We start from the raw sequence: 144,179 nt of genomic DNA on the forward strand, positions 1-144,179 counted from the left end.
TTTTCATTCGGACGTTCCGCGCGTGTTACTATCACTCTTCCATTTTCACTGCTCCGCGTGCTTCATACAATTTCACAGGCGAACATTACCTATTGCCTCTCTTAACATGTTTTAACATATGAACGGTTCAACAAAAAAAGACATTCTTCTTTTTTTATACGAACACTTAAAAAGGACTTCTGAACTCATTATAAAGAGAATTATATTTTATTTGTTAATGGGTGGTTTCTGTGAATAAACCTCCGTTTGTTTTGCATGTAAGTCTTCTTCTTTTTATTTTTATTTATTTGTGGAGGAAGTTAGTTCCTAAAAAGGCCTGACGACCCCCACACATCCTCTTTTATTTCCATGTTAGTGAATACAACTCAATAAGGCTAGTTTGAAGAATAGAAATGAACTTCATTGTCTTCCTATTTCCAAGTTCCAAGCTTATAGTGTACAGGGAAATGGATGACATTGGCTACTTCTCAGTAAGGAGTCACTGCTCCAATATTGTCAACTGCTGCCGAATTAGTATAGGAGGTCTGTGACAAAAAGTGCATAATTTGTCAATGAAGATTGCGTCATACTTTTCTGCTTTTATAATGAACTAGTGGGGGTACCCGGCGTTGCTCGGGTGTTTGGAGGTGTGTGTTGGTGGCGGGAGGGGGGGTAGATTAAAACAACCCTGTTGAAAAAAAAAAACATTGAAAAAATAGTTTTAGTATAAAGGTAGGCTTGAACCCTGAGCGTTTGACGCGGAGGTGGAAAGGAAATGGAAAAAAAAACCCTGTGACCTTACCATCTCGACCACGGGAACAGATGAATTGATAAGTGTGTTTAGTTGACGTTTATAAACCGAAATTAGCAGGTGCGACAATGTCAAGTTGCGGAAGCCACTTTCTGTTTTCCCCGCTACGCGGCGATCAAACAATAAAAAAAACACACAAAAAAAACATAAGGCAAACGAACAATGAAAACAGAAAAACGAACACGTGAAAAATGGCTTAAATAAACCTGTTTCGATATTAAAATTTAGAAAATCGGTGGGTACCCTGGGTTTTTGGGTGCTGCTAAGAATAAGCGAAGTAAAACGTTACGTGAAAAATGGCTTAAATAACACTGGTTCAATATTTAAATTTAAAAAATCGAAAAAAAAAAAACATCTCACCCCAAGATTCGAACCCAAAACGTTTAGATAATGACCAACTTAATCAACTTAACCAACTGAGCTAACGCGACTTACATGAAATTTTTTCGGTTTTTCAACTATTTAAAGTAAATCAGGTCACAACGTTATCTGACGCATGCGTAGAATCGGTCATTGTCACGAGAGGACCGTTTTTGTTGAACCCCCAGTCGAAAATTGTCGATTTCGGGGTGAAAAATTAAAGTTTTTGGCCAATTTTTCGATATTTTTCGAGCAAAGGATGGAGCTTCGATGTGATACCAAGTTTGTGAATTTTCGTCGTGTCTGTCGAAAGTTTTTAGCACACATCCAAACATACACACATACATACATACATACATACATACATACATACATACATGCATTTTCGCTTTTATATATATAGATATAAGGCATTTGCAACTGTTATAAAAGTCCTGGCTTGTTTGAGTGGCAGTGACGTGGAGATCAGTCTGGAATCAGCGTTTATGTGATTGTGAACTGCTCAGTTTTCTCACCTCTGAGTGAGCCGTTCTATAGTATCAAGAATAACCAAATCTGGCATCCATTAGAATAGATAGTAGAGCTTCAACCTGTAAGATAGTAGTTACAAGAGAGCTAACTGGATAGATAACTTAATTTTATGCACATAGAAAATATTTAAATAATATATATATATATATACAAATAAATATATATATATATAAAAAGAAAAAGAAAATCCGCACTTTTAATTTTTTCAAAAACTGTAAATTTAAACTAAATTTAATGTAACTGTTTGAATAAAGTATACCTCATTTGATTGGCCTTTTATTCTTCTATAATTTTACCTGTTCATATTTGACTTTTAATTGAAATATTCTAATGTTCACGTCAATTTAAAAAAAATAGCTTCAAATTGAAGAAGCAAAAAGAAAGTCCGCACAATGGAAAATTGTTATTTTAATGTAACTTTAGAATATTAATGCAACACCAGGAATACAATGAACTAGTTAATATTTAATAGCATAATCCTTCTGTAATTTGAAAGCCTACAATCTTTTGGGAATTCTTTGAATTAGACTGCAGCAATACTCCGGGGAAAGGGCATCTCACTTTTCTTTCATTTTTGTCCAAAGTTCTTCCAAATTTGAAATTTTATCATTGCGTAGCTGTTGCTTGATGTAATGCCATACGTTTTTGATAGGATTGAGGTCTGGTGATTGTGCAGGCCAATCTAAACACAGAATATCATGCTCTTCCAGGAACCTCTTGAGATTGCCAGCTGCATGAATGGGAGCATTATCCTGCATGAAGATGGGATTATCATCCAAATTCCGACCAAAGTAGGGTAGAAAATGCTCAGTCAACATATTAATGTACTTGGTTGAATTAATTCGACCTTGCAAGCAAACTATAGGCCCTGGACCATTGGTAATAATAATGCCCCACACTAAAACTGAACCTCCACCACCTTGCAGCATTGAAACTGACCACCTAGGATTAAATTCTTTGTCTTTCCTCCGACAGACATACTTCTACCATCACTGCCTAGCCTATTGAACTTGCTTTCGTCACTAAAAAGCACTTTTGACCAATATGAAGAGTCATGATCTTCATTGCTTCTTATGAAGTCCAGACGGCACTTTCTGTTCTTTACAGAAATAATTGGCTTGCATCTTGCAACATATCCTTACAAATTAAATTCCTTTAATCTGTTCTTGACAGTAGAAAGAGAGCACTTTTTAACAAGATTGCACTGTTGTTGGATTTGGGGAGCCATTTCAAATCTGTTTCTTAGGCTGCGGATAATGATAACATTGTCTTCCCTGGAAGAAGTAACCCTAGTACAACCAGATTTAGGAGCATCACAAACACTGCTGGTGTTTTGGTGCTTTTGCACAGTCTTTCGTACCGTTTTCTCATCACATTTCAATCTGCGGCCGATTTCTTGATTGGGTAAACCAGAAAGGTGGAAATTAATGAGCTCCTGAAGATTACTAATAGAAAGTCATGGCATATGGACTAAATATTACGTTGTATAACCTGGAATAACAACAATTACAATTAGAGATGCTTTGTTGCCTGTTGGTGGATATTTTAAATTCGGATTAATTCATTATACCAATTATTTTCCCCTACTATTACTAGTACTTTATTTATATATTTACATTCTAATTTACTTATTAAAAATGTATAAAAGTAAAAAATAATTATACATATATATAAACAATTTTTTTTATACATTACTAATGTAGTTTTGGATTTCCTTTATTAATATATTTTGATCAGTTTTATATGATTTAAAAGCATCAGGATTACATACAAATGCTTTATTGAACTGTTTAAAAATTTCAGATTTATCACCACCTTGTTTAAGTATCCTTATTACTAAGGTAGAAACTGGGGGTATAAAATCTATTAATTTTAAGTTAACGTGAGCTATTCTCAGAAACTCTGATATAATGCTTCCGTAAAACATATATAGGGCAGGTACTATTTTTTGTGCAGTATACAAACTATTGGAAAGGGGAAGGAGTTTCTTTTATCAAATATTTTATAAACAAAAATTAGATCCTCAGTTTTTATATCTAAATCCAGAAATGTAGCTTGTGTTTCTCTATGCTCACAATTTAATTCCTTGTTATCATTTATGCATATAAGGTCGTCAATAAATCTCCTACAACCATGATAATATGTTCTGGATATATCATATTTTATTATTTATAGTTTGAAGTAATATTTTGTTTCCTATTTGAAAATAACTTTCTTTAATAAGATGACATAAGTATTTAAACACTAGTTTTATTATTTTTTATTTTACAGCAGATTTTGAAAAGTCTATGCATTTACCTTTACCACCTGCAAAAGCTAGATCTACAGTATTATTTAATTCTTTTATAAATTCTTTATGTAGAATTTTAGTATATAACAAACTAAAATCATAAGTTGCGATAGATTTTGCTTTTATTCTAGAATTTACGCTATCTAATTTTTCTTTAACTCCATGTGAATTATTTACGCGAGAGCACACTATCATGAAAAGGTACAACACCAAGGCCAAGGTGGGTAACAATGCTCTTTTTGGGGAGAAATTAGGTTCAGGTGACCTTTTCAGTCTCCCTCCTACCTTCAGTATGTTATCCTGAACGATAGCACTTAGTTGGTACAGATGGTGATTGCAAGGCTTCCAGATTTCTGGCTGAGCAGACGTAGCTCATTCGCAAAAGCGTCCTATCATGCATGTCTGATCAGAGTGAGTGTAGCCTTCCTTCTTTCTTCCCTACTTACGAGATCAATGGATTTTGATTTCCCAGCCAATCGTTGAATCCGGGTGATTGCCTTTACCACTGTAGTCTATTTAGAAAAGGCTTTGAATCATTCCAGGATTTCGATCTGAACAGTGGAGTTGGTTTTGAACACCCGGACAGACTTGACCTCAGGATCTCCTACTAGCAGTTCTGCAGTTTCTTGTCTGGTGACTATTTCTCTCTCCCACAAAAACTTGGATCCCATAAACCAGTTTGACTTCATGAGTTCCATCACACTGAGGTCTCTGTATGTGCGGTCCACAGGATTCACTAAGGTATTGATGTAGTGCCACTGATTGGGATCAGTGGTTTCATGGATTCTCTGGATACAAAGATGGGGAATCTTCAAGTATCATTGTTGATATAACCGAAACAATGTGACAATCCATACAGAAGTATTCTCTGAGTTCTAGTTCCTCCCTCAGAATGTCACTGATTGTAGCAGAAGTCGTGGCTGTGGTTAGCTCCAGTCTTGGCATAGTGACTATTTTTGTGGGTGTGACTCTAGCTTTACTTATTATCAAGGCACAGTGTACCTGATCCCCACCTATAAGTCTGATGTAAGAGCACTGACCATATCCTTGACTGCTGCCATCTGAGAAGTGATGTAGTTCAGTCCTCTGTATCTTTCCAAAGTCAGATTTTCTCAAGATTTGTCAAGTCATTCACCCAGCTGTCTCATCTTGGCTTCAACTCATTTGGGAGAGGTTCATCCCAACCTCTCTGGCACATCTCTTGCAGCACCCTTTTACCTTGTAGAACAAATGGGGCCAGGAAGCTCAGTGGAACATATATGGAGGCCACAGTGGACAAGACACCATGCCTAGTAGCTGACTTATTAAGTGATACTTTGAAACAGAAAGTGTCTCTTTTCATGTTCCACTTTATTCCTAAGGCCCCCTGTACTGGAAGATCATTGTGGTTGAAGTCTACATTTTTTACTCCCGCAGCATGATCCTTTGTGTCAATAGGTTCCAGCACTCATCTATCATTGGAGATAAATTTATGCAGACGCAACCTTCCCTTGGAATATAAGGCTTGGGCTTCTTTTACCAATTGGACTGCTTCAGGGACAGATTCCAAGCCAATGAGACTGTCGTCCATGTAGAAGTTCCTTCTAATAAAGCCAGCCACAGCTGGGTAGTGTCTCTCATTTTGGTCAGCAAGGTACTTTATATCATAATTAGCACAGCCTGGTGATAACAATGCTCCAAAGAGGTGAACCTTCATTCGGTATTCTGTTGGTTGCAAATCTGTGTCTCCATTCTTCCACCATAAGAATCACAAGTAATCTCTGTCATTCTCATCAACATGAAATCTGTGGAACATTCTTTCGACATCGCACATAACAGCAATATGATGCTTGCGAAACCTGCAGAACACTCCAGTTATTATCCTTTTGGCATCGCTATCTCTAAGGACATTCTTCATGAATTCGTTGTAGTCCTTCTTAAATTTGGGGTTCTTGTCTAGCCTCTTCTTGAGGTATTTCAAATGAACCAGCACAAGCCTCCTATTGTCTGGCAGGTAAGGTCGTTCCCTGAAGGAAAGAGTCATCTCTAAATGGCCATGTTCATTCTGATACCCTCCTTGAGAATTTGCAAGAAACAAATGTCTTCCTGAGATATACTTTTCTCTCCCAACCTGTCATCTTTGAAGTCTGACTGACGGGCCTTAACAACAGCAGATGGCATTACAGATGGAAATTCCTTGAGGGAAATGCAGTGGCACAGACCGGTCATACTTCTTGAGTTTGCAGACTGGGGTGAGGTTCCTATGATGCTCCAGCCCAGCTCTGTTTCAACAGCATAGGGTTCATGATTGCCTCCTGTTATTACTCTCCATGGAGCTCTAAAGCAGTTGTAAATAATCAGAAGTCCAACACCACAGTCCATTAAGAGGCACATCTTTCAAGATATACATGCCAAATGTTTCCATCTGCTGGCAGTGGAAATCTGAACCTTGTGTAAGAGGGAGGCAGATCCACCCAGGTGTCTGAGGAGAATCCTCTAACCCTTAGTCCAGTAACCCTCTGACTCAACACAATGGAGTCTTTGCCCATCCTGGTGGAGAGTTTCAACTTGATAGGCTCCATTTTCACCTTCATTTTTTCACACACTTCTTGGTCTGCAAATGTGTGACTACTACAGAGCATACACCAAGAACTCAGTGTCGCTGGTATTGGGTGAGGAGATCCATACTGGCACTATTATTGAGGTGTTCTTACCCTCACCTTCGTTTACACAGCAAGATGATGGCACCTTAATCTTCCTCCTGAGACAAAAAACTGTTAGTCGGAGAACGATCTTCATGCAGAGGTATTTGGCTGCCAGCTCTGCAGCTGCCTCTGCTCTTTTAGATGAGATGCTTGATAAATCTGGGAGGGTGGTTGGAGGAGCTGCTAAGTGCAGTTGTTGTGGATGCATAGATAGATTTGGCATAATCTCTATGAAGCAATAGTCCTAATCTTGACTTCTCTAGATCAGCATCAAATTCATCTTCATCCTCAGCAAGGCATGCCCTCATCATTCCCAACAAATCTGCCATGAATGCAACACAAGCCTCTCCTCTCCTTCGAGTTACTTGGTCAAGTGTTGTCTTCTGTTGTATGTCATTGTACAACTTTTTTACATGAGATTCCAGTTTCTCAATGGCGCCCATCATGTCATGCAACTCCTCCTTGGAACATTCATTCTTCAACCTCATCCTAATGTTTCTAGTTTTCGTCTTTCATCTTTTATACATCACACTGAATTTTTCCTCTCTGAGACAATTCCTTTAACTCCATCATCTTGACCATTAATTGTCTGTCTTGGGAGAACTTGCACACTGGGAGAACTTGCGCATCTTCTCCATTCGCTCTGATGGCGCCTGCACTCAGAACTTCTTGGGTGCACGGCAAACCATCTATGTGCTCAGCTAACTCTCTGTCCTGGAATAAGAACTCCTCTCTGATGGACACTGTTAGAAATTAAAGATATAAGATAATAATAAAAAACACACAAATATTTGAGACCAAACCTCTTCAATTTAGTTATGACAAAGACCCCGTTGTTGTTTTCTTAGGTTTTTAGGAAAAATCTTCATGTAATAGTCGAAAGTATTTGAGAGCTAAACTCTTCAATATATATAAATACATATGAAATGCACCTTTTTTAGAGATCACCAAAGTACACACAGTGTGTTAAATGGTAAAAATAATCAGTTTTGTTGATGCTTTGACGAAGACATCGTCATCATAAATGCCACCAATGACAAAGGAGAATTTTATGTCCTGATTGTAGTTGCGATCGACTATAACAAAGTGAATAGCCTATTTTAAACTGTGTAAAAGAAAAATGGGTTATTTAACGGTAGTTTGATGATTTTTTTTTTCCAAAAAATATGTATCTTAGTGACGGCATATTGTAACCTTAGTAAGCGTTCATTTATAAAGTGAATAACTGGGTTCCGGAATATGAGAATTTTCAGAGCTCAACCAATCAGAATAGACGGAATTTGGAAGGAAGACTTTATTTTTTATCAATTCAAAATTGGAAAGATTATGTTATGTGTATGTATCTATGAGCCAGTTATGGCTGGTGTAATCACAGTATTTGTGGAACATGTAGAATTGATTCCAATGACAACTGGTAGCGGTTATAGGACTAAATGTTTACATTGGATTTGAAGGCTACCATTCTGTATTCAACCGGGAAACAGGCCAAGAGAACAGTGGAATCTACATTTAGATTTATTCATGGAATCTACATTTAGATTTAGGCACAGATAGAGAGTAGGTGAAATTGTATATAGTGGTTGCAGCTAGTCGAGTGTTTATTGTGAAAGTTTGGCAAAGGGGAGCTATAAATTGGAGTTCAGTTGAGTACTTGCTATAAAAATAATGATAAAGCAGAGATAGTCTCACAATGTCTCTTCTGTGAGCAAGAGATTGTAGGCATCACCTACTAGGTTTCGAAGCCGGTTTCAAACCCTAGCAAGGTTGAGTAGGGCACACTGAGCAGCTCCTGCCCAAATGTGGCAACAGTATTCCATTCTAGGACGTATCTGGCTCTTACACAGATAGAGGATTGCATTGACAGTGAGATATTTACTGGAGCGGTAGAGTGATCCAACCATTTTTCCAGCAATCTTGGCAACAGATTTGATGTATGTATTCCATTTCAGATCAGAAGTTAAGGTCAGTTCCAGAAGCTTGTCAAGACATGGAGCTTCCTAAGATGAAGAATTTCAATTGGGGCGTGATGTAGGTTGGAGCGATTATGATGAAAGGAAAGAAGCTTGGTTTTCAATTCATTAAAATTAACCAGCCACCCTTTTCGTCATTGCACAAAGTTCTCAAGATCAGAAGGGGAGAATCAGAAAGATCTTGGGCATTGCTGGCCTTTGAAGTGTTGCCATAGATTGTGTCATCAACATAAATATCTGTGAATGATCTAAGAATATGATTTGGGAGAGTATTGATGGAGATCAAGAAGAAAGTTGCACCCAAAATGGAACCTTGAAGAACGCCAGTATTGATACTATGAGTTTCTGATTTCTGCCCATCAACAATTAATAAGCCTATTGTTGTATTGTGTTTCGTATGGATACCCTGACAAAGCGCTAGCTCTGTATACTACTCCAGTATTGTCCGCCATGTTACTTTATAGTGTTGACGTCGGACCCGACGTATCGTTCTTTTGTGCTAATAAAAACCTTATTTAAAGGGTATACAGTATTTGTTTTACTTACAACAATTTTATTAGCACAAAAGGGTAAAAAAAAAAGTAAAAGATTTTAAAAATGGATCGTGCCCTGAGGCCTTCTCGATTGGACTAATTCATCTAATGCCGATTGAGAGTTTAAGCACTGGCTTGCTACGTTCAAATATTTTTTAGCGGCACTACCCCAGGAAAATCTCAACAAGTTGTCAGTCCTGATAAATTTTATTTCACCGGATATTTTCGAATATGTCAGTGATTGGGGAAATTATGAAGAAGCCTGTTCAAACTGGAGAAACTCTTTATCAAACTAAAAAACGAGATATACACACGGCACCTACACGCCACGAGGCGTCAGCAAAGTCTGGACGAGTATCTTTGTGACTTACGAGTCCTTAGCAAGGACTGCAATTTTAGGGACGTCAGCGCGGCGATATACGCTAATTAATTGATTCGGGATGCCTTTATTGCCGGAATTCAGTCCCAGCGTTTGTTGGAAAATAAAACACTCGACCTGGACACTATGTTTGATCAGGCCCAAGCGCTGAACAATGCAACGAGGAGTATGGAATCGTATTCACTAGCACGATACCAGGAACCAACCGCTTCAGCCCTCAGGAAGGAAGAGACATCAGACTTGGATTTTAATCAAATAAACCTAAATGCTGCTAAATCAGAAATTAAATGTTGGAACTGTGGAAATTATAAACATCCAAAATCACAATGTCCAGGGAAATCGAGTATTTGTCATCAATGTAAGCGGATCGGGCATTTTGCAAAATGCTGCAAATCAAAATAATACTACTCAATCAACTTCTGCCTCGGTCCATTATCCAACCTTAGCTTCTATAAGTTCGAGTTCGGCTATTCCATCGTCCCTACAGAGATCCACCGTAGAAATCCCCATTTTGGGCCGGGCATTAAGAGCACTAATGGACAGTGGTAGCTCTGACAGCTTAATTCATACCTAAGTAGCTGAGGATCTGGATTTAAAAATAACAGTTTCAGACTTGAGAGTTTCGATGGCATCATCTGACCTCTCATTCAAAGTGGTAGGTGCTTGTTTTCCTAACATACTTTTTAACAAACGTATGTATCCCAACCAGAAACTATCAGTTTTAAATAACCTTTGTTGTGATGTGATTCTCGGACTGGATTTCAAAGTAAACATAAAAGTGTTACCTTCAAGTACGGTAGGAGTTCAACTCCTATTGAGATTTGTGGACTTGCTGTGGCTTCGGTGGAACCGCCTGAACTTTTTGCTAATATAAATAAAAATTGCAAACTGGTTGCCACCAAGTCTAGATGTTATAGCTCAAGTGATAGCAAGTTCATTGACTCAGAAGTTAAGCGTCTTTTAAAGGAGGGGATCATCGAAATCTCAAACACCCCCTGGAGGGCACAAGTGGTCGTGGTTAAATCTGATAATCAAAGAAAGAGAATGGTTATTGATTATTCTGAGACTGTGAATAAGTGCACAAGCCTTGACGTCTACCCCCTGCCTCGGCTGGATGACGTAGTGAATAAGATTGCTCAGTATAATGTATTCAGCACAATTGACCTGAAAAATGCGAATCACCAGATCCCCATCAATGAGATTTTGAAGCTGATTCCGGTTTGTATCAGTTCACCCGAATACCCTTTGGGGTTACAAATGGAGTTGCTTGTTTTCAGCGAATTGGCGATGAGATTATTAGTTGAGGACTTACACGACACCTTCGGATACCTCGACAATATTTTCATCTGTGGAAAGGATCAGGAGCAACCCGATGAGAATCTGGCGAAATTTATCAAAGTAACAGAAAAACGGAAAATTATGTACAATAAAGAAGAGTGTGTGTTTTCTGTGAATGAACTGAGCTCCATGGGTTATATCATTGGCCCCAACGGTCAAATTAAACCCGACCCCGAGAGGTTGAAACCTTTAATAGAACTCCCTTATCCAACTGACAGCAAATCACTCAAGCGAGCCCTGGGTTTTTTCTTGTATTATTCAAAGTATATCCATAGGTATTCCGATCAGATTCAGCCTCTTATTAAGACCAATTTATTTCCCGTTAATCAAGAAGCTCAAAATGCATTTGACAGTCTAAAGCTAGATATTGAATCAGCTGTAATAAAAACTATCAGCAAGAATGCTCCCCTTGAGTTGGAGATTGATGCCTGATTGTGTTCTTTCTGGAGTCCTCAACCAAAATTGTAGACCAGTTGTTTTTTTCTTACAAACTCTACACGGCTCCAAACTAAACCATCCAGCTGTTGAAAAGGAAGCGGCTGCCATTATAGAAGCAGTTAGATATTAGCGCCATTACCTCTTGGGGAAGCACTTCAAACTTATTACTGATCAGAAATCAGTAAAATTTGTTTACGACCAAAATCACCATAGTCGAATAAAAAACGATGAATTGCTCCGTTGGAGCTTTCATGCTTCAATTTCGACATTATCTATTGCCCTGGTGAGAATAATCTTGTAGCTGACGCATTGATACGTGCTTCTTGTGCTACTGTGAATAGTAGCAACAACCTCCTCAATTTGCATCGATCTTTGTGCCATCCTGGGATTACAAGGATGATGGTCTTCATAAGGAGTAGAAACCTCCCTTACTCTCTTGAGGATATTCAACAGATGACAAAGACTGTATTGTTTGCAACAAGTGCAAACCAAGATTTTTCCGCCCCGTTGATGGGCATTTAATCAAATCAACTCAACTTTTTGGGAGGTTGAACCTCAATTTTAAAGGACCCCTACCTTCATCTACTCCAAATAAGGATATGTTGGTACTAGTTGATGAATACAGCCGCTTCCCATTTGTATACCCCTGTAAAGACACAAGTACCCAGAGAGTCTTGCTCCCACCTGTTTTCTATATTTGGCATGCCCAGTCAAGTTCAGGAGTTGTTTCAAGAATGCTGAGTACAAGAATTATATGCACGGCAAAGGGATCTCCACCAGCTACAGCACTCCATATCACATACAGGGGAATGGTCAGGTGGAGCGAATGAATGGAACAGTGTGGAAAACTATTTCATTAGCATTGGAAGACAAAGGTTTGCCGACTGAACACTGGGAAGAGGTTTTAGCAGACTCCCTCCATTCCATTCGGTCTTTAATACCCACAGCCACAAATGAGACACCTGATGGGCGCCTGTTTAAACACCCAAGAAGATCAGTGTTCGTCTTGGATGACCGAATCTGGTTTTGTTTTAATGCGGAGACACAACCGGTTAACTAAATATGAACCTCTAGTTGATAAGGTTGAACTTCTAGATGCTAACCCCCATTATGCCTTTGTTCGATCTAACGAGGGTAGGCAGATGACTGTATCTACACATAACTTGGCCCCATTGAAAGACTTCCAATTCACCGATCACCCACATGACTCAGAAAACTGTAATGATACACCAGCAGATCAGCAAGAGGAAAATTCACCCCCACCAGTAGAACCACCTGTTTTGCGACGGTCAGAATATAGTAGGATTCTAGAGTTTAATGAATCTTGATTAAATTTATTTTGCGCATTGGAACTATTAAATTGCACTCCTTGTGCTGAATTAGTGAGTTTTAACCTTGCGAACCTGAACTATTAAACTACATTCCTTGCATTGGTCGTGATCAACCCACCTTCATACACTAATACTTGAATGGACTTTTCCACCAACGGCAGGAACTTTCTAATTTAATGGAGGGGAGAATGTTGTATTGTGTTTCGTATGGATACAAAACTTCCCAATAGCACTCTCCCTGGCGAAGCACTAGCTCTGTATACTACTCCAGTAGTGTCCGCCATGTTACTTTAGAGTATTGATGTCGGACCCAATGTATCGTTCTTTTGTGCTAACAAAAACTTTATTTAAAGGGTATACAGTATTTGTTTTACTTGCAACACCTATCAGAGAGAAATTTTCTTAAAATTAAACATTGATTCTCTATCAATATATCTCTTTTTTAATTCTCGAATTTTTCTAAGAAATGAATTCAAGTATCTTTTAAAGTGTCTTCAATTTACAAATTGTTTAAAGTCCCAAATATAACTGAAATGTTATATTTATTTAACTAAGAGATCAATTGTCTCAACTTTCCATATCTTAAAAGTATGTAGATTTTTTTACATACTTTTAAAATATAGAGACATTGAGACAAACTGCATTTAAATTTCTTCTTGGCATTCTTATATCAAGTTATCTATAAGATGTGAGTGATCAGTGGGGTAACCAATCCATAATTGGGATTTATCAATGACCGAGGTTGCATGTTGCTATTTTTATTGAAGACAAGAGTCATCAATTGAGGGAGTGTATTCACAGGACTGTAGCAGTTAACAAACTATTTACTATAAGCGGATCAATGCCCGGTGCCAAAGTGATTTGGCCACACTGACCAATCGGTTGGCAGGGCGCATTGATTTGAGCTGTCCCCTTAAGGACTATTTTTAGCCCTTTGGGATCTCAGCTGCCACCGCTAGAGGGACGCCAGGTAGCGACCTATACAGACCTCTCTCACTCACCCCTCCCACTGCTACTTGTTGACGACTGCAGTCTGATTACAAAGACCTTTTGATTACAAGGGGCATTTCTTTTTTTTTTTTTTTTTTTGAGTAAAATATAAAAAAAATGACAAGGGACCAAATCACAAAGGCAGAATGACTGGAAGAGATATTTTTTTCACAAAAACAACAAGAAAGTTATTCATTTTCCTTTTGTTGCCATCGCCAATACAAACAGCGACAACACGTTCAAAATTGAAGAAGAAAACAATAACAAAAAAAAACTTTGAAACGGGTTACCCGTCTCTCTCTTCTAAAAAAAAAAAAAAAAAAACTAACAAAAATAATAAGAAAAATACTAAAGAATTTTGTTTTAAGAAACTCGGGAAAATAAACAAAAAAAAAAAAACAAACCAAAAAAAAAACAGAAAGCAAAAAACATTTTGCTTACAAATAGTTTGTTTTCTTTTCGCGCTAATCAACCATGGGCAGACGACATTTCGCCTTTCATTTTCCTTACCGAAGAGACCAGCTACTACATCCTTCAAAGCAAAAAACTCAAACTATATATATAAATATATATATTTATATATATATATATATATATATATATATATATATACAAAAAAACAAAAAAACTGGAGAACTTTGTTCCAAAAATATTTATTTTTTAAAGGCCAACTACACTACAACTGGCACATCACCTTGTTATTTGACTAAGCACAAGCAATTTTGGGTATACAGATGGCGACGAAACAGAGAATTTCTCCAGCAGCGGATGAACTACAATGACAAAACCCCTCATCAGACTCAGCAAAGAAAAATAAACACGAAGCTGTCGACTTCATACCAAAAAAAAAAATTCGAGCTCGACAAACATTTTTCACGGTTTCGTGACATTACCCTGCAACAAACATCAGGAGCAAAATCACATGGGCCTATACACATTCTCTCCCACACAGTAGATGCAACAACAAAGAAACAATTACAGGACATCCCTATCAACACATAGGAAGAAGTTGAATCAACAATACGAGTTGAGATGCACCACGCACACTGATAAACTTACAACTGGAAGTTTTGTTGACAGCTAGCAACTGCACACTCCCCATTCAACACGAACAAATGCACAACAAGCGTCCATACAGGCAATGTACACACACTATCGCAGACTCACTTGCGAAGACTCCTAGAACTACACACACCATGTCAACACTAACAAAAGATTTTCTTCCAAATGAACAATTCACTTCACTGTCCAAGCAAATCGTTGCACATGTCAGCACAAAAGAAACAAAAAACAAAACAAATATCAGCCTAAAAAAAGAGTAAACGCCTTTTCCACACGTAAGTAAATACTTTTTTTTATGAACACACTCCGTTTTTGAAACAACCACACCAACAACAAAAACAGGACGAAAAGTCAATTGCCCAAAATATTGCTTATTTAAAAATATATAGAAAAGGCTTGCACAATACTCCTCTTCCCAGAAAAAAAATATGCAGTGGCATATTTTTTTTCTGGGAAGGGGAGTATTGTGCAAGCCTTTTCTAGTTGCACACAAAAATATGCATTCACAGTTCAAGCCACTTTTCTTGTCATACACATACATGCACACAAACATATGTGCGTGTACACACACATACATATATTCACGTTCACGTACATACACTCACATTCATGTGCATACACACACACGCTAACGTACACACATGTACACACACATATATGCACACATACGCGCACACGTATGCACACATGGTCAACGTCACTTCCCTTTTAAAAGAAATCCACACATGCGCAAAGGACACCGGGAAACAACTACAAAGCGAGAAACCTAAGCTTTCTTCTTTCTTTTTGATTCAGCTTCCGACCTGAGTGGTTGAAGGACCTACAGCTTCCTTCGGGTCGCGCGTATTTCACGTCCTCTGCTACTATGTGTGAGGCAAGAGCCAACAGACAGTGCATATACCTTACATGCTTTCTCTCTCCATAGCCTAAATTAACTTTCTCACTTTCTCTCTCTCTCTACCACAATAAACTGTAATTTATTTCAATTAAAAAAAAAAAAAAAGAAATTTTAACTAGGATTTTCTATTCTCATTACCCCTTTATATATTCTTTCTTCAGCAACATAAACTTCCAGACATTACGTTGCCTTGTGTTCTGTATTTTTCTAAAGACTGCTACCTTTTTATTTTTCTTCATCGGCTTTTCGCCTAAGCAGGGGGTGATGTAGCAGTTAACAAACTATTTACTATAAGCAGATCAATGCCCGGTGTCAAAGTGATTCGGCCACACTGACCAATCGGTTGGCAGGGTGCATTGATTTGAGCTGTGCCCTTAAGGACTATTTTTAGCCCTTTGGGATCTCAGCTGCCATCACCAGAGAGACGCCAGCAAGCGACCTATACAGACCTCTCTCACTCACCCCTCCCACTGCTACTTGTTGACGACTGCAGTCTGATGGCAGACGACATCTTCAAACAGAGTTTTACACTTTCTTTCTTTCTCTTCAGTTTGAAATACAATCTCACCTTTTCTAAATGAACCTTTATTATTGTTTTGTTAAAAGCAATGTCGTTTGGCCTTGTGTTTATTTAAGTAATTATTAGGAGAGAAATACACAACATTTCCCTCCTATAGGACCATTAAAGGTAAATTTAACGCGATCGCTGATTAATAGAAAGGATTCACCAATCCACATCCTTACATTAAGAAATAAAAATAAAGTCTGGAAAATAACAACACTTGACAAAGAACACAAACAAAAAAGAATCCGGGTCAAACCCTTATCCTCGAGTGGCCCTTGGGCCTTGATAAGCGGTAAACTTCATGTAAAAAAAAAAAAAAAATTATGCAAGAGTACCAAAAAAGATCATCATTTTCAAATAATCTAAATTCAATAAAATTTTGAAAACATAAAAAAAAGTTTTACAAACACCATTTTATACTAAGCTTTTTATTTTATATGATATAAAACTATTTAAAAATAAATTCTGAAACTGGTTCAAATATGTTCGAATACATTTACAGGGCGAATGAAAAATATGTCTGTTGATAAATAAATAATTTCGAAAAAATGTATTTTTAATCTAAAAAGAAAGTTGAGATTTCAAAGGAAGGGCGAAGGCTGAGCACTAGGTGTATCAGAAAGTGGCCATTAAAAATGATGATCAGAACTTTAATAATTCAACTTACTATTTTTCGAAGCTTATAACTACTTGAAAAATGTAATTCAAACCCTAATTTTTTTCAATTAAAGGAGCAAAGACCAACATTTTTAAAAATAACAGGTTTAATAGCAAATTATGCAATATTTGTTTTTTTAAATCGTAATATTAACATGAAATAATATTTATTTATGTGTTAGAAATATTAGTTTAAATTGTTCCACATAAGTCTTTTCTTGTGTGAAATGTTCATTAGTGAAGTGAGGATTTTGTTAGAATGAGGCTTGAAATTACTGAATTTTTGTATGATAAGAATGCCGCATGCGGGCTTAAAGTTCATGTGGTTATTTTAGAGAAGAACAATCCATAAATCATATAAGCGGATACGTGTGTGTGTGTGTGTGTGTGTGTGTGTGTGTGTGTGTGTGTTCATATCATAAGAACAGTAATTCGAAATAAGATTGTTTAAAATTGTTGTAATTTTCTATGCTATTAAAGTTCATGCTGGTTACACGTAAAATCATGACAGGGGTTTTAACGTCTCCTGCGGACAGAATTTCCTCAACACATGTGGAACTGGATAAATTGAAGAGAAAACTGATTTGATTTTGGCAAATCTTTATATACAGGTTTTCTTAAACGTTCTAGCCTGTTTACTGAATTCATATGCGAGGGAGTGTAACACAGTTCCTTTACTTTTAGGTGTGAGCACATCACGACATCGCGTTCCTACATGTTCTTCGTACATATTTCAAAAGCGAATAATTAATTACGTAAACACAATTTTAATAAGAAAACTCTATTTACGAAGATGAAAAATAAGTTGTTAGTCTGGATAACTGTTCAATTCATAATTGTTCAACTCTAAAAACTCATCTAAAAAGACCGCTCAAATCTTCAAAAATGTTTATGATTTGAAACTATTACTTGACTGAAATCAGCCAATGAAACAATGACATGATGGCTATCATTCAAATAAAATATGAACAAAAAAAGAGGTACTTAAGAGAATCCGGGTCAAACCCTTATCCTCGAGTGGCCCTTGGGCCTTGATAAGCGGTAAACTTCATGTAAAAAAAAAAAAAAAATTATGCAAGAGTACCAAAAAAGATCATCATTTTCAAATAATCTAAATTCAATAAAATTTTGAAAACATAAAAAAAAGTTTTACAAAACCATTTTATACTGAGCTTTTTATTTTATATGATATAAAACTATTTAAAAATAAATTCTGAAACTGGTTCAAATATGTTCGAATACATTTACAGGGCGAATGAAAAATATGTCTGTTGATAAATAAATAATTTCGAAAAAATGTATTTTTAATCTAAAAAGAAAGTTGAGATTTCAAAGGAAGGGCGAAGGCTGAGCACTAGGTGTATCAGAAAGTGGCCATTAAAAATGATGATCAGAACTTTAATAATTCAACTTACTATTTTTCGAAGCTTATAACTACTTGAAAAATGTAATTCAAACCCTAATTTTTTTCAATTAAAGGAGCAAAGACCAACATTTTTAAAAATAACAGGTTTAATAGCAAATTATGCAATATTTGTTTTTTTTAAAGTGGTTTTCTTAAAAAAAAATATAAAGAAAATCAACATATTTTGACTTGCTTATAAATATACGTATATATATAAATGCCAAAAAATCACTTACTTAAAAAAAATACTATTAAATGAGTAGTTCCATTCTTCATTGTTAAGAACTTATCCATATTTTATTTTAAATTCCATGTATTTTTTAAATAAAAGAATTTTTTAAAGTGAGGATCATAGAAAATCGCATTTTCGCAACGTGTTCTGCTGCTAAAATGAAATTTATGAAATATGGATTCGTCCAAGGGACATAAATAATGTCTCTTTATTATTGCGTGTGTTAACCAAAATTAGTATTTTTCATCCTCTGTAGTTAAAAAGGAAACGCACATTCACTTATAAGTTTTTCTCCTAGAACAAAAAATCCGCTTCATCGAATTTTTTAAAATTCTTTTAATGAAATACGTGAGTTTTTGATTGATATATTTTAATACTTCTTTATCGACTGAATTTTTTTTTTAAATATCTAAAAAAGAAAACATTCAATGAAATAGAAAAATTTGCCGTCAGCGTCTGATATTTACTTGACGATATAAGCATAACATGAACTTTCATTAAAAAAAAATCAACGTGTTTTTTTTTAAAATAAAAAGGTTTTACACTTTGGACTTTACAGGTAAATTAAAAAAAAACTATTCTTTTTTTGTTTTAAATTAGAATATTTTCTTTATTGATCTTTTATCTTCAATTTGTGATATATAAAACTTTGGCACATAAATTAATTATTAAAATTTTAATAGACATTTCAAAATTAAATGGGGGGGGGGTAAATTTGTAAAAAAAACATTTCTCTAAAATATTATATTCTGTTTATTGGAAAGAGCATCAAATTTCACATTGACCCTGAAAATATCCTAAAAATTGAACCAATAGAAAAATTTTCATAGATTTGTAAAATCTAAAAATTGAAAAATATTTAACTCGTAAAATTCAGTTGATTTTATTACGAAAAAGAAAAAAATGGTTGCGTGAAGGCACGCCGACATTTTGTAAACACTGTTTTTTTTTGTGTGTTTTTTTAAATTAAAAAAATAATATTTGTATTATTTTTTAAACAACTTTAATAGTTTATTTTGGAAGTATATTCCACACAGAAAATAAACAACCCACTTTAAAAAGAGAAATTACGAGTTTTTATATTTTATTCGCAGTTTTCTGTTAGGGGTGCCAAAAATTCCTCCAAATTTCTGATACACCTAGCTCAGCTCCTATATTGTTATTAAATGAAGTAGTATTATAAATTCAGTCACAATGTTGCATAGTATTTGATTTGAATTTTAGGATTAATTTTATTTTTACAAGATCGGTCACGTGCCGCGATTTTGTTTACGTTCGTATCCAAGGAGAGTGGAACTCTTCTCTCTTTAAAAACTATAAAATACGTCGAAAACCCTGTATGTTGTAATTCATGCAAGTTACAAACATGGCTGAACTGCATTCAACTATTTCGCGACATGTTAACTGTCTTGGTGATTGTAATAAAATGACTCGCAGAAAAGCACTGGAGGATATCCACGCGGAGATTTTAAACAGCTCTACTCCTCTGAACGACTCTGACTTGCAGAATATTTTTAATGATATAATGAAGTCACTTTTGAAGATATTCTCCGATGCGAGCGAAAACTGTCGCGAGTTGGTCGTACAAATGGTGAGCGAATTAATTAATCGCGTACCCGAATCTAGCGGCTGTTTACCTTATTTGATGCCCGTCTTGGTCCAGAGACTCGGCCAATGTGATTGTATCGAATCCTCCGAGGAAATTCGACTTCTTTTGATTAAACTAGTTCGGAAACTTGTCGAAGTTTCTGGAAAGGATATCGCTATTTACCTCGACGATTTAGTGAAAATTTTGCAAAGAACCCTTCTTGATTCGTACCCGGAGGCCAAAAAAGAGAGTTGTTCCTTGGTATCTTGTGTATCCAACATGATCCCCGAAAAATTCCATATGCAATCCGAATCTCTAATCAACCCTCTCCTTCTTAACCTGACGCATCAACATTACAAAGTACGGATTTGTGTCGTGGAAGCCATTGGTAAATATTCGATTTTTACTCGGTTTCTTTTTTTTAATATTTTTCTTTAAAATGACTTTTGAAGATCTTCGGGTATGCTAAAAACGAATATTGTATTTACTTTTTTTCTGCAAAGTTTTTCTGGTATGTAATTATTTGTTATAGATGGTGACTATTGTACGTGCAAGCATATCTTTAATATTTAAATATTGATTAAAATTTTGGTAAATATCCAGAGTAAAGTAATTTTTCGAAATTATAGAAAATTTTAAAATTAGTTTTTTTTTTTTTTTTTGTTTTTTTTAAATAAAGGTAAATTTTCAGATTAGGTCCACTCCACAATTTTCTTTTAAATGACACCTTTTAAAAGTTTTCGGGCAAGACTGTAGTTTAGGTGGAAAAATGATCTCGAACCCTTTATCACATAAAAGGAACTAATTTCCCTAATCACCGGTACGTTACTATGTCAATAATATAGGTATTTCAGAAGTTGTTTTTGAAAACAACTTAAAGAAGCCCAACTTTTTACTTATTTTAAAACGTTTCACGATCTCTTTCACGATATCTTTCTTCTTTCATTTTTTACTTTATTTTTAAACAACATTTTTTAATTTTAAACAGAACGTTCCACGATATCTTAAGCACCTTTTTTTTTTTTTTTTTTTTTTTTTAGCACGGTAACAAAAATACATAAGTACCGAACGTTTTATAATTAATAAATTTACATTTGGGTACTTGTGCATTTAACGAACCAGACGTAACTCAGTATTTGCTCGGCTTTGTCCGGCGCATGACGTCAACAGCCGGATATAACCGAGCGTTGCCGATTAAGCAGACGAGAATTTCGCTATCAATTGGAAGAGTCACAACTCAAGAAACGCTTACTTGAAGAGAGTTAAAAAATTGGGTAAAACTATACAAACACCGTGACAGCGAATTACCCCTAACCCTAACCCTAAACCTAAACCTAACCCTAAACCCTAACCCTAACGCTGTCACGGTGTTTGTATAATAATACCGAAAAAAATTGTTTTAAAAAGATAACTAACGAAATAATAATGAATATTACAAACCTTGCGGACCAGCTCCAGACCCCAGAGGCTGCACTAAACTTTTGCCAGCAACGGAAAAGGTGTTTACATTTTGGCCAGGACTGTGTACTTGCAAAGAGAACAAGCCTTTCCGACGGTTACGGTTGGAGTTGTAGAAGCGTAACATGTCGTCGATGGACCTCCATTAGGATTGGTGACCTTCTCAAAATCCCGACTAACCATCGCAAAAATCGCATGTATAATAAAAACAATATACTTATGGGCGTTCGAGATGGCATCTACAAAAAATCTCCATCGCGAATGTGGGTTACGTTCTCGCCACACAATTGTGGATTGAAAATTTTCCTGCGTGATATATGCAGGGACTATTTTCTTAGGAATCCCCGGCAGATTGGAGGCCCAGGCCCCAGGCCATACAGTAGAAATCGACGAGTTCGTTTTTAACCGCAGAAAACACAACGTCCGCAGACTTCTGGCACCGGTGGTGGTGGTCTGGGTCTTCGGTGGATACGACCCCCGCCGAAAAGGAGGGTTTCTTGGTCACTGTACCAAATAGGAACGCCGAAACCCTCCTTCCACTAATAAATAAAAAAAGTCCTTGTTTCTGGCGAAAAAAAATGTACAAATAATCCTTGTTCCTGCCCCCCCCCCCAATGCTTTTTATTGCCTCTTTTTTGGCAAGACTGGAGTTTAGGTGGAAAAATATTCTCGAACCCTTTATCACACTAATTTCCCTAATCACCGGTACGTTACTATGCCAATATATAAACAATAATATAGGTATTTCAGAAGTTGTTTTCGAAAACAACTTAAAAAAAAAAACAAAAAAAACTTTATATTGCTTTTAATTAAAAGGTTTTCGTAGGTTACAATTATGAAAAGGGTACTCCTGCAGTATTTTACCCACCGATTTCACGATCTTAGCCGAGCGTTGATCGACATCCGTCGGAAAACGCCGGAACATGGCGAGCGGTACGATACTCTATCAGCCAATCAGGGCGCCTCAAACGAACGCGCAGCAGACGAATAATTTTCATTGAAATTACACACATAGCGTTTCATTTCAGTTATTTTGTTGTTCAAAGTAAAAATACACAGCCTTTCATTTCAGCTATTTAATTTAGCGATATAAAAAAAAAAAACCGGGAGCTGTTGGAAACATATTTATGCGAATTTATGTGGAGACAAAAATTTGGACACAACCCTTCTTTTGTCTCCATAATAAATCAAATCGCGGAAGGCTACCCGGTTTGGGAAGGAGCTTCTTTCCACATCCTCTGAAAACCCTTTGCTCCCTACTTTGCCTCTCTACAGTCAGTAGAAAATCTTCCAGTCGGAACTAAAGATAAACAGTAATTGTTGTCCCCCCCCCCTACAAACATTACAGAAAAAAAAACAACAAAAAAAAAAAACATTGTTGTTACTGTTTAATAACGTTTTGTTAAAAACAAACAAACAAACAAAAAACATTGAAGTGTTTATTACTGTTGCTTACCCCCCCCCCCAAAAAAAAAGCTATCGGAAAACAAAATGAACCAAAAAAAAAAAAAAAAATATTCAACAAAATAAATTTATTTTACTTTAAAAAAACTTACGGTAAGTGTTTGTGATTTATTTTATCCAAATTTTTTGTATTAATTTTATCCATTTTGTTGTGTGTGTGTGTAATATCTTTTCCTTGTAATGTTGTTATTCACATACTTTTAGCGTTCTTGCACCGTAGCTGAGCCGAGAATTCGGAGCTACGGCGTAGCTCCGAATTCTCGGCTTTCGTCGGCGTTAACGCCGAAAACGTTCGTCAACGCTCGGCTAAGATCGTGAAATCGGTGGGTAAAATACTGCAGGAGTACCATGAAAAGTTCTATTCATATTTAAATGTCTTATATATTTCGTGCTTTTTTTTTTTTTACACAATGAATACCTTTTTTAATGAAGGTGCTAGTGCAGAGAGTGATCCGATCCGCGCTATTTTTTAAATCGTATTTCCAAGTTTTATTAAAGTTCTATATTTATTTTAGTCAATTGTAAGGTTGAAGTATAGAATATGTACAAAACACTCTCCCCTCCCCATATTAAGAATGGCTTTTTAAATATAACGTTATTTACGTCCGGATCGCTCTCTGCACTAGTACCTTAATGATAAACAATACATAAATAGAAATAATAAATTATCAGACTTTTTAAAGTTTAAGTTTAAACACAATTTTTTTAACTAAAAATTGAATCGTGTGATTATTATTAAATTACGTGAGTAGTTATAAACGATACAAATTAATATTAAACACGCGTAATATCTTGCAATTTATTATTTCTCTATTTCAAATTTAAATTTATTAATTATAAAACCTTCGGTACTTTTTGTTACCGTGCTAAAAAAAATCCAGTCTTGCCCTTTTTTAGACTTTTTCCATTTGACATAAAGAGTTGCAAAAAAAAAAAAAAATTAACTTTTACGTGTTTAAGACATAGACAATGTCTTACGTTAAAAATTGAAAAAAAAAAAAAAAAACAGTTCAGACAAAAGTTTCCTATTATTTAACAAAAAAAACTTGTTTTATATGTATTTATTTTGAAAACAAAAATATTTCAAACAATATTAATAAAAAAACAAAACAAATGAACGGTAGGTTTTTGCTTTTTACTTAATTTTTTTGTTTCTACATTTTACAATTTCATTGTACAGTTATTTTTTTAGCGTTTTTTTTGTTTTTATTTTTTTATTTTATCGCCAACGCTCGGTTTTATCCGGCTGTTGGCGTCATGCACCGGACAAAGCCGAGCAAATGCTGAGTTACGTCTGGTTCGTTAAATGCACAAGTACCTAAATTTGAAATAGAGAAATAATAAATTGCAAGATATTACGCGTGTTTAATATTAATTTGTATCGTTTATAACTACTCACGTAATTTAATAATCACGCGATTCAATTTTTAATTAAAAAATATTGTTTAAACTTAAACTTTAAAAAGTCTGATAATTTATTTGTATTTATGTATTGTTTATCATTAAGGTACTAGTGCATACAGCGATCCGGACGTAAATAATGTTATATTTAAAAAGCCATTAATATGGGGAGGGGAAAGTGTTTTGTACATATTCTATACTTCAACCTTACAATTGAATAAAAAACAACTTTAATTAAACTTGGAAATAAAAGCTATTCATTGTGTAAAAAAAAACAAAAACACGGAACATATAAGACATTTAAATATGAATAGAACTTTTCATAATTGTAACCTACGAAAACCTTTATTTTAATTAAAAGCAATATAAAAAGTTTTTTTAAGTTGTTTTCAAAAACAACTTTAAAAATACCAATATTGTTTATATATTATTGACATAGTAACGTACCGGTGATTATGGAAATTAGTTCCTTTTATGTGATAAAGGGTTCGAGATTACTTTTCCACCTAAACTTCAATCTTGCCCAAATCTATTCATCTTTGACGTAACCCTGTAAAATTCTGCGAATTGTTTCACAATATTTGTAAAAGCATCGCTCTCCGTGCGACCATATTGTCACAAACTCGTCCAAATGTGACGGTTGTTTTCAATCTTCGTTTACACAACATCCACATATTTTCTATTCTATTAGTGTGCACTTGACGGTTACGGTAATTTTCTGCCTCGACACCGCCAGACGGCTTTTCCCCGAACTCGGGGTCCCGACGTCCCGCCTCGTTCGATCCGTAAAAGTTAATCCATTAAAAATGAAAATATCGAAAAAAGTTCGGGGTTTACTGTACACAGATTCGAAAAAGTTGTCAAAAAACAAATATATAACAAATAAAGGTAAATATCCAGATACGCTACTACAGAACACCGACCACTCTAATTTGCTTTTTTATAGGTAATTGAGGTCGCTGACAACGAATTTGATAGTCAAACTTGGCAAATTTACCGTTTGCATGGTATTAACCCCCGAACCCACGAATAACTTTCCACCATTTTGCAGCTTCCGTTTACGCTACGCGCGTGCGCTGCACTCTGCAGCATGAACGACGGCTTGCTTCACCTAGCAAACTGCCTTCTCACATGGCGTACCAAAAACTTACGGACTGACATTTTTTTTAATGACTTACAGTTAAAGAAAAGTACAACAAATTGGACTTTTTTTTTTTTTTTTGTCTCGCGTAGTTTTTAATGTGGTTTACAAAAACATAAGCACCAAACATCTTTGTTTTTCATTCTTTTTTGCGGGAGGGGGATTCAATTATAGAACTTATGTGGCTTAATAGGTGCTTTTGCAGTTTAGTTAAACATTTTTCAACGCACCGACATACCAATTAGAACACCATTTAACATTTTCCGAAGATTTTACTGTGTACATTGGGGGCATGAGCGGGGGGGGGGATGTGATGTTGGGGCGCGCGCGCCCCAACATCACATCCCCCCCCCCCCCGCTCATGCCCCCAATGTACACAGTAAAATCTTCGGAAAATGTTCTAATTGGTATGTCGGTGCGTTACTTTTTGAAAATTTGAAAATTCTATGTTCCAGGTAAAAAAAAAACCAAAAAAAAAACAGATAAATTAACCCCCCCCCCTCCTACTCCAACTTGGTGTGCTTTCCTTTTCTTGTTTTATTTCTTTTTCAGCTAATTTTAAATTTTCCACCCAAAAAGTGCTATAATGTATTTTTGAAAATTAGAAAATTCTATGTCCTGGAAAAAAAAAAATCCCCTCACCCCCAACGTAGTTTGCTTGGTGAAGCCGTCGTTTATGCTACAGCGTGCATGCGCGTAGCATAAACGGAAGCTGCAAAATGGTGGACAGTAGTTCGTGGGTTCAGGGGTTAATACTATGCAAACGGTAAATTTGCCCCAAGTTTGACTATCAGATTCGTTGTCAGCGACCTCAATTACCTATAAAAAAACAAATTAGAGTGGTCGGCGTTTTGTAGTAGCGTATCTGGATATTTACCCAAATAAATGTTATCAAAGGCAAGATAGTTACTTTTCTACCAAACTGGATATATTTTTCGTGTTTTTATTCAATGTAACATGTTTATTCAGCTCGAAAAGCATAGTGTTTACCGATGTATTGGAACATTAAAGATGGCGTCTGATTCTTTCTTTAACACGGTAAGTTTGAGAAAAGGTGTTATAAATAAAAAAAAAAAAAAAACGAATAAAATACTGTTAAAAACTCGCTCAATGTTACCGTGACATGGGTTGACATATATTCGGCGGGTTTTTAATAGTATTTTGTATAGTTTATTATTTATAACACCTTTTTCCAAACTTACGGTGTTAAAGAGGGTGTGAGACGCCATCTTGAATTTGCGAATACATCAGTAAACACTGTATGTTTTTCAAGCTGAATAAATGTTATATTGAATAAAAACACAAATATATCCAGTTTGGCAGAAAAGTAACTTATCTTGCCTTTGATAACATTTATTTGTTATATATTTGTTTTTTTAACAACTTTTTCGAATCTGTACAGTAATACAAACCCAAAGTTCGGTACTCCTTGGGCATTGAGTTCCCTGGCGACCAGCAGAAAAAAAAACGAGCGTCGCTCCCTTCCTGACGCATGCGCACGTAACTATATTTAGTGACGTTGCCGTAGTACCTATTTACAATGCCTCCCACGGGACAGTTAAACACCAGGGTCGTTTTTTAACAGAGAAAAGGTACAATAATAAAAATTGTACCAGTCGTGAAGGATTTCTCCATTGAAAGAGAACGAGAAGTAAAAAGTGCTGCATCTGAACAGATCCTACACTTTTTACTTGGCCAAAAGGCCAAGTACGTTGCCGTAACAACAATTATTAATGTCTCACTATTAGACATTTAAATTTCTTTTTAACATTACATTAAAGAAAAAAAAGAAAAGTAACTTGACTTTGATAACATTTAAAATTTGTAATAAATTATGCAAATTCGCCTAAAAAAGTAGAATCTCATTTTACGGAATTAGCTAAGTGTTAATTTACGATAACACTTATGGCACCATTGGCACTTCTGCATGTCAGTAACATGAAGCGAATGCGTGTAATTTAGTTTCAAGAACCGCCAACAGATGTCGTTTGTCAGCCAAAGAACCGGGGTCGATAACTATTATTGTAATAAGTTTCATTCAACACACAAAACTAAAAACACATAGAAATGAAAAGTTGGGAAATTATTTTAATATTCATTTTAAGAAAATGCTATTAAAAAGAAAAAAGTCGATAAAAGTGACACATAAACAGTAAAAAAAAAAGTCGAAAAGTGATTAAAAGTGAGATATTGTGTAGTAATGTCTTTTATTTCAATATTCATAAACAGTAAAACAAAGTCGATAATTCATGATCGTTTAGTTACTATGGCAACTAAGGGCGAAGTCAGTTTTTTTTTTTTTTTTTTTTTTTTCAACTCTGTCAAATGGAAAGCCTAAAAAGGGCAATAGAAAGCATGGGGGGGGCAGGAACAAGGATTATTTGTACATTTTTTTTTTACCAGAAACAAGGATTTTTTATTCATTAGTGGAAGCCGGGGTTCGGCGTTCCTATTTGGTACAGTGACCAAGAAACCTCCTTTTCGGCGGGGGTCGTATCCACCGAAGACCCAGACCACTGGTGTCAGAAGTCTGCCGACGTTCTGTTTTCTGCGGTATGGCCTGGGCCTCCAATCTGCCGGGGATTCCTAAGAAAATAGTCCCTGCAATGCAGGGACCCTGCATATATCACGCAGGAAAATTTCCAATCCACAATTGTGACGAGAACGTAACCCACATTCGCGATGGAGATTTTTTGTAGATGCCATCTCGAACGCCCATAAGTATATTTTATTATACATGCGATGGTTAGTCGGGATTTTGAGAAGGTCCCAATCCTAATGGAGGTCCATCGACGACATGTTACACTTCTACACCTCCAACCGTGTAACCGTCAGAAAGGCTTGTTCTCTTTGCAAGTACACAATCCTGGCCAAAATGTAAACACCTTTTCTCTTCTGCCAACAATTTCCGTTGCTGGCAAAAGTTTAGTGGTCTGGAGCTGGTCCGCAAGGTTTGTAATATTCATTATTTCGTCAGTTTATCTTTTTAAAATTTTTTTTAACTCTCTTCAAGTAAGCGTTTCTTGAGTTGTGACACTCTTCCAATTGATAGCGAAATTCTCGTCTGCTTAATCGGCAACGCTCGGTTATATCAAGACCGTCTTAAAAGACAAGGCCACGGTTATATCCGGTTGTTGACATCATGCGTCGGACAAAGCCGAGCAAATGCCGAGTTACCTCTGGTTCGTTAAATGCACAAGTACCAATGTAACATGTTTAATCAGCTCGAAAAACAGTGTTTACCGATGTATTGGAAAATTCAAGATGGCGCCTCACTCCCTCTTTAACACGGTAAGTTTGGGAAAGGTGTTATAAATAAAAAAAACTAGACAAAATACTATTAAAAACTCGCCGAATATGTCAACCTATGTCACGGTAACATATATTGAGCGAGTTTTTAACAGTATTTTATCCAGTTTTTTATTTATAACACTTTTCCCCAAACTTATCGAGTTAAAGAGTGAGGCGCCATCTTGAATTTTCCAATACATCGGTTAACAGTTTTTCGAGCTGAAAATCAAAAACACTAAAAACATATCCAGTTAAGTAAATTCTTTCCTTTGATAACATTTATTTGACAACTTTTTCGAATCTGTGTACAACAAACCCATTTTAACCGTATAATTGCTAAGTTTAAAGTTTTTTTGCTAATGCAGAGTGATCCGCTATTTTTTTTTTTTTAAATCGTATTTCCAACTTTAAAGTTATCTTTTTCTATTCAATTGTAAGGTTAAAGTACAGAATAGGTACAAAACACTCTCCCCATGTTAAAAATGGCTCTTTAAATAACGCTATTTCAGCACGGATCACTCTCTGCATGAGTACCGTTTTTTTATGGTTGAATCCAAGTTTAGTATTAGGTTGCCCGGAAAATAATGGCCAATTTTAGAGAAAAAGGATTTATTAATCAAATAGGTGACACTAGACATTGAAATTAGTCAAATTATGATCCTTGAACAGCCATGCATTTTTGCCATCTATCAACTAGATCATTTATGCCTCGTTGATAAAAATTCTTTGGCTTAGATGCTAAGAAATCTTTGAAAAAAAGATTCAACCTCTGCATTAGATCTGAAAGTTTTTTTGCTTAAAAAAGCAGTAGTCCATGGGTGAAAGATCTGGAGAATAAGGAGGATGTGGTAAAGTTTTGTATCCCAAGTCTGAGTTTCTGCAGTGTCGTTCTCGCAACATGAGGCCGCGCATTATCGTGGAGCAGGATTGGACCACGCCTATTCACTAATGCAGGTCTCAATTTCTGTAAATGATTGTGCATTTCTTCGAGTTGATTGCAGTAAACCTCTGCCGTGATGCTCTGATTAGCATCCAGAAATGAATAACACCAATTGCACACCACCAAACAGTCAGCATAATCTTCTGTTGGTGAAACTTTGGCTTTGGAAAATGTTTGGGTGGTTCATCACAATCAAGCCATTGACCTGATCGTTTCCGATTATCATAAAGGATACACTTTTTCGTCACAGGTGACTATTCGGTAAAGAAATGGATCATTGTTTCGCTAAAAGAGCATCGAACACACTTCAAAACGTCGAGCTTGTTGATTTTCATTGAGCTCATGTGGGACCCATTTGTGGAGCTTTTTCACTTTGCCAATTTGCTTCAGATGGTCCGACACTGTTGAACTGCTGACACCAAGTTCCCGATACATTTCCCTGACACTTTGCCATGGGGTTTGCTCAACAATGGCTCTAAAAAAAAAAAAAAAAAATTGTCAAGATTAGATGCCCGTCCTCTACCTTCATATTTAAACAATTTAGATGATGGCGATAAAATAAACAAAATCACCGGCTTCGATATTTTGTTCTATGCTTGCAATGTTTTTTTTTTTTTTTTAACAAAAAATACTTATTTAGCACAAAATAATTCGTTTAGCAATAGTGCCGATCCTCAAAAATTTCTCTGGAATTTGTAATGCTAAAATTGGATTCAACCTTTTTTTTATTTGCAAGACTTCAGTCAAGTTTTTTTTCCACAGAAATTGAAATTTTTTAAATTGAGATTTACTTTTTATATTCGGTTTTTAATTGCTGGCGGAAGAACTTTCTTGGGACGAGGATATTTCCTTAGGAATCTTTTACTTCAGTCGACTGTTGAACCGCCATCAACGGTAAAGGAGATGGGCTAGCAGTGTCAGAAACCGATATTAAAAATGTGTGAAAAAAAATTTGATATTTCGACCTGTTTCCAAGTTATAACTACTTAAAATGTAATTCAAACTTTTTTTTTTTTTTTTTTTTTTTTTTTTTTTTTTTTTTTTTTTTTTTTTTTTTTTTTTTTTTTTTTAAGGAGCAAACACTAAATTTTGAAATTTTAATTCAATTTAATTACAACTGTAATCTAATTAAAAACATTTTTTAATACCAATATGTGTGCCACTGTCTGTCGTCAGTTTTCAGCTTAAACTTCAAACTTCTCATGCATCCAGACATAAGCTAATTTCCACTATATGGACCGACCTGAGGAGCTTCATCCTTCCAATTAGAACAAAACCACTCCCCTAAGTTAATCTTGATTAACTTTCACGCAACTGAAATGGTACTAGCTGTCACAGGAATTGCAGCACACCATTGGTGATGTTCCATCATTAGGAACAGAACAGGTTGGACAGAAAAAGGGACCTCCTTCTTCTATAAACTCAGTTGATGCAATATCATTACCCTTAATTTCCAAGGGCACAAGGTTTAAGGAATGGACCTGTTTGCACCCATCCTTTAAGAACAACTGCGGAATTACCATTATTGTCGCTTCCAGTAATTAATTTAATTTTACCAAGACTCCAAAATTGTCTGGTTTTGTTGAGTTTTAAGTACTATCTCTCCAACAACTTGGAGGCACAATTGCTTCCGATGTTGGCATCGACTTCTCTTGACAAGAGGTAATTATGGCAGATATGATTGAATTTTTCAAATTTATTCCTCATTTCGAGGGAATGTAATAAGGCAGTCCTATTTGGAGGGTCAGAACATAATTTAGCATCATAATTATTAAGTAAACGAGGTTGATATCCTGTTTGAAGAAAATGATTCGGAGTTAAAATACTAAAGTCTTTGTCGGCAGAAACAATATAATATTGCCTTTTGTGCAGTCAAAAATTCAAAATAAATCCAACTTTCTTCTGCCCAGTAGTTTCCTAATACATTGCTTGACAGTTTTAATTCGTCTCTCCCAGGCTCTCCTCAGCCTGGCAGAGTAAAGGGAATTGTTTGATGGACGATATGTATGGATTTAAATTGTTCCTTTAACTCGTCCACTTCGAGCACGTGCGATAACAATATTCCGGATACAACAAAAAACTTTGTTATCGGAATATACTTGCATAGGGATACCAAATAAATTGGTAAACCTAACAAAGGCCAGCATAAGAGTGGGTACTCATATCGGCAATAATCCCAAGTAAATTGCACACAAACTCGTACATATAAAGAGTAATATGTACATTTTAACTTCTACGCCTCTGACTTTAATAGAAAATTGACCGGTGAAATCCACACCAACTTGTTTGAATGGGCGAACAACATTCACCCTATGAGCAGGTAATATTGACCCTGCAGGTGCCTTACAAGGCAAAGCATTTATTTTTTTTACATATGGTTCAAGTACGCATGAATGCTTTTACGGCTTGTCTCCCTGAGGGATCCAAACCTCAGACAGCTTCAACTTACTGAGGGTTGAATTAACTCCCATGTGGCAACAGTTAAGATGAGCTTCCTTAATTGCAGTTTTGTTAAATGATATTTTCCCAACAAAAGGGGAAACTTTACCGCGAAGGGCAGAATATCAGAATTCTGTATCCTACCTCTGGTTCTAATTAACCATTTTTATCAAGGAATAACACGAAGGCAGTTACACTAGGGGGAGGCACTTTCCCGGATGGTTTTTTTCAAGTAACCTAATTTCTGAGGGAAAGCCTCCATTTGCATATTAGCAAATAGCAATAATTTGACCCTATTAAAATTGTCAGCACTATGGTGACAACAAATCATAAAATTTCAACACTTTTTCTGTGATCAAAGCTTCTTTCTTAGAACTGCACACCTGTGGAATTGTCTTCTGTCTTCCTGCTTTCCGGCCGTCTATAATATGGTTGTCTTAAAGTCCAACGTGAACAAGTTTTTGATGAGTCATTGCACTTAAGTTAACAAATTTACCGAACTTCCATTACTATCAAGTACTATATTGTCCTTTTGACTACTGTACACTCTTTAACCCTTATCCTTGAGTGGCCTATCGGCCTTGATAAGTGTTGCCGCCTATGTAAAAAAAAAAAAAAAAAAAAAAAAGACGCTGATTGCCTTACATAAGCTGGAATACCTTGTAATATCCAACGGGAAGGTATTTTCAGAAGGACGTATCTCCTTAGAGTACAAACATGATACAAATTTTTTTTAATTAGTTTTATTATTTGGGGCCACTCTGACCTTTGTGAACAACAGAACAATTCGCTCCCTGTTTCACAATACAGGCTGAATCCGTACGCGTTTTTCGATGCTTCACAGAAACAAATAAATTTGACACAGATTTTCTGGCAATACATGCCTGGGAAATTCAAACTTCCCAAAGTCATTTAAATCCTTGCATGAGTTTGCCATAGCTTGAGCTCTTTGGGTATCCGCTCATCCCACGACAACTTGCTTTTCCAGATCGAACTGACAATGATCTTCCCCTGTATCATGACAGGAAGAAGCATAGATAAAGGGTCATACACTCCTGATATTTGCGAAAGAATCCTGTTTGGTATTAACCTTGGGGTCCACTAAAGTGGGAGAAAGTTTGAACGTGTCCTGGACAGAATCATATAGGTAACCCAATACCTTCTCAAAGGCTGGGAAGGGAGAAGAAATAGTTTCATCCAACATTTTTTCTTGTATCTTAGAATAGTTAAAATTGCAGGATCGTAAATCGAAGCCTGCCTCTGACAGTCTGCTACAAACATTGTTATAAACTGGTAGTGACACAATTATCCACATAATTGTTATAAATAGCATGCAATGCTGCATATTTTTCCGCATGGAATTTCAAAATGAAGTTCGGAATGAAAGGCTTAGCATTGAACCCAAATATAATTTTGTACCTGTAAGTACATAATTGTCACCTTTTTTATATAAGAAAAAACAATCTGTTTTTATCCACTTCCGACTTAAGGTGAATTTAAAAAAGGCCTTATATCAACTAGGACATATTCATTTTTCCTGAATCTCAAAAATAAATCCAATAATTTAGCAGATAAGTTCACACCCTTGTAGGCAGCTTCATTGACGTCCCCTCTCGACGTTTTAGGGAGCAGTTGAATACGGGACATTTGTCGTCACTCTAGTTCCCTCCTTAATAACGGGTCTATGAGGAACCCAAATATAATCTTCATAATTCCCAGGCGGGACAAAAAACTGCTCCACTATTCCACATTCCTCATAATCCTCAAACACTTAGAGGTACTCATTATGCATTCCCTTCCTTTCTAAGAACTCTGCCACTCTCTCCATTACCTTTAAGGAAGGAACAGTTACTTTTTACCTGTGGGATCCTATCATGATGCCACGGTAAGTTTGTATAATATTTCCCCTCCTCCCATACAATGGAGTTTTGAACTTTTTTTTCCTTGTCCATAGCCGATATCTTAACTTACTCAATTCGTAATGAGTTGAGACTGAGCAACGTCTTTACCCTTCATTCAACTGCAGACTCAAAGGTTCAAACCATCCTCATAAGGGTGTCGGATTCGGCACAGAATTGATCAAATAGCTGTTGCATTGAGGGATTTCACAGCACAATTAAAGGGAGGCGAATCTACCTTATTCAAATCTTTATTCAAAAAATGTTGGCTCTCGCTAAACGGAATTATAAAATTTCAATGTCGCCACGCGTTTCCACCAAGGCACTCAACCAGCATGAGATTATTTAACTTGCTCAGAAGATCCAAACGAATAATCCCCTTAATGGGAGTTCCGTTCAAATTCTTATCCGAGCTGGAAACCTCGAGACAAGTTATTGACAACTTTATCGAAATTATCCGCTTCGAATTTTAAATTTAAATCTTTGGAAAATAACGCCGCAAATTTGAAGGGATTTTGATCACCTAATTTAATCAATATATTTTACTCCTGCAATATCAAGGAGTCACTACCAATCAACGTGTTCACTGCCATATCAACCTTCTTGTGGTTTATAGTCTTATCAGAACACAATTTGAAGAGAATTTCCTGGGCGAAAAACGTTGACTCCCGGTCAATCAAAGAGAAGAAATAGATTGGTTGTCCATGTGCTTTCATCGATATTCTAAGGACGGGAAAAATACTTTGTGATTTAGAATATGTTGTTCGGCCCACAAAGGATTTATTTCCTTTAGGACACATAACATTAAAATGGCTTTTCAACCCACAAACTACACGGGTAAGGAAATCCCTTACTACCACAAGCTGCTTCTGAGTGTTCACCCAGACACGGAGTACATAATTTTAACTGTTTAGCCCTTCAGCATTTCGCCTCTAAGGAATTAAATTTATTACAGTTCTTAGTTGAATGATCTGTAGCTTCGCACAGCTTGCATAATAAAGTGGCCTTCCCTTCATGTGGGGAAGACACCATATTGGATTTCATCTTGGGTGAAGAAGGTGCCAATTTTGGTGCGCAAATATCCTGCTGAACATTGAGCGGGGCGGTTAATATTTCATAATTTCAAATACATGGGACATAATATTATTCAGAGAAGGGAATCTTTCTCCACTCCTACATTTAATTCTCTTATAACATTAGAACATTTAGTAAATATGTGGGCTACCAAGGCCCCACCCTCGGCAAAAAAATCAGTCCCATAGGACTTGTCAAGTTCGGTCAAATCTCTTCACTTTTTCGAGAAATGACTTCAAATTTTTAAAATCCGTTATAACAGACGGAAGAGGAATAATTTCCTCAAAAACCCGGTTTTTAATCCAATCGGTGTTCAAATATTTTTCCCTTAACAATTTTAGGGCTACATCATAATTACAATTTACTTGGCCTTTTGGTCAAGATCAAAGTGTAGTATCTGTTCTGGGGAGGCATAGTAAATAGGTACATCATAATTACCTGATGTTACATCTAGATTGGAGATTATAACAAATGCATCCTCATCTAGTTTTGATTTCAACACTAATAATCTGTCAGCTTTATTTAAACTATCAGTGCAAAAATTCGAATTTGTTCAGGAATGTTCTGAACAAAAATTTGTCATCTGTGGACATGCCGGAAAACCTCGGGCAGTCCAATTGCATTTTTACAGGCATAACCATCGAAGCTTGCATAACTTGAGGTGCATCTAATTTTAATTTTAATGAAAACAGTTTTTCTATTTCTGAAGAAAACCTTTCTGAAACCTCACAAAGCTGTAATTTACCCTCTTCTGGAGTCTTGACTAGAATTTGGTCTATCAGGTCATCCAAGTTTCTTAACCAAACTCTAATTACCGCTTCTCGGGATTTGAAAAAATCTGAAGGGTACCACACTATCAATGTGAAGTCTTTTGGTCTCCCATTTGGACATTAGTTCCTTTAGGGCCATATTTCATGCCTCAAGAACAATAAAATAACTGATGTAATTATCTGCAAAAATAAAGGTGGCGAAACTGCCAAAACAAAGCAGAATTATGTAATCGCAAATAAACTGGGGTGGGGGGGTGGGGTAAACCCTTTCACTCTCCCACTATTTTTAAATAAAATAGCAGCAGTATAATTATCCACAAATGTTAAGATGGCGAAAACTGCCAATATTATTCCAAATCGAATTATGAATCACAAATAAACACGCTAACGAAATGGCCGCCAGCGATTAAGAAGCCAACTTAGGGCTAAGTTCTAACGAATAATCAAGTTACATCTATCACCAAATTCGAAATACCCGAGCTACCTTAAAACTTCAATTCACCCTATCACTTAAAAACTAGCAACAGCCGCACAAGCAATTAATACATTAACATGGTATCACAATTACAATCAACATTAGCAATTTCAATTTAAACATGCTAACGAAATAGTCGCCAGCGATTAATCTCAATTTAAATTAATCAATGATTTAAATCCAATTAATATAACACATTCAAAGAGTGACTTTTACAATTAACGGTTAAATGGAGAAAAAATCAACGGTTTTAGTCCTGTGAGTTTTTTTTTTTTTTTCTACAGAATTTGAACCAAATTATTTTTCCCAATTTAGTCACGTACAAATGATCCACATGGGTTCTTAATTCGAAACAAAATGCAGTTATAATACGCTAGTAACTTACGACCCCAATATCAAGGTCTAATTAAATTATCTAACGTTATTTTAAACGCAAGTTCAATTTTTTATTATATAGTGCAACAAATCGTTAAACAAAACATGTCTTATTAGTTTATGTGACAATAAGTTACCCTAATGAAATAATCACATTTCTGATTCAACAAAACAAAAAAATATTTGCTCCTTCAATCTGCTCAAATTATGAAAAATTCTGCTCGTCTTAAATCAAGAATTTACTGATTAAAACTATTCATTACGTTAGCAAAATGAGATCTTATTACGCTTTGCAAAAAACTGAAAATATATTTAAACTAGCCATTTTACAAAATAAGAATCTAAACGCCTGCATAAGAGAATCATTTTTTAACTAGCGCTTGCATTAAAATGAGAATCTTCCTAAACTACTCATTTTCGCATTAAAAATGAGTAAGAAATTTCTTTTCTACCCACTCCATTTTCCTCCCTTCAGAAGCAAATGAATTCTACAAAGCCATACCTTTTTAAACTCAAATTTTATTCACAGCAATGAAAGTTCTTTGGTTCTGGTAAGCCCTTTGCAAAAACAGTGGTTGAATTTGCTTCCATATGCATGGAGCCTTTAGTTAGAATTCCTTTTGTTGGAATGTTAGTTCATTGTTCTTTTGAAAGGATCCATGTAGTACATGGTGAACATGGCAGGAATGATTGCGCTAATATTCAGGCATAAAGTGAGTCCCATAGGACTCGTGAAGAAATACGAGTTCCAATAATCAGAAATACTGAATGGTAGTAGAATGTCCTCATTGGTGTGAATAGGTTCAGCAAATAGGTTGTCTATAGAGTTGAGTTCTTAGTTCACCGACTGTTTGGTGTCCATGAAGGAATTATCTTTGCTCTCTCGACAGGTGCCGCTGGGTTGAGTCTATCCTGTTCTGTGTTTTTTTTTTAATTTTTTTTTTTTTTTTTCTTCGACTGAAAATAAGCATGAATATGAAAAGGGTGCCAAGTCAAAATCATCTGACACCTTCAAATTTAAACCAATCACTGACCGGCTAGTAAACATGTAGGCGGCGGCCTAAAGAATTGTGGTGGTTGAATCTGGAATTTCTCACAGGTTCAGTCCTGTACACGTATGGCATCTGAATGAATGACACTACCAGACAGTATCATTTCTTTTATGGGTAAGTTTCAACTGTTCTGTCCAGGACCTAATGCAAAAAGCCAATTTTGGATACTGTATCAGGTACTGCCAAACACTCATCTTTGTGGTATTGTTTGCGCTCAGTGATACTTTTTGCGATAACTCTTTCGTCTATTTGAATGATTGTGCCATTACACCCAAATTTGGTAGGTATGGCGGTGAAGCAAAGATAAGTAGGTCCAGCAGACGAGCCTCGTTCTGACATTTGGAAATAATTAAGGTTAACAACCGGTGAAGCTACCGAAAAGTAACCCTTTTGAATGAAAATGGATATAAACAATATTTTTAAAATTAACTTTACTTAAAAACAAAATATAAACAATATTTTTAAAATTAACTTTACTTAAAAACAAAATATAAACAATATTTTAGAAAATAATTTCTTAATTTTAAATAAAAATTAGTAGTAAAGAATTTTTTTAAATGATTATTGAAAAATATTGCAAAGTGTTTACATAGCTTTTTTTTTTTTTTTTTTTTTTTTTTTTTTTTTTTTTTTTTTTTTTTTTTTTTTTTTTTTTTAATAGGGGTGCCTGAAATCTCCCTTCCAAAACGAAAAAAAAGCTTTAGTGTTTTATTTTAAAGCACTTTTATTTTCTTTAGTTTGAAACGCATGTAGTGGCTAGTTTGTCTGTATGTATACGATATTTTCAGGGTCAATGTGTTTCTCCCCCCCCTTTTTTTAATGTCTATTACAAAGTAACTAATTTACTCACCAAAATTTTATATTCACATTTAAAACAAGTGTTTCTTAGAAATTTACCTGTAAAATCCAGAAAGAAAAAATTAGGGTTTGAATTACATTTTTGAGTAGTTATAAGCTTGGAATTACAGGGGGTCGAATTATTCAATATTTTTCACGAAGTTTAGGACACGCCTACTGTACAGATGCTACACGTCACCTTTTCTGTCCTTGGTCAGTGGAGAAATCCTTCATGCTTTCATTTTTGAGCTGGATTTTCCCCAATATTAAAAACCGACCTTGTGTCTAACTGTTCTCGTGGAGGCAAGTAAATAGGAACTCTATTGAAATTGACAGTTTAGGGTTTTCAAAAAGGGACAAAAGCAAAAAATGGCAACAATCACTTCCATTTTTACAAGAAAAATATCGATTTACAATAACCAAAACTGAGCACCCCTTTCAAATGTCGAAATATTAACTTTTATTTATTTTTTAATCTGGTATATTCAATTAATCCACTGAGAAAATTGCAAGAAACCGAACAAACAAATTTATAGTGAGGGGGTGGGTGTGACGCTCGTACAGGTCTGCCGTATCATTCTTGAAATAAATTACCATTAAAGAATAATGTGATTATATTGTTTTAAATTTAGTCTTTTTTTTATTAAAAAAAAAAGTTCTGTTTCAATTGTGTGTTATTTAAAACTTTACATAAGTGACATACCGGTGATTGGGAAATTTGGTTCCTTTTCTGATCTTATTTTGCAAGTTTTGTCTCGGAATATGCTGGATTACCCAATATTTTCACAATAGAATTGCAAAAAATTTTCCCTTTTATTTTTAATTACATTTATTTTATTTAGCGTAATTTCTGTCCATATTCTAATTTCCTTGCCTGAATGAATGTGTAATCTTCATGGCATAATTTTTATATAATTCTGAAAAATAGTTATATTGTATGTGCCTGTTATGGCATTCTAAAAAAAAAAAAAAAAAAAAAAAAAAAAAATCACTTAATTTTATCAAGTACTTTATTTTTTATTTATCACTAAAGATCTTCAAATGAATGGCAGATCCAGATAATGACTGAACTTTTTGATAATCCATGAGTTTAAACCTGTCTAAAGAAATTCTAAACTAATTAAAAGATAGTTTTTGACAGTTTCTCCAATTTAAATCCAACCAAAGCATTCACATAATCTGAATATCCTTTGTTTAAATGTATAAAATTTTGAACATATCCAGTTGTACAATTATTTACATCTCATAATGTACAATGCAGCTTATTGGAACCTGACTTTGATAAATATTCAAAGTTTTGAGGTTTACTCGTTATTAGTAGCTGATATAAAGGACTTTTTGAATTTTTCTCTCCCAAGAATGCCAACTGAATTCTATTTGTAGGTGATGTGATTCAAAATGGTAATAACAAGAGTGTTGATGATGTAAGAGGACATCTGGCCCAGCGCTTGTTTGACCCATCACAAGCAGTGAGGATGGCAGTTATCAAGGTGATTGGTGAATGGCTATTGAACTTGATGGACCGTTATTCATATCATCACAAACTGATTCCTTTGTTATTAACTGGTCTTATAGATGACCAGCCACAAATTGCCAATATTGCCACTGGATATTGGTATGATATTGGTAAGTGATTTTAATATCTTCATAAAACCTTGTTTCCTTTTTACTCCAGGGGAAAAAATTAGGTTTATCCTAATGCAAAGTCTGATTACATGACTAGGCGTTCAGCCATTGCCCATGTGGTTAGCTTTATAAAAGGTTTAACGTGGAAATTTACTTTTCTTTTTCACTTTAACTGTTGCTGTGGCATTTGTCAAACCCTCTGTTCTTTCAGATCATTGATCTGAAAACATGCAATCTGTTTTCAAATGATGTGCTCAATTTCTTTATCAACACTTTGTGACAGGTGTTAAAAGTAAACATTTGTATTTTTGTGAGCCTATTACATTCCCCCCCCCCTGAAATGCATAAGCTCTTTTGATCTTGCTTCAAATCAACCAGAAAACTATCCACCAAATTAGTTAAAAAAAAAAAAAAAAAAAATTACTCTTTATTAATCATTACATGCTGGATTCTGTTTGGTATTTTCAAATGGTGACTGGGTGCTTACTTTTTAGTTTCAATGGTAGAAAAGTCGTTAGAATTATGGAAGTTCTATTTCTTTTTACTATATAACTCAAATCATTTATTAGGCTTTTTAACATTCAAGAAAAGCATATAAAACACAATATGGTCTTTATTTTTTGTTTTTTAATTAGTTGTAACTGAAGTTATGGCCGTTCAAAGCATTGGAAAATACATGGATCACTGGCCTATTAAGTCTGTTCTATTCAGACATAAGTTTGGAATTGAAAATGGAAAGTTGTACAATTTACAAAACTACATCATGAAGGTTCAGATGGGTGTGGTGTATTTACATCTCGCTTTGTAACTTATGCTAATTAGCATACTAATTGTATCCCCCACTCCTAATATTCAGCAAGTGATATCACTGTTCATACATTCTGGGTCGTAGTTGATCCGTTGGTGGTCACTCTGACAAAGGCCGTGGATGTTAAAAGGTCTATCCAAACTACCTCTTCCCCACATTGTAAAAGGGGCAGACCACCTGGCATTTGTCACCATTTGAGAGCCAAGGGCATTTAAGCCAAAAGAAAGAATAATATTTTGACAATTGATCATTTTGGCTAATGTAATTATTTGTAGAAAAATCATGCATTCAGATTCTTCACAAGTCTCAATTTAGGCCCTCACTATTTGTAGGCTTCACATTATTGAATATTGCTCATTCTTCACATTATTGAATATTGCTCATTCTTCACATTATTGAATATTGCTCATTCTTCACATTATTGAATATTGCTCATTCTTCACATTATTGAATATTGCTCATTCTTCACATTATTGAATATTGCTCATTCTTCACATTATTGAATATTGCTCATTCTTCACATTATTGAATATTGCTCATTCTTCACATTATTGAATATTGCTCATTCTTCACATTATTGAATATTGCTCATTCTTCACATTATTGAATATTGCTCATTCTTCACATTATTGAATATTGCTCATTCTTCACATTATTGAATATTGCTCATTCTTCACATTATTGAATATTGCTCATTCTTCACATTATTGAATATTGCTCATTCTTCACATTATTGAATATTGCTCATTCTTCACATTATTGAATATTGCTCATTCTTCACATTATTGAATATTGCTCATTCTTCACATTATTGAATATTGCTCATTCTTCACATTATTGAATATTGCTCATTCTTCACATTATTGAATATTGCTCATTCTTCACATTATTGAATATTGCTCATTCTTCACATTATTGAATATTGCTCATTCTTCACATTATTGAATATTGCTCATTCTTCACATTATTGAATATTGCTCATTCTTCACATTATTGAATATTGCTCATTCTTCACATTATTGAATATTGCTCATTCTTCACATTATTGAATATTGCTCATTCTTCACATTATTGAATATTGCTCATTCTTCACATTATTGAATATTGCTCATTCTTCACATTATTGAATATTGCTCATTCTTCACATTATTGAATATTGCTCATTCTTCACATTATTGAATATTGCTCATTCTTCACATTATTGAATATTGCTCATTCTTCACATTATTGAATATTGCTCATTCTTCACATTATTGAATATTGCTCATTCTTCACATTATTGAATATTGCTCATTCTTCACATTATTGAATATTGCTCATTCTTCACATTATTGAATATTGCTCATTCTTCACATTATTGAATATTGCTCATTCCTCTTGGAGAGGTTGCTATCAGAACTAGGAAGAGTAGCTTTTTACAGGGAATGCAAAATGAATTTTCAACATCCGATTCGTTTATGAAGATAACATTTAAGAGTTGATAAAAAGAAAATGCATTTTTAATATGAATTCTGATTCTATCCTGCCAAAAATGTTTCTGAATTTTGGGAGATGAGAATTTTTCCAAATCATGGAAAATTTAAGTTTCCAATTACAGTAAATGAGGTGAATATGAGATATTGCACTTAAGAAATTCATTCTTTTTCTTTTTACGAAAGATATTAAAATTAGATATACAAAACTGAGCTTTTTAAGTTTAAGCTGTTAATTTGTACAAAAGTTGAAAATTAGATCTAAATATTAAATGATTACATTTGGAGGCAAAACTTTCCCTCTGCCAATAAATCCATTTCTAAGCATTTTGAAATATTCATATTTAGTAATGGCTCTCAATATATTTTTACTTGTATACTCATTTGATTTTTAAATCTTTTCTTGCAGGCCTGAAATTTGAGCAGGAAAATGAAAAGGATTTGAAGGACCAAATAGATTTTCCTACAAGTCAACCAGAAAACTATCCACCAAATTGTATGCATGTATTGCTACCCTTTCAATTATTGAATATTGATCCTTTCTCTGAGGTTGTAATCATTTAGTGTCTTAATAAAAAATATTCCAGAAAGCCATAATTAAGAATTGTGTAATTGGCTGAATTTACTGTTAATACATTTTCTCCTGAATGTGACAATGTAACTTCTGATACAAATATATTGCACAAACTTTGCAATCCAGATCAATATAACTAAGATTTTGTTTCATCTTTGATTCCAATGATTTAATCATTTCTTTGCAGCCACAAGACCAAATCTTGGTTGTCGTGTGTTGGTTAGTCGGCACTTGTCAAAAATCCTTCCTTGTCTGCTGAATGACCTCACTGACTGGGTTTTGGCAACACGAATCCAGTCAGCCAAACTGCTCTATCCTCTTTTGATAAATGCAGAAGAGAAAGTTGTTCAACATCTTCCCTTAATTTTACCTAGCATGTATAAATGTTGCCAGGAGAATGACAAACAAGTTGTACAAAATGTAAGATTCCCAGATATTTTTATACTTTTTTAATTGCTTAAGCTTTTTATCTATATATAAAGTTCCAAATGTTTACATATTTGCATGTACAAGATTCATAGACTAATTAACCACGCATGAATTTTGGAACAGGCTACTAGGTGTAAAGTGTCTTAATGTAGCTATATTGAATATTATTTAAAGAGATAGGAAGCATTTGAAAATGTTGACATTTTTAACACTAGACATCAAGATTTCCTCAATTTTCGTTACTTTGGACAATTCTTCAATGGTTGTTACTCATTATGGATACAATCTCTCCTTTGAATATACAAATCAGATTTGCATGGAAATTTTGCACACTTGAGAAAATTCACAGCATATTTTAATAAAATCCAGTTTGTCATATCACCCACCTACCTCTTCAGAAATGCAGATAAAACTTTCATAACATTCAGGTAAAAAAGCTACCTTAGAATGGTCAAGAGTAACAGTTAATACAAGCCAGAAAGTGATGTTAAAAAGTGTCCCCCTCCCCCCAAAATTTGCACATTAAAGTCCTTTTCATAATTCCTTTTAGAAATCTATGTAAACTGTTAAAGATAATAAAAAAATTTTTAAATTAAAAAAAAATCTTAGCTCAAAAGTTAAGTTTCTTCCATATTGGCGTTTTTTTTCTTTTAGATTCTTAAGTCTGCAGAACTCCTTGGCAATTTTGTGAATCCAGAAGTTTGGACTTCGCTTGTCTTGACAGAAATTAACAATTCTCCTCGGACATCAGTTCTCATGGTTCTGACTGCAATTATTAGAGGGTGCCAACGAAACGAACTGAACAAACATATTGTTCCTATTTGTGATCAGCTTGCTTCTCCTCAGTGTTGTTATACAACAGATGTAATGTATACTTCTCCTTTTTAGTGAATTTAACTTACAATATTTCTATTTAACTATTTGCTCTTCATAATAAAATACACTTCAATTTGACTATTGCAAAATTCTCATTGTAGACGCTGGCAGACGTGTTCCTTTCAAAGATGAGAATCTCCTTTGATATTGACTAGAACTTAAATATGCACTTAAAATGTATAATTTTTTTTCTTTGATAAAGATGAATTGATTTTTGTTAGCTTAACTTTGTTTTTATTGACTTCTTTTCACTAAAATTTTTCTTAAATTCTTTTCACTTAAATTTTTCTATATACTAACACTAGTAAAATTGTAGAAAAAAAAATGTAAGTTTGAAAATTTGCTTTTGTATTATGTTAATTCTTTTTTATAGCCTAAATTATTAGCAGAATTGGTGAAGTGTTGTAAGGTTCTCATGACTGTTTTAAGAGAGGACTCTGTTCCTGTTGGTTACCAGTTATTTTCTATTCTTGTTACGGCTTTGGCTTTTCTTAACAACTCTGAAACTGAGGTAAATATTTACCATTTTTTTAATTTTGAGTAAAAAAAAATGTTCAGAAAAATTAGCACTTTAGAAATGCATTTTGACTTTAAATTGATACCAACTGTAATTTAAAAGTTGTTGGATCTAATGCAATTATTGTAGCAATTTCATTATTGCTGTCGTATAAACTTCTTGAATTGCAATGCCATACTCAAGACTTCTATTTAGATGATCAATAACTAATTGTTTTGTTCACTTGCAAAAGTCTTCAAAGATTTATAATTTCACAGTAAAGGCTTAATGTCCTCATTAATTGGTACACAAACCAAATTTCACATTTCTTTAATTCTAAACTAAAATTTGTTCAACTTCTAATTCAAAGAAAATTAGAAAGTAAATCTGGAAGAATAACTGAAAATGTACAATTAATTTGAGAATTAATCAAAGGAAATGTACCATTTTTGAAAAGCATTTTTTTTTTTTTTTTTTTTTTTCCAGGCACGACAGTGTCTTTGTGATCTGGCTCTTTTGCATCACATGGTCAATGGAGCCTGTCAGCTTTATGCTCAATATAGTTATCGGTTAGTTACAAAGCTAAAGGAAAACTATACAGAATGGACAAGTACTTCGTTTGAAGTACGAATCTTTGAAATAATATATTTCAATGTTGGAGGTAAGCTACTTTTCCTTGTCTTAACTAAGAAAGTTAGATTGTTAATGGCATTTCTAAATATTAGAATAATGGTCCTTCAGGTCATGGTAAGAAACTCGAAACGTTTCCAGCAACCTTTAGGCTTAAATGTAAATATTAGACTGAAAATAATTTTTCAAGCTTTTTTTTTTTTTTTTTTTTTCTTCTAAATATCCACTTTCAGATAAACTTATTTATCCAACCTTGTGTGTGTCTAACATTGAACAGAATGTAAATGAATATGAAAACTTTGGAATTGTCATTTAATTTATTCATATTATATTAACTGTCGAACAAATCACGTTGCCACTAAGTGGGAGCTGTGCAGCAATATTTACTTAAATTTCTGCATGTTGGTACTATCGGAAGCAGGGAACGAATTCTAAGTTTGTGGAAAAAAAAAAAAACTATTGGTAGAAAACTCATCTGGGGAAACTATTGTGAAGGGGTTGGAATTTTGCCAATTGATGGGTTGCTCAGGAGGTATTTACGTTTGGGTGAGGCAAAAGTGTAGCAAGCTCACCAGCACATTTGATTGTAGTACTTGTAAAACAAGCGCAGGGAGGAAACTTTTTTAATTTTTTTTTTTTTTTTTTTTTTTTCCTTAAATCCCACTATAATTTGGCCCTGTCAGGGCATTAGAATATGCCGACTTCTCCCCCCCCCCCCCTGCAGAGGGTAAAAGTCCCTCAATGGGGGTCCTGGATATGACCTTAAACTATATCCGATGGTGAAGCGCCAGCTTGCGGGCTTTGGGAAGTGGAGCCACCCTTTAATTGCCATTGCCCCCGGGTCCACTCTGACCCGGAGTGGTAGTACCTGTTAGGGTCCCAACTATGGGTTAAATAGAAACTGACTTGAAAACAACAAATATATTCTATTAAAAAAAAAAATTTTCAAAATCACCGGATTCGCCATTAAATAACCTGAAAAGGGTTGATATGCCGTAAAACAACCAACCAACCCACTGTAATTTCTGTTAAAATTATGTTAATTCTTTTTTATAGCCTAAATTATTAGCAGAATTGAAGTGTTGTAAGGTTCTCATGACTGTTTTAAGAGAGGACTCTGTTCCTGTTGGTTACCAGTTATTTTCTATTCTTGTTACGGCTTTGGCTTTTAACAACTCTGAAACTGAGGTAAATATTTACCATTTTTTTATTAATTTTGAGTTTTCTTTCTCATTCCAGTTGATATTCTGCCAGAGTTGGTTGAAGATTTACTTGAAGTTATGTGTCATTGCTTAAATCCTGAGAAAGATGAATATCTTCGCATGAGATTAATGGCTATGCTGGTATCTCTACTTTCTAAACACATTTCAGAATTTAATGAGCATCCACTGAGACGGAAGAGTTTGCTGCTTCTCAAGAAAATTGTTATACCCAACTTGATTTGGCGGGCTGGACGGATTGCAAAATCTATCCGGTTCTCTGCCATATCCACTGCCTGGTCTTTATTTCAATGTAAATGCATCTCTGCAAATGAGGTAAGCATTTCTTTATTCTAAATCCTCTCCCAATCGTCACTGTTAAAAAAAAAAAAAATTCAGTTTCATTGAGTGTCTGTCCACCTAATTGCATAAGTAATGGGTGACAAAAGTATTAAAGCACAAGGCAATACGTTTTATATCTTCAATCATATCCCAAACTTTCACAAATGTCTTAAGTTTTTATCCAACAAATGTCAGTACTTGTCTTTCAAGCCAACTGAGGCTTTGCTGCCTTTTTTTTGAGCATAGTTCTGAGAATGCAGATTAGAAGTTGTTCAATGCTTTTACAATTACTGGGCAGAAAAGATATCCATTTTTCATGACTGTATTTAAAACTCTGCCATTCTGAGATGACACTCCCACCTAGTGAGCCAGTTATATAAGATCTTTGACAAGATCTGCTTTAAGGTCTATAGATAATTGTCACAAATCAACTTTGCACTTTCCCTTTTGTATAGAGGTCAAAATCGTATATATCCAGTCCTGGGCAACAGCGGCATTCCTCCATGCATCAGAAATAGATGAACTTTTGCATCAATCTTGTCACCCCATAGTAGAAAAAAAATCAGGATTGCTACTCAGACCTTTCCTTGATAATACTATGGTTATTCATTAGTTTCTCAGTCGCAGACTTTTGATAATACCTTCATTTATCACTGGAGTATTGTGGAAGAGAGCCATGAAGTGCTTGTCCTTTGTCTTTAGATCATAAATGATGATTAAGACCAAATGCAACATTGTTTTATCTTTCTGCATTCTTAGAACTATACTGCACTAGATGGATGATTTTGAAAGCTTGCTGTAATAATTCATGGTCTTTCAAGTGTGCAAAGATATTGTTGGTACAACTTTTTCTCTTCCAAGAGCTTATTCAATGGAGTCGCTCTCATCAAACTAATAACAATTCTGCTAAGACTAAGAACCTCAAGACTGGCTTTGAATTTGAATAGTCCAGCAATGAATTGGTTTCACATGCTATCAAATTGAGCACCCTCAAATGTGCTGTGAAAATCTCCGCATATTTTTGTCCACTGATTAGACATATCCATCCACTTGGATACTTTTTACTTGAGAACAAGACCTAATGCATGTAGAGCCTTAATTTACTGCCTAAGTTTGGTCAGTTGCATATCTTGAAAGTTTCGCAATCAGATGTGACATTCTGGTGCAAGATTATTGCAAATGTGACTTAGATAAAACTAGCGGAGGTACCCGGCATTGCCTGGGTGTTTGGAAAAAGTGTTAGTAGGCAGGTAGGCGGAAAAAGTGAAAAAAGCTGAGATCTTGCCGCTACGCTACAAGGCAAGAGGAAGTGAAAAGCATTTTAATTCAACAATTAAAAAGTTGACTTGCAGAAATGAGTTCATGCAGGCACAAATGAACACGTCCTTGTTTCTCACCGTCCTTGTTTCTCACCGTCCTTGTTTCTCACCGTCCTCGTTTCTCACCGTCCTCGTTTCTCACCGTCCTCGTTTCTCACCGTCCTCGTTTCTCACCGTCCTCGTTTCTCACCGTCCTCGTTTCTCACCGTCCTCGTTTCTCACCGTCCTAGTTTCTCACCGTCCTAGTTTCTCACCGTCCTAGTTTCTCACCGTCCTAGTTTCTCACCGTCCTAGTTTCTCACCGTCCTCGTTTCTCACCGTCCTCGTTTCTCACCGTCCTCGTTTCTCACCGTCCTCGTTTCTCACCGTCCTCGTTTCTCACCGTCCTCGTTTCTCACCGTCCTCGTTTCTCACCGTCCTCGTTTCTCACCGTCCTCGTTTCTCACCGTCCTCGTTTCTCACCGTCCTCGTTTCTCACCGTCCTCGTTTCTCACCGTCCTCGTTTCTCACCGTCCTCGTTTCTCACCGTCCTCGTTTCTCACCGTCCTCGTTTCTCACCGTCCTCGTTTCTCACCGTCCTCGTTTCTCACCGTCCTCGTTTCTCACCGTCCTCGTTTCTCACCGATGTTGGAAAAACCAGCTACCCCTCCCCCCCAAAGGGAGAGCTGTCCAAATGAATAGCAATTATTTGATATTGAAGTTTTCATAACTGTTTGCATTTCTGGAGGTCCTGGCCGGAAAGCCAGTGAACTGATTTGATTCGATTAGTTTCGCTTTATTTATACGAAAAAGACGAACAAACACGAATTTCATAAAAGTCAATCAAAATAAATGTAAACAACATCCGTTCACAAATCCTAGATATTATGATCTAGGGAGTATATAAAGTTCTAAAAAAGTACCCAGAAGCCGTTCTTGGACATACAAAAATACATGGGCCACTTTTGCCTTATATATATATATATATATATATATATATATGGTTCACATTTCATATCTTGTCTTACCCAAGCATTGAAGTTGCCTTAAAGATTTTATGTTTTTGTAGTTGAAATTTTTTAATGAATAGTTTCTTATAGTATTCATACACAAACATTGCTACCTCCTTTACTTTCAATTTTATTTAAATATATAAATTCAATAAGCATTTGATACTGGATACAATCAGGTACTTATCTAATTTAATATGCAGTGTCAATTTTTAAGTGGTAAGAATATTCAATTGAATTGTATTTTCATTTATTACCCAACTAACAATTCTACACTTTTCCAACACTGGTCATATGAAACCAATTTAATCTTAAAATATAAACCCTGAACACCATAGTTTCTGTATCCTTTTCACTTAAGCAGTATTGAATGTCAATCCTCTTATAGTAATTGACACACTGCACTTGAAACAGATGACAGTATCAACTGGTCACCTGACAAAATAATTATGCTAAATGTTGCAACATCTTTAGTGCTCATTATCATTAAGCTCATAATCTTTCACACAAACACAAGGTATTCATGGTTGGTGTTTTTTTTTTTTTTTTTTTTTTTTTTTTTTTTTTCTCTCTTATAAAATAAGTCAGCCATTATAATGAATTCTTGAATTAAATCTTATTTGGAAAAATGTTTACAAAATTTTTTTTTTTTTTTAAACAAATGTTTTCTTGGATTACTCAGTGATATTAACATCCTGTTGAATTGATTTACATCCAATAATTTACTGGTTATAACTTACTGGTTATAATTCTGCTTGAATGGATTTTAATACATTAAATTCACTTCAATGGAAAACTCATCAAATCTTTCAGCCATTTTGATGAATTACTTAAAATACTATTTTTAATTGCTTATAATAATTTACTGCTTATACTAAATCCTTTAGAATGCATTTCCAGTTAATTTATACTTGCTGGGATGTATTTTGGTTTCTTTAAGTCACAATTTCATGAAATATTTAATATCTGACTTTATTTTTCCTCGTCAACTCCCAACCAGTTAGTATATAATCAGTTATTTTGCTATGACTTTACAGTGTGACTATACCTAACAAGGGTATTCACACAAAGATTAATGTTCTTCCCATAATATATTACTATAAATGTATGTGAAGGACAAAAAAATCGAATTGTCTTGCATATTCTTGTAATTCATTTTATAACTATTTAATTCCTTCATTGTAACCTTTTATCCACTAATTCTATTGACAGATTTGGAACAAAATGGAATCTTGTCATTAAAATTCCAGTATAAGGAAAGATTAAAAAGAACAAAAACTGTTCAATACTAATTTTGTTGGATTTCATTAATTCCAACTTTCACAAATTGGAATTATGAGCATATGGTGGCATGAAGAGACAGGATGGAAATTTAACTGATTGTTATACAATTTATTTCATGAATAAGTTGGGAGAAGAGTAAGATTTATTAGTTCAATGGCAGGCAGTTCTGTCGTGGTAATAGTATTCTTATTGAAAAAGTAACATCAATGGTGGCTGTGCTTTGTTTTGATAAAATTAAAGAAAAAGGTTCGTCAGTTCAGTGACAGATTTAATTGAAGGGAGTTATTCCAACTGACATCATGGTGTGGCAGAAGCAACAATAGGTGTTGTTGATATAGAAGCATCGGTAGTGGCTGTGCTTGCTGCTCCGTTTAAAATATTGCTGTGTGGAAATTGTCGAAAACCCTTGGGCTAATGGCCAAATTGCTTGTTCCTTTGAGTTGTTCTGACTGACAAGGGTTTGTTTGGCAGAAATGCTGCTCTAGTTTCTGTGGACAAGCATGCACCTTGCCTTTTATATAAAGAAATCTGGCAGGTGCTTGGCTCCTACGGCAACTGTTTCTTGTTAGATTGCAAGAACCAATCAAACTCTAATCAGAATTTTTTTGCAGAAATCGTTCTTGCTGCCAATATTTGTTGATGCTGCTACTGTTATTTTGATAAATTTGAGAGGGTTTCATCAATTTTGTACTGTTGGGTAAGGATAAAACAAATCTGAATGAGATCATTATCACTACGACAGTTATATATACCCTTATTCAATGTATCTTTAGAAGTATTAAAGCGTTCCTTCTTTCTCTTCCCTCCCTTCCCATAAACCTGTTTATATATGGATTTTGTTTTGTAGTTAAACAAGGTAATTGATGAATTACTGCCCCAATTACTGGCCACTCTGCAAGATGATAATAAAAATACACGCATCCTTACATGTCGGCTCCTCATCCGTTTACTGGAAAAGTTTGCTGATGCTGAACTCCCAAATTATGACCTGTTGCACAATATCTATCCTCACCTTTTAACTCGCTTGGATGATAATGAAGATGATGTTCGCCTGATGGTAACGCATGTGTTTCTGGCATATTTTGACGTATTAAAACCTTACAGATATGATTCTCGCATATATAGAGCTCACTTGGAAACTTTATATCGAGGACTGCTCATCCACTTAGATGATCAGGAGGCCAAAATTCAGAATGCAGTATTTGGTAAGTAAATAGCATTTGTCAGTTGTAAACTTTGTATTTTGTCTTTACTGAAAAAATCCAGTTTCAAAATTAAATGAATAGGATTTGTAATTCTAGAAATTGTTCCTCACCCCAAAGTCTTGGATTTATGTATATGCATGTATATAACAAACGTAGAAATGAACAACTCAAGATGATTTACTGGAATTTAAATTGATTGGTAATGCTGAAACTTTATTCAAAACTATCAAACAATTTTTAATCACTTCATGTTAGGATTTCTTTCACTTTAAATTAGTTATCTGAATGAATGAAAATATTTCTGATTCGAGTCAGAAATATTTTTTGTGGAAGATAAAATGGTTTTTAGTATATATAAATTTACATAAATGTGAGAATTTTGCATTGTTTACATGTAAAAAAAAAAATAAAAATAAAAATAAAATAAATTGCTCTAATTTGAAAATGAGTATTTTTACTTTTGATTTTAATTTCCTCTTAATAATGGAAGCATTTAACAGATTGAAAATTTTTTATAGAATTTATTCATAAATGGTGTATACATAAAACTGCTATTCATAAGGTATAAAAATATTAGGACTACTGGAAGGATGATATTTTGGATTTGCACGTTTTTAGCTCACCTCACTCTCTCCTCTTGCTTTGTAGAGCTTTATTTTTAAGCTGGAGACCTGCACATGAATGATTCTAAAAAATTTTAATATAAGAATTACAAGTGGTCTACTTGGCATACTGATTCTTAGCATGAATGATGATGATTAAAGGGAGTTAAATATCAAACATGAACAAATGTATCTTTCTTGCTGTGTGTTAATCTTATTCTAGTAACATAACACACAGTTGAATGTCCCATGAATAAGTGTCCTTCATAAATTTGTACAGACGTGATCTCGCTGAAATAAACTCCCTTCAGAGTTTATCAATCCTTTTATTCACCAGAATTTCTGTTATTTGTTGTATTTTCAACATTTTCTCTTTGCAGATATACTTGTGAAGGCCGGTTGGCTTGATAAAGCTCTACTTATAACTGAAATTGAAAGGGTAATGCACAAACATCGACAGCCAAGTTATTGTCAACAACTAATTGGAGAATTCAAAAGGAAATCCAGAAAATAAATCTCGCTTGTGTATAACCATTCATTTTGATGTCACAAAATTTATTACATAATTTTAAGTATTAAAGTCTCACTTTGTAAATAAAAAACTTATTTTAATCCAGTTTTGTCTAAATAAAATTATTTCTATATTTTATTCTTTCTTGAGTTTGAATTTTAATTTTTGTGTTGTCATTATAGCAGCAACTGTGATACCTGGAAAAAAAACAGGAAAAATTTTTAATACACAAATAATTCAAGAAATTGATGCAGACTTCACCTAAAATTACTACTGTTTGAATTAACAGTAATTATATACATTCCTTTAGGTTTTGAAGCCAGCCTTGAGCTCTATCAAGGCAGAATAATGGTGCACCTATTTCATAGATGTTTGTTTATGCTGATGTAATATATAATCACAGAATAGTCAAAGCTAGTATTTTTTCTTGCCTGATGAGATCAATAATGATCTAAACAGCTGTTTAGATCAGTATTGATCTCATCAGGCAAGAAAAAAATAATTCAAAAGTTAAAATTATTAGATTGCAGAAATTCCCTTCTGGACCAAGTACTATAGGTTTGCAACAACAGATGCCACATACAAATTTGTCTAGACTTTTAGCCACTCTTATAACTTAGGAACGAGATTTTAGATACATTTAGTTATAAAATCCTACTTTTCATCCTAGGAGCAACACCATCACAATCGCACCATCTTTAGAGGAAGTACTTCCTACTTTTCCCTCTAAATATTATGTCCTACCACCCACAATCATCACTGAGAGGAAATGTACACATTCTACAGATTGTACTTGCACTCTTAGTACCTGGATCATAAACTCGTAGCCGTAACAATACATAAATAATAAAGTCTCCCAGACTAATTCAGCTCATTCTGATTGGCTGAGCTCTTACCATTCTTATTTTCAGATTTACAGTAGTCGCATGCTAAATGAACGCTAATTTACCATTCAAGTAAATTGCGGTGTTCATTTTCTTACATTTTACGCAATATCTACACCAGCTTTTATTTTCTTCTCTCTTTCACTCACTTTTTACATTTCTTTTTATGCTGAAGAAAAAACATTACACAGCAAAAAAAATATTTATGCCAGTTTTTATTTCTTTTTTGCTCTTTATATACTACCTAGTTTTTATTTCCTCCCTCTCTCATTTTTACATTCCTTTTCTGCCATAGAAAAAAAACATTACACAGCAAATATCTATTTTCCATTTACTCAAACTGAGACACAGCAACGCGTGGCCTGGTACAGCTAATTTTTATATTTCATTGGTTACTTTACCTAAAACTAAAAAAAAAATTAATACAAGAGTGCAGAGAAAGGTATACTTTTGTTTCTAAATTTTAAATCCATTCTCATATCTGTAGCACCCTTTGGTAGGTGCAGTCAATGAAGATGTATCTACTTGGGTGCAACATTATAGCAATACACTGCATTTTGAACAGAGCCCCTTTTGCTAGCTGTAATCTACTTAATACTGTGATGGCATCACTCTACAATGCAGGTTTCCTGCTGACATGTAGGTGTGCTGAAACTGCAGATGCACTCTCCAGCTGGCAGAAAACTCCTTGAATTCCCTATTAATGGAAGCAGTGCTATTGTCAGTAAGCAGTTTTTGTGGTGGGCTGTGCTCAAAGAATATTTGAGATACTCAATGTTTCCAGAATTCTGCAGTGACAATGGCTGCCAAATGCTAAAATGCGCAGAATCCCAATCGATGAGCATCAGAAAGTGGTTGCCATTTGCAAGTTACATCCATTCCCAGCTTTTACCAATTAGCTCCAATTGCTACCCATCCCCCTCTTGCCTAATGAACTGGGGCTGGATCAATCCTTTAATATTCTTTACATCTGCTTTTATTAACAAACCTACCGGGCGAAATACATGGTACATTTGATGTATGGATGTCCAGTCGTCTAATATACTACTCAGTACATCAAAGGTACAGCTTTCGCCACAGATTTAATCCTCTCAAGCCACCTTCGTGATATCCAGGTCATGGGGTCTAAGTTCTGACTCTGTGATCAAAGTAATGTCCATGGACAGTCAATACCAGCTCTTCTACCAGCAACTTTATCGTTTCCAATGGTCACCATAGCAACATTTTGCCGGTAACCTTTGTGTGTACTCTGGTGTTTCCAGTGAGCCTGTCCTTTAGCCAATGATTCATACTTAATCTGTTCTTGAATGTATGACTTTACATTTCCATTACAGCGCCAAATTGATTCCTTTCAGAGTTTGGCCAAGTAAATGTACTGGGCGTTGTTCATGCCAACACATTTCGAACACCTCGCATTCCAGGAGCATGCTGGTCACCAGATAACTTGCGTTTACCTATACATTAATATCTTGTCTGTTCACATACCATACGCCCTGTTAAGGATAGGTCTGTTTAACCCTAACTATTGTTTCTTAAACCATTTGTTAGTGGGGCATCTTCTGTGGTATCCTCCCATCCTCGGATAACTGTTGACCCCCCCTCCCCCTTTTTTTTTTTTTTTTTTTTTTTTTTTTTTTTAACTCCCATTGCTGCTCAGAGCCACTCACTGGCAGATGCCTGATCAGTTTCTCACACAGGGTGGAAATCGCACAGCCTTACAACATCAGACATCTGAAATTTCCATGCTTCTATCACAAATTGCAACACTCCCACCCAAACTTCCAATCTAAACACTTATACACTGTTTTCAAGTTGCTTTGAATCCTTTCTCTCTAGCCCTAACAGAATAAAATGCTGTTTCACTAGCTCCTCAGGTGCCACATTGTTCGGTGATGTATGCGAACATCACCTGTCAAACAGCCACATCCTTGAATAGAACAGCCTCCATGATTATCTGCATAATGGATGAGGGTACGTTAAGCCTAAATCCAATCCTAGTCTGTCAGTATCTCTACCCCCTCACCACCATGGTTTGGAATGGACATAAAGAATGGTGCACATACATGGTAGACTCTTAAGTCAGCATAGCCATGTTCCGATGTTAGTCTCAGATTTTGTGAACACCTCAGCATGTGCCATGTATACTTGCGAATAATCATTCAGTTCGATAATCCATAACAGGTTGCATTTTTCCATTGTTATGCTGAACATTAGTTGGATTAATCCCTTTGGGGTACTGAACTTCTCAAGGTACGGTCTTTGCTATCTGTTGTGAATTATAGTTCTTCCAGTGTTCAAGTACAGTGTCCAGGTGTCTGATCAACTGTTTTGGCACCTACTCACCCAACTACTTCTAGGTCGCAGCCCAATTTTTCCTAGTCTGATATGACCTCAGTCGAATCATTCTATTTTTCATTGCAATAGTGACACCGGAAACTTTGGGGAAATTGGCCTCACCATGTTATTTATATGAATACTGCCCAACAGGTGGATGATGTAAAGTCTAACTCTAATAAATGTCCATCCATTATGGGGGTACTTTCATCCACCTGCAGATTGACCTTTGTTGCTCTCCTTCTGGTCATGTTTTCTGTCGATGGTTAACACCCGTCTTGTATACTTTTGGTGAACCACAAACCAAACTCCTTACAGGAGACCATGTGCGGCTGATGCATCACTCCATTACCAGACACATGCATGGCAGGATGGTTCTCATTTTACTTGCATCTCTCCGGTTTGTTTTCTAAACATTTTGACACCATATGGCCCTCCTTCTGGCCTCTGCAACATTGGATGGTTGGCCTACTATGCTGCTTCAGTCATTCAAACTGGCAGTACTTAGCCAAATGATTGGGCTCGGAGCAAACAAAACAATCAGTTGAGCATACTTTCCATCTGCAAGTGGTTATTGTTGACAGATGCACACAACTAAATATAGGCAGGCACTCATCTACTGACTCATCTGAGCATAAAGTATGTCTCAAACTTTTACTTTATATAAAGGGGGTCACCACATCAAGTTGAGGATAAGAGTTAATGCGTTGCTTGTCTGCCTCTCATGAGTCAAATGCCTTGCGCATCTTTTACTCATGTCACATTGCTTTCATCTGAATCCGACTACTCACATGGAGATTACTTGTTCGACCCTGTCAACTCCTGAGAGTTTGCAAATCAGATCCACTCTTTCTAACCAAACTACAATACATTGCTCTGTTATAAGTTTTAGGTCGAACCTTCCTTCGGTCATAATGTTGATAGTTTGTGTTGGCTTTTTTGGTTTTGTCTTTTTTTTCCTCTTCTACTTTTACGACAGTTGACACTGAAACGAATGACATGCAAGGATCTGCCTAACTGACTCAGAAATTCACTTAAGACCTATGTTCATGCAAATGAGTACAGGTCTCACTTTTGGTCCAGTCACATGTGGAGTGTCATTTCTGCGTCTGCCGCATCATGCATTGTTTAATGATGACACCATATCTTTCTATACACACCTCAGTTGCGGTATTTAAATTTTTTTTTTTTTTTTTTAGTGCATGTTTTATATTAAAGGTTGAGTATTTCAGCTATGTAATAGAACTCCTAAATTGAAAGATTAACCCCCCCCCCTCAAGTCAGAAAGAGATTGGTTTGAGCAGATTTAATAAAATGCAGTATTAAACATAAGTAATTGAAGCAATTTAGAGTGACTCACATTTTTGAGAATCTGAAACAGGCTGCCAGTTTAAAAATCATTTCAGTTTCTGTTAATTCTGATTAACAAAGTTAGATTTTGTTCATCTAGCAAAGTCTTAATCTTATAATTCCATGCTAAAGAGTCCTCTTCAAAATATCTAGCTTCAGTGCTCCATTCTTTTAACCACACCCACTAGATGACTGAAAATATGCAACATTATAAATTCAATTTGTAAAAAAAAAAAAAACTTACCAATAATGATAAGTGTAACAACCATAAGAGTTAGTGGAATAGCAGCTGCATAATATCTTGGAAGAAAGAATGAATGGATCTTTTCATGAGGTTCAATAAATGGCTAAAAAAAAAAAGAAAAACAGTATATATTAAATTATTTAATTTATTTTTTATTATACAGATCACAGCATACATAAATCCAGTGTTAATTTACAATTTTTTATGAAGATTTTTAATTTTGAGTAAAAATTCCTAAGTTTTTAAGAGCTTTCAAATTCTCATTTTGTTCACTTATAAAATGTATCAGGTTAATGCTAATATCTGTTTGCTCAGTTTTTCTTTTTTGATAAAAGGCCAATTAAAAAAAAAAAAATTGAATAAATGTAATTTTTTCTATAGGGGGGGGGGAATTCTTCAGTGCTAAACATGCTGGAAATATTAATTTAAAATTTTTAAATTTTATGCCTCCCTCACAAGGTTTGGCATTGTCTGGCTGGCCGTAATTATACTAAGTCTCCAGTGGTCACAATTGTGGAAATTGAGTATTTATTTGCCACTGTTTGTTATTCAATGAGTTTCTTTATCTTCAGTCTCTTCAAGTACTTATAAACTGCTTGCTCCTTTTAAACAGACCTAAACCAGTCTGTTGTTCCTTATTAGGACATCAAATTTGGGAATGGCCAATGTCTCGGGTAGTTTTCCACTTAATTACCAGACAAGATTCATCTAATTTGGCTTGATGTTGAATATCCATCAAATTTTTGCCCTATAATTTCTCTGGAAACAAGCATATAAGACCGGGGTAAAGGCCAACATTTACTACCATGCAACACCCTTCGTAATAATTGGGATGGCTCAGGATACTTTGATTGCTTCTGTAAACTGCTACAATAGTTACAATTCAACTTATAAACGAGCAAATTCATAACATCTCTTAAGAGTTATATATAGATGAATATATCGATTATGGCTAACTGGGATAGCTTCTGTACATTTATACCTGATCTACCTCTGCATTCCATGTTTAAAAAGGATGTGTCCTTTATAGTATCAGACCTGACCGAATGGTTAATTGTAGGCATAGACTGATTCATACCATCCAAAAAATTCCAACAAAAACCTAACAGCCAGCCATGGTTCTCCCCCAGCATGTGCTGCTTGCCATCATGCACAGAAATCACTTTTTCCATAGTTACCAACGTTATAGATGTACTGAGACTAAAACAGCTTTCAAGACTGCCAGCAACCACTGTAAAAGAGTAATAATAAAAAAAAAAAAATGCAAGAGATTTAACGGACTGAGCATATATGCTCAGTCCGTTAAATCCTAAGTAGCTGAGCAGCAGCTAGGTTTCCACCAGTTTTGGCAAATAGCAAACAGAATCCTGAACAGAAGCGTGCATTCTATCCCAACCATCATCAATGGACCTGTGGTCATCTTGTCAGCATCAGACAAGGCCAAACTATTTGCCAAGAACTTTGCAACTAATTCTACCCTATGCGACGAAGGTCATCAACTCCCTGTATTTCCTCCTATAACAGACAACATGCTATGCAACATACAAATATCTGTGCATGAGGTCACCAAGCTAATCAAGAACCTCGATTCCAGTAAAGCAACTGGCCCTGACGGCATTCCAATTAGTGTTGAAAAAGCTTCAACCAGAACTTGCCCCCATACTTACAAAACTCTTTAAGTGTTGCCTTAAGTAGTGCTTCCCAACACCCATCAATATACCCTGTATTTAAGAATTATGGTGATAAGTTATCTCCCTCTCAGTACAGACCAATAAGTCTCCTAAGTAAGCTGCTGGAATCCATATTAAATATAGTCAACCACCTCAGCAGAAATAACCTTCTTAGTGACATGCAATATGGTTTCTGTTCTGCTAGATCTACAGCAGATATTCTAACGGTTATATCTCATAGGATTAGTGAATCTCTTGACAAAGGCTTCCTTTCTAGGGCAATTGCTCTGGACATAGCAAAGGCCTTCGATAAGGTATCGCATAAAGGCCCACTTCACAAGATTTCCAGCTACAGTATAACTAGAAATGTTTTCTCAGTTATTAAATCATTTCTATCTGATAGGCTCATAAGGGTAGTCATTGATGGGCAGAAATCAGAGGCCGTTAGTATTAATGCTGGAGTCCCCCAGGGGTCCATCCTGGGCCCAACTCTCTCCCTGATCTACATAAATGATCTCCCAAAACACATACTTAAATCATTTGTTGACATCTACGGCAACACATCAAAGGCCGCAAATGACAAAGTTCTCTCTGATTCTCTCTCCTTTGATCTTGAGCACGTGGTACAGTGGGGGAAGAGGTGGCTGGTGACCTTTAATGCATCTAAAACCAAGCTCCTATCTTCACATCAACGCTCTGATCCCCATCTGGCATCAATTGAAATGGATGGCTCTCATCTTGAGGAGGCTCCATGTTTTGACAAGCTTCTGGGTTTGACCTGAAATGGAACACGTACATCAAGTCTGTTGCCAAGGACGCTGGGAAAATGGTGGGATCCTTCTACCACTCCAGAAGATATCTCACTACTGATGCAATTCTCTATCTATATAAAAGCCAAGTACGTCCAAGGATGGAGTACTGCTGCCACATCTGGACAGAAGCTACTAAAAACAGCCTATCCTGACTTGACAGACTTTGTGGCTTAGTTGTCCTTTTTTCTTTCCTGCAATCTCTCTTCCACAGAAGAGACGTTGCGTGCCTGTCTTTGTTTTATCGTTATTTCCATGGCAAGTGCTCATCTGAGCTCCAATCTCTCGCCCCCATTCACCAATCTTTCACAATAAACACCCGTCTAGCTGGAACCACTGTCAATAATTTTTCCCACTCTTTATCTGTGCCAAAATCAAAATGTAAATTCCATGAACAAAGAAGTGCATGCTTGTGGAACTCTCTTCCATTTGCCTGCTTCCCACCTTACTACAACTTGGATATCTTCAAGTCCAACATAAACAAATTCCTGATGAACCACCCCCTTAAGTAAGACACTTTATCAAATCTCCAATACCAACGATTACTACGATACTATACCATTGATTACTGTACATGCAATAACCCTTATCCCCGAGTGGCTTCCGGGCCTTGATAAGTGGTGACCACCATATAAAACAAGGCCGATAGCCATTAGTCAGGTGCTCTCGTGTAATGAATGTATGCGTGAATATAGGATTGACATGAAATTCTTAAAGATAAACTAAAATGACCGAAAAATGGGCTGAAATGACTTAAATAAATAAAAAGTAAATGACTTAGAATGACTTTAATGAACTTAAGGATGAATTGAATGACCTTAAGAATGACTTGAATGCTTAAAAAATAACTGGAATCCTTCAAAAACAACTTGAATGATCTGGAGAATGACTTGAATATCTTTGAGACTGACTGGTTGTAAAGTGGGTGATCATTTTACATTAAATTAATACAGAAAAGTGATCCCACACTCTATATCACAAAGTTACAAACATAAGTACAGCATGTAGTAAGAACATATACTACACTTTGATCTTGGCCAAAAGGCCAAGAAAAGGGTATTTATTTGCTTCCCCACCGAGCTAATTAGGCACAAGGCCGATTTTTAATGTGAGGAGTGAAGGGAAATGGGGACCAACTCTCCGGGGAGTACGGGAGCTGGATAGTGACAATTGGTATGAAGGGTTGCCCCTACGTTGACCAAGGTCATATATGTGGGGCTGCCCCCATATATGGTCTTTGCTTGCAGTATCTGCCGGAACAGATACTACACTTTGAGATATTAAATCCTTTATTCATGTTAAAAATACATTGAAAATCAACAATGAACAAAAAACTTAGGCACATGGCCAACTCAAAAGGGGGGATTGTGGGGATCGTTTGTCATCCTTGTCACTCCAGAACTAAACAAAATCAAAAGTTCCTCCCAGCTAGTATCTTTCACCATAATACCGCATTGACCCTTTCATACTGGGGGACGTCCTACTTAACTCCCAATTTTTAAAACATTTTTTATTGACATGTAAAAACAAAAAAAGATAACAATAAAAATGGTACAATAATTCATTTGTGTCGAGGGCAGGGGAAAAAAAAGGGGGTGATTAGTAGGACCCTCCCAACCCCGTCTAGTTGATAGACTGCCCGTTCCACTAGGTTTATAAAAGGAACCTCGCTTCTGCAAGTCAGTCTCTAAGTGGAGATACCCTCTAAATGTGGGTGAATGGAGAAAAGAACATTTTGTGGGTAAGGGATGGGGGTTAGTTTGTATTTCTTTCTCTCCAAGATGGGTGAAATTTAGAGGAAGGGATGAAAACAAAAATCGCAAGTAGGAGGGGGTGGGTATCTTGGAGGCTTCCTAATCGGGGAGGGATGGAACATACATTCAGCTAGCTGAGAGGCTACTTGTTTAATTTTACTTTACAGAACTGCGCGTTCCACACCTAGGCGGGGAACACGTATTCAAATTTGGCTCCTTTTTGTACACACAGACTTGCTACATGCATCCATCTTCTGTCAAATGCCGTGCGATGCAGCCATCTTCCATCACATCTGATCTTCACCCATAGTTGGTGTTTAAAGAACGCGATCAGATCCTGATCAGAAAAAGACAACCCTCCCCCTGGCAACCTTGCAGACGTGATGTCCAAATCACCATTCTCGCCAAGGCCAGGATCGTAACGTAGACCATTTGTCTTTCCCAGTCACACGGCGGCCTCACGCTGTCCACAACATTGGATACGGTAATTGGGCAAGGATGCTCAGGATCGATGCGAGCCGTCACTTCGCTGACATACGACCAGAACCAGCGGAGTTCGCGGCAATCAAAGAAAGCGTAATCAGTCGTTTCTATGGCCGTTGTCCCACAACAGGGACAATCAGGCAACTCCAAAAACCCGGAACTGCATTGTATGTTGTTGAGTGGAAGTGCATTTCGGGCCAATCGCCAGGTCAGAGAGAACTCTGAATTGTTCAGATGACTCGAACCTGGCGCCCAGCTCCACGCGGAGTGGATCTCACTCTGCTGCCAACCCAAACGCGCGCACAGCGGGTCGTCAGCGGCCCCCTTCACTAGATCCCTGTGGAGTTCCCTACGAGTAGCAGTCACTAAGTCGCTGGACCTTGGTAGTCATTTTAGCATGGCTCGGCACTCTTTCATGTAGGCAGATTCTCCCTGCGGCCTGCAACAGCTCTCGATAAAAGGGTCAAGAACAAGGTTGGGGAAGGCGGCAGTAACCATGGGGTGCCACGGTTGGTCATCTTGTATCGACCGACAGACCGACGGACGGACCGACAGAGTGACTTATAGAGTCGCTTGCACATGACTAAATATATATATATATATATATATATATATAAGCCTGGAAAAGCAACAGGAAAACAACAAAGCAAAAAAAAAATATAGCTTAATTACCTCCCAAAAGCGAGAGTTTAGTAATAGATCCAGATTCACACAACCAAAACAAAGTGTCACAGAAAGCCAAATTGTCAGAAAATCGATTTTATAAAATTTATAGAAGAATTAAATTTTTGCAGATGTTCATTAATTTAGTTTTATTTCATTGTGATAAAAAGGAAGTGCTTACCTAATGAGAATATTTACTTTTTTACATGATTTGATTTATTTTCAAACATGTAATGATAAATTAATCCTTTTTGACTTTTTTCACACTTAAAATGCACTTTTAATTTAAAATAAACTGATTACGCTGACAAACAATTTTAAAATTTGGCAGAGACGAGTAGTTTTCAAGATATAAATATCTATACACTGTAATTCAGTGACTGCCAGATTTGTATGCACACACGATAAACAATTTAGCACAGGTAAAACAATTTAGCAGGACCCGTTAACTGGTGTTGCCCAGTGGAAGCATGCCCCTCCCCCCTCCCTCATAAAAAATTAAAGTTGCTGCAGGTCAACCCCCCAACCTCATGTTATGAAATGCTGTCGGAATAGACACCCCCAACTTTCCCATGTTAAGAATGGCTTTCGGAATCAACACCCCATTTTATGAGGGGGGGGCAAAATATTTGTCTCAAATTTAACCTTGATATTCGTTGTCAGCAAATCGCACACAAATGGGGGGGGGCGGAGCGAAGTAGATTTGTTTACCGTGTGTGCATACAAATCTGGTGGACACTGAATTACAGTGTAATAATACTTGAAAACTACTTGTCTCTGCCAAATTTAAATGCAGCATAGTTGAAAACCTGTAAAAGTTGTCATTTTAAAGAAAATTGTGAAGATGAAGCTAAAGTAACAATTTATCTCAAACAAAAACAGTTTGTGCAATGTTGATAATGAGTGCGGAAAAGAGAATTAAATAAAATCCTCCACAGAAAGTATATCTGGTAAGAAAACAAATATATAACAAATAAGGGCTTTGTGGGTGGGGGAAGGCACTTTGTGCATAGATAAGTGTAAGATTACCAGTGAGCAGTCGTGTTTTTTTTAGACAAGAAAAACTGAACACTCTTAAATGGAAATTACAGTAACCTTTATATATTCCATTTTCATTTCATTCGTAATTATGGGAGGGAAATTCATCTTCAAATATCTTAAATTTCGAATTAGAGCGACGGACTTATACTAAGTAAATATTAATTATCCTTACACCCCCCCCTTTTTTTAAATTTATTTTTATTTTTTTTAAATGGAGAGTATACAACGCATTATGGATGCGTTATCGGCAGTTCTCATTACTCTCGCTTCCTCTTATTTGTCTCTCAATCCTCATTTCCAATGAGTGATGTTTCTGACAAAGGGTGAAGAAAAAGCTGCTCTCCAGAACGGCAGTACTTTGTGAACAGTAGCTTGAGATGTAGGAAATTTTCTGTTCCTATGTCTATCCTTGTGGCCATGTCACTAGTAAGGGTGCTAGAGGTAAACGTTTCATCTGGGCTGACGTTATCCGCCTGATAGTCAGGGACCCGAACCTTAGATTAACCACTAAAGAGGCCGTCCTATCAGCAGGTGCAAAATACTGGGGCTGCTGTATTGTCATTTGATGAATGGACTCTGGACCATGCAGTAGTTTCGAGTGGGGCCCCTCGATGCCATACTAGTGGTACCTTCCCTCTCTTTCTTGCTCTAACCAAGTCTGTTGACCTGTTCCACAAATCCCAATCCTCAACATGAAATACCTCCAGAAAAATAACACGTGTAAACCTAGAACCCCATCCTCCAATGTAGACCCCTACTACCATGTCTCCTTCTCCAACATCAAGGGTCTCCATTCCAACCTTCCAGAGATTGAAACCCAATTACAGGAGACGAAACCAGACATATTCTTCCTAAGCGAAACTGGCATTAGGCTGACCACTTCCCTTGACGAATTCATAATTAAAGGATACTCTAACATCTAAATCTAACCCCCAAGATCGCCATGGACATGGAATATGTGCCCACATTAAAGATGGCTTTCCATGTGGTAGGGATATCTCCAGAGAAGACCCTAATTTACCTTATATGTGCTTCCGGGTTGCACTTGCTTACACCACTGCGTTTATATTTGCTCTCTATCGCCTCCACACTAGTGGAGTTACTATCCTTAAGAGCATATCTGAAAAAATTGACCACATCCTGTCTGCTCACCCTTCAGTTAACATCCACATTTGTGGTGACTTCAACGTCCACAATGCGGAATGGCTGACCCACTCTAACAAGACAAGAGGGGATGTTCTGTCATGATTTTGCCATTGCCTATGACCTCACCCAGATTGCCCACGAACCCACCCGAGTGCCTGATACTTCCGGTCAGTATGCTAGCCTTCTAGACCTTTTCTCCTACAACTTCCCCTGAGCTATGTTCAAGTTCCATTCTGTCTCCTCTGGGATTTTCCGACCACGCGGTTGTATCAGTTAAAAACGACTTGCAATAAGTCTGGAGATGTAGCTCTCCACCGTACTGTATATCGATACTCTACCGCTGACAGGGATAGCTTCCGTACACTTATAGCCAATCTACCACTGCATTCCAGGTTTAAAAAGGATGTGTCCTCCATAGTATCAGACCTGACCGAATGGTTAATTGTAGGCACAGACTGATTCATACCATTCAAAAACTTCCAACAAAAACCTAACAGCCAGCCATGGTTCTCCCCAGAATGTGCTGCTGCCATCGCGCACAGAAATCACTTTTTCCATAGCTACCAACATAATAGATGCACTGAGACTAAAGCTGCCTTCAAGACTGCCAGCAACCACTGTAAAAGAGTAATAAAAAATGCAAGAGAACTATATGCTCAGTCCGTTAAATCCAAAGTAGCAGAGCAGCGGCTTGGTTCCCACCAGTTTTGGCAAATAGCAAACAGGATTCTGAACAGAAGCGTGTGTTCTATCCCAACCATCATCAATGGACCTGAGATCATCTCGTCAGCATCATATAAGGCCAAACTATTTGCCAAGAACTTTGCAGCTAATTCTATCCTATGCAATGAAGGCCATCAACTCCCCATATTTCCTCCTATAACGGACAACACACTATGCAACATACAAATATCTGTGCATGATGTCGCCAAGCTAATCAAGAACCTTGATTCCATGTAAAGCAATCGGCCCTGACAGCATTCCAATCATTGTGCTGAAAAAGCTTCAACTAGAACTTGCCCCCATACTTACAAAACTATTTAAGCATTGCCTTAACGAGAATTGCTTCCCAACACCCTAGAAAACCTCATCAGTATGCCCTGTATTTAAGAATTATGGTGATAAGTTATCTCCCTCTCAGTACAGACCAATAAATCTCCTGTGTGTCATGAGTAAGCTGCTGGAATCCACAATAAATAGAGAAGTAGTCAGCCACCTCAGCAGAAATAACCTTCTTAGCGACACGCAATATGGCTTCCGTTCTGCCAGATCTACAGCATATGTGCTAACTGTTATATCTTATAGGATTAGTGAATTTCTTGACAAAGGCTTCCTTTCTAGGGCAATTGCTCTTGATATATCAAAGGCCTTTGATAAGGTATGGCATAAAGGCCTACTTCACAAGATTTCCAGCTACGGTATTACTGGAAATGTTTTCTCAATCATTAAATCATTTCTCTCCGATAGGCTCATAAGAGTAGTGGTTGATTGGCAGAAATCAGAGTCCCTGAATATTAATGCTGGAGTCCCTCAGGGGTCCATCCTAGGCCCAACTACTCTCTTCCTGATCTACATCAATGATCTCCCAAAACACATACTTAAATTATTCGTCAACATCTATGCTGATGACACAACCATCTATGGCAACACATCAAAGACTGAAAATTACAAAGTTCTCTCAGATTCTCTCTCCTCTGATCTTGAGCGCGTGGTACAGTGGGGGAGGAGGTGGCTGGTTACTTTCAATGCATCTAAAATCAAGCTCCTATCTTTACATCATCAACGCTCTGATCCCCATCTGGCATCAATTGAAATGGGTGGCTCTCGTCTAGGGGAAGCTCCATGTTTTGATAAACTTCTGGGCTTGACCTTTACTCCTGACCTGAAATGGAATACGTACATCAAGTCAGTTGCCAAGGTCGCTGGAAAAATGGTAGGATCCTTCTACCGCTCCAGAAGATATCTCACCCCTGATGCAATTCTCTATCTGTATAAAAACCAAGTACATCCAAGGATGGAGTACTGCTGCCACATCTGGGCAGGAGCTGCTAAAAACAGCCTATCCTGCCTTGACAGAGTACAAAATGGATTTCGTGGTTTAGTGGGGGATGCCCTTTTCTCTTCCTTGCAACCTCTCTCCCACAGGAGAGACGTTGCGAGCCTGTCTTTGTTTTATTATGTTTTATGTTTATGTTTATTATGTTATGTTTATTATGCTTTGTTTTACCATGGCAGGTGATCGTCTGAACTCCAATCTTTGGTCCCCCCTCACCAATCTTTCACGATAGCTGAAACCACTGTCAAAAATTTTCCCCACTCCTTATCTGTGCCAAAATCAAAACGTAGATTCCATGAACAAAGCTCTTTCTTAGAAGTGCATGCCTGTGGAACTCTGTTCCGGTTGCCTGTTTCCCACCTGACTACAACCTGGATGTCTTCAAGTCCAATGTAAACAAATTCCTCATGAACCATCTCCTTAAGTAAGACACTTTATCAAATCTCCAATACTAATGTACTGTACACACAGTAACCCTTATCCCCAAGTGGCTTCCAGGCCTTGATAAGTGGTCACTACCTTGTAAAAAAAAAAAAAAAAAAAAAAAAGAGATAAAAATAGGGACTCTATAGATGTTGCGGTTGTGATGGTGTTGCTCCTAGGATGCAATGTAACATTTTATAACGACTTAATATGTCTAAAACTGTGTTCGAAAATTACATAAGATAATGGCTAATAGCCTAGATGTAATGAATTAGTATGTGGCATCTGTTATCGCAAACCTATGATACTTTGGACCAGAGGGGAATTTCTGTAGTCAAAATATTATATAGGAGATTAAAGAAAACGGTGGATGGGATGCAAATTCGGTCTGTTTCCTCTTTGTTTAGTTTTTTACAATTTTGTCCATCATATCTAAATTGATCGTTAATAATACCACTTTTTAAATTTTATTTTCTTGGTGATCCTGGATCTCAATTAAAAAAATGTTTTTAATTTTATTTTCAGGATTATCAAAAAAAAAATTTTTATGCTGATGGGAGAAGAAAAATATTACATTTCAAATTTTAAGAATTATTATAAATTGAAATACTTTTCAATATTTTTTGGTGAAAATATTGATTAAACACTGATTAATTCGATGATAATATTGATAATTTGAGAAATTAATGTTTTTAGGTTATATTGATTTTATTAACAAGGACTTTTTAATATTCCTGAATTTTTTGTTTTTTTTAAATTAACATCTACAATGCTTACTTTTTAAAAACAAAGCAAACAAAAATTCATGCATCTTTTCTTTTATATTATTTAAAGTTTTAACTTTAACAAAGGTGTTTCTTTGTAAACAAAATATTTTTCCACTAAAATTAAAAAAAAAATTATGAGTTCATTATGTTCTGTGATTGTTAATAAATACTGAAAATTTCATAAAAATTGGTTGATTCCCTGAATTTTTAAATGAAAGAATCAGAATGTCCTATGTATTTTAGGGATCAATCATTCATCTTACACGTACCTAACTTCATTATATACAAGAATCTTGTGGGTGAGAACAGGTTTTATAGAGCAACAAAATGCCACCCAGAATATAAGTTGATTCCATATGAGAGAAATTGCTTCATTTGAAGTAAAAACTTTCTCTTATTTTGATTTCAATTATACTTGACAATTTTCCTCATATTTGTATGCTTTTCCACTTTAAAGTAACTGTCTAGCAATATAAATGGTATCCATTAATTGATCCTCAGCTAGATCACAACCTCTAGAATAAGATTACCCACTCTTAGAATAATATTCTATTTATCATTAGTTAATCCTGGGATTATTATTATTATTAAGGTGGAATATGTAGCATAACGATGGCTTTATATATAAATTTTTCCATGGCAAATCAAGTGTTCTTACTTCAGACATCCAGTTGTCTGGGTAAAAACTTGTTCATTTGACACAATGAAAGTGAGAAATATATATCTGGTTCTTCATACAATCGTTTACTCATGTAAGACAACCTAAAAGATCATATAATTCATCTGATTTCTCCAAATCTTCAATTATATTAGATGGATACATATTTATACCCACCAACCCACCTTAAAAAAATGTATGCATTTCTCACCTTTTTGAAACTATGAATAGATTAAAAATTTAAAGCGTGAATTGCATCTTCAAATGCTCAATTTAATTTCATGAAAACTACTTACTAAAACGATCACCCAGAGAGTGTAATAAGCAAAAATAGTGACTGCTAATGATACCATGCTCCATCCAATCACTTTGTCAAAATTAGTGGCCTGCAAAGAAAAAAGGATTTTAGTTATCTATTATAATTTTAATTTTTCAGTAATATGCATGGCTTTATTTATTGAATTCATAAAAATGACTTTTTTTAAGGTTAACCTTCTCACTTGCAATTAGTTACTATAACATATTTATATGAATATCACCATTAAATTTCATAAAATGTAGGCTGAAAATTGTATTGCTTGATAATCTGTCTAAATCTGTAACAAAGAAATCCGAGTAATTTAGTCACTATGGTAGGATCATTCATAAAACTTGCCATGAACAAAATTAGAATTTTGAAGGAAACCTTGCACAAATTTTTCTATTATGGAAATAACTCCAGACAAAGCATGAAGCTATGATCTAAGGGGCTAGCAAGAATGAAAGGTGATATCACAAAAACAGGAGATGTCTCTTAGTATTGAAAATACCAAAGCTATAGATAGGAGGAAAATTGTCAGCTGCAAGATGGTTCCACAAGCCTGCAGTTCTTGAAAGAAGCTACTGGAATAGGAAGTTATTAGGACAGTGAATTGATGGAAAATTGATTTTATAAATATAAGATTTCTTGGGAAGCTAAAAAAAGCTTCTCCACAATAGATCAAGTAAAACGAGCTGAAACAAAGGAAGCACAGAATAGATCAGACAATTCGAAGAACATGTACCATAATAGTATTTATAGGCTAAGACATGTTACGAGAAGGTTGTATAGAAGAAAGCATGGGTTCAATCTAATTACAAATGTCTCTGCATCTTATCAGTAACCCTCAAGAATAGATTCACCAGCCTAAATATGACAATAGAACTCCATACATAGTCTGATAGTAGAGACAGAGAATAGCTTTGGGTGTGAAAAAGTCTCTGGAGCGATAGAGAGAATTGACTTTACAAGAAACAGAGCAATTATCTAAAATATCAAAGAAAGACTTTAAAGAAAAAACAAGAAGTTTCAGAGTAATTTCTTAAGGGACGAGCTATACACAAGAATCTCAGGAAGAATAGATGCCTATGATTAAGACATAAGTCTTAACTTACTTCAATCTACAACCAAGCCCAGGTCAACTTCTGGATCAGCTGCATATTTCAACTGATCCAACAGATGAACAAGGAGCAACATCTGAATAGTGGTATCATCAGCATAGATGCTAATCTTCTAAATAATATTCTCTGGGAAGATCATTTATATAAAGAAGTTGGGTTTAGAATAGAGCTCTGAGGAACACCAGCATTGAAAGGAAAAGAGAATGAAATGACACCATCCAGAGTTACAAGCTTCAATTAGAAAGAAAAGACTGAATGTCAGGAAGCTTACCACTCCTTTCATAACTCTGAAGTTTATGTAGAAGATACTCTGTTGCCTTCAAAATGGCCCAATATTTTTTCCAAATTATCGATAAACTGACAGATTTTCCAAGTTAAAATATTTAAGAGATCAGTAGTTGAATACAAACCATGTAATGTAATGCCAGACATTGTAGAAAAGGAACAACCTTTCAAAACTTTGCTAATAATAGGAGGCTAACAGGAAAATACTTAGTTGGGTCAGACCGATCACCAGCATTTTTAAAGATGCTTTAACAGGACTTTTTCAAACAAAAAAAGAAACAGGGCTGTGATAAAGTGATTGAATAATTTCAAGAGGATAGAAGAAAGTTCAGGAACACAATGTTTGAGAATGGCAACAGAAATTGAATAAGGACTGGAAACCTTAGACTGATCAAGATCAGAAAAGACCCTAGTAATTAACTTTGGAGTGATAATGTTAAGATATTGATCAGTTTTCAAAGGAAAATCAGAAAGAATAGCACCAGAGAAGAATTGTCAGCAAAAAAAAAATAAGCAAAGACCAGCATTATCCTTAAAAAATTAAATAACTTTAATATCACAAGAAATAGCAGATGTGCCACTATTAACATTATTGTAGATTCTCAAAAAATCATGAGAGCCAACCTTTTGAGATGAGGTTCTCACAAATTCTTTGATAATAGCTAAACTTAGTTTCAGAGATTGCCCTCTTTCAGGTATTGCTAGCTCTTCTGGCTTGAAACTTACAATGAAGGTGTTATTGAATGATTTCACTTGTCAAAACAATTAAAACCCTTCTTCCATAAAATAGAATAGACAAACCAGTTATCACTTGAGGAGCAGAGAAATTGCATCTATACCTGTCAAAGATTTTCCTTATAGACGAAAATGACATAGTTGAAAACTGACATCACTTCTCAAGCTTTATCTGTTTGCTCTATGAAAATTGCTTCCCTAGCAATTTTCATTTTTAGAGTGTAGGTATCACATTCGTCAGATTTTATAAATATTTTTATTAGCTTCTTGGGAAGCTAATAAAAGCTTCCTCAATGTTTTTATTTTTTTATTTTATTGAATCTTTCCTTATTATAAAAAAAAAATACTTCCCCCCACAATCTTCCTGAATTTGGCAAAGCAAAGGTTACTGTCATGACTGGAAAGAAGAATGTGTAAGGATTACAACCAAGACAAGAATGTTTTAATGTGGTGCCATGATATCTGAGATTTAAAGGAAAGTGCAGTTCCATTTGATTCAGAATCACTTCCAAAGTATTGCCCTTCATAATTCATTTATTGGAATCAGATTCTTATCAGAGAATCCAAATGAGGAATTGATGCCATCCACTATCAACATCAGCCACCTTTCAGAAAAACACTGCCACTTTTTCATCTATCCAAATTTTTACCAAAATGTTTTTCAGTTTTCATCCTGCTGCCAGTGATGTTTTGAAACATAATCTTTCACATATCCACTCCAGTCATCAACCCAGATGTGCTAAATGTCATCTTAATCGAGAGTTAGTTTCAGACTTTGAAAAAGATGTCAGAGATTGCATTTCGGATTTTGTAAGACAAATCAGATAAAACATTGGATCTCACACTCTGGAACCTATTTCGTTTAGAAAATTCCATCTAGCACACATTTTTATATATATATATATATATATATATATATATATATATATAAAGTGACATTGTCTGTTTAAGGAATGGTCTCTATCAAACTCCTCTGTCAATGTTTGGTCTACAGACTTCTAAACTGACGTATAATAGGGGATTTAGACCTGTGGAACAAATTCAGTTTGGTTTTAAGCCGGTAAAAATAGCTGTTAGGTGGTGAAAATTTAAAAAAATTGGAATTTGGCAAGTGTAAGTCAACTTGCCAAGTTCTAAGTGCTCTTGTATGCATGTACAAATATATATGCAGTAAAGTTGGTTATTTTAATTATTTATTTCCATCTAATAATAGCTCAAATAGTAACAATGATGGCTGAATCACTATATGTTTTGGTTTCAATTGACAAGTCATATTTTGATTTTTTCAGTTTTTTTTTTTATAATCACTACGATATATTGGCTCCAATTATTAATAGAGAATTAACTGTCATAATCAATACGAAATCTGCATAAATTGCAATATCATATTTAAGTGTATGACTGGGCAATACAGGGTGGCCTGCTAGTGTGTGAGTGTGTGCGTGTGTGTATATATATGTGCATGTATGTGTGTACACATAGGTATATTTATATGTATAAAAAAAAAAAAAAAAAAGGAGAACGTCTACCTAAAGCCACTAACCTAGTTCTAAAACAGATCCTTTGTTTGATAAAATGCATGCCCATTGGCTGATAGGAAGTGGATACTAGAAAGCTGATTGGCCAACTAGAAATCCTCAACATATATAAAAACAAGAAGCAACCACAGAATTCGCGCATAAGCCTGACGAATCCTATAGTTGGATGAAACGCAGAATATTCAGTGTAGCTTAATCGCCATATATATTTTATAAATTACTATATATATATATATATATATAAAAACAAAAATATTGTTCTTTAAACTTCAAACTGTCAGTGATCATCAAAATCAAATAATGTAACATTTCATTTTCTCTCTGTTTGAAGAAATATTAATTTCCTATTTACGATGCACATTATATACATGTACCTTTTTGATTGTTTTTCATTCAATTTTATTTGCTAACATTTTGAATTTATTTCCTAAAACCTTATTCACTCCAATCCAGAATACTATTCCTTTTTTTATCATAATTTAACCTGTTCTTGCTGTGTCTGTTTTACTAATATTCCAATTAATAAATTATATATCATGTGCCGTTCTTGCTTCTTCAGCATGTTGTGTTTATTGGGATCTCTGGAACTTAAAATGGAGCTCACCCATTTTTTAACATTTTCATTTTAATCTGGAGAATTCTTTTATCTTGTGTGACACATCACAGCCAGTCCGCAACAAAAGTAATAGCTATTAATAATAAAAAGCAAATCATTTCGAAAATAGCAATATACAAGAAGTTCAAAAACAAAGAAAATATTTGTTTTACCATGCTTTTCAGTACTTGATTTTATCTTGGTCTGAAAAAAATATAAATGTAGATATATAAAAATGTTAATCAAAAACACATTTAAAGTCATTTAGAAAATTCACTTATTTAGAAAAGTCAGAATTATTGGATTAATTTAAGATCCAATATTTCTCTTTTATGGATTCTTAATGCAAAATAGCTTTGATCTTTTAAAAAACTGAAATGTTTTTAAAGATTATTCAGGTGGGTGAGGACCTTTTTGTTTTTTTAAGCAATATTATATATGCATAAAAATATAGACATTTAAGATGTTATTAAAATTGTTTTTGTGATCTGAACAACCTGTAATCAATTGCAAAGAAACAACAGCACTGAGAATGCAAAGCCACTATCCAAGAAGCCACACCCACACTTAAGAACAATTGCTGGGTGAAAGGGCAATCCAACAATTTGCAGGCCAACATGACGTTCGCAATTCCTTCAATGCCACAAATGCCATCGATGCATCTTTAATGCAGGATGAAGCTTCCCTCAAAAGCAAGGATGGATCACTACTGCTCACGAGTGCCTCCACTATCTACTCCAGATGGAAAGAACACGTTGAAGGGTTACTGAACCAAGGCAATCCATACAACAATGCCTTGAATGTCATTCCTAAAGCACCTGTTCACAAATCTCTTGGCAGAATCCTGAGCCTTCAGGAAGTCAAGGACGCAGTCAAATCTTTGAAGAATAACAGGGCCCCTGGACTTGATTGTATCTCAGCTGAAGTCTAAAAGACTGGTGCTGACCCAACTGCATCAACTCATCATAAAAATCTGGGAACACAAAAGAGTTCTAATAAACTTCAGAGATGCTGCCATTGTCAAGCTCTATAAGAGGAAGGGTGTCTGGTCAGAATATGGAAACTAGAGGGCATTTCTCTTTTGGCTGGAAAAGTCCTTGTGTGCTGAACAGCGGCCTATCTCTACTTACTGAAACAGTTCTCCCAGAGACCCAAGCTGATTTTTGCCCAGTGTGTAGAACTATAGATGATATTTTCAACACGTCAACTCCAGTAGAAGTGCAGAGAGAAACATCACTCTCTATATGCCATTTATCGATCTGACTAAGGTTGATAAATGCCATATAGAGAGGTTCCAAGCTTTCCTCTTTTAGATGCCTCAAGAAGTTTATTGAGATCCTCAGCTTTGTCTATGGAGACATGAATGCTACAGTCCTCTCTCCTGACAGCATAGGCGAGTCCTTTAAAATTAAAATAGGCATCAAACAGGGATGCTTTATTGCCCCAATGTTCTTCATCATATTTATGACAGCCATCACACACATGGCAAAAAATGACCTTCTCTCAGGATTCAACATCGTCTACAGGACAAATGGGTAAGCTTTCAATCTCTCTCGTATGAGGCTGAAAAACAAAACCTGGCGAACACCTGCAGCATATTCTGAATGCCTTCAACTGTGCCTATACCTCGCTCAATCTTGCCATTAACCCCAAAAAGATTCAGATCATGTACCAACCAAAGCCCGGAGACAGGGCTAATGCTCCTTCTCTCACCACCGGCAACAAACCTCTGCAGCATGGATCACTTCTCATATCTTGGAAGCCACCTGTCATCTAATGCTGACATCTAAGATGAAATACCACCTAAAAGTGTGCCAGAGCTGCCTACGTGTCTGTGTGTTTCAAGACAGACATCTGGACAGGCACCAAAATGGCTTCTCTACATCTCAGAGATCTGGATAACGTACCGCTAATACCTCAAGGTGCTAGAGAAGCATACTGGAATCTCTTGTGAAAACTATCATCCCCCAACCTCAGCATCCTGTAGGAGGCCAAGACCATGTAAATTCACCCTTGTCCGTTCATCCGTTTGTCTGTTTGCACTTTTCTCAATAACTACGCCTTGCAATTTTTGCACAAACAGTAAACATGATATTAGTAAAAAAAGTAACAGAACGGATTTTCCAGGAAAACTCCCCCCCCCCTCTCCTGGGGATGCCTTTTGAGTTAAAATGGCTAAAATTTTTGTGCTTACTAAAAAAATTGAAGCCTCGGATTTTTATAAAACTTTCTGAAAAGTTGTTACTAACTGATTTCTATATAATTTTGTTTGTCTATACTTCGCGATAACTCTTGGATGTGCCTTTTAGGGCTAATAAAACACTCTATTGTCCAAAATTTTCTGTGTATGTGTATTTAGCAGTTTTGCATGGTGCTGAACTCAAATTTAAAAATGTTGAGGCCTTGGAGACTTTTGGAGGCAAATGATGGACTTAGTCATTTCCTTTTTTGCATGATGCAGAATTCAAATTTACATATGTTAAGGCCTAAAACTGCACCGTTTGTTCATTTTCACCAGGAATTGACGTCCCCTGGGGACTTTGGTGGCTAAATGAGGCGGGGGGAGGGGGCGTGCTGAATTCAATCATTTTTTTATGCCTCATTCACTGTGCACTCAAGGGGGACCATGCATGCTTCACTTGTTTCTCTACTAAAGGAAAGGGAAATTATTTTTTAAATATTTATATAATAGTTAGGTTAGAACATAATTTAATTTTCAGAGTATCAAATAATATTCTATTATTTATTACTCGAGCAAAACAGAAGAAACAAGAAGAAAAGAGAAAAAATGCGTGTAATCAAAATTTGCCTAAGATTTGAAGCAACTCTTTCAATTAACTGTGTTCTTGAATTTATCCTCAATCGTGCAAGATTTCCATTAAAATAAGAATGAACCGTTTCATTGAAATTTGGGGCTGACGTACACGCATCTTATACACAGTGTGTTCAGGGAAGCGTTCATCTATAAATATAGAAGCGAAAATGTGTGTATGTACGTATGTTCGCTTTTTGTGTATGTCTGTAAAAGGCTTTTTTCGCTGGACTTCTTGGTCAGCTCATTCGTTCTTAAAACTTTTTATATCACGTCTAAATGATAATATCCAAGAGTTACAAATGGGGGTCACGTGTGTATTTAATTTGCCCGACTTTCACGCACTATTTTTCCCCAGATTTTTAGATCGTCGCGGGTATCTTTCACTTTTCAGTATAAAAAATTAAACTGGATTCGAATCGGTAGTTCCCGGTGGTCTCCGGAAAGCGATGTAAACGTTTGGTCAATGTCAGCTTTTTTTTTAGCGTCATATCAAACAATTGCTTTCGTCTGGACACTCCCCTAATAAACGGGGAGCTGGTTTTCACCAAAGTTGAGTAAAAACAAACTGTGTGTTTCAAGACCGAGTTATTGACCTCATTAAAAACTGTCCCAAAGAAAATATTAACTGCTGACTAGCTATTGTTTATGTCGTCATAACGCTCGCAGAAAATGTTAACTTCACGATTTCCACTTGACCTCATTAAGTCATTAGGTGCGGGCACCTGTCAATTCTTTTCCTACTTAAATAAATTCAAACGTCTTTCTTGCTGGCCGATTGGTTAACATGACATGTTTTTTCCACAATTTCCAACTTCACCTTAGGGCTTCGGGTTCGATCCTACCTACATACCAAAACTTTCTTTAACCCCCCCCCCCCCCGTGTTTCTAACCCGGACAATGCTGGGTACCCCCGCTAGTTATTTTGAAAAGGAAAGAATTTTGGCATATGTGACCTTGTTTTTTTTTTTTGTTTTTTTTTGCTTAAACTTTGCGCTTTTCAAATTATTTTGTTATTGTGTTTTGTTTTTTGTTTTTTTTGCTTAAACTTTGCGCTTTTCAAATTATTTTGTTATTGTGTTTTGTTTTTTTTTTTGCTTAAACTTTGTGCTTTTCAAATTATTTTGTTATTGTGTTTTGTTTTTTGTTTTTTTTTGCTTAAACTTTGCACTTTTCAAATTATTTTGTTATTGTGTTTTGTTTTTTGTCTTTTTTTTGCTTAAACTTTGCGCTTTTCAAATTATTTTGTTATTGTGTTTTGTTTTTTTTCTGAATGGATATTATTTTTTGTTGGATATGATAGTTATAGGTAATTATTAACAGGAAAATTGGTGCAAAGTCCAAATTAGCACTTATGGCGATAAACAAAAACCTTTATCATGTATGTATCAGTCGTCAGCGTTTTTTCTCATATCGAAAAACTGTGCAAAAACCTACTCGACGAGAACACAACAGTTTTTATTTTAATAATTTTTTATTCAAAAATGAAAAATAAACATTTCAATTTTTCAAAACATGATTTTTCTAAAACCTTATTGGGAATTTGGCTGACGTACACGAATGAGGACTCTCTAGCAAAGTACGCATTGGCTCCGAGGCTCCGATGTTGTATGTAGTTCAATCGAGGGAGCATTCATTATTCTGGAAAGGAAAGAAGTTTGGCATGTGTGGTCTTGTTTTTTATTTTGGCTTGAACTTTGCGCTTTTCAGATTATTTTGTTATATGTTTTTTGATGGATATTTTTTTGGAGGTCATGTTTTTTTTGGGGGGGAGAGGGTGGATACTTTTTCTTTTGGCTGTGTTTTGGATGAATATTTTTTTTTTGCCGTGTTTTTTTTTGGGGGGGATGGATATTTTTTTGTTTGGCAGGGTTTTTTTGGCAGGGGAGAGGGGATTTTTTTTTTTCCAGAGAGTAATTATTAACAGGAAAATTGGTGCAAGTCTAGATTAGCACTTGTTGCGATAAACAAAAATTAAAAAAACCTTTATAAGTACCTTTTATTTTCTTGAATAATAATAAAAAAAACCTACTCGATGAGAACACGACTGCTTTTGTTTCAATAATTATTTTTTATTCAAATGTAAAAAATAAAAATTTCAATTTGGCTTGAACTTTGTGATTTTCAGATTCTTTTTTTACTTTTTTAGCCGGATGCAACAAACAAACAAAATGAAAACAAAAACAATTTTGGTGCTTATGCACTTATGTTACCGTGATTTTTTTTTTATGGTTTAAGTGCCTTCCTCCAATGTTTGAAGGGTTAGAGGTAACCACTAAAAATCTGTTCTGTCTTTAATTGCTCATTGAAAAAACGAGGAGGCACCTCTATCAATGATGCTGCTTATTCAGGGACCAATTTGACAGCCCAGCTCCTGGGTTTATTGTTGAGTTTTCGAAAAAAATGATTACGTTCTACTGGGTGATATTTGCAAGGCCTTGTTACAGATCTTCCTGAGTCTGAGGAGGATAAGAATAGGTTTTGTTTTTTCTAAAGGTAAACGGCGAGTTGCGTGCCTTCAAATAAAACACAATAATCTTCGGGTTTAATGCTTCATATTAAGCTTCATTCTTAAATTCCACGCTGATCATTATGTAGGTGATTTGGCTTCTTACGTTATCTTCAATCACTTTTACGTAGACAATCTGGTCTATACCAATTCCGATCAAAATGCACTTCTTAACGTTTATAACACTGTGCGATCCAGGTTGGAGGGAGCAGGTTTCAAACTTCAGACCTGCAATTCTAATAGTTCACAGTTGCAAAGTAAGATTGTGGAAGACAACTCAATCTCTACTCCTTTTCCAATCCAGGAAAATGTGCTGGGTTACTTATATTCTCCACTTAAAGATTCCTTCAAACTTAATCCTGTCACATCGGATGAATACCAAACATGAGATTCTTTCATAAGTTTCAATACGATCCTTTATCGGTATTGCTTCCTGTAACAATACAGGGAAGAATTATTATCACCCCCGCTTGTTTATTAACAACAACGGATTGGAGGAACTGTGCCCTGATCCACTTCATAGAACTAGTCTAATATGTTTACTTCAAATGAGGGATGAATACATTGACAAATTTATGAATATTTGGAATAACGACTACCTTTTGCCGTTGCGAGAAGTTAATGCTAACATTAAGGACGTTAATTCTCCAAAACTTTCAGTGGGTGAGATTGTACTAATCAAAACCCCTAATACACTTAGACATCAATGGAGCCTGAGTAAAGTTATTAAAATTATCAACAGTAATGGTAATAAGGCTTGCTCCGCCTCGGTCTTGAAGGACGGATAGGAGCAGGTACATTCATTAAAACATCTCGTTCCTCTGGAAATTAAGGATGAACAGGAATTTGCTTCAGCAGAAATTATGAAGGAGGGTGGTCCATTCTTCTGTCCAGATTGTTCCATTGCTAATGATGGAAATTTCCCTATGGTGTGTTGCGATTCTTGTGATAAGTAGTATCACTTCAGTTGTGTGGGGGTCAAACTACGGGACACTGAGGGAGAATGGTTATGTCCTAATTGTAAAGATAAAGTATTACTTTAATCAGTCAGTCGGTTATCGGTTGACTCAATGATAAGTCACTTTCCCTTATTTGTAATTAATATCACTTGTATTATCGTTGTTAATAATTATAGCAGCAGACAAAAGCACGCACATATTAAATTGATAATATTATTTACCATCAAACACATATATTAAATTGATATTGTTTACCTTCAAGCAACAAGCAAGTCCTGTCAGAATATTCCTTACCTGTCTTCATTTGACATTTCATGGTTATGATAAAAAAATAAGTAATGATTAACTTGATTGCTTTTTCCTTTTGCTCTCGATAATGTATAAGGAATTATTCAGTCATCGTACAAGCCCTGACTGCCATGGTATCGATCGGTTTGATTGGTCGAATCTAACCAGACATGTCACGTGCCTTTGGTGGCAATTTCTATTTCCTTTTCAGTTTTCTTCAGTTCGTTCCAGATCAGTGAAGGAGGAAGGACTCATTTTTATTATGTCTTCTAAGAAGGAGACTTTGGCTCTAACATTAGTGCCTTCTATACTTCAGATCTCATCCATGGATGAAGTATAGAACATATTTGTAAAAGCCTACGAATTAGGCTTACTTATAAGACAGAATGTCTACAACCGCATTATGGACCTTTCTTATCATTGTGAACTTTTCATCTTCGGTATTTAACCTGTTTGCGTTGTTACCAATTTTTTAGGGCCATGAGGTCTAATGGAACACGGCTAAATTCATCCTTCCTTGCAACAGATTATGACAGCATGCAGATTGCAAAAAGGACTAAAAACTACCGCTTCATTGAAGTAACTACCAGTTCCATTCATTGGACGCAAGATGGGCGCATTATTTTGCAATAATATCCTGTGTACCAATAAAGTTTGTCTTGAATTTTACAGGTAGGGTTTGTTATTTTGTGAGTCTCATTTCTTGCCTTCAAGAGAGAGCATCGAACACGTTAGTTAAAATTCCCATCTTGACATAAAATAATTCTTATAATTTCATTATAGGGGCCTCACTCGTGTACATCCACTGGGAATTTTTCTTTTATCCATCAAAAAAAAACAAAAAAAAATTAAAAAAACATAATAACAAAATAATCTAAAAAGCGCAAAGTTCAAGAAAAAACAGGGTCACACACACCAAAATTCTTTCGTTTTCAGAATAATGAACGCTCCCTCGAAGTGCTGCGTACAACATTGGAGCTGATGCGTATTTCGCTATGGGGGCCTCACTCGTGTACGTCTGCCAAATTTGGTCCCCAGTCACGCAAAATTTCTAACAAAAAAAAATCTCTTTCAAAATATACTTGCAAGAGAAATTTTGAACAAATTTTGTAAAAGAAACACAATCTTCTTGAAAAATTGTAGTTTCAACTGTATTATGTTACCTTTTTTTTTTTTTTACAAATAATATATGGACAAGTATGCATCGTCAAGCCTTTTTTTTTTCTTCTTAACTTCTATCTTCTTCTATGTAAATAAAACAGTAGACGTATGTGTGTGTGTAAATATCTCACAGGTAAACTCTTAAACTACTGGTCACATAGCACTGAAATTCTCAGGAAATAATATTCATGCACTAAGGGTGGTTTATAGCAAATAATACATTTACTTACATGCATGTATATCGCATACAGACATCGGCAAATTTACATGTAAAATGTTTATTAAACATTAACTGACATTTTGTTTTTTTGTGCGCATGCGTGTGCATTTTGTTTTTTCTCAGGCTGGGATGCTCTGTTCTTTTTAATTTCATTTCTAACTGATGGCACCAACTCATTTTTTTATGTTTTTGTATTAAAAAAACAAAAAACAACAAAAAAAAAAGAAACAAAATCATATGTAAATTTTACTCGCGGTTTGAAATTTGTAAATATGAAAACAAACCTATATATCTTTTTTACGATCTCATATTTACTTAATTTCATACATTATTTAAAAACAGAGGAGGAGGGATGACACACAGAATACGGACAATGCTGAAATAATGATGTTATTATTTAGAAAGCAATTCTTAATATGGGAGGGGAAGATATTTCAACTATTCTGTACTTTCACCTAACAATTTATTAAATAAGAAACTGACATGTATTATCTGTATTTTTGTGTAGTATTAGTTAACATTAAGTATCTGTTTCTTAATCCAATTTCTGGATTAGTTTATTGTAAAACAAGTGTTGCCTAATCACTAACTGCACTTTGAAATATTTATTTTTTGAGTAGCATGAATTTTAAATAAGGTGCTTCTACAGTGTGGTACGCATATTTAAAAAATACAAACAATTTATAATGAAATCATGTATTTTGAAAAACTGCTGCGTCATTTTCCAGAAGTGACGCCATGTGTTGATGATGGGAGGGGGGGGGAACATGATTATGTTGCTTTAAAAAGTACTCTGGAGGCCGCCAAGGATTACCAAACCTTCTTTTTTTTAGGTGAGGTTGGGGGTGTGGTGAATTAGTGTCTGTTTATTCTCCCAAGCATTACCACCACTTTTTCTGTTTATGGAGCGGGGGGAGGGCAGTAGATGAATTCGCTGAAATACTACATCAGAACAGATACTACACTTTGATCTTATTTATATATTTTATTGAACGAAAAAACAATTGAGCATACAAAATGTACAAACAACAATTAATTAATTCAACAAAATTAGGCACAAGGCCCTATAAGAAATTGGGAGGGGGAGGGTACAGGGTCTTTGTGACTATTTAACAAATGAGACTTTGGAGTCTTACTCTTGACTGGCAACATTTACCAAAATACCTTATTCACTCTGTGGATCATAATCTAGCTAAGAACCCCAGCGTTCAATGTAAAAAATAACATAGTTACAATTTGTATATTCATTTCTGTATGTCATGAGTGCATTTTTTTTTTTTTTTTTTTTTTTTTTTGTGTGTGTGTATATGCATGTGTGAGAAAATAAAGTTCGATTTCATTGGAAAAATATAGCTCTTGAATTTATTAGAATAAAATGTTCGTGGAGTGGGAGAAAGCTATCAAAAATGTTCATTTCAAAAAATAAGGAATAACTACTACTGGGTTGTTAGTAAGGCCCCCCTGTACTATTCTATGCGGCTAGATCCCCCACTGTTTTCCGGGGAACCGAAAACAAGCAGGGCATCCCTAATGGGGTTTGGGGAAGAAGCCTTAATGGAGGTGGAAGAAAATAAAGCAACGAATGGAGGGGGTAGGAAGGTGACCTCTGAGTAGAGGGATGACCGGGGGCATCAGAAAACAAAGATGAGGTGCAGAGGGGTTGGGCAGACTCAGAGGTTCTCTAATACCAAAAAATAAAATCAGGAACAGGATCTCAATCGTACCACCAGTCAAGAGTCACTTTACTGATCTTTTTTATGCTAACCTAGGCGGGATGGGTTCCGTAGGACCCAGCACCGCCCATGCCATGCCTAAGGAGGGAACACGTATTGAAACTTGGCTCCTCGACGGATGCACAAACTAGTGCTGTGCACCCACCTCTTGTCAGATTCCACTCTAGGCAACCTCTTCCAATCGCATCTGATCTTTACTTTAAGCAAATGTTTAAAGTAAACGATCAGATCCCGATCCGGAACAGATGTCCCTTCGTGGACCAACTTGAGGCGCGTAATCCAAACGACCATTCGCGCTACTGCTAGGATCGCCAGGAAAACCATTCTTTCCTCCCTGGGGAACGGCGGCTCCATGTTGTACACAAAACATCCTAAGTCGAGATCGAGCAGACACTCGGCATCGATGCGAGCTGTTACCCCCTCGACGTACTTTAATAAGGGCTGTATCCGGCTGCAACTGAAAAACGCGTGCTCGATTGTTTCGGGCTCGCGTTCGTCACAGCACGGACAGAAGCGCCTGGTATGTTCTTTATACCGGAAAAGTTCGTCGAAGAGGGGCAGCGCATTTCGGACCAGTCGCCAAGTCAGGGAGAATTCCGAGTTATTCAGAATCTCCCGTCCCGGCGCCCAACACCATTGAGAACGGACAACCTCCATCAACCATCCCATCCGCCTACAAAGTGGATCCTTCGCAGTCCCCTCCACTAACTCCCGATATAGTTTCTTCCTTGGCTGATCGAGGACACTGGTCCCCGGCAAAGCTCTAAGAGCGGTCCGGCATTCAGAGAAGAACTTGGACTCCCCCTTCGGTCTACGACGACCTTCTACCGAAGGGTTGGGTTTGAGATTGGGAAACGAGTTCTCAACCGCAGGGACCCAAGGAGCGTCTCCTTCAAGCGAACGAACCAGGAAAGCCAATCTCTCGGCGTTTCTATGACACAAGAGACTGGGCTGACCCAGGCCTCCCTCGCTCGGACTTTGAACACAGACCTCTCTGCAGACATAATGCTTACCATCGTTCCACAATAAGCGGGTTAGTCGTTCTGCAGGAAGAGGAAGTACAGACAAACGGTAAAGGATGAGCGGAAAAACGTATGTAGCACATGCCTCCGCCTGACCCTCCAAGGACAATTTCCTTCCAATCCAAGTCTTTACTGACGATTTGACCTTAGACTGTACTTCCGACCAATTCTTTTCCAGCTGAAATCCCGGTCCAAACCAGACACCGAGAATGCGGACCGGTCCATCGGTCCAGCTGAAAATACCTGGAAGCGAGTTTACCCCGGTCCAGGCCCCCAACCGCAGGCCAACAGACTTGCTACGGTTGAAGATGGCCCCTGTTACTTCTTCGTATCGAGCGAGCGCCTCGACCACTGCTTGAACGTCCGTGTGGCAAGCCACGAACACGGTGACGTCATCGGCGAACGCGGAAACCCTGGCTCGTGTGCCTCCAGGGAGAGCTATTCCGCGCAGGACTGATGTAGCCGCCTCGTCCCTAAACTTGTGAAGGAGGGGTTCCAACGCCAGGACATACAACAGAGGCGACAGCGGACAACCCTGTCGCACCGACCGAGAGACAGCGAATGACTCCGACAGTTTACCGTTGATCTGCACCGCTACCGTCGGCCTGTCATACAGAACAAAGATCCACTTGTGGAAGTCCGGATTAAATCCGGCGGCCTCTAGCACAGATCCTAGGAACCGATGGTCGACCCTATCGAATGCCTTGGACTGATCCAAACTGATCAGCGCGGCTTCGGCGGCGTCTTCTGTCCCCTCTATGATCGAGCGTATCAAGTGCAAATTGTCTTGAATCGATCTCCCCTTCACAGCATAAGTCTGGTCCGGTTTGATCAAGTCAGTGATGACAACCTGCAAGCGATTCGCAAGAATCTTTGCCAAAATCTTTAACTCTGTGTTTAGCAGAGTCAAGGGCCTAAAATCATCAAAGTTTTTCCTCCCACCATGCCGTTGACCTTTCCTCAGCAATGTGATCACACCCTTGGTCACCTGTCCAGGGATGGAGCCCTGGGCAAACCAATGGTTGAACATATCCATCAGAAGAGGGACCAACATGGGCGACAGCCTCAAGTAAAACTCGTAGGGTAAACCATCAAGCCCTGGGGATTTGTTATAGCCGACCTGCTTCAACGCAGTAATGACCTCATGTTCAGTAATAAGACCATCACAGCGAGCCGCCCGAGCCGCCGTGAGACGGGGCGAGTCAGCCAAATAGCTGCCAAACTCATCAACCCTGAGTCCGGGTAGTTGGGTGAAGCGCTCCGATAGATGCTCTCGAAACCCCTCGCAGATCTCCCGAGTCGATACTAAAGCGTGTCCTTCCAGGTTATATACTTTACGAATGTACCCATCCGAACCGCGCCTTAAAGCAGCCTTACGCTCAATGGCGTCAACATTCACAGCCTTGTTGGAAACTTTCTTTAACCTAGCCCTAACTACTTGACCTTCATACCGCTCGCTAGCCAAGTGGTTGAGATCTTGTTTAGCTAGTGCTAACTCTAGGGGATCCCCACCTTCCACCGCCCGGGTCAGCTTATCCTCTAAGCGCTTCTTTGCCTTAGCCTTATCTAACGCGAGGCGTTGGCTATACTGGACAGAGAAGCGCCTAATTTTGGCCTTAAGACTAACCCACCACTTACTCCCTGTAACCGCCCCCACTAAAGCCCACTGAATTAGCTCAGTGACATTCAACCGGTAGTCCTCCAGCTCCAACAAGGTGCTGTTGAACTTCCAGTATCCGGCCAGTTTAGGCCTAGCACTCAAGTTCAAATGGGCCATAACAAGTTTATGGTCCGAGTGTCCTAACAAGTGGAACGTGGGGCAAGATAGGAAGTCTACATCGCCTCTTCTAATTAACATCCGATCCAAGTAAGTACTCGGATGGGAAGGCACTACAGAATGCCACGTCCACATCTCCCGCCCCGGATGATCCAGACGAAATCTGTCAACGAGATCGCACGAAGCCATCAGGTCAGACAGAGTGCTGTCACACCGCACCGACCCGCTAGCCCCCCCGACCATATCTACCTTGGGATCAAGGATTGCATTCCAATCACCCATTAAAACTAACCGTTCCGGATCCACTAAGAAGCCCTCCAACCGTCGAAAAAAGGTTGCCCTCTCTACAGCAGCATTGGGAGCATAAACAGCAACAATCCGAAAAACACTACAATTAACAGCAACATCAACAACAAGCGCCCGCCCGTCCTCGTCTGCATGAACAACATTCACCGACGCTGACAGGGTGCGATTCACTAGCAAGGAGATTCCACGACTATAAGTATTGCCATATGCTGAGTAGACATCGTAATCGTTTACCAGCACCTGACAATCCTCGTCACAAACAAAGTGGGTCTCCTGGATAGCGGCAATATCTACCTTAAGGGACACTAGGTCTCTCACAACGCGCGAGGCCTTGCTTCGACACCTGATGCCCCTCACATTAAATGTAGCCAAGTTTAAAGCCATGTTCACTTACCTTAGGCAGTGTCACAGACGGGTCTGAAGTCCTCGGCAGTGAGGACGTAGCAGGCTTGCCCAAGGCTTCCGGTCAGCAGGTCCGCAGGAGGTAATCCATCCTTGGCAATGCCTCCCACGTCCAGGGGAAAAGTTAGTTTTAATGCCCTGTATAGGGAAGGATGGATATACAGGGGTGTGCGACCTTTGCATTTAACACTAATGTTTTTAAGAGAGGGATGGTCCATGTCGATAAGCTGTTGGCCTGGTATTGCCTCCTTGGCTGCCTCCAGCATCGCCCATAGACCCTCCGTTCTCGAGTCCTTGTTTTCCCTTACAAAAGTTGTCAGTAAGGGGGCATCCTTAAAACAGTCTGGTTGTGTGACTCTGTCACCACCCACATACAGAAAGTTCTGGAGTTTGTTGAAACGGACCTTCTGCTTTCCCTTCAATTCTGGTGTAATCCGCTGAAGGTCCGTTTCACATATCCTGCCTCCTGGCAGGAATGGCAGCTTTTTGGTCCTCTCTGTTCTCACCGCTAGGGAGGGGTCCTCTTGATGCTGAGGAGGGGGAGAGGTTTTTGGGGAGAGAGTGTCTTGTTCCGTTGCGACTTTGATGGACTTGTCGCAAGACACAGGGCACGGAGCATCTTTAGGCGGGTTAGGGAGGGCGGGTGAGGGGGATGTTTGTTGCTTTGGCTGGGGAGCCGAAGAGGAGACGGGGTGCACCGACTGATTTTCAGCTGGTAAGTCAGTCTCTGTGGGGGTTTGGTGATCTGCCCTCATTTTTCGGCTCTTTCTCCTTCTCGCTCTTCTTATTTCTGTAGCGCTCAGCGCTGTCTTGGTCGGTGAGGCTTCTTCCTCTTCCTCCGACACTGCCTCCTCCTCGGATTCTTGTAGTTTCCTTTTATTCGAGGAGGCTGGTGCTTGTGTGTCCATATTGGTAACTTCCCTTGGCTTGTCTTCGGATTGGGCTGTGATCGCTACTTGAGCGAAAGACTGTTTGCTGGTCTTACCCTTTTTTGCGACCGTCACCCATCCCTGTTTGGCTTCTGGGGGGCTTGTGGTTTTAACTGGAGTGGGGGCCATGACTGTGGCTTTGGACGCCTCCGCCGTTCTGCTGGCTGCTTTCTGTTTAGGGCAGTCCTTGGCCATATGGCCCTGTTGTTGGCATTGCCAGCAGTGGGGCCTTCTCCCTTCAACTATTAAGGAGAGCGTCCAATCCTCAAACTGGATCGTGACCGGGATGCCGAAAAAGCCCACCTTATCCACCACCATCTGCACCTTATAGTCACCGGTCATAATGTTTCTCTGACCGCGGCTAGGCGTAACCTCTTCGACATCCCCATATTGGCTGACGATGGCCCCCAGCTGTCTTGCTCCCATGTAGCAGGGGACGTTCAGTACCGACACGATTGTCCTTCTTTTGTTAAGGTAAACCGGATACAATTTAATGTTCTTGGATTGGTGGTTTACCTTAGAGAGTCTGACGGCGTCTTCTGGGGTAGGAAGCAAGACATCCCACATGGCATAGCTTTTCCTGCAGATGTAGTTCGCAGGGATGTTCTGCTCCATTAGAATCTTCACCATCATCTCCTTATTGATCCCTGTCAGACTTCTAGTCTTAGTGTCCGAGGTGATTAGAGATAGCACTCTCTTCTCTAGACTTTCCACCTGACCTGGGAGGGGCTGGATGGTGTTTCCTTCCGTGACGTTTTTGTAAGTTGAGAGAAAGAGGTCACGGTATTCCTGAGGAGTCATTTTCTCCTCTTCTCTCTGTCCCCATGCTGCAACTCCTCCTTGTTGTGTGTTCGAAGGACCTGGAACCGGAGGAGCGGCGGCTGGCGCTTTCTGCTTGGTGGAGGAAGAACTGGTCGTAGAGTTGGGGGTCTGACCTTTTCCAGACAGGGTTGGCCAGTCCGCAGTTGATGAAGCGTGCTGGCTTCCCCGACTTTCCGGGTCCTTCTCCGTCCTCTTTTTCTGCGGTTGGGCCGCTTTCTCCTTAGATGCAGGACGTTCCGCTCCTGGGGAGGTCTTCCCGGCACTCGTAGTTTTAGTAGCGGCCTCTGCTTTAGATTTCTCTTCCATTTGCGACGTGTTGTTGCCAGTCGAGATCTGGTTGGTTTGCTTGGCTGCTTTTATACCGTCGTTGCCCTCTTGGGGAGTGTTAGAGGGTGACGGATCCACCATGTCCTCCTCGAATAATGACTGCAAAGAGGCGATGGTTGCGTTAAACAGCTCCTCTTCAGTATTCTTAGAGGAGTTGTTCTTTCCCTTTTCCCCTTCGGTTGGTGGGGAATCCCTTTTTTGGGGAGCGGAGGGGCATTGTTCTGGTGTTGCCACCATTGCTTTTGAGCTCCGGGGTGTCACTTGTCCGTGCCCCTCTTCTTTTTCTCCAACTGGCGAGCTTGAGCCCGCTTTCATGATCAGGTTGCCCTCGTGGGGAGCCGTCTGCTCCTTCTTGGTTGTATCAGGTGTTTCACTGGGGGTCGCCGCGGGCTGCGGCCCTACCTTGTCACCAACATCCGTTTGGTTCTGGTTCTCCATCTCTCCACTGACCCGGGGCCGGGATTTGGCTCCCTTTTCCGGGGATTTCGCAGGGGGAGCGATGTCACGCATTTGGGGTGGGGTACCCCGCCTGCTTGGCATCGTGGTGGGGGCATTGGCCGCTTACGCAGACCAGGCCTGGGAGGGAGGAAAAATAAAAATAGTGCGGGGGACAAAGGGATGGAGGAGGTGGCCAGGGGCGAAGAGAGAAAGAGGTTTGACATCCCCTCGCGAGGAAGTCGGGTTAGTCAGCTCGATCCCCCTTTGCGGGGGGAGAGCAGAGAAGTGAGACGCAGTGGTGGCTAGCGGGTCCGAGTGCCGCATCGCAATTAAGAGAAGAGAGGGAAAGGCATCTTTGCCTAGAGAGAAGGCAAAAACGAAGAGGTATTAACCCCAAAACCCCTCCCTCAAACAACCCCAACAGGAAGCGACAAAGAGACCCGGTCTGCTCGATCCAACGGGAGAGCAGCGAAGGAAGACAAAGACTAGCAGGTCAGAGTGCCGCTAGTTAATTAAGAGGGAGAAGTAGACATTCCTCCCAGAGAGAGGGAGAAAAGAAGAAACCTTAAAGCTAAAACCTTAATACTAAAAACCTTAGTCTAAGCTGAAGGTCCTGACTCTCCAAAGGAGGGGGTCTGGTCCTTGCAGATGTGAAAAAAGCCTTAAACCTGGCTAAAGAGCCCGGTGGCTGATCCCTTCGAAGTCTATTGGTAAGAGCAGAAGTTTCGCAGCTGAAGAACAGATACTACACTTTGATCTTATTTATATATTTTATTGAATGGAAAAAAAATTGAATTATACAAAAAAGCATAAACAATATCAGTTCAATGCAACAAAATTACACTTTGATCTTAGCCAAAAGGCCAAGTAACTGTAATATAGTTTTCTACCAGGTATTACTTCCTTCTAAAATAAAAAAATACAAAATAACCGACACAGAGGTAGGGAAAGGAATACGAAGTAAGTCCCAGAAATGGCTGAAGCAGTTTATGATCTCAAAAATACTTTATTTTATATATATTTTTTAAAGTAGGGATATGGAGTCAGGCCCGGAAACGGCTGAATCAGTTTATGATCTCAAAATTACTTTATCTAATATATAAAAGCTGAAACAGTCTACGATTTAAACATTACATCATTTCATGTATGTTTTTAAGAGTGGGGTGGGGGATATGAAATCAGTCCAGGAAATGGCCGAAACCGTTTACGAGTTAAACATTACTATATTTTATTCATATTTTTAACAGTGGGGTGAGGAATATAGTCAGTCCTGGAAATGGCTGCAACATTTTATCTTTTAGACATTAATTTATTCAATGTATATTTTTAGCAGTGGGGTGGGGATGAGATGTCATTGCCGGAAATGGCTGAAACAGTTTACGATTTAAACATTACTTCATTTCATGTATATTTTTAACAGACATTATTACATAGTTATTATTTTCGTAAGCGGGGGGGGGGCCTATAATGTGGGTTAAAATTATGAAAAATAATTGTCTAAATTAGTAACATATCCAGGAATTATGAAAAAGGATGAAATGTGAGTTAATTGATTGGTGTTTTCTTTAATGAAATAATCAACCCAGACAATATATCAACGTTATTATTTTTGATAATAGGGGTTAAATTATGTAAACTTATTGTCGAAATTAGTAACAGATCTAAGAATTATGAAATATGATGAAATGTGAGTTAATTGATTGGTGTGTTTGTAATGAAAAAATCGGCCTAGACAATATATCAAAGTTATTATTTTCGTAAAGGGTGGCCATAATGTGGTTTAAAATTATGGAAAATGATTGCCGAAATTAGTAACATATCCAAGAATTATGAAAAATGATGAATGTAAGTTGATTGATTGGTGTGTTTGTAATGAAATAATCAACCCGGACAGTATATCAAAGCTATTATTTTCGTAAGGTGGGGTTGGAGGAGGGGCGATAATGTGGGTTAAAATCATGAAAAATGATTGTCGAAATTAGTAACATATCCAAGAATTATGAAAAATGAGGAAATGTGAGTTACTTGATTAGTGTGTTTGTAACCCAGACAATATATCAAAGTTATTATTTTTTGTAGGGGGGGGGCGATAATGTGGTTTATAATAATTAAATATGATTGTCGAAATTAGTAATATATCCAGGAATTATGAAAAATGATAAAATGTTAATTAATTGATTGATAAGTTTATAATTAAGTAATCAGCCCAGACAATATATAAAAGTTATTATTTTCGTAAGAGGTGGGGGCAATAATGTGGGTTACAATTCTAAAAAAATATTTTCGAAATTAGTAACATATTCAAGGATTATGAAAAATGATGAAATGTGAATTAATTGATGGGTGTGTTTGCAATGAAATAATCAGCCCAGACAATATAAAAAAGTTATTATTTTCATAACGGGGGGTGGGGGGGGCGATAATGTGGGTTAAAATTATGAAAAATGATTGTCAAAATTAGTAACATATCAAGGAATTATGAAAAATGATTAAATGTGAGTTACTGATTGGTGTTTCTTTAATGAAATAATTAACGCAGACAATATATCAAAGTTATTATTTTCTTATATGTTTTCTTATTTTATTATATTTATAATATACCCAGACAATATATATTATATTTATAATATACCCAGACAATATATATTATATTTATAATATACCCATACAATATATATTATATTTATAATATACCCAGACAATATATCAGTAATTATTTTCGCAAGGGGGGCATAATGTGGGTTACAATTATAAAAATGATTGTCAAAATTAGTAACATGAATTATGAAAAATGATGAAATGTGAGTTAATTTATTTGTGTGTTTGTAATCTCTTCTCTATATAAATAAAATGAACTCATCTTTTCCCGTCTGATTTTGACATTAATAGGATTAAAAATCAAGATATTTCATGCAAATATAATATGCACAAACGGCAAAACAATATCTGAGGTGTGTTATAGGCTTATTATTTCCCAAATTCCTCAATAATCTTAGATTTCTATACTTTTTCTGCTGAGAAGTCACGGCCAAAATCGGTTAAGATCAATGGAAGTGGTAAAATATTTTCTCTCTAATAAATTCCTCCTCCCCCTGCCACCACTTAACACCGTTTGGGGATCGTTCACAAGGAACAGTTGAGAAGAGAACACCGGTTTGGCTTCATAGTTCTTTCATGTGAAGTTATTTAAAATCACTAAACTAAGCTGCAGTGCTCTGTGGCGTAGTGGTTAGCATGCTGGACAATTCACATTATATTTTCACGTTCGTGCCGACCTACCATAGTCGTTTTTTTTTTTGTTTTTTTTCCTAAATTTTTTTTTTTTTTTTTTTTTTCCTAAATTTTTTTTTTTTCCTAAACAACTGGAATGGACTTTTCTTGGTGGCCGAACTGTTAACGTTGCAGATGTTTTTTTTATTTTTTTTTTCACACTTTATTTTCCTACTTTTACTCATGACTCCGGGTTTGATCCTTCCTACTTACCTACCATAACATTTTTAAAACTCCCCCCCCCCCCCGTCCCGGAAACAAACACTCGGGCAACGCCGGGTACCCCCGCTAGTGAAATAATAAAGCAAGACAATACATCAAAAGTATTATTTTCGTAAGGTGGTGTGGGGTGGCGATAATGTGGGTTACAGTTATAAAAATTGATTGTTACAATTAGTAACATATCCAAAAATTATGAAAAATGATGAAATGTGAGTTGCTTGATTGGTCCAGACAATATATCAAAGTTATTATTTTCGTAAGGTGGGATGGCGATAATGTGGGTTACAATTATGAAAAATGGTTGTTGAAATTAGTAACATATCCAAGAATCATGAAAAATGATGAAATCAATTGATGTGTTTATAATGAAATAAACAACTCAGACAATATATCAAAGTTATTATTTTTGTAGTGGAGGGGGATAATGTAGGTTAAAATTATGATTGTCGAAATTAGTAACATATCTAGTCATTAAGAAAAATGATAAAATGTTAATTAATTGCTTGGTGCGTTTGTAATTAAATAATCAGCCCAGACAATATATCAAAGTAATTTTTTTCATAAAGTGGGGAAGGAGGGATCGATACTGTGGATTACAATTACAACGGTTGTGGTAGTAAGGGGGGAGAACTGTATTAATATTGAAAATTGTGGTAAAGTAAAATTTTCCTAATGATCATTCGCGTCAATGCATTTATGTAATTATCTGGAAAACCTGCTGTCAAGAAATGATATTATTTCACTTAAAATGATGGTGTCAGTAGTAGGGAAAGAAAGAACACAGTAGTGTGGAATTTTGTAGTGAGCAAAGGGTTGTCTAATCACAAAGCTTCTCAACATATTTGTTTTATTGTTTGTAAAGCCTGCTGAGTAATCTTCCGAAAAATGATGTCCTTTTTCTAAAAAAATTTGTTGTCAGTAGTGGGGAAAAAATGAAACAGAGTAATGTGGAATTTGATAATGAGCAAGTGTTATCTAATCACTTAACTGTGTCAATGTATTTATGTATTTATGTATTAACTTTAAAATCCTGCTGAGACATGTTTCAAAAATGACATAATTTTTTTTACAGTAACAGTACCAGAAAGGAAAGAAACGCAGTAATGTTGAAATTTATGGTAAAGCAAGGGTTGCAAACTCATTAACAAACACAATGTATATATCTATTAATTTGGAAATTCTAATGATTCATCTTCTAAAAATGGTTTCAATTTTCTTAAAATTATGATAGCCTTGGTGGGAAGAGAAATTATTTCATATATGTTGTACAATACCTGTCGAGAGTATGTTAAATTGTTTCATATATACGTATATAAATTACCCGTCCGAAGGTCGGTAAACATATTTTAAATATGGGTAGTAAATTACCCGTCCCCAAAACATAAAATTATTTCATATACATTCTGTAAATTACCTGTTCTAGGGAAGATACAATTATTTCATACATGTGTAATAGCCGTCCTAGGGTAGGTAAAATATTCTTTTGCTCAAAATAGCAAATGATACATACATTAAAAATTCCCTTCTCCAAATAATAACAATTATATTCAAAATCAACTTCATATTATTTATATAGTCCCGAGCAACGCCGGGTAGCCCCGCTAGTTTTTAATAAATTTCTAATTCTGTAATATACAAGCTGGATTTGTATTACTATACAAGTAGATTCGAAAAGTTGTCAAAAACATATATATAACAAATGTTATCAAAGGCAAGCTAAGTTACTTTTCTACCTAACTGGACATTATTTAAATGTTTTTATTTAATGTAACATGTTTATCCAGCTCGAAAAACATACAGTGTTTACCGATATATTGGAAAATTAAAAATGGTGCCCGACTCTCTGTTGAACACAGTAAGTTTGGGAAAATGAGTTAAAAATAACAAAATATTGTTAGAAACTCACTCAATATATGTTATCGTGACAATAGGCTGACAGATACTCAGTGGGTTTTTAACAGTATTTTGTATATCTGGCCGTTGATAAATTTGCGCAAGCCTTTTCTAGTCTCAAACAAAAACACGCGTTCACATTTCAAGCTATATTACTTGTTATATGCATACGTGCACACAAACATACGCGCCCACATCCACACACGGACATATATTCACGTTCGCGTACATACACTCACATTCATGTGTATACTCACACGCGCGCACACGTACGCACACAAGGACAACGTCACTTCCCCTTTCAAAGGAAATCCACACATGCGCAAAAGACCACCGGAAACACCTATAAAAGAAAGAGCAATAAGTGGCTTCTTCCTTTTCCAACCTGCCTTCCGAGGTGGTTGGTCGGTGCACCAGCCACCGCCGTCTCGGCATGCGTGCGCGTACCTCACACCACTTGCTACTATGTGGGACAAAAAGCTATTAGACCGTACGTACACTTTATACGCTTTCTATCTACATGAATTGGATTGACGGGTTTGTATTACTGTACACATAGACTCGAAAAAGTTGTCAAAAAACAAATATATAACAAATAAATGTTATCAAAGGCAAGATAAGTTACTTTTCGACCAAACTGGATATATTTTTTGTGTTTTTATTCAATGTAACATATTTATTCAGCTCGAAAAACATGCAGTGTTTACCGATGTATTGGACAATTCAAAATGGCGGCCAACTCTCTCTTAAATACGGTAAGTTCGAGAAAAGGTGTTATAAATAATAAACTAGACAAAATACCGTTAGAAATTCGCTCAATATATATTACCGTGACATAGGTTGACATATATTCGGTGTTTTTTTAATAGTATTTTGTCTAGTTTATTATTTAAAACACCTTTTCTCGAACTTACCGTGTGTAAGAGAGAGTCGGCCGCCATTTTGAATTGTCCAATGCATATCGGTAAACACTGCATGTTTTTCGAGCTGAATAAATATGTTACATTGAATAAAAACACAAAAAATATATCCAGTTTGGTAGAAAAGTAACTTATCTTGCCTTTGATAACATTTATTTGTTATATATTTGTTTTTTGACAACTTTTTCGAATCTATGTGTACAGTAATACAAACCCACTTTTTAAAATCTATTGCTTTTCTCGAGATTTTTTCCCCCGATCTAGTGGGTTTCGAAAAATTCAGTTGGCAACACCACCACACACCACTGCGACAACCAAATCCGAGCCAATATCACGGAAATCCTGGACAAAAAATGCACAAGTACCAACATTAATCAGAAGGGACTTTTTCAGAATTCACCGTGAAGTCGAAAGCAGATACCAGAAATTTAAAAAAAAAAAAAAAAAAAAAAAACAATGCGAAACTTGAAAATCACCTTTAAATCCATAACCCAACCAACAAAACCATTACAAATTAAGTTACCACCTTTGTTTTTCTAATTTTTCTCTGTTTAAAAAAAATAAAAATTCAATTACATTTTATTCCGGTTTGTTGTCCTTTTCTTTTTAGACAAACGTGATGTTGAATTTCGATTAAAAAAAATAACGATGTTTATTTAAATTAGCATTTATAGCGGCAATTAAAAGTAAAGAAAATACAGAAAAGTCTGCAAGATATACGTACTCATCATGGAACGAAGATGTCATATTCCAAAAAAAAAAACAAAAAAAAAACACGTAAATATATATTTTTTAAACTAAGAAAATCAAAATTTTTTAGCGGTTTTACTAAACATCAGGCTGATTTTTTACCTCTCAACTTGGATTGAGTTGTCTCCCTTTATTTATTTCATCAGATTTAATCATGGCGATAACACTACGACTAGCTTAGTTATAAAATTCGATTTTCTTGAATAAAAAATACTACTTTTTGGGGTTTGTTTTACTGCACACATAGATTCGAAGTTGTCACAAAACAAATATAGAACAAATAAATGTTATCAAAGGCAAGATAAGTTACTTTTCTACCTAACTGGATATGTTTTTATTCAATGTAACCTGTTTATTCAGCTCGAAAAACATGCAGTGTTTACCGATGTATTGGAAAATTTAAAATGGCGGCCGACTCTTTCTCTGAGACGGTAAGTTTGGGAAAATGAGTTATAAATAAAAAAAACAAAAACAGTCAAAATACTGTTAAAAACCCGCCGAATATATGTCAGCCTATGTCACGGTAACATTGACTGAGTTAAAACACGGAATTAAAATAAACATAATTGATTTATTAACAATAAAACATTTAAAATTTTATTTTTATGTGTTATATCAGAGATTGATACTAACACTATAAATAAAAAGACATAAGTTTTAAAAAAGCATACCTTTTTATAGTAGAAAAAAATTGAAGCGTCTTTTTTGTGTGAACTGTGTGTACTGTGTCGACACACTAGAGAGCGTTAAAACCTTTATCAAGCTGTGTCAGCAAACAATTTCCTACGGGTCAAAATTTCCAAATATGTAAAGTACAAATCAATGAAAAAGAAATACATTTTATCAAAATCATCCGGCGCTTATGTCAACGGATCATTTAATCTAAGGGAGATAATCAGCATAAACATAGCAAAAATAAGCATATTTTGCAAGATATAATTTGGAACGCTGAAATAATCAGTAGAACAATGAAAGAATGTTAAATGGGGGGGGGGTGATTACACGATTACTGTAGCCGAGTTCCGGAAATTGCTGAAACAGTTCATGAAAAGGAAACAAGTTAGCGAAGTTAATCAATAAACTTAAAAATATAATAATGTTAAGTAACAAAATAAACTTATTTCTCTTCCCACCAAAACAAAAGTAAACAACCTGTTACAATGAAACGATGTTAATTAATCAAGAAGTTGTTGTCCAATTAGCCAAAAAAAAAAAAAAAATGTTTCCCTTATTTAGAGAGAGAGAGAAAAAACAACACTTGTGCAGAATCTTTGAACGTTGTCATTTTCCTCTTTTAGACAGAAATGACTGATTACCTAAAATAAAGAAAAACAAATTTCTTATTTTTTAATTTTTTTTTTTTTGTTTGTTTAAAAAAAATTACATTGACGGTTTAAATACTTCAAAAAAATTTTAATCATGCTGACGCTGACTGATTACCAAAAATTAGGAAAAACAAATTTCTTTTTTTTTTTTTTTTCGTGTAATCATTTTTTTTTTTTTCATTTAACATTCTTTCATTGTTCTACTGATTATTTCAGCGTCCCAAATTATATCTTTCAAAATATACTTATTTTAGCTATGTTATCTCCCTTAGATTTAATGATCCGCCAATCATCCTTGCCAATACTACTCTTTTGTATTTTGACTAAATACATAATTGAAGAAGAAAAAGAAAACATTAAAACACTGACAGCCAGTTAGCAGGAAATAAACCAGTAGCAATTTAAAATCATAAATTAGGGGAAATCAAAAATAGATGACTTATAAATTTGTATTCAAATCATGTTATTGGCTATTATTTTAGTACAGCAAAAAAAAAAAAAAAAAAAATAGATTGATATTTTATGGTGATTGGTGCAAATTCTAATGGAAATTCAACAAATAAGTAACTCTGAACGATGTTTATTGTTTAACCTTAATTTCTGTCCTCATTCACAGATTTGATAGGATTTAGTGTAATCATGGATTAAGCTACCTTAAAGCAGCTTTACATTTGAGAAGGAAAGGGTAGGAAGTCGGCTTTTCTTCATTTTCCGATACAAGCGGTTGCAAATGAAACATGCGATAATGTATGCAAAAAGATCTTTCAAACACTGTGCTGGAATATGCATAGCAGCAATTCTTGCAACGTTCTACAGGTTCAATGATGTCTGCATGTAGATGACAGAACCTGGCATTGAATTTTTCTTGTGCATTCTTTTTATATTACGGATTGTAGCACCTTCTGCCATTGTGAAAAGCAAAATAATATGAGTCTGAAACGCCTTCTGGTTAGTGTATTGACTGTATGTGTAAGTATGTAAAATTTTGTGAGATGTAGAGATACAAAACAAACGTAAAAATTACTACCTTTATAAGCTACTTTTTGTTTCTTCATTTCTACTTTTCTGTATTGAGTGGAAATGGAAAACAGTCAAATCAATAGCTTCTGTGCTACGTCTGCTCGCGAAATGACAAAATATTGTTTCACATGAAGATGTTAATTTGACATTGTTCAAGCAACTTGCTTGTTTAAAGTGATTCTCTTTGCGATTCTGTATGAGATATCAATTTCTAATAAAACGTAACAATTAAAAACTAGAGAGACAGTTGAATCAGAAACAAGACAATATGCTAACACAACATTTTACTAAACCCGTGGGAATAAACTCAAGGCCAACTACTATGATGTGTGCCAGCCTAGCCACTCAACTTGTTTACATTCTTGTATTCTTGTTACAGTTAAATAAAAGACATTGTGTTTTCCTTCAAAGTCTGGTGACCCTATTCTTATTCGTCTGATATATACATATAAGGCTAACTCAGCAAAATAGCTGTCTACTCTCTTAACACTCAACAAATATCATGGCTCTACAGTGTACTTGTCTGTTGTTGGATAAAGAAGTTTTCAGGGGTTTGTGATCGTCAGAATTGTGAAATTCTAACCTTCCAGCATATGGTCAAAGTATTTTATGTCCACCTGATTAACATATCATGATTAAAATAATGATGATTTAGCAGAGAAAATGAAATAGATTTTTGTTCTGTGAACTAAGGTATTATGGTTCCACTTTCATCATGTAGACGAGTTAATAATGAAGTTAACTAGTAGTTTTGTAGTTTGGAAAGATTCTGCCTGTTTGTCTTCCAGGGAGATGTTTGTTTCTCTCTGAAAGAGGTTTGTCAATGTGTTAAGGATGAATCTTCAGTAAAAATTGACCATTCTCAGAAAGCATTGTGAAACTGTTAATTATGAGTTGGGCAAATATACATACCATATATTGACAACATTCTGGTGACGAGCAAAGGCTGGCAACCAGAATATTGTCTCTATATGGTAAGCCATGCAAAACTCCTCTATCAACCACTGAAAGGTCTGTGCTGCATTGCATAGTCCAAAGGGCATTTTAAGATATTTGAACAATTGGAATATCCTCTGGAGCAATTGACACCAGGTAATATACTCTGGTCAGGTCAACCTTCCAAAAAATGCATGTCTCTTATGTAAAATCATGGATGTGTGGGACAGAGTATTGGTCAGAACAGAAGTGTTGAGTTTCCTGTAGTCCATACAAATTTGCAACTCTTCTCTGCCATATGCAAATGGACTTTCAAAAGGGCGAATACATTGTCCAGTAGTATTTCATCAAATGCCCTTTTTACATAAGCCAACTTGTGTGAGAGTAATCGCCATGGGTGGGAATATGCTGACTACTCATTGGTCTTTATATGGAGCTGAATTTGTGTTCACCTATATCAGCAATCTTAAGTGGCTGTGTTATGTCCTTGTACTGCTGTGCTAGCTTCAGGTTATTTTGACTAGTAATGATAATTCCAGTCGAACTGAGATATCTCTGATAGTTGTCATATTGCTGTACAGGTTTTTGACTTCATGTGTATGGCCAGGTTTTAATATGCCAAGAAATTAACACAGCATAATAGTGCTCTGATGTCTGTCACGATGAATGATCCTCTGGAATCACATCTCATATTGATTTTTGGGGTTAGTGTTTTGTCCCACATATTTCTATGGCAAAACTGTTAATTATGAGTTGGGCAAATTAGCCTGTGGATGGAATCAAACTGATTGTTGACCAAGAATTTAATAAATGCATATTTGGACAGATATCAGGTGCAGTTGTTCTTGCCACTGAGAATGTCTCAGAAGTTGAAAAAATGCCTCAGGTAGTTCTCCAAGGTAGAAGTTACACTTTGCTGGGCTGATTGCCAATAATGTCCCTGATGTTAGAGAGGAGCCTGGAGGCTGGAGTAAGTCTGGAACAGCAGCTCATCAAGTTAGGTCAGTATAAATGTCATGAAAGACTGGAATGGCAGCTGGGCTGGGGTTGGACAGAGGCAAGTTTGCTAAGTAGGACACCACAAATGGCTGAATCGGCAGGAGTGCATCATCACAGACTATAATATAAAAGCTAAGACAGTTGCATCAAATAAACCAACAAACTGACATACCAGATTAAATCATAGTTTTTATCCAATGCATTTGTACAGACTTGAAACTCAGCCAGGATCTCCACTGGGGGTATAATACCTTCCTATGTTCACCAATTTCAATTGCTGGAACATATGTCCAGTGTCTTGTCAGAACAGTCACTGCCAGATCGAAAACTGCATGGGCAACAATCGATCAGTGTCATAAAATGGTAACCATTGTGATGCATGATATTCATGCCTAATCGATTCCATGTTTCACGCACAGTGAGCCCTCCTTTCTGATATTGCACTGGAACTTGATTTACAAACTGACACTCGTCATAATTCCAAAAAATGAACTCCATTGCAGTCTGCAACACACATGGGTCAATTCTATGTGAAAAATGCAAGATGTGTCTGAGTCCAAGATACCAGCTATGTTGATGAACCTGTGTCCAGGAGTCATATTCCTTGTGGTAATCTATTATATAAAGCTTCTGAGTGCCTTAATAACATCAATACCAAGCAAAACGTTGAAATCTAGGGCTTTTCTTAACATATCAATCATTATCAGTTGTCGTGTGGATTTTTATGATGCTATTCATGTAGCAAGCCTGTGTAGCTCCAGTAATTATTATCATAACCTTCTTTGAAGAAGAACGACACAGGTTTGGATCAAAAATAGAACAAGAGCACCCCAGGTTAAAGGGAGCCTGAACATGACATAATGTTCTTGTGCCATTGATAGCAACATGTGTGAGTGATTTTCCTCTGTCTTATGCAGTATCTGGCAAAGTGATAGAAATTGTAGCAGTTACAGAGAACTATTTTTTCTGGTGAGTCATGTCCCCCTCTGAGTTCTTCAGCCACAGGCTGACCTATCAGCTAACAGGGCACATTGATTTATCTTCTCCCTAAAAAATATTGAGGGAACATCAGTCAGTCAGAACCAGACCTTCAGCCAAGCAACACCTCTTCTCTCGTCCCCTGTCCACCGGACATCTTGGTTTAGCATTGATGGCCTCCACTGGAGACAACTGCTATTAGCTGGGAATGACACAGTACTGACTAACGACGACCTCAAAAGAACTTTCTGTTCCTTCTTCCTTTTTTGCAGTCTGACCTGCCAGTTTCTGCTACAAATAAAATATTCTTTGTTGTTATTGTTAAAAAGAAGTTTGTTGTTCTTTTGTGCTGTGTTCTTTTAATATATTTTATTAGGAAGGTAAAATCATTATCTTACCTAAAAATAGTGACCATAAAAGATGCACAAAACAAACTTTCTTTGAAACATTTAATAAAAAAAACAATGAAGACTTCACAAAAAAAAGAAAGGAAACAAACTTCTTAGCCTAACTCACGAGGTAAAATAACTTGGCAAGCTGGAGCCGCAGTTGCACAGGCACCAACTCCAGACTAACTCCTTACCTTCACGTCACTACCATCACCTCCACTGCCACTCAAACAAGCCGAAACTGTGCTTTTATCGCAGTTGCTTTGGTACGGATGGTAAGATGCAAAATGTTCTGTTTGTTCATGAACCAGGGAAACCAAGGTCTGGGGAGCTGAGCAGGGCAGGCTCTCCACGAGATATTTACAACAACCATGCCTACTTTATCACAGACTTCCTATCCCAAGTATGTTGCTTAGTTGATATCGGAGCTGCTTGCAGTATCTGGCCACTGAAACTCCTCACCAAGAAGCCTCCAGTGTCGTCCATCACACTGCAAGTGGTAAATCACTCCCCCATTCTCACATACGGTCAAATTTCTCATTCTCTGAACTTGGAATTATGGAGAGACTTTACGTGTGTCTTTACTATAGTGGATTTATCCTACCCCATACTAAGCATGGACTTCCTGCACCACTCCAACCTGATAGTGGATACGCGCAGACGTCGGTTGATAGATGAAAATATGGAACTTTCCATCTCTGGTGTGAAAATAAGCATCCTCTCTATTCTTCATTGCCGTTTCTGATAACCCATATCAGACCATTTTACATTCCTACACGGTGTTAACAACCTAAAATTTTGTGGTAAGTAAACCCACACACACCACAAAATACCACATCGAGACCCCACAGGTGCACCTGTGTTCTCATGCCCTCGCCGCCTCCCTGCTGATAAACTTAAGGCAGCGAAGGCAGAATTCAACCATATGCTGCAGCTGGGAATATGACGCCCCTCATCCAGTCCATGGGCTTCCCCTTTGCATATCATGCCGAAACGTGATGGAGACTAGCGTCTGACTGGGGACTATCGACGACTCAATGCCATGACGATACCTAATCGTTATCCAATCTCACATTTGCTTCTTCTTTGCATGTCTATAAGACCGGCTCCAAACTAGATTTAGTTATGAACCCAGTGAATCCGGTCAAGATACCCAAGACTGCGGTAAAACTCCATTTCGAGCATTTGAATTTTTTACTATGCCCTTCGGTTTGCAAAATGCTGCTAGCACCTTTCAGCGCTTCATGGATGAAGTAGTGTGTGACTTGGACTTTGTCTGTAACTATATAGACGACATTCTCGTGGCAAGTGCCTCACCTGAGGAATATGTCACTCACCTCCACCTACTATTCGAACGGTTTCAGAAATACCAGGTGAGGATTAACCTTGGTAAATGTGTTTTCAGTGCTTCAACACTAGTTTTCCTGGGCCTGGGCAAGACGGTAGATCTCCATTACTGGAAAACGTGAAGGCTCTACAACACCTTCAACCACCCACTTCACTTCACCAACTAAGGCACTCCTTGGGCTATTAAACTATTACAGATGTTTTATCACACACTGTGCGGATCTTCTAGCTTCTCTTTCCGACCTGTTACATAACAGGAAGAAGAAAAATTAGCAAATCTCACTTAACAATGTTCAGCTTAAAGCTTTTAATGAAGCGAAAACAAAACTGGCGATAACATCTCTACTTGCACATCCTGTACCCGATGCCCAGTTTTCACTGGTTATTGACTCATCAGGCACAGCTGTTGGTGCAGTGTTGCAACAGCAGCACCAACAACAGTTACAACCTCTCGCATACTTTTTGCAACAACTGAAACTAGCAAAACAACATTACAGCACGTTTGGCTGTGAACTCCTGGCAATGTACCTCGCAGCAAAACACTTCCAACATTCACTCGAGGGCCAACAATTTGTGATCTATACTGATCACCATTCGTTTACATACACACTGTGTTCTAAGCCAGACAAATATTCTCCTTGTGAAACGTGCTACTTGGATTTTTTTTCGTAATTTACCAGCGATATCCAACATATCTCAGGTGAACAGAAGGCAGTGGCAGACGCCTTGTCCTGCCTTCCCATTAATTCTCTGTCTTCATGATTGGATATCGACTTACAGCAGCTGGCCTTAGACCAGCCAAATCTGGACACGTTGGATCTATCATCAACTGAACTTGCAACTTGCAAATTTGCATACCTGCCCGCGCCTATCTCGAACATGCAGATCATTTGTGACACCTGAACAGATTCACCTGGACCATTTGTTCCATTGACTCATTGTAGAGCTGTTTTTGACACCCTGCACAATCTGGCACACTCTGAATGCAAAGCCATAGTGAAGCTGATTATAGCTAGATTTTTATGGCCAAATATGAGGCATGATATCACTGCCTGGACACGTTCCTATGTATCCTGCCAAAAGTCCAAGGTACACAAGCATATCCGTGCACCCCTTGGAACATTGAGCACCCCAGATGCTCGGTTTAGCCATGTTCACATTGACTTGATTGGACCATGGCCGGTCAGTCAGGGATTTACTTATCTCCTGACCTGCATAGACCGTTTTACACAGTGACCTAAATGATATTTCGGCTGGATCCGTAGCGTAAGCCCTTATATATATTCTGAGAACTGTTCAAGATCTTAGGGATCGCACATATTTGGACAACGAGCTTCTATCACCCAGCTTCTAACGGGATGATATAACACTTCCATCACCAATTGAAAGCAGCTTTATATGCTTACCCTGACCAACAGCAATGGAGTGAATACGTACCGGTTGTCTTTCTTGGCTGCTGTGTCTCCAGCCGAACTTGTCTATGGAGTACCTCTATCATTGCCAGGTCAAATGCTGACCTTGATAGAGTTAATAACAACCAATTCAGCTCCGTATGTCGATAGGCTGTGAGCTTATTTTAGTAAGCTCCCACCGATGCACACTAGGGAACAGACCATAAGATCATCGGTCCCAAGGAACATTTCATCTTAGTGTTATATTCGCATATGCCTCTATATTTACATGATAAACCAGAAAAGCAGCAGCAGTTGCGACAGTCATTAATGGCGACGCTAAGACACAGATTTTCGTTGAGTCAATGCAAATGAACTCAATAAATACACACAACAACTTCAAAGCCCATTCTCTCACATACACACATCAATATAATAGCTCGCACATCACTTCTTTAGTGGGGTAGTTGTACCCCAGCTAATTATTTATCTTTTAGAACCCTCGATAAAAACGACAAACTCCTTTTAACATTAAACATTTGCAAGTATTTATTCAACGGGATAATAGTGGTGGAGCTCGAGGTTATTGAGTCAGGTCCAAGTCGGACTGTCGGTGCTGGGTGAGGAGGAGAGGAAGGTGTGTCTTCGTTCGTGGCTCTGTGCTGACTGTTGGATGTCCCCTGCACTCTTTTTGCGGACAGTAGGATCAATGCGCCCTGCCTGTCGATTGGCCAGTCTATGGCCGAAGAACTTACAGGGAAGCATTGATCCGTCAGAGAGTATAGTTCATTAGGGGGGGTTGCTACATCACCCCCTGCTTAGGCGGAAAGCCGATAAAGAAGAAATGTAGCAGTTGTTAAGAGAGAAAAAAAATGTTCACAAAAGTTGTTTTTTATGAGAAAATGTTCTTGCTTTTCAGTGAAAAGCTGGGTTTTCATGCTGAGGATGAAGAAAAAGGATTTTATTTTATTTTTTTATAAAAGAAGAAAATGTCTTTGTGCAAAATAATTTTGGGTGAGGAAAAAAAAAAATTTTTTTTTTATATATATAAAGTCTTGCACAACTTCTTTGGCCAATGCACTCTACGACCACTACACGTGGTAGTAATGTAGTTGTCTGCATTGGGAGTACTTGCTTCAGGTGTATGTTGATGATGCATGTATGTAGGGGGAATGTGTGGCTCTTGTGTTTTCGTGTCCAGAAAGGCTTTTTTTATTCTGTCAATGGAGACAGTTTCTCTTTTACCACTGATGTCTATGGTGAAAAGTTTGTTAGTACGTGAGAGCACGCGATAAGGACCAGTATAAGGTGGAGTAAGAGGGGCTTTCACAGAGTCCTTCCTAAGGAAAACATGAGTCCAAGACGAAATGTCCTTTGGGACCGAAGATTTTATGGTCTGTTCCCTAGTATGTATAGGTGGGAGCTTATTGAAATAAGCTCGCGGTCTGTCATTTGTGCAGACTCTATCGAGCTCAGCATTTGACCTGGCAACGATAGAGGTGCACCATGAACTAGTTCAGCTGGAGAGTATCTCAGGTCCTCTTTAATGGCAGCACGACAGCCTAAGAGAACAACAGGTACGTATTCGTTCCATCTCTGTTGGTCAGGATAAGCATGTAGTGCAGCTTTTAATTGGCGATGGAAGCGCTCTATCATCCCGTTCGAAGCTGGGTGATAGCTTGTTGTGCGAATACGTTGGATCCCTAGAATTCTGGAAAGTTCCTGGAATAGGTGGGATTAAACTGTGCACCATGATAACCGTGGTTACAGTGGTGGGAACTCCGTAACGCGATATCCAGCCTGATATAAGGGCTCGCGCTACGGACTCAGCCGAAATGTCTGTGAGGGGAATGGCCTCAGGCCACCGTGTGAAATGGTCTATGCAGGTCAGGAGATAAGTAAATCCCTGACTGACCGGCCATGGTCCAACCAGATCTATGTGAACATCGCTGAACCGAGCGTCTGGGGTGCTGAATGTTCCTAGGGGTGCACGGATATGCTTGTGCACCTTTGACTTTTGGCAGTATACACAGGAACGTGTCCAGGCAGTAATATCACGCCTCATATTTGGCCAGAAAAATCTAGCTGTAATCAGCTTCACTGTGGCTTTGCATCCGGGGTGTGCCAGATTGTGTAGGGTGTCAAAAACAACTCTACGATTAGTCATTGGAACTAGTGGTCGAGGTGAATCCGTTGCGGTGTCACAGATGATCTGTGTGTCTGAAGTGGGCACAGGCAGGTATGCGAATTTGCAAGTTGCAAATTCAGGTGACGACGGATCCAAAGTGTCCAGACTTGGCTGGTCTAGGGCCATTTGCTGTAAGTCGATATCCGATGGTGAGGACAGAGAATGCGAGACAAAGCATCTGCTGCAGCATTCTGTTCATCCAAGTGGCGAGTTTCACGGGGAGAATATTTGTCCGGCTTAGCATGCAGTACGTATGTAAGCGGACGCTGATCGGTGTAGATCGCGAATTGACGACCCTCGAGTGAATGTTGGAAGTGTTTCACTGCAAGGTACATTGCTAGGAGTTCGCGGCCAAACGTGCTGTAACGTTGTTCTGCCGGTTTCAGCTGTCTCGAAAAGTATGCGAAAGGTTGTAATTGTTGTTGGTGCTGCTGTTGCAACACTGCACCTACAGCTGTGCCTGATGCATCGACGACCAGAGAATACTGGGCATCAGGTACGGGGTGAGCAAGTAAGGATGTCATCGCTAGCTTTGTTTTCACTTCGTTGAATGCTTCTAGTTGGACCTCATTAAGTGAGATTTGCTCGTTTTTCTTCTTCCTAACAGGTTGGAAAGAGGAGCTAGAATTCCACAGAGTGTGGGATGAAACGTCTGTAATAGTTCAACAGACCAAGAAAGTGCCTTAGTTGGCGAAGTGAAGTAGGTGGTTGAAGGTCTTGTAGAGCCTTCACCTTTTCTGGTAACGGAGATATACCGTCTGGGCTGAGAATGTGGCCCAGGAAAACTAGCGACGAAGCACCGAAAACGCATTTACAAGGGTTAATCCTCACCTGGTATTTCTGAAACCGTTCAAGCAGTAGGCGGAGATGAGTTACATGTTCCTCAGGTGAGGTGCTTGCCACGAGAATGTCATCTATATAATTATAGACAAAGTCTAAGTCATGCACTACTTCATCCATGAAGCGCTGAAAGGTACTAGCCACGTTTCACAAATCAAAGGGCATAGTTAAAAATTCAAACACTCCAAATGGAGTTGTAACCGCAGTCTTGGGTATGTCGGCCAGATTCACCGGGATCTGATGGTAAGCCTTAACCAGATCTAGCTTAGAGAAGGTCTTACAACCATGCAGCGAGGAAGCAAAGTCTTGAATGTGTGGGATTGGGTAACGATCGGGTACCGTCATGGCATTCAGTTGTCGGTAGTCCCCAGTCAGACGCCAATCCCCATCACGCTTAGGGACCATATGCAAAGGGGAAGCCCATGGACTGGATGAGGGGCGAATTATTCCCAGATGCAGCATATGGCTAAATTCTGCCTTTGCTGCCTTAAGTTTATCAGCAGGGAGGCGGCGTGGTCGTGAGAACACAGGTGCACCTGTTGTCTCAATATGGTGCTTTGTTGAGTGAGTGGGTTCGCTGACCACAAAATTTAAATTGGTCAATTCCGGGTACGCTTGCAGTAAAGTCTGGTATGGGTCATCAGACGCAGCAATGAAGAATACCGGGCTGATAGCGGGGGTGTTTGTTTTTACCCCAGAGACGGAAAGTTCCGTATTAGCGTCTATCAGCCGACGTTTTCGCATGTCCACTAATAGGTTAAAGTGGTGCAGAAAGTCCGTGCCTAGTATGGAATACGGTAAGTCGGCCACCGTGAAGACCCATGTAAAGTCTCTCCGTAATTCCAAGTCTAGAGAACGAGAAATTTGACCATATGTGGGGATTGCCGAGTGATTTATCGCTTGCAGTGTGATTGGCGATACTGGTGGTTTTTTTACCGAGGAGTTTTAGCGGCCATATGCTGCAAGCGGCTCCCATATCAAGCAACGTCTATAATAAAATAGGCACGGTTTGTGTGCATACCCGGTGGAGAGCTTGCCGTGCTCAAGTCCCCAGACCTTAGCTTTCCTGGTGTGAAAACGAACAGGGCATTGTACACCTCTGTGCCTCTGCTCCAAAACGGCTATGGTAAAAGCATAGCCCTGGCGTGTTAGACTGGCGGCGGCGATGGGGAGATGGTGAGCGACCTTGGTAGCGGCATCTGGGCGATGGTGATCTAGTTGCGTTTAATTTTTTTACCTCTTTGGTGAGACGCTCAATAGCGTCAAGTATAGCCAAAGACGTGGCGTCTCGGCTTGCATTCCCAGTCGCAGCAGCATGTGTAAAAACTTCAGCCTGTGGCTGAGGGATCGCAGCGGTGGTAGGTCCCCTAGAGAATTCCATCACCCTATCCGCCGATGCTGCTATGGTATCTACAGATTGCTTCTCAACCATAGGTGCCAAAATTGCCTTTACTTGAGACGGCAGCCTTGAAATGAAGAGCTGTTTTATAAGGGCACTGTCGGCCGGGACGTCTTCTGCCAGTTCTCTCATTCTACGGAGTAACTCCGTTGGCATACGATCCCCTAAAAGTTTGTCACGGACCAATGTTTGGAAACGCCTCTCTGCTGAGACTGACGTTCAGAGCAGCACCTCCCGCTTTATGCTTTTATAGGTAGAATTAATTGGGGTGTCAGTTATCAAATCCTTGATAACTGGCGTCAACGATGCAGGGAATGCACTGAATAATATGTGCAGCTTTGTCTGCTCCGATACGTTGTTTGCCAAGAAATGCGATTCCAATTGGGCAAACCAAACTCGCACGTCGCCAGCAAAGGCAGGCAATACGGTGGATATGTTTAACTAACGAAAAGAAAAAAAAGGAACAGACCAAAAAAAATTCAGTTATCACGTGGGATTCTTTTAACACGCAAAGAATCGTCCGTTTTTTTTTTCTTTGGTTAGTAAAAAAAATTTCTGTTTCTTTTTGTGCGAATCCCTTTGAAGAATTATATATATATATATATATATATATATATATATATATATATATATATATATATATATATATATATATAAATGAAATATTATTTCTTCTTTCTGTAGTTTTTGTTTGTTTTGAGTGCTCTCCGTAATTTCTTTTTGTTTTTGCAACTGTTTGGAAGGAAGTTTGTACGTTCTCTTTAAAAAATATTCTTTTTTGTTTGAGAAGTTTTTTTTTTTTTTTTTTTTTTTAACAAGGAGCGTTCCGTCGGGTCACCATTTTTAGTGGGGTAGTTGTACCCCAGCTAATTATTTCTTTTAGAACACTCGATAAAAACGACAAACTCCTTTTAACATTAAACATTTGCAAGTATTTATTCAACGGGATAATAGTGGTGGAGCTCGAAGTTATTGAGTCAGGTCCAAGTCGGACTATCAGTGCTGGGTGAGGAGGAGAGGAAGGTGTGTCTTCGCTCACGGCTCTGTGCTGACTGTTGGATGTCCGCTGCACTCTTTTTGCGGACAGTAGGATCAATGACCCCCGCCCTGTCGATTGGCCAGTCTATTGCAGAAGAACTTACAGGGAAGCATTGATCCGCCAGAGAGTATAGTTCATTAGGGGGGTTGCTACACTTCAACAAAGAAAACCGCTAGATAAGGCCGCACAACAAAAGAGAAAACAAAAATGTAAAACACAAGCATTGCAGTAAACGCAACTTAGACAGCATATTAACGCAAATAAGTATTACACAAAACATTGCAACAATTCAACACCAACTAGGTTACATTCACAACTTTTTCAGCTTTAAATTGATGTAACACATGCATACATACACCATACAGAGACGATTCTCTACAACGCATTAAGACACAATAAACAAACACCATTAAAATAGCAAAATATAAGCTAATTATCAGTTTGCCCTTTGTCTTCAACTACGTCTGCGACACCACTATATAAACACTAGCCGTCGTGACAAAAAGTCAGTCGCCCAGAGTCACAGCAAGTCGCCCAGCATGGGATAATTATCGACTCCGTCGGACCCCCCCCCCCCGACGTTAAACTCACTTTCACGCGCATCATTCATCAATTTCTCCACGTGGAAACACCAACAGCGAGAATTAACATTTTCACTTTTTATTTCATCACAATTTCAAATTAGCGCCCAACTTTTCTCTCCTAAGAAGTATAAACATTAACTTTACGATAAAAGTCTTTTTTCCTGAACATTCTCACATTCTTACGAACTTTGAACACTTTGTTTCGCTTTCTCGTTAAGTTTGTTTTTTATAAATAAACGATTGAGAAATCAATCATTTTAAAATTTAAATACATATTGTTGTTTGGTTCCTTCTCGCCACCATATGCTTATTCATAATATAACATTAGACTCACGTTTTTCTCAGAAAGGACGCCATGAAAGTCCCTCTAACTCCACCTTATATTGGCCCTTATCGTATACTGAAGCTTTTTAATCTAGATATTAGTGGTAAAAGAGAAACTGTCTCTATTGACAGAGTAAAAAAAAGCCTTTCTGGACACAAAAACACGCGAGCCACACATCCCCCTACTTACACACAGCATCAAAATACACATACACCTGAAGTTAGTACTCATTCAAACGATTACTCCTTGTAACCACCACACATAGTGGTCGTAGAGTACATTGACCAAAGAAATTATGTAAGACTCTGTACATATGATATGCCTTTGTCCAATTTCTCCTTGGATTTTATTTATTTATTCTTTTTTAAACAACCTTTCAAAGAAAGACATTTTTCTTCTTCAAAGAAATAGCATATTTTTTTCTTCTCCAGGAAAATCAGTTTTTCACAGAAAAGCAAGAACATTTTTTTACATGAAAAACTCTAAACTAATTGTACCATTTCTGTTCTTTGCGACGGCTATTTTTCTCCTCTGTCGGCTTTCCACCTAAGTAGGGGTGATGTAACAGTTACAGAGAACTATTTTCTCTGAATTCTTCAGCCACAGGCTGACCTATCAGCTAACAGAGCACATTGATTTATCTGCTCCCTAAAAAGTATTGAGGGAACGCCAGTCAGTTAGAACCAGACCTTCAGCCAAGAAACACTTCTCTCAGCTCCTGTCCACCGGACATCTTGCTTTAGCATTGATGGCCTCCACTGGAGACAACTGCTATTAGCTGGGGACGACACAGTACTGACTGACTAACGACGACCTCAAAAGAACTTTCTGTTCTTTCTTCCTTTTTTGCAGTCTGACCTGCCAGTTTCTGCTACAAATAAAATATTCTTTGTTGTTATTGTTAAAAAGAAGTTTGTTGTTCTTTTGTGCTGTGTTCTTTTAATATATTTTATTAGGAAGGTAAAATCATTATCTTACCCAAAAGATGATTGCACCTTTACCTCCCACAAACGATTGTCCACAGTCATGGTGGATTATAAGTTAAATGTGATCCCCAACTGTGGAGCCACAAATGTAAAATCATCCAATCTCGGACCCTTTAAATATATTCAAGCATTGAATACATTTAAATTTGGAACCATTCATATATTATCAGATTTAGCTCCAAAATGCAACAAAGGCACAGACCTTAAGTCTGTATGGAAACACAATTTTCACATCAGCGAGTTTTCAGAGATATAAAAACAGTATTTTTGCTCTCCAAGACATTTCCAAGGTTGGTTATTCGTTATTGCTAGGGGATTCTTTTCTTGGAAAAGGTAACCATTCGACCCAAAACACGCATCACTGGAAAGATTTGATTTATGTCTGTGAAAAACTGAATCACTTTCAAAACATGCAAAAGGTAAAAAAATGGTTAATTTTCTTATAAAAATAATACTTCTGTTAAACATTCCAATAATATATATATATATATATATATATATATATATATATATATATATATATATATATATATATAACTACTTCATTTACTCACATAAATTTATACGAAAGTATAGATTTATGCGTAAACTTTAAGTATTTACTTCAAAAGTGCTCAATACATAGGTAGAGCTAGTTAGCAATTTATAGAATATATATGGCGATTAAACTACACTGAATATTCGGCGTTTCATCCACTCTAGAATTCCTCAGGCTTATGCGCGAATTCGTATAAATTTATGTGAGTAAATGAAGTAGTTATATATATATATATTCAGTGTAGCTTAATCGCCATATATATTTTATAAATTACAATATATATATATATATATATATATATATATATATATATATATATATATAGAGAGAGAGAGAGAGAGAGAGAGAGAGAGAGAGAGAGAGAGAGTAAATGACAAAAAGTTATATTCCAAAATTCATGATGTTGACTATTTTATAATTTATTCCTGTAATTCAGTTGACTTATACAATTCTTGACAGTATCTGTTTCGTAGCGCAAAATCAATTACTTAATTATTATATCATTCAGTGAATCTATTATACCCTTAACTCATCAGAAGAAATAGCAACAATCAATCCGTCGAAAGGAATTGAAATGTGATTTGACATGGTAAAAATCCAAAATTCGAAGAGAAGCTGCAGATACCTTTATATTTTTCCATTACGTCATATTGAATTTCGTACTAACAATTTTAATTAATTTATGAATTTTCTACCAAAATGGTAAATCGGATTACTTAAGTTGTGTATACATACTTATGAAAATAATATAAACAAACTATAAACTAAACTAAGCTGAAAAAAAAAAAACGATTGATAACTTCGGTCGGTTATCATAACTAATCAATTGATCCAAATTGAAAACCATACATAATTGTAGCGTATCAGAGTATAAATACGCTAGCTCGCCACAAGAAAATAAGGAAACGAATGGAATTGAAGGAAACAAAGACTCAATTGATGGATAAGATAAACGTCGTTTATTTGCTGTTGAAAGAATGAACGTTTTCATGTCCGCGCGTATGTAACCAATGTCCGTTGCAGGGTTGATGTTGTAGAAGAATAGGAAATGTAGGTTCATCTCACTATCGTTTGTTCATGCGTGGGAAGAGAAATGAGTGTTGTAGTGGAAAATGAGAATTATAGTCCAGCGTGTAGACAAAGAAGAGGATATGAGAGTTGACGTCAGTTAGTAGTCAGCTATGCGAAGGTGTTCTCAGGGACCAGTAGTAGATAGAGAGAGAAAGAGTGTGAATGTGTACATACGGTCTGTTTGCTTGTGCCCCATACATAGTCGCAGGGGTGTTGACGTGCGCGAGCATGCGCCTCCCTTTCGGGAGGCGGCTGGTTAGCCCAACCTCTCTGGTCGAGAGTTGGTTCTAAAGAGGATTAGAAACAGCTTGTCTCTTTGTTTTATACTCGTTTCCAGTGGTCATTTGCGCATGTGTATTTTTCCCTAGAAAGCGGAAGTGACGTCGTCCATGTGTGCGTTTGTGTGCGCGTTAGCGTGTGTGTCTATACACGTAAATGTGAGTGCATGTACACGAACGTGAATATGTGTACATGTGTGGACGTGGGCGTGTATGTTTGTGTGCGCGTATGTATATGACATAGCTTGAAATGTGGATGTGTGTTTTTGTGTGAGACTTGAAAAAGGCTCGTACATAATTCAAATCTATTAGCCATTACAATCAAGCTTATCAATCCTTATAATTATAATTTTTAAAATCATACAATTCAAAAACTATACTTACGTTTTGTTAAGTTTAAAAATAATCTGAAAACTCGTTTATATCGTAATTGTAAATAATTAAATTTACTTAATAAAGTGAGGCAGAGTTACCTCCCTTGGAACAAATCTAACAAAATATTAACTTTACCTATATTTATTAATTTTTTTTTTTTTTATTTCACAATGCATAGACATCATGACACATATGTGTTGCATCCAGGACAGAATTTTAATTTTTTTATTTGGCAAATTTAGAGAAATTATTAGTCATTTACATAGGAATGATATGTGATGGTTCGCATGTGTCAAAATTTTCATATGCCATGTAATCATGGCATATGAAAATTTTGACAGACTGCCCTAAGCAAATGACTGTGAAGATAAGCAAATGAATGCTTGTTAGAAATGAAGAATATACCCTTAAAATTTTAAAGGTAGCTTTCCATATGGTAGGGATATCTCCGGAGAAGACCCTAATTTACCCTATATATGCTTCCGGGTTGCACTTGCTCATACAACTACATTTATATTTTCCCTCTATTGCCCCCACAAGACCAGAGTTACTATCTTTAAGAGTATATCTGAGAAAATTGACCACATCCTGTCTGCTCATCTTTCAGCTAAAATTCACGTCTGCTCATCTTTCAGCTAACATTCACAATGTGAAATGGTTCACCCACTCAAACAAGACAGACGATGAGAGGAGGTTCTGTCACGATTTCTCCATTGATAATAACCTCCCTCAGATTGTTCATTAACCCACCTGTGTGCCCGACACTAACGGTCAGTATACAAGTCTTCTAGACCTTTTTCTTACAACTTGCCCTGATTTATGTTCATCTTCCATTCTGTCTCCACTGGGATCTTCTGACCACTTGGTTGTATCAGTTAAGATAAAAATGAAATGTAAGTCCTCAGATGTACCTCTCTATCGTAAATTATATCCATACTTTGTTGCTGAGTGGGATAGCTTCCATACATTTATATCAGATCTATCTCTGCATTCCATCTTTAAAAAGAATGTGTCCTCTTTAGTATCAGACCTGATGGAATAGTAAATTTTAGGCATAGACCACTTCATATCCTTCAAAATATTCCAGTAAAAACCTAACAGCCAGCCATGTTCTCTCCAGAATGTGCTGCTGCCATTGCGCACAGAAATCACTATTTCCATTGCTTCCAACATAATAGATGTACAGAAACTAAACCCGCCTTCAGGACTGCCAGCAACCACTGTAAAAGTGTGATAAAAAACGAGAGAAAGTTATATGCTCAGTTCATTAAGTCCAAAGTGGCCGAGCAGCGGCTTGGTCCCCACCAGTTTTGTCTCCTTCAATCCAAACAGGGTCCTGCGCTCAATCTCAACCATTATCAATGGACCTGAGGTAATCTTGCCAGCATCAGAAAAATCCAAACTCTTTGCCAAGAATTTGCAGCTAATTCTACCCAATGCGACCCAGGCCGTCAACTCCCCATACTTCCTCTTGCATCAGAAAACATGCTATGCAACATACAAATATCGGTGCATGATGTTGCTAAAAACCTTAATTCCAGTACAGCAACTGGCCTTGACGGTATTCCAATTATAGTGTTGAAAAAGCTTCAACCAGAACTAGCGCTCATACTTACAGAATTGTTTAAGTGTTGCCTTAAGGAGAATTGCTTCCCAACACCCTTGAAAATCTCATCAGTGTGCCTTGTATTTAAGAATTCAGGTGATCGGTTATCTTCTTCTCAGTACAGACCAATAAATCTCCTGTGTGTCATGAGTAAGTTGCTGGAATCTATGTTAAATAAAGAAGTAGTCAACCACCTCAGCAAAAATAACCTTCTTAATGACATGCAATATGGTTTCTGTTCTGCTAGATCTACAGCAGATGTGCTAATGGTTATATCATAGGATTAGAGAATCTGTCAATGAAAGCTTCCTTTCTAGGGCAATTGCTATTGATATATCAAAGGCCTTTGATAGGATATGGCATAAAGGTCTACTTCATAAGATCTCTAGCTACGGGATAGCTGAAAATGTCTTCTCAATTATTAAATCATTTCTCTCTGATAGGCTCATAAGTGTAGTGGTTGATGGGTAGAAATCAGAAGCTCATAGTACTTATGCTGGAGTCCCTCAATGATCCATCCTGGGCCCAACTCTTTTCCTGATCTCCCAAATCGCATCTCAAGATCATTCGTAAACATTTATGCTGACAACACTACCATTTTGGCAACATATCAAAGGCTGTAATTGACCAAGTTCTTTTTGATTCTCTCTCATCTGATCTTGAACACATGGTACAATGGAGAAAGAGGTGACTGGTTACTTTTCATGTGTCTAAAACCAAGCTTCTGTCTTTACATCATCAATGCTCTGATCCTCATCTGGCATCAATTGAAATGAATGGCTCTCGTCTTGGGGAGGCTACATATTTTGACAAGTTTCTGGGTTTGACCTTTACTCCTGATCTGAAATTGCCAAGGTCGCTGGAAAAATGGTGGGATCCTTCTACCGCTCCATTAGATATCTCACTGCTGATGCAATTCTCTACCTGTATAAAAACCAGGTATGTCCAAGGATGGGCATACCTGGGTAGGAATTGCTAGAATAGCTTATCCTGCCTTGACAGAGTTCAAAATAGACTTTGTAGCCTAGTGGAGGGATGCCCTTTTCTCTTCCCACAAAAGAGACATTGCGAGGCTGTCTCTGCTTTATCATTATTTTCATGGCAAGTGCCCGTCTGAGCTCTAATCTATGGTCCCCCCTTGTCAAACTTTCCTGAAAAACAGTCATCTAGCTGAAACCACTGTCAATAATTTCTCCCACTCTTTATCTGTACCTAAACCTTAACGAAGATTCCATGAACAAAGTTTCTTTCTTAGAACTGCATGCCTGTGGAATTCTCTTCTGTTTGCCTGTTTTCCAGCTGACTACAATTTGGTAGTCTTCAAGTCCAAAATAAATAAATTCTTGATGAATCATCCCCTTAAGTAATCTGATTTACCAAATTTCCACTACTAACGATTACTACAATATTATCGCATCGACTACTGTACACTCAATAACTCTTAACCTCGAGTGGCCTCCATGCCTTGGTAAGTTGTATCTCCTATGTAAAAAATAAAAAATAAGAAGAGTCACCGACATGTTTTCTACAATTGGATTCCCTTTATTTAAGCGTTTCATCAAACAGAATTGGAACCAGAAGAAGTTAGTAATATAAGAATATAAGAATGTAAGAATAAAAGAATGTAAGACAGCCAGGCAAATAATTGAGTTCTATCTCATGATATATCATGCTATGGCGAGAGAGGAAAAAAGATTTGTAATGGCTAGTCTAAGCGATATCTGCCCAAGAACTGTTTATAAAAGCGCCAAAATAAGGCTAAGCAAAAATGAGAAAAAGTGGACATGCGTACTATTTTCCAAATGCTTAGGTCGTTATGCAAGTCTGGACATAACACACAAGGTCATCATAGAAACATTATTGAAAATTAGAAACATTATTGAAAGTTAGAAACATTATTGCTATCTTCGACTACAGTGATGGTACACAGTTATTTTGACACACAGACATGCTAAAAAATTTAACAAAATTTGTAAGTGGTGTTTTTTTAAATTTGAAATTTTACATTTTGTTTATTGGGTTTAAATGTGGTTAGGATTAATTTAAAGCTGATGGTGATGGTGGTGGTGGGTTAGAATTAGTTTGAAGGTAGTGGTGGTGGGTAGACTATGTAGAGAATAATATTGTTCATAATTCGATGGAAGTTGACACGTATCCTCTCTAGTTCAATGGAAATTGTTGTTCACTTAAAAATTGTTGTTCACTCAAAAACAATCGATAAACAAGATATATTTAGAAGATATGGTGAAAGGGTACAAAAAAAAAAAAGAAAAAGAGAAACAAGATGTCATGATATCATATATTTCTGAACTTACAAATCTGTTGGTTAGCTAAACAATGTTATGAGGAACGTGAAGTGTTAAGAGAATGTTTCATGAATGAAAACACACACACACACACACACACACACTACAATAAAAAAAATATGAGCATGAAAAGTAATATGGTTAAGCTTATACATGGTAAAGTAAAGGACGAGTTGTTAAAACTGGAAAAGAAACGGACAAGATATTCTAGTAAAAAATATAATAAATTTATAACTTAAAATATTGCAACATTAAGAATTGATTATATAATGTTATTAATTGAATTAAAAAAAAATTATTGTTGCAATATTTTAAGTTATAAATTTATTATATTTTTTTACTAGAATAGCTGAAAAGGTGATTTGTAAAATGTAATAATTGTTTAAAATTTGGTCGAAAATGAGTGAACGGTAAAGCATTAAAGCAGTTCTAAATGACTAAAACTGCCACTTAACCATATCATTACCGTGTTTGAATGATATACTTACATGTATATTATTCTGGAAAAAAAGAAGCTGATATTACAGTGAAAACTTATTGATGAGTGACATGCATATAAGTATTGTATTATTGTTTCACCAACGATATTATATATATGAATAATCAGCTGTCTCGAGGGGGTTGAAATTAGGATAATCTCAGCAAAACGTAAATCTGAATAGAGAGCTCAATGTAATATACATAGCAATAGCAGCAGTGGAACAAGAACAACAATAATTATGATAATGATAATAATAATGATAATAATTATGATAATGATAATAATCATAATAATGATAATGATAATAATAATGATAATAATTATGATAATGATAATAATAATGATAATGATAATAATTATGATAAAAAAGAATATAGCCATGGCATTGATCAACTACAAGGAAGCATATGATAGGATCCCACAAGCATGGATAATAGAATGTACAAAATACTAGACAAGATTATAAATTTGAAAATGAATGCTATGAGAACATGGAGACTTGAACTAACAGCTGATGAACAATACATAACTGAAATAAAAATAGAAAGAGGTACCTTCCAAGAGGATTCCCCATCACCACTATTGCTCATCATAAATATGATGTCCCTTAACAATATACTAAGAAAATGCCAAGTTGAATACAAGTTCACTAATACAGATGAAAGAATGAACCTGAAACATTTTGCAAAGCCAAAAGGAACTGGAAACGTTAATAAACACAACAGAATCTTCAGCCAGGAAATCCGAGTGGAATTTGGTATGGAAAAGTGCCCATGCGAGTTATTAGAAGAGAAAAACTGGAGACAACAGAAAGTATGGAACTACCCAGCCAAGCAAAGACGAGGGCACTATGTAAACATGACAATTACAAATATTTCAGCAGATACCATCAAAGCAACATAAATGAAAGGGAAAATTAGACAGAAATAACCCAAAAGAACAAGAAAACTCCTCAAAACTAAGTTTAGTTTCTAAAACCTAATAAAAGGTATAAATACATGGGCAGTGCCACAAGTAAGATATGCTGGCTCAAAGAAGAACTAAAGCATCTCGACCAAAAGACCATGAAAATTATGATTATGTACAGTGCACTATGCCCAAAGGATGATACTGACCAACTCTACATGAAAAGGAAAGGTGGAAGATAGAAGAAGACTGTGTGAATGACACACACAAAAAAAAAAAAAAAAAAAACTAGAAAAATACATAATGCAAAACACTGACAGGATAATTAAAGAGACTCTGAAAAAATTAACAAGACAGAAAGCAGAGAGGCAAGCAATAAGACAAGAAAGGAAAAATGGGAAGAGAAATGGCTATACGGACGATTCATAAGGATGACAAAAGATGCGACTAACAAAAACAGATAGACTTATAGTATCAATGCTGGATCCTGCAGGATTTTATTCTAGGCCCAACTCTCTTCTTAATCCTCATGATCTTCCAAATCATATTCCTAGATCATTCATAGATGCAAGGTAACACTACAATCTATGACAACACTTTAAAGACTGGCAATGTCCAAGATCTTTCTGATTTTCTCTCTTTTGATCTGGAGCAGAGCATGTACAATGGAGAAAGAGGTGATTAATTTTAATGCATCTAAAACCAAACTTATCTCTTTTCATCATAATCGCTCTGGCACCAATTGAAATGAATGGCTCTCATCTCGGAGAAGCACCGTGTCTTCACAAGCTTCCTGCTCTGAAATGAAACACATACATCAAATCTGTTGCTAAGATCGCTGGAAAAATGGGTCAGTCATTCTACCACTCTCAATGCATAAGAGATAAGTATGTCCTAAAATGAAGTGCTGTCATCACATCTGGGCAAGAGCTGCTCGGTGTGCCTTATCCTGCCTTGATAGAGTTCAAACTGGTTGCAAAACCTAGTAAATGACGCCCTTTTCTCTTCCCATAGAAGAAAAGTTGTGAGCCTATCTCTGCTCTATTGTTATTTTCATGGCAAATGTCCCCCTTTGCCAAACTTTCACAAAAACACTCGACCAGCTACAATCACTATCAACAGTTTCCCCCACTCTCTATCTAAACACAGATTTCATGAACAAAACTTCTTTCCTAGAACAGCCCGCCTGTGGAACAATGTTTCACTGGTCTGCTTCCCAGCTGATTACAATATGGTAGCCTTTAAGTCCAATGTAAACAAGTTCTTGTTGAGCCGTTTCCCCTTAAGTAATCCACATTCTACTCAATCTACATCATTAACGAATACTACACTACACATTCATTAGCTCTTATCCTCGAGTAGCGTTGAAACCTTGATGAGTGGTGACTTAAACATGGCTATAAAAGGGAAACCTAAACAGAGAAACTGAAACCTTAATAACAGCCACACAAGATAATGTGATAAAAATCAACTACATCAAAGCCAATATCAACCAAATACAAGAAAACAGCAAATGCAGACTTTGTGGAGCCAAGACACTCAAAACAATAAACCACATAATAAATGAATGCATCAAAACAGACACAATCAAGTAGGAAAGGCAGTACACTGGAAATCTTATACTGTATCTTGAACACTCAGACAAACCGGCAGCAGTACTTGAAAATGGAAGTCACAAAATCTTATGGTTTATGGGCGTACAAACAGATAAACCCATCCAAGCAAGAAGACCAGATGATATAATAGTTAACAAGGAGGAAAAGTCCTGCCAGATTGTAGATTTTGCAGTTCCAAGAGATCACAGGGTGAATATCAAGGAGACAGAGAAGCAGAGAAAAAACTGGCCAGATAACTGAAAGGGATATAGAAGATGAAAAAAAATCAAGATAACACCAATAATAGTAGGAGCACTAGGAACAATTCCAAAAATCTTTGAAAAAAGAATGGAAAAGATTGAAATCAAAGGGATGACTGAAAAGATGCAACAGATATCAATAATGAAAATGGCTGAAATATTGCTCTTATCAGGGCTAAATAACCAGCCCTTATCAGGGCTAATAAGTTTTTTCACAAATGCGATTCACTACTGCTTTCCTCCTGAGACCCACCAGCAGTGAACTTCAATCCCAGTCTCCAGCGCTTCCAGCTCACTCCAGCGGCTTCCTGTTCATTCCCGCAGCCTTTCCAGCCCTTGGTGTCTCCAGCTCACTCCTGCAGCCTTCCAGCCCTTGGTGCCTTCCAGCTCCTCCTGCAGCTTTTTGGCAACCTCGCCTGCATCTTGCTCCTCCAGCCTACAACCTCGCTTACACCTTGATCCTCCATTCTGTGACCTCGCCTGCACCTGGCTCCCTATTGACTGTCCGTTCCTTAACACTGACCCCCACGTTTTCAGTGTCCACCATCCGTTCCGGATCGCACTGACGTCCAGCTGATCGTTCCAGACCCAGCGAGCAACCCTAAACTACGCCGCATCTAGAGTACCTGTTCCAGATCTTAGCCTCCAGTGACATGCGACCTTCCAGACAACCAGCATCCAGATCATACGATTTTTTGCTTCCTTTGCAAATTAAAGGCAAACCCTCATCTTTAACCAAACAACCTGTGTCTGTCATTTTTCTTTGCCTTTTTGCTGTTTACTTTTTGCCTGTGTCTACCTTGTTAGTTGTTGGGTCGATTGTCCCCAGACGACCAGCGCCGCAACATATATCTCACAACTGTTTGGGAAACAAAGTTGGAGACAAGATATTGTCACCACCCTTATCCCTTGCTAAACAATAAACACAGAATTGCCTGTCATTGGCATCAAAATTGGTGATTTGCAGTGTTTGGCACTTTTAGATACAAGATGTTCCTAGTCAATGTTTCGCCCATCGACTAGTGTATGTAGGAATGACCCTGACCTGAGCAAGTGACATGTATCTGGATATGAACTCAATGCATGGTTTGATACAAGTTCATTGGAGTAGTAGAGTTAGAACTATTGGGTGCTGTTGTCGAAGATGAGTGCTGGCTTTGTCTGAAAAATGATGTCCAGCATATAAATTTGGTGGAACTTGATGCCATGCTAAAAGGCGTTAAGCTTGCACTAAATGGCAGTCCAAAGTTGCACATCTCCACACTGACTCATTATATGTTTACCATTGATTGACCGACACCTTAACTAGAAAGGCATGAGTTAGAACTAAAGCCTCAAGAAAAATGTTGGTACGAAGGAAACTGGTGATAATAAAGCATGAAAATCAACTTGCAGATCGACATTATCCAATCGCAACAGCACAGAATTTGACTAATAAGTTGACTCGAATGCCAAAGAGGTAGATTAATATAATGCGATAGAGAGCTGATCCTCCACAACTGGCATGCACAGTCTTAACAGATCAATTAGCACCTAATCAGATCCGTTTAATACATCAGCAGAGTAGACATCCTGGAATTCATCAGACTACATATTTTGTCTGAAGAGCGTGACCTGCAACAATGAAGATATCGATCAAGGCAGCCATACACTTGTGCAAAGATGAGCGAATTGACCGGGCACCATCCAATGGCAAAAAGGGAAGCTTCAGGTGGAGAACAACTGGTGTCAGATAGACATGGATGTAATGTATTATGATAGCAAGTATTACTAAACCTTATCAGATTGTGGTCCAATGCGTTTCATGATGTGGTGCTCCTTGACATGACAGGATAAATCAAGCATTGTATGACAATTAAGATCCATCTTTTTTGAACATGGTGTTCCGCTTGTAATCCTTACTGATAATGCCTCTACATGCCGATGTCAAAAATTTCGGAAATTCACACACAAATAGGAGATGTGTTACCAATGTAAATATTTTCCTCTATAATGGAGTGGTGTCACCGCATCATCAAAAGAATTGCAGCCAGGATGCAGTGTTAGATTCCAGAAACTGTATACTGGTATAATGTAACACCCAAGGACGATGCAACATAAGTAACTGCACCAGCTAATGGGATTTACCACTATGAACAGCATATAAAAGAGATGTCATTCTGTCAGTGGTTAGAGTTGTCAACACCCCGTATAAAGTGGGAGATCATGTTTGGGTAAAACCCCTGAATGGTACAAGATTTGGCAGTGGACAAATAGATAAAATAATAAGTCCTCAGACTATGTTGATTGATGGTGCCCCACGTCATGTGAAAGATGTCCATCCCTGTTATGCCTTTTCTAATTTTGAGGATGATAAACATCACATACAATTTGAGGATAATCCCAATCCCCTACTGCTCCTTTGGATGAGCATAGAAACACTGCCTACACAACCAGAAGAGAGAACAATGTAACATACTGGTGGCGATGATGGTAGTTATGAGGAAGATAAAAATGAGGAAGTGACGCCTCCAATTTTTTGAAGAAGACACTGCCTCTCTGCCCTGTTTGTGATTATAAAATCAGGAGAGAGTGTAGGAAAAAATTATACCTTACTTGGCTAGTATGTGTGCATACTTCAAAGGGTTGGTCATATAAAAAGAAAAGAAAGAAAGGCTAAAATGGCGACACCCAGTTGGTTTTATGGGCAAAGTTAAAAGTTTTGACAGCAGAATGTCAAATTTACCCAAGAAATTGTTAATTTAACCATAGAACCAATGGTAAATGGCTGTTGAGATAATGAAAATTAATTTACAAACGATACAAAATCAAAAGAGGTGGAAAGTACTGGAAATCTGGGAAAACTTGTTGTTACTAAGACTCCAGAGAATACTATAGGTTGTTCTCGAATGGAAGTCTTTGATTATGGCCTGTGATTAATATTAATAATAATAATAATAATAATGATAAATAAATAATAATGAAATAATAGTGAATAAATAGTAATAATAATAATATTATTATTATTATTATTATTATTATTATAATGAATAAATAATAATAATAATAATAATAATGATAATAATAATGGTAAATACTAATTACAATGATAAATAATAATAATAATAATAATAATAATGATAATAATAATAATGATAGATAATGAAAATAATAATAATGATAAATAATGAAAATAATAATAATAATAAATGATAATAATAATAAATAAATAAATAATAATGAAATAATAGTGAATAAATAATAATAATATTAATGATACTGAATAAATAATAATAATAATAATAATTAATAATAATAAAATAATAATGAATAAAATATAATAATGATAATAACAATAGCAATAATAATAATAATAATAATAATAATAATGATAATAATGATAATTATAATAATAATAATGGTAAATAATAATAATAATGATAAATACTAATAATAATAATGATAATGATAATGATAAATAATGAAAATAATAATAATGATAAATAATAATAATAATAATGAATAAATAATAATGAAATAATAGTGAATAAATAATATTAATGATAGTGAATAAATAATAATATTAATAATAATAATAATAATAATAATAATAATAATAATAATAATAATAATAATAATAATAATAATAATAATAAAATAATAATGAATAAAAAAATAATAATGATAATAGCAATGGCAATATTATTATTATATTAATATTAATAATATTATTATTATTTAATAATAAATAATAGTAAAATGATAGTGAATAAATAACATTAATAATAATAATAAATAGTGAATAAATAATAATAATAATAATAATAATAATAATAATAAATAATTAATAATAATAGTAATAAATAATAATAAAATAATAATGGATAAATAATAATAAATAATAATAATTATAATAATTATAATAATAATAATAAATAATAATAATAATATATAATAAATAATAATAAAATAATACTGATAATGATTAATAATAATAATAATAAATAATAATTATAAATAATAATAATAATAATAATAATAATAATAATAATAATAATGAATAATAGTGAATTATAATAATAATAATAATAGTGAATAATAGTGAATAATAATAATAATAATAATAATAATAATAATAATAATAATAATAATAATAATAATAATAATAGAAAAGTAAGTAATTCTCAATAATCCATGAATATATTTATTTTTACAGCCTCTTCAAACCATTATGTAGAATACCTGAAATCTAGCATGTATTGAAGGATTTTGTCGCCATCCAAAAAAATTGGACAGACTTTCAAAAGGAACAGAATCAACTGACAGACACTGAAAGCTATATAAAAAGTCTTTAACTTATAGACCCAGCAGTTATATAGAATGAGTGCAGCATACTCTTTTAAGGTGAATAATTTGCTATTTTAACTAGTGGAAGCTGAGACACTTGCAGAGATATATTAGTTTAAAAACTAGTCCGTCAAATAGTTTTGCACGCAGCAAACACACGGACCCAATTTGTAGAAATGAAAGAATAAGCAATTATTTTGACCTCACCTATGGCAGACAGGCATTGACACTAACTTCCATTTAAATATTTTTTCACTTTTCCCTCTTCCATTTTTCTCTCCTTTTCTCTTACGCCTCTTTCCCTCATGGCACGTGACAGTGATGGATGGTACGCAACGCCTTCCAAGTTTGGTTTGCACACACAATGTAATGAAATGAACCTTTACGTACTGATCCAGCCTTACCGAAGTAAGTCAAACATTACAAAATCATGAACCACCTAGGTAACAACATTAAACAAAATATTTTATTTCAATCCACATATGATCGCCAGAGATCAACAAACACACATGTATGCAATACACACATGGTCCAATAAAAGTTATTGTCTTTATAAAAAATGTAAAAATATTGCTTACTTGTTTTAATTAAAGTCTACAGGTTGTACATATATGAACTCGGCGTCTATTTTCATTAATTTATGTCGTTGAACACGTAATGCTACCACAACAAATTGGTGACTTTCGACTTCCGACTAAAATACCAGAATGGGCGCTTCAGTTATTAACACCAATAATTATGCACCAACAAATTGGTGCATTCCTTCGTTACTGAGTTACAACCTAAAAGAAACATTTTATGTCTTTAATTAGACAAAGTTGTTGAGAATTATAATATATTTTTGAACAATAAATTTAAGAAATAAAAGGTCATGCAAGATAACCACCTTTTTAATTTAAATATTTAAACATATATTTTTGTTGTTTTTCTTTACGCTATTTTTTCTCGTTACAAGGACGATTAAACAAGATTTGTTTTTTAGAAACAAATTTTATTCTTTAAATTTCTAGCGAGTGATGAATGATATTATAAAGCAGAAAAATCTCCGAGGTACCTATGCTTATGTCGACAATGTAGTCATAATCAGGCAGATCATGACAGCTATCTGAAGAGCTTCATGGAGAGTATGGCCAAGTATGGCCTAATTCTGAATAAAATTAAGTACCATTGTTCACTTAGCTCCATAGACTTGCTTGGGTATACCATAAGCAAGGAGTCAGTAAAACCCGACCTTGATAGATTTAAAGGATTGAATGATGATCCAATACCAAAGAATCTCACCAACAAGCGATGAGAATGTTCTCCCACTATTTTAGGTGGATATCCAATTTTTCTGAAAAATTATATCCCCTAACTTGAGTTACCTTTTCCCCTCTCACTGAGAAACAGTCTGATGCCTTTCAGTGCCTAAAAAGGAGATTGCTAAATCCTTTCTAGCAAGTATAGACTCTGATTCTTCTTTTGAAATCAAAACTGACATGTCGGAACATGCTATCAAATACAAAACTGTCAGCCTATAGCTTTCTTTTCAAGAACTCTAACTTCTACAAACAAAAGTATTCTGCAGTGGGAAAGGAAGTTTGCTATTGTAGAAGCGATTCGAAAATGGCAGCACTTATTACTCGGGAAGCATTTCAAACTCGTCACAGATAAAAAATCTGTCTCCTTTATGCTAAAGGTAAAAGCAAAATAAAAAATGAAAAGATTAGAAGGTGGAAATTAGAACTTGTTTGTTTCAACTACAAAATAATTTATCACCTTGTAAAACAAAATGCTGCTTTATCTCAGATTTGCTCATCTGCCACCTCTACTGACAAATTGTTTAATTTGCACAAGAATTTATGTCACCCTGGAGTAACCTGAATGCTGCATTTTGTTAGGAGTAAGGGCATGCCCTATTCTGTTGATGTAAAGGCAATAACTAGGTCATACCAGGTGTCTTCCAAGATAAAGCTGAGATTTATAAAATGTCTCCTCAACTATTTGAGAGATTAAGTATGGACTTCAATGGATTTAACACTGTGGTTGACGAATACCCCCGTTTCCATTTTGCCTACCCTTATGGTGATGTCTTGACAGCCATAGTAAAGAATTTAACAAATCTATTTTCCATTTTTGGGAACCCTTCTTTCAGGCACTCAAACTGAGGAACCACGTTCATGTCAAAAGAACTGAAGGAATTCCTACATTCTCAACAAATCGCCACTAGTTGAACTACTACCTTCAATCCTCAAGGCAATGGACAGGCAGAGAGATACAATGGCATTATCTGGCAAACGGTGAACCTAGTGCTGCGGTCAAGCAACCTCCCTATTGCTAGTTGGGAAAAAGTTCTAGACATAGTACTTCACTGTATACGCTCATTGGTTTCCACTGCCTCCAACTGTACCTCTCATGAATGCTTGTTTAACTTTCAAAGAAAATCATCCTTGGGAGAATCTATACCGATATAGTTAACTAAATCTAAATCTGCACTCCTGAAGTGGCATGTACATGGTAACAAATATGAGCCCCTAGTGGAAAGAGTTGAGATTCCCAATGGGAATTCAAACTATGCTCACATGCAGCTGAATAATGAAAGAGAAACGACTGTGTCTCTTCACCATAAATCATCATAGCGGTTGTAAATACGTGTGTAGATTTGTTTGCAAAATAAAGCTGACTTAAGCTATTCTTGTCTTCATTTTGTCTGTCCGCTCTCTACTCGATCCTCTTCCTTATCTTTTCATGTTTTTTTTTCTTGTCACGATGACACTTAAAAAGATTTGTTTTTTAGAAACAAAGTATTCTTCTTCAAGACAACATTTATTCCTGTCACAGGGACACTTAAAAATGGTTTGCTTTTTTAAGGAACAACAAATATATTCCTTAAAGTCACACGTGTGATTTTTGTCATTATTTAAAGACAATGTTTTTTGCTTTGTTACATGGACGATTAAATATCTATAACATAAAGCTGAATGTGTGTGTGTGTGTGTGTGTCTGGTCACAAATAGGCTCCTATATAGTTGACTATTATAGAAAACTGATAACATATAATGATAGAAGATGTATCGAGACACAGGAATGGGTATGTTGATCTGGCATAATGGTGATTCATTAAAATTGTAGGGTCTGTGTATGCGCCTGGTCCACAAAGTATGGAAATAAAAAATTTAAAAATTAAAAAAAAAACGTTTACAAGTGTTTTTGATATAGATGTACATAATAATACTTTGATAAGTATGTTTTAACTTAAATAGGGGTGGTATAATAAAGACTTTTCATATCTCTTTGCGTAAGTATACTTTGATAATTATGTTTCAGTTTGAAGAAATATGGTATAATAAAATTATGGGGTGTTCGTTTGTGCCTGACCTCCATAGAATGGAAATATGTTATAAAGTTTAACAAGGTTTTTTAATATAGATCCACAGAATATTGTGATGAGTGTTTCAGTGTGAACAGGTATGGTATAATAAATTATGGAGCTTATCTGTTTTATTTTTACTTTCATCATATTTTGCTTTGGTTTTAATACCCCCACATTTGAAGCTATCTCTTTACAACCCTTCTTTTTCATAACCTATCATACTTTCATAAATCAGAGTCCATTTTCTGTAGGCTGTTTTTGAACCCAGTCAACGACGGGTACTTTTGCTAGTATATATATATATATATATATATATATATATATATATATATATATATATATATATATATTATCGTTGTTTTTTATTCAAGCGATACATACGGTTAATATTGGCTCCGCCTCGGAGCTCATTTTTTTTTTTTTTTTTTTTATTTACTTAGAAAGTCGCCCTTTTTAATTTGGACGTATATAACACTTTTTTTTATTATTATTATTTTTAAAACAGTAATGTGTTTCAAGGTCATTACCTCTCGTCAGCGTAGTTCAACTGTTTCTAGGGATCGAACCTCAGACCATGTTTACCACAGTCCGGTGCCTTAGGCCATAATCCCTAGATTAATTATACTGTTTTTATTTTTATCGCTTATAAATTTAGATTTTGTTATTGTTGTTTTTTTTCAAGCGATATATACGGAGCTCATTTTTTTTTTTTTTTTTACTTAGAAATTTTTTAATTTGGACGTATATAACACTTTTTTATTTTTTTTTTATTATTATTATTATTTTTAAGTTTACCACAGTCCAGTGCCTTAACCGTTAGGCCATAATCCCTAGATTAATTATACTGTTTTTATGGTATTCCGGCATAAAGCTCGAGACAATAGTCTCTAACCCCCTTTCACAACAAAAGGAACTAACTTCCCTATACACCGCTTTTGGTTACTATGGGAACAGTTAATTTTTGTGATGATTCGATTTTTAATAATAATCACATTTTATTATTTTAAATATTAATATTTATTTTAATAATAAACACATTTTATTTTATTTTAAATATTTATTTTTAATAATAAACACATTTTATTTTATTTTAAACAATATACAGGACATTTTAAAAGTAAAACAATATTTGTTTAATAGTAATAATTTGGAGTATGCTGAAAACGAATATCACATTTAAATTTGTCACAAAAAAGTAGTTTTCGGGATATTAATCAATGTAGTTCTTTATGTTATAAGTGGTGGACTGGTGGGCATTCCTATACGCGCAAGCACGAGCATGTCTTTGACGCCCACCACTGATAACATAAAGAACTACATTGATTAATATCCCGAAAACTACTTTTTTGTGACAAATTTAAATGCGCTTGCTTGCATGTATAGAAATGGCCACCACCGATAACAAAGAATTACATTGCTTAATAATATACTGAGAATACTCCAAAAAACACAGGTCAGGCTCAGGCTGAGGTCAGGCTGTCAGCTGCAGGTATAACATCATCAACAATTTTCTCCATGAGTGCAGCAGAACGCGTACGATTTTTCCATTAATTAGCGGAAGGATACTAATAATTTGCGCGGGTTTTCAGATCGAATAATAATTTAAAAAAAAAAAATCAACAATAATAAAAAAAATAGATTTTATTGGTTTATTCCTCGAATCACAAAAATTAATAAATATGTGATTATATTGTTTATACTTTTAAAAAAATCCTGTATATTGTAGGCTACAATAAATGTTTGAAGCCAAATCTTTCAGCAAAAAAGGACAAATTCAAAGACAAAACCACATTTTTTAGATAAAAAAGGCCAAAAAAGTCAAATTTTAACTTTTTCTTTAATAATTACTATTAAACAAATATTGTTTTACTTTTAAAATGTCCTGTATATTGTTTAAAATAATAAAATGTGTTTATTATTAAAAATCGAATCATCACAAAAATTAACTGTTCCCATAGTAACCAAAAGCGGTGTATAGGGAAGTTAGTTCCTTTTGTTGTGAAAGGGGGTTAGAGACTATTGTCTCGAGCTTTATGCCGGAATACCGTTTTTATTTTTATCGCTTATAAATTTAGATTTTGTTATTGTTGTTTTTTTTCAAGCGATACATACGGTTAATATTGGCTCCGCCTCGGAGCTCATTTTTTTATTTTTATTTTTTTTTATTTACTTAGAAAGTCGCCCTTTTTAATTTGGACGTATATAACACTTTATTATTATTATTATTATTATTTTTTTTAAACAGTAATCTACGTAATTATTATTATTTTTAAAACAGTAATCTACGTACACGCGTGTTTCAAGGTCATTATATATATAATATAAAATAAAATAAAATAAAATTACAATTTTTCCCCCTTTTCCTTGTAAATATTTGTGAATTATTCCATGGATTTCGGCCTTTTGCATTATTTTGGACCATATAACTAACACCGGTTTCGGACACAGTGTCTCTATTTACTAGGCTTCCCAAGAGGGTATAGTTAGATAAAGGTCGTTTCTTAAAGTGGGGAAAATCCAACTTCCAAAAAATATTGAACATGCTGGATTTGGACGAAAAATAAAATTACCTCAGTCTAGCAGGATCTCTTATTCGCTGACTAGGGACAGAAAATGCTATAGTTTCTCCCAACGTAAATCACAATACCCGTGGAATTTCAACTAATGCAAGTAAAATGTAAATTATATTCCGAAATAGGGCTACGAAAGTTACAACTTCAATTCTAAAGGGGAGAAAATGGAAAGTATATACGTAATGCTTAATCTCTTTTTATTAGGAAAATATATATGAAAAATTAAAGGGTGTTTCGTATGAAACTAAGAATCATAAAAGATACGAAATAGAAAAAATCAAATATAAGAACCAGAATATATATAATAAATGTAAACACTATTACTAAAATTTCTGATTCTATTGGTTCTCGTATGGAGTGTGACTCTGTACAATTACCTGCTGCCCTTCCTGCTCATGGAAAGTGTTACAACATCACTTTAAGGGTGATAGCCATCATTGTCCTGCCCGCGATAAGGTATGTCGAAACTGTGGTAAACTCGGTCATTTCTCAAAGTTTGCTGTTCTACTATGCCGACACCTTCACATTCTATTTCTGTTATTATGATAGCTCATGCTAAAGGTGGTGATAGATGCCCTTCCATTACTAAAATTGTTGAATTAAAAGGAAAAAATTAACTGCCCTCATAGACCGGCAGTTCTGATAACTTTATCAGTGCTGTATTGTTAAAACAGTGAAGCTGTCTACTTCAAAACGTAATTTTGTAATTTCCATGGCACCATCCACCGTTTCTCTCAAACTATTGGAATATTGCACGGAGAACATTTCCTTCAATGGTTGTGAGTATAAAGAAAATGACTTTACAGTGCTTCCTTATTCCTGTATGGATAATATACTCGGAGTGCCTTTTTTAAAACTACACCAGGGTATCACTATTTCTTTTGGTGAACCTCAGGATATTCTAAAAATCTGCACCCTAACCAAGATCAGCTGTGCCCCTTGTGAAATTGTTTTGAAACTTAACCCCTGATTGCAAACCTATTACTACTAAATCTCGAAATTACCGTGCGGAGGAGGTTCGATGCATTGAAAAGGAAATTCTACAACTGCTTGATGATGATGTAATTGAAACAAGTTATTCACCATAGCATGCTCAGATTGTTGTGACTTCACCTTATAAAAAGAAACGATTAGTAGTTGATTTCTCCCAAACTATTAATCATTTCACCTTATTTGATGCATACCCTTTGCCTCGGATTGAGGATCTCATGAACCAAATATATAACCCTACACCCTCTCTTGTCCGAGGGCCAGGCCGCATCCGTCACTATCCTGGTTCACGGGAGCATACTTGCGATCAACTTCTGGCTGTGTTCAGCGCAACCAGCTCACAGGACTATAGATGCAACCCAGCAGGGCTACATTCTTACTTGTCTAGTGGTGGACCCCTCAAGGGTGACCAGACTCTCACTGGTCACTGGAAAATATCTTTCTGCTGCTCAGGGCATGCGAAATGTGCATGACCCTAAGTCCATGTGGCAACATTGTCGATTTCGGCTGTCAATCTGGCTTCGTGCTGGATTCAGTCTATCTCTTTCATCATCTGGCATCAGGGCATACCTGAAATAAACTGCATCTTCATTCAGGCCGGCAATCGAGAAAGAAAGAAAAACTCTGGTTCATTTTCGTAAAAACCAACAAAATAATTATTCAGAAATCGTTCTACACTTGTTTAAAAGTCGAGTTCCTTGATCCGAGCTTCATGATGCAGGTTGTATAACTTAAGTTCCTCTAATTAATTTCCCAGCTAAGAACAAGAGCCTTTCAACTTAGCTCTTATGAGGGTTTCGCCCCCCCCCCTCGCCCCAGGTGGGGTGAGAGTGATGTGGACGCCTCGATGCCAGCCAGTAAAAAGGACCCTAACTCTAAAAAGCCAATCGTTTTTATAAAACTGGCCTCTTCTCCCCTCTCTCATATTGAAGATTACTTTTCCTTTTTTTTTTCTCTGAACCTCTTTTTTTTTCTCTATCCCATTATCTTATTCTTTTTCTTCTCTCGTGAACTCCTTTCTCTATCCCCTTATTTTATTCTTTTCATTTTCTATTTTCTTGTGACCTTCTTCTTCCTCTTTCATGACCATATCTCTCCCTAGGTTCAATTTATTTATTTATCCGTCCAACTAACTTATCACTGGCTTGATGGTCTGGTAGTTAAATACAACAGGTGGACCCAAATGACAACATTTCCCAGACACCAAAGCAGACCTTTTGAACCCAAATCATTGTACCTGTCTCACTCAATTAGTAGTTAAAATTCATTTTTACCAAATCCAACTAGAAAAACAATCTCTTGTTCCACGAATCCTATTATCAGATTTTATATTTTCTTTTCGTTGAAAAAGATACTATTTCTTCTCTGGTGGACAGAAATCTCATAAACATCTGTTTTTCCTTGACCAAGTGTCAGCATGCACCCCCTGACCATACCTCATCCTCTCCCATCTTCATCTAGCTGTATAGGATATCTGGCACTGCCTGGGATCCCCTTACATCCGCCCCTTTCTTTCACTTGTCAATTAGTCATAATTGGTATATATGCGACCTGCACCAGAAGCCTGACCCGAAACTAGTAATTCTACAATCAGTCAATAAAAAGCAACTGACAAAAATTGTTCATTCAGCATGCAAAAATGTTCTGGTTCAATAATTCTGGTTGTACTGCTGTGTATATTATAATGTAGTATGTATGCGTGCATAAGTACTTGTATGGAGTTCATAGTTCTTATCATCAGAGAAAATGGCACTCACTCAATAACTAAACATGCACCTATGCAAATATAAGCTCCCACAGCTCATGAGTCATGGATTTTTATATTCGCCTACACATGCATTTTTTCAATTGATAAACTCCCTTTTTTTTCACTTTACTTTGAGGTGACTAAATCATGTACATGCAAAACAGTTTCTTGTTTCCCCTTTATTTTCAGTTCTTCTCTACAACTGATCATGTGCATGCAAAACATGTGTTTCTTTGTTTTTTCATTTTTATTTCATTTTCGGTACTTCTCTATGACTTAACCTATGTGCATGCAACTGAGGAAAGATAACCATGTCAGTTCACTATCAAAGGAGGGTTCATACACCCTTTAAACTACTTGCTCATTTTCTCTTTCTCATAAATCATAAACAATCAGAAAAATATTTGCGCTTTTGATATTTGTTTTTTTCATTCTTTTTCTTTTTTAATAATGGCTTAGGGACTGACTTTGGGGTCCCTGCTTGTAACCTTGGGCTTTGTCGATGGTCGCAGCTCATGCACGCTATCCAGGTTTGCTAGAGGGCACTCATTGGTATCCCCGCCTCGCCCAGGTGTGCTACTGTCGGTGGTTTGTTGTTACCTGATTTCTTCTTACATTTAACACTGGGGAATTCTTTCAGTATTGACTCCCACATTTTTATCCAGCTATCTGCTAATTAAAAAAACAATCTCCAGATTTCTCTCACACCTCATTGAGTAAAAGAAAGGTCAGATCCTTTCCACACATCCATTTTTCTGATATTTCTCTTCTTTTCCAAATTTAGTTGGTCCTCAACTAAACTATTTCTTTTCAGTCAGAATTCCCAAATACAATACAGAATTCCCAATACAATTAATTCTCTCTCCTACGAGATTGACAAAAGATTTCAGGCATACTACCCACATGAACATTTTCCAGTGCATCGAGCCAACTGATGGTAATAAGATCTTTCATCTCATAATTCACACGGACTCAAACAGAGATTTCTATTTATTTCTGGTGCGATTGACCCTCTTCAAACACTGTATCTCCGCATGACTAATTTATTGTTCATCCGTGGGTCTAATTGCTCCCCTTCAGATCACTATCTTAAAAAAAATCTCACTTAATTCTCACGTGATTGTCCGAAGTCAACAAAATGAAAATGGGTAAATGTGGTATTCTGGTGACTGAAATAACTCCAACCAAACGTGGCACAGTCAAGTCACATTTACGCCATTATTCATTTATCTCTACTTGCTCAATAGCAATCCATTCTTCAGCTATACAAAAATTCAAATTTACCATCAATACTGTCGGTTTTAAAATCTGAGCGACATGTTGAGCACATAAGAATTATTAGCTCTACTCCAGTAGAGTGCTTGATTACAAAAATATCTAAAAACCAAGAATGCAATATCTTTACTCATAACATCATAAACCTCGGAGTTTTTTTCTTTTCTTCAGACGCATTTCTCTCACGAAGGGAAAGAACTGACGTCCTCAGCTCATGCATACCTCTTGGCATAAAGGCACATTCCCCAATGATATTTCATACTTTCATAATTTCAAAGTCTTCTCAATGACTGCATATTTAATTTTTCTCAAAATGGAATACTATCAGCACCGTTAGTTTCTTTAAGACATTCTACTTGACAGTTTAAGTGATTTAACACTACTCTCAATTAGATTATTATTTCGTTTTTGTTTTCCCTCATAAAGTTCTCCAACCCAACGACTTTCTATAGGACAGTTGAGAAGCATTTTACTATTTCATCTATGAATTCTCCCAGGCTAAATGATTCTTTCTTTTTTTCAACAGCTTAAATGTTTTAATGTCATTTTCAACCAATTTACCACCTCACACTCTGTGAAAACTCTCAGGCCAAATGACTTGCTATTCGGCAGTTTAAATGCCACAAAATTCTTTTCAAATAATTCACTATTTCACACCCTATGAAAACTCAGATCAAATAATTTTTTTTATTCAACAGTTTAAATGCCTTAACATCACTTCCAACAACCTACTATTCACATTTCATGAAAGTTTTCACACTAAATGATTTTCTATTCAATGCAGGTGAGAATGCTACACAATAATTTCACACGGTATCAGTCCTCATCTAAATTTTTTTTTTCTTTTCCAAAAATAAATAGTACATTTCAATACAATTATTAAAATGGCAAAACGGTTCCCTTCATTTTTTTTTCTTCAATCAAATCACAGTTCTATCAAATTCCATTTGTTTTATCCTAAAAAGATTTAAGGTTCAAATTCCATGATACACATGCTTTAGTTTCTCTCCTGTCTATCCCCATTGGTTTCTATTTCCTAGCACATCTGAGAGAGTGGTCCGTGGCACAGCCTGTCAATACCACGTGCGCACAAGGGCCCGACATGCACACGACAGCACCAACAGTTGTAACCCAGTCCATTATCAGATTGCTACCCGGTTAACTACTTCTGGTCTACCTGGTTCATTGCTCTTAGGCTGACAGGAACCTTGCTTCCCCCAATCTCAGTTTTTTTTTCCTTTAAATTTAATAAAATTCTCCAACTAAACGGTCCTTTTATTTGACAGTCTAAATGTCTCACCACTAATCTCAGGCAATCATTACTTCATCTTTAATTTATTCTTATGAGAGCTTCTATTTGTTACAAAATCAGAATGGCATCGATACCGCCGGTTTCCATTTCTCTAAGGATCGGTATACTTCTCTCAATCCCTCTTTGGTTTCCCTTTTCACAAACATTCTTCAGGTTATCTCGGCATGAGTGTCTTTTTCTCTCTCTCACTTATTTGACCTTTCTATCTCATGGTGCATTATTCTCCAGAGTTTCCCCGTTCATCAGTGGTGCACAGTGTTTGTCACTGCGGACCGGGTGAAGAGATCACATATCTATGATATTCGTATTCTCACATGCCTTTTCTATGGTATCTCATGCAGACACCCCCAGTGTCTCGTTAAATCTACCGTCAAACCATGTATTACACACCGTGCATTCAGCACTTTTTCATACACCCTCTGCGGTGTTTGCATCACATTTGCGACAATTCTCTTCGGCTGCCTTGCCACATTTTCCCATTACGTTTCCTTATGCCTTTTTTCTCTGGCACCTCACGCAGACATACCCTGTGTCTCGTTAAACCTTTGACCACTCAATTCTTCATGCCTTTACGACTAGTGCACATTGCACAATCCTCAACCTCAACTTTCTAGCACTCCGCACATCTTCACATCACTCCCGCGGGGATCACATTGTATTTGGCCAATTCTTTCTTGCTTCCTCGACGCATTTTTCCATTACATCTCAATCTGCCGCCCACATGACACCACCGACTATGCATTTTCCCAATCAACTGGTAACTTTGTGAAATTCCTTATTTATTTCTCACTGTCTCCTTACAGTCCATGCCAATAAACTATGATTTAAGATATACAAACAAAATCACACATTTCCTTATTTTTTTTTTCACAAACCAATTCAATTTCAGAAACTGCAAAAACGATCGCATTTTTTTCTTCTAAAACTGTCGCTCTCTTTCTGTCTTAGTTCTTTTCTTTATTCATTTCTAGTCTCTGTTTTTCAATCACATGGCCACTAAATTCCTCTTCATGTAAGGCCTGATTCAAGGGTTGACATTTCAAACCATTTCTCCCCTCAGCATATTCGTCCCTTCCATGTTTACTGAATCTGTTTACTGCAATACCTTTTAGGGGGACTTGCCCCCCCCCCTCTCTCTCTCTCTCTCTCTCTCTCTCTCTCTCTCTCTCTCTCTCTCTCTCATATCAGTGACAACATATGTGCGTCCGTTCTTTATACAATGACGACATATCAACCAGTCTAACGAATACATATTTCATTTTAACTTTTTCCTTTGGGGTTGGAAGAAAAATCAACAATACTTTGTATATTAAGACAAAACTTTCGTTACAGAGACTTAATCAAGAAAAACCACACTGACAACTGCACCTGAAAAAAAAAAGAGCGAGGCAATAGGAACCAATAAAAATCTGCCCTTACCTCTCTTATCGTCTGCTTCGTTTCTTTCCATCTCTCTTTTTCTCTGTCTCTCGTGGTCCTCCTTGCTCCTTGCAGCTATTATGTTTTTAGCTATGCCTTTAAAGTTCAATTTCAATCTTTCTTTTCTTTCCGATAAATTCAATGTCAGTCTTTCTTTTCTTTTCAATAAGTTTTCTTTTCAATGGTTCTTTTCCCCTGATTTTTTAAAAATATTTTTTTGGGGGGGGGGGCATTTTCCTTTTTCCTTATATTTTTCAATGTTTTTTTTCCAGGAAAACTGAGCTCCAGACGCTTCAAAAATGTGTTCGTGGTTACTCATTCGTGCACATCTCAGAGATGTGATATCCTGGTCATGGCACCATAATATAACCCTACACCCTCTCTTGTCCGAGGGCCGGGCTGCATCCGTCGCTATCCTGCTTCATGGGAGCATACTTGTGATGTACTTCTGGTCGTGTTCGGCACAACCAGCTCACAGGATTATAGATGCAACCCAGCAGGGCTACATTCTTACTTGTCTAGTGGGGGACCCCTCAAGGGTGACCAGACTCTCACTGGTCACTGGAAAATATCTTTCTGCTGCTCAGGGCACGCGAAATGTGCATGACCCTAAGTCCGTGTGGCAACATTGTCGATTTCGGCTGTCACTCTGGCTTCGTGCTGCATCCAGTCTATCTCTTTCATCATCTGGCGTCAGGGCATACCTGAAATAAACTGCATCTTCATTCAGGCCGGCAATCGAGAAAGAAAGAAAAACTCTGGTTCATTTTCGTAAAAACCAACAAAATAATTATTCAGAAATCGTTCTACACTTGTTTAAAAGTCGAGTTCCTTGATCCGAGCTTCATGATGCAGGTTGTATAACTTAAGTTCCTCTAATTAATTTCCCAGCTAAGAACAAGAGCCTTTCAACTTAGCTAATATGAGGGTTTGGCACCCCCCCCTCGCCCCAGGCGGGGTGAGAGCGATGTGGACGCCTCGATGCCAGCCAGTAAAAAGGACCCTAACTCTAAAAAGCCAATCGTTTTTATAAAACTGGCCTCTTCTCCCCTCTCTCATATTGAAGATTACTTTTCCTTTTTTTTTTTCTCTGAACCTCTTTTTTTTTTCTCTATCCCATTATCTTATTCTTTTTCTTCTCTCGTGAACTCCTTTCTCTATCCCCTTATTTTATTCTTTTCATTTTCTATTTTCTTGTGACCTTCTTCTTCCTCTTTCATGACCATATCTCTCCCTAGGTTCAATTTATTTATTTATCCGTCCAACTAACTTATCACTGGCTTGGTGGTCTGTTAGTTAAATACAACACGTGGACCCAAATGACAACATTTCCCAGACACCAAAGCAGACCTTTTGAACCCAAGTCATTGTACCTGTCTCACTTAATTAGTAGTTAAAATTCATTTTTACCAAATCCAACTAGAAAAACAATCTCTTGTTCCACGAATCCTATTATCAGATTTTATATTTTCTTTTCATTGAAAAAGATACTATTTCTTCTCTGATGGACAGAAATCTCATAAACATCTGTTTTTCCTTGACCAAGTGTCAGCATGCCCTACCCCCTGACCATACCGCATCCTCTCCCATCTTCATCTAGCTGTATAGGATATCTGGCACTGCCTGGGATCCCGTTACAAATAGCCCAATATCGTATATTTAGTACAATTGACTTATCCAAAGCATACTAACAGATCGAAAATTATCCCGAAGATCGGCCCTACACAGCCTTTCAAGCTGGAAATTGTTTAAAACGAATACCCATGGGTGTCACTAATGACGTTTCTGCTTTTCAATGGTTTATGAATTCTTTCATTTCTGACAACAAATTATCTGGAACGTTTTCATATATAGATGATATTACTATTTGCGGTAAAACTCAGGAGGAACATGATGTTAATTTAGAATGTTTTTTAAAGGCTGCCTTGACATATAACCTCGAAATAAACTGAGAAAAATCAAAGTTATCACTTCATTCCATCAATTTGCTTGGGCACCAAATTTGTAACAGGACTATGCAACCAGATCCTGAGCGTTTGAAACCTCTTTTACAAATACCTCCTCCTTCCAATTCAGATTCGTTAAAGACGTGTCTTGGAATGTTTTCGTACTACGCAAAATTGATACCTAAGTATTCATACAAAATTCATCCACTGGTCGAAAATAAACAATTTCCCATATAGTTATCAATTCCTTTGAAAAACTTAAGACATTGCCGAATCGTCTGTAAAAGTTATTGATGATGAATTACCATTTACTATTGAAACCGATGCCTCAGAAAAGGCTATTGGAGGCATTCTCTTACAGGCTGATAGGCCTGTAGTGTTTAGTGGGGTAGTTGTACCCCAGCTAATTATTTATCTTTTAGAACCCGCGATAAAAAAACGACAAACTCCTTTTAACATTGAACCTTTGCAAGTCTTTATTCCACGGGATAATAGTGGTGGAGCTCGAAGTTCTTGTGTCAGGTCCATGTCGGACTGTCGGTGCTGGGCGAGGAGGAGAGGAAGGTGTGTCTTCGCTCGCGGCTCGGTGCTGACTGTTGGATGTTCCCTGCACTCTTTTTGGGGACAGTAGGATCAATGCGCCCTGCCTGTCGATTGGCCAGTCTATGGCTGAAGAACTTACAGGGAAGCATTGATCCGTCAGAGAGTATAGTTCATTAGGGGGGGTTGCTACATCACCCCCTGCTTAGGCGGAAAGCCGATAAAGAAGAAATTTAGCAGTTGTTAAGAGAGAAAAAAAAATGTTCACAAAAGTTTTTTTTTTTTTTTGAGAAAATGTTCTTGCTTTTCAGTGAAAAGCTGGGTTTTCATGCTGAGGATGAAGAAAAAGGATTTTATTTTATTTTTTTATAAAAGAAGAAAATGTCTTTGTGCAAAAATAATTTTGTGTGAGGAAAAAAAAAATTTTTTTTTTTTTTTTATATATATACAGTCTTGCACAACTTCTTTGGCCAATGCACTCTACGACCACTACGCGTGGTAGTAACATAGTTGTCTGCATTGGGAGTACTTGCTTCAGGTGTATGTTGATGATGCATGTATGTAGGGGGAATGTGTGGCTCTTGCGTTTTCGTGTCCAGAAAGGCTTTTTTTATTCTGTCAATAGAGACAGTTTCTTTTTTACCACTGATGTCTATGGTGAAAAGTTTGTTAGTACGTGAAAGCACGCGATAAGGACCGGTATAAGGTGGAGTAAGAGGGGCTTTCACAGAGTCCTTCCTAAGGAAAACGTGAGTCCAAGACGAAATGTCCTTTGGGACCGAAGATTTTATGGTCTTTTCCCTAGTATGCATAGGTGGGAGCTTATTGAAATAAGCTCACAGTCTGTCAATGTACAGAGCTGACTCCATTTGTGCAGACTCTGTCGGGCTCAGCATTTGACCTGGCAACGATAGAGGTGCACCATGAACTAGTTCGGCTGGAGAGTATCCCAGGTCCTCTTTAATAGCAGCACGACAGCCTAAGAGAACAACAGGTACGTATTCGTTCCATCTCTGTTGGTCGGGATAAGCACGTAGTGCAGCTTTTAATTGGCGATGGAAGCACTCTATCATCCCGTTTGAAGCTGGGTGATAGCTTGTCGTGCAAATACGTTGGATCCCTAGAATTCTGGAAAGTTCCTGGAATAGGTGAGATTCAAACTGTGCACCACGATCCGTGGTTACAGTGGTGGGAACTCCGTAACGCGATATCCAGCCTGATATAAGGGCTCGCGCTACAGATTCAGCCGAAATGTTTGTGAGGGGAATGGCCTCAGGCCACCGTGTGAAACGGTCTACGCAGGTCAGGAGATAAGTAAATCCCTGACTGACCGACCATGGTCCAACCAGATCTATGTGAACATCGCTGAACCGAGCGTCTGGGGTGCTGAATGTTCCTAGGGGTGCACGGATATGCTTGTGCACCTTTGACTTTTGGCAGTATACACAGGAACGTGTCCAGGCAGTGATATCACGTCTCATATTTGGCCAGAAAAATCTAGCTGTAATCAGCTTCACTGTGGCTTTGCATCCGGGGTGTGCCAGATTGTGTAGGGTGTCAAAAACAACTCTACGATGAGTCATTGGAACTAGTGGTTGAGGTGTCACAAATGATCTGTGTGTCTGAAGTAGGCACAGGCAGGTATGCGAATTTGCAAGTTGCAAATTCAGGTGACGACGGCTCCAAAGTGTCCAAACTTGGCTGGTCTAGGGCCATTTCCTGTAAACCGATATCCGATGGTGAGGACAGAGAATTAAGGGGAAGGCGAGACAAAGCATCTGCCGCAGTATTCTGTTCACCGGAAATATGTCGGATACCGCTAGTAAATTGTGAAACAAAATCCAAGTGGCGAGTTTCACGGGGAGAATATTTGTCCGGCTTAGCATGCAGTGTGTATGTAAGCGGATGGTGATCGAAGTAGATCACGAATTGACGGCCCTCGAGTGAATGTTGGAAGTGTTTCACTGCAAGGTATATTGCTAGGATTTCGCGAGAGGAAGGTGTGTCTTCGCTCGCGGCTCGGTGCTGACTGTTGGATGTTCCCTGCACTCTTTTTGGGGACAGTAGGATCAATGCGCCCTGCCTGTCGATTGGCCAGTCTATGGCTGAAGAACTTACAGGGAAGCATTGATCCGTCAGAGAGTATAGTTCATTAGGGGGGGTTGCTACATCACCCCCTGCTTAGGCGGAAAGCCGATAAAGAAGAAATTTAGCAGTTGTTAAGAGAGAAAAAAAAATGTTCACAAAAGTTTTTTTTTTTTTTTTGAGAAAATGTTCTTGCTTTTCAGTGAAAAGCTGGGTTTTCATGCTGAGGATGAAGAAAAAGGATTTTATTTTATTTTTTTATAAAAGAAGAAAATGTCTTTGTGCAAAAATAATTTTGTGTGAGGAAAAAAAAAATTTTTTTTTTTTTTTTATATATATACAGTCTTGCACAACTTCTTTGGCCAATGCACTCTACGACCACTACGCGTGGTAGTAACATAGTTGTCTGCATTGGGAGTACTTGCTTCAGGTGTATGTTGATGATGCATGTATGTAGGGGGAATGTGTGGCTCTTGCGTTTTCGTGTCCAGAAAGGCTTTTTTTATTCTGTCAATAGAGACAGTTTCTTTTTTACCACTGATGTCTATGGTGAAAAGTTTGTTAGTACGTGAAAGCACGCGATAAGGACCGGTATAAGGTGGAGTAAGAGGGGCTTTCACAGAGTCCTTCCTAAGGAAAACGTGAGTCCAAGACGAAATGTCCTTTGGGACCGAAGATTTTATGGTCTTTTCCCTAGTATGCATAGGTGGGAGCTTATTGAAATAAGCTCACAGTCTGTCAATGTACAGAGCTGACTCCATTTGTGCAGACTCTGTCGGGCTCAGCATTTGACCTGGCAACGATAGAGGTGCACCATGAA

At 36.7% G+C, this 144,179-nt stretch overlaps 2 protein-coding genes and 1 pseudogene across 4 annotated transcripts; 1 reads left to right on the top strand and 2 right to left on the bottom strand.

The window, feature by feature from the left end:
* Positions 1 to 19,761: 19,761 nt before the first annotated feature.
* Positions 19,762 to 53,156, top strand: LOC145286015 (dynein axonemal assembly factor 5-like). The gene is made up of 10 exons (XM_080134629.1): positions 19,762 to 20,429; positions 40,040 to 40,282; positions 42,972 to 43,058; positions 43,324 to 43,556; positions 44,220 to 44,429; positions 44,815 to 44,952; positions 45,424 to 45,598; positions 46,807 to 47,102; positions 51,548 to 51,905; positions 52,888 to 53,156. The coding sequence occupies exons 1-10, from the start codon at positions 19,805 to 19,807 to the stop codon at positions 53,019 to 53,021; spliced, it is 2,499 nt and encodes an 832-aa protein (XP_079990755.1). The 5' UTR covers positions 19,762 to 19,804; the 3' UTR covers positions 53,022 to 53,156.
* On the bottom strand, positions 53,029 to 97,516 carry LOC145286016 (dolichol phosphate-mannose biosynthesis regulatory protein-like). 3 transcript variants are annotated; one of them, XM_080134630.1, is made up of 5 exons: positions 97,304 to 97,516; positions 74,046 to 74,076; positions 69,597 to 69,686; positions 57,831 to 57,933; positions 53,029 to 53,215 (listed from the first exon to the last, which is right to left on the bottom strand). In XM_080134630.1, the coding sequence occupies exons 2-5, from the start codon at positions 74,046 to 74,048 to the stop codon at positions 53,154 to 53,156; spliced, it is 258 nt and encodes an 85-aa protein (XP_079990756.1). In that variant the 5' UTR covers positions 74,049 to 74,076; positions 97,304 to 97,516; the 3' UTR covers positions 53,029 to 53,153. The 3 variants fall into 3 exon arrangements, with proteins under 3 accessions (XP_079990756.1, XP_079990757.1, XP_079990758.1); XM_080134631.1 differs by lacking the exon at positions 97,304 to 97,516 and adding an exon at positions 96,607 to 96,627; XM_080134632.1 differs by lacking the exon at positions 97,304 to 97,516 and adding an exon at positions 96,101 to 96,121.
* On the bottom strand, positions 61,230 to 61,367 carry LOC145286695 (U2 spliceosomal RNA; annotated as a pseudogene).
* Positions 97,517 to 144,179: the final 46,663 nt, after the last annotated feature.

This window comes from Euprymna scolopes, chromosome 10 (assembly GCF_053919585.1).
Source record: "Euprymna scolopes isolate OS-2025 chromosome 10, ASM5391958v1, whole genome shotgun sequence".
Lineage (NCBI taxonomy): Eukaryota > Metazoa > Mollusca > Cephalopoda > Sepiida > Sepiolidae > Euprymna > Euprymna scolopes.

What these genes read in the sequence shown, in the direction of transcription:
- LOC145286015 (XM_080134629.1), top strand. Translation starts at nt 19,805, where the DNA reads ATGCAAGTTACAAACATGGCTGAACTGCATTCAACTATTTCGCGACAT. An exon ending in TGGATATTGGTATGATATTG is followed by an intron (nt 40,283 to 42,971) that starts GTAAGTGATTTT and finishes CTTTTCTTGCAG; the next exon opens with GCCTGAAATTTGAGCAGGAA. An exon ending in TTAACAACTCTGAAACTGAG is followed by an intron (nt 44,953 to 45,423) that starts GTAAATATTTAC and finishes TTTTTTTTCCAG; the next exon opens with GCACGACAGTGTCTTTGTGA.
- LOC145286016 (XM_080134630.1), bottom strand. An exon ending in CTCTCTGGGTGATCGTTTTA is followed by an intron (nt 57,934 to 69,596) that starts GTAAGTAGTTTT and finishes TTTTTTTTTTAG; the next exon opens with CCATTTATTGAACCTCATGA. An exon ending in TGTTACACTTATCATTATTG is followed by an intron (nt 53,216 to 57,830) that starts GTAAGTTTTTTT and finishes TTTTTTTTCCAG; the next exon opens with GTATCACAGTTGCTGCTATA.